General features: G+C 32.8%; 6 protein-coding genes across 8 annotated transcripts; 3 read left to right on the top strand and 3 right to left on the bottom strand.

The window, feature by feature from the left end:
- Positions 1–10,770: 10,770 nt before the first annotated feature.
- On the bottom strand, positions 10,771–29,226 carry LOC124362135 (ELL-associated factor 1). The gene is made up of 6 exons (XM_046816363.1): positions 28,755–29,226; positions 21,960–22,191; positions 16,960–17,187; positions 15,547–15,685; positions 11,761–11,893; positions 10,771–11,017 (listed from the first exon to the last, which is right to left on the bottom strand). Exons 1-6 carry the CDS (start codon positions 28,864–28,866, stop codon positions 10,932–10,934), a joined length of 930 nt encoding a protein of 309 aa, XP_046672319.1. The 5' UTR covers positions 28,867–29,226; the 3' UTR covers positions 10,771–10,931.
- Positions 29,227–36,893: 7,667 nt separating this feature from the next.
- On the bottom strand, positions 36,894–48,508 carry LOC124362136 (COMM domain-containing protein 3-like). The gene is made up of 3 exons (XM_046816364.1): positions 48,118–48,508; positions 44,063–44,334; positions 36,894–37,227 (listed from the first exon to the last, which is right to left on the bottom strand). The coding sequence occupies exons 1-3, from the start codon at positions 48,251–48,253 to the stop codon at positions 37,024–37,026; spliced, it is 612 nt and encodes a 203-aa protein (XP_046672320.1). The 5' UTR covers positions 48,254–48,508; the 3' UTR covers positions 36,894–37,023.
- Positions 48,509–56,449: 7,941 nt separating this feature from the next.
- Positions 56,450–78,300, top strand: LOC124362137 (cytochrome b5 reductase 4). Of its 2 annotated transcripts, XM_046816365.1 has the most exons (9): positions 56,450–56,915; positions 58,133–58,402; positions 62,834–63,004; positions 64,349–64,449; positions 66,001–66,130; positions 70,399–70,511; positions 72,311–72,650; positions 76,569–76,848; positions 78,190–78,300. In XM_046816365.1, the coding sequence occupies exons 1-9, from the start codon at positions 56,900–56,902 to the stop codon at positions 78,281–78,283; spliced, it is 1,515 nt and encodes a 504-aa protein (XP_046672321.1). In that variant the 5' UTR covers positions 56,450–56,899; the 3' UTR covers positions 78,284–78,300. The 2 variants fall into 2 exon arrangements, with proteins under 2 accessions (XP_046672321.1, XP_046672323.1); XM_046816367.1 differs by lacking the exon at positions 58,133–58,402 and having other exon boundaries at positions 56,457–56,915.
- Positions 78,301–90,126: 11,826 nt separating this feature from the next.
- Positions 90,127–99,450, top strand: LOC124363462 (ER membrane protein complex subunit 1-like). Its single transcript, XM_046818711.1, has 6 exons — positions 90,127–90,310; positions 91,398–91,595; positions 93,211–93,336; positions 93,795–93,901; positions 94,059–94,185; positions 99,073–99,450. Exons 1-6 carry the CDS (start codon positions 90,127–90,129, stop codon positions 99,231–99,233), a joined length of 903 nt encoding a protein of 300 aa, XP_046674667.1. The 3' UTR covers positions 99,234–99,450.
- A 7,570-nt stretch (positions 99,451–107,020) lies between these two features.
- LOC124362138 (probable peptidyl-tRNA hydrolase 2) lies at positions 107,021–121,584 on the bottom strand. Its single transcript, XM_046816368.1, has 4 exons — positions 121,057–121,584; positions 109,390–109,551; positions 107,938–108,029; positions 107,021–107,252 (listed from the first exon to the last, which is right to left on the bottom strand). Exons 1-4 carry the CDS (start codon positions 121,138–121,140, stop codon positions 107,045–107,047), a joined length of 546 nt encoding a protein of 181 aa, XP_046672324.1. The 5' UTR covers positions 121,141–121,584; the 3' UTR covers positions 107,021–107,044.
- A 6,796-nt stretch (positions 121,585–128,380) lies between these two features.
- On the top strand, positions 128,381–139,230 carry LOC124362140 (nucleoporin NUP42-like). 2 transcript variants are annotated; one of them, XM_046816372.1, is made up of 6 exons: positions 128,381–128,468; positions 130,507–130,652; positions 133,485–133,632; positions 134,760–134,931; positions 137,206–137,289; positions 138,794–139,230. In XM_046816372.1, the coding sequence occupies exons 2-6, from the start codon at positions 130,517–130,519 to the stop codon at positions 139,169–139,171; spliced, it is 918 nt and encodes a 305-aa protein (XP_046672328.1). In that variant the 5' UTR covers positions 128,381–128,468; positions 130,507–130,516; the 3' UTR covers positions 139,172–139,230. The 2 variants fall into 2 exon arrangements, with proteins under 2 accessions (XP_046672328.1, XP_046672327.1); XM_046816371.1 differs by lacking the exon at positions 128,381–128,468 and adding an exon at positions 128,586–128,765.
- The last annotated feature ends 815 nt before the right edge of the window (positions 139,231–140,045 follow it).

A 140,045-nucleotide genomic window follows, 5' to 3' on the forward strand; every position in this document is an offset into this window, starting at 1 on the left:
AAATCCAAAAAATCTATTTTGTATTAGAACACCATTTTACAAATAAAACTTTTCTGCTTTTGTCATAACAAATAAGGTCTTGAGATTTTTGCAATATTCTTAAATTAGACAGTACTAATTTCTCAGAGTACCGTATTTTAAATTTTACATTCTGAATAATTAAACTGTTTTTGTTTCAGATACTGCCAGTATTTTTTTTTTTTTTTTTTTTTTTTGTAAATAGATGGACATTAGTAGCATTAAGAATATTGTGATTATTAAATAATTTTTTATGTTTTGCTTTAGTACTGAAAGCTCTTAAAAATTTCTAAAACTCAAAAGGGCAGTACAGGTATTGCAAAAATTCTTCAATCTTTAAAATCTGTTCTCTGCATCTCTCTCTTTAAGTTGAGCCAGTTGTTATCCGCAATTCCTGTTTTTGAGGATGAGCATATGAGGCACCTAGAAGCAGATGGTCTAAGTGACTTAAACTCAATTCTGAGTAACTAAGTTCTAAATTTAAGCTCCACTTGAAAATTGTAGTTGAAAGGAATAACAATATAACAGATAAAAACATATTCTACATGTATTTATATACTTTTATACCAAATATCATTGATTAGTACAAATCAAATATCAAATATTTTTTAGACTACAGTAATGTTTTGCTAGACCATGAATGAACTTAAACCCTATGTTTCTTAATTAACCACTTACACCCGTTTGCTTCCAACGATTTGTTAGATATTATTGGTAATAAACTTAGGAGTAATAAAAAGTCACTACAAATTTTAATAATTTAATTTTTATAGAAAAGCTGCAAGCAACATAGTTTTGACAAATAGTTAAATAGAGCTCTTAAGTGCAAAAAAGTATTTTATTCAAATTCCCACACAAAGTCATGTCCCAAGTCCAATTTTGAATACTGTCCTCATCCTCGAGTGTGTTAAAACATTTATGATCTGGATGGCTTTTTCTTCCTTTCTTTATTTCCGTGTTGGAGGTTCTGATCAAAACTGTGATGTATGTGTAACACAAATTCTAAAAGTGATATATCTTCTTATTTCTTAGCTCAATTTTAATTGGTGAATCGTGGAGAGCCTTCAAACTAAACGAGATGGACGGACGTCCAACCTTAGTCTTCCTCATATCGTAAGATTGAAATTTTTCAGTCTTGTCCACAGAAAACTTGTACTTCACAGTCATTGGATCACTTTTTGTAAACCTGAGCCATTAGAATTGGCTTATGCCTGATACCGAGTCTTTTAAGATTGTCGTTCATTTCTTGCACAGAAAGAGAGTCCTCTTTACCCTTTCGTATAACTTAGAATTTCCGGTGAGCAGATGCTACAGCTGTTATTCAGTAATCAGGCACAAAGACTTAATGGATTGTTTCCTTACATTTCTCAATGAGGCCAGTCTTTATTACATTATATGAAGGAGTGTCCTGCGACTAAAAACTTATATCTACAGTCACAATGTGGGTGTTATTTACAATGTACATCCAAAATCTTGTTATAAACTTATTCTTGTTTTCCGCAGTTATCGCTGAAGGCAATGGTGTGATTAAATGACTAGGGTAATTGTAACAAATATTAATTTAAGTAAATAGGATCCAATTTCTTGTAAGCCACTTCCAGCTTCTGTGTCATCCCACATCACCATAGTGGCCTGTTTTCTCTGAGGTTGTGTATTGCCAAGTTATATGTCCAAAGCTGCCTTATGTAATAAACTGTGTTGCAAGTTAACACTGCAGTAGGCAAAGTCTTTTCAAGAACGAAGCAAATAGCAACCTTTTCTTTTTTGGGTTTTTCGTTAACTACATTCTTAGCTTCTCTTGCATTTTCAGCTGCAATAAAGTGATTTTATTTTCTACCTCACTCTTTTCAATAATTTCTTCATAATCACCAAATTTAATGTTCATTTCTAAACTGTTGCATTTGTTACATGTAGATGTTCTTGGTGCTTTGAATCTCATATTGTACTGTGTAACAAAGATATGCCTGTAAAAAGACTTTTACCGGATCCATCCCCTCATTTTTACACCAATCAATGTATAATTTATACATTTTTCATATACCTAAAGTGCTTTTCAGGTACTTGGTCTCAGGATTTTTGGCTTGTAATCCTTTAGGAAGGATTCAAAAAGTTTCTTTACATTTTGTACAACTTCATCAAGCATTTTTGTTATGTGCTTAACTCTTTTGTCACATGGAAATACCTGCTCCCGTATTCTATTTTCTTCCCAGTACATTTTCGTACCCTTTCTAAGTTACGTCAAATGTAACGTAACTAAGTTACGAAAAAAGAATAGCTTGGAATTGCTAGAGATTTTTTGGAAACTACTTCGAGGCATGGGGGTATAAGTGATTTGTATACCTCTTCTACCAAATAGATAGGTAGAGTAAAGTAGTGTTTATAAAACCCATCAGATAACAACATATGTCAATGTATCCACCTATACCCCTTTGCGACTAAATAAAGTGACTTTTCCTCTATCAGTTGTATACACTAACTCGATTTTTTTCATTTTTGGCACTTACATCCCTATGCTTCAGGCATCTTATATGTAGACTTGTGAGCTGCTATACTTCCCTACATGACTATACTATACTGAACTCTGGACTCAAATAGACCATAGTAAGCTATTTTAATTGTTTCATTCTTATTTATGGATTCCCCTTTTGAAAATACACATGGTTGATCTTTACAATATAGATCATTTACACATACATGCCAGGACAGCCAATAATCTATTGCAGCACTCAAATGCTTGAGGGATTGCAAAATGTTGACATTCAGCAGTTCAGATGTTTCAGTTTTGTAATGTCCTATAATTAGATGTTTACTTTTCTTAACATTAAACACTAAATTGTTTTGTTCACAGTATTGTTGGATTACCCTCCCTAGTACAAATGAGCCAACTTCACAACACAATAGTTTTAAAAAGCAGAAACATTACAGGACCTAATTCAGATCCTTGAATAACACCTGTTGTATCCCTCTCCAAATTTGATCATGGTGTACATTTTACTCCATCTATTGTTTTGTTCGATCTCAACAGATGATAATGATTATTGAGATACTTCTCTGCCTTGAATTATAATTATATATTCCAATAGGGCATATTTAGTATTAATTTTACCCTGGTCAATACATCAAATGCTTTGCTTAAAATCAAAGAAATATTTTAAATAATATTCCAATCTTCTATAAATTGTCTACATTCTTTCCAATAAGTGTGCAAGTGCTGTGATGTAGATTGGACTGTGGTAAACCCACAATTTCCTATCTGATAAAGATTTTATTCATTAATTTTGTTTTATTCCCAGGATTGTTATGACTCATTATAATAGAGTATTTGCCTTCTGTCAACAGTCTAGAATTTTTGCTTTGTGTCCTATGAATTCATTGTCCTTTGATTTTATTCATTATTTTGTTTTATTCCCAGGATTCTTATGACTCATTATAATAGAGCATTTGCCTTCTGTAAACAGTCTCAAATTTTTGCTTTGTGTCATATGGTGATATATATTTTTCGTTATGGTAGGATTTATTTCTTTACCTTCAGATCATATAAAGAGATATATGGCTTTATAAATGTATGAGGAAATAATTAAAATTCAAATAAAAACATTTATATGTATATGTTATTTTTATATATACAGAGTGTTTCAAAAGTATGTTAAAAATTTTAAGGAAATAATTAATCATGCTTAAAGCAAAGAAAAAATGTCCTATAAATTCATGTCCTGAAATGCTTCGTTTTCCGTCTATCTGTCTGTTTGTGTTTTTTTACGTAAAAAATCAAAACTTAAGTTTATTAAGCTATAGGCATGTAACTTTGCATTAATATTTGTATGTTTTAGACATAACACTTTGCAAAAGATTAATAAAATATCTTTAAAAGTTTCAAAACAGCGGCCATTTAAAAAGGTTGATGATAAATTTCATAAAAACCATAGTAGATGTGACAAAATTAGAAAAAACATAAAAATATCAATAATGTTTTTGACATGTCAGTTTTTATGATCGGTTTACAAATAACAAAGAAATTTATTTCTATTAACAATATCATTTTATAATATTGTTACAACTAATGTTAATACCCACTTTAGACAGAAGTTAAATACTTTAACAGCTGTCCCTAAATCAGCTGAGTTCTCCTTAAAAATGAATGCATTGTTAAGGAAATCAATAGTAATGCATTGTTTACATATTTCCATTGTGTTGGAAATAAAGTAGTTATTCACTTGTTTACAGTTATTTTTATATTTTTATTTGAGTTTTTGTAGATGGCGGGTAATAATAATGTTTATTCATATTCTGAACAAGCTGATATGCATTTAATTTATGTGCTAGCACGCTGCAATAGTTCTCAAGCCAGACAGATGTAGCAAGAGAACTGTCCTAACCAAATGTGCCCATGCACAAAAACATTTTCAACCGTACACCAACATCTCTCTGAAACTGGTTCTTTTGCGTCCAATCAACAACGTAATGCCGGTAGACAATGATCCACTGAAACTGCATATTTTGAGGACATGGTAGCCTACTAGATGAAATTTCTGAAAACTCTGAAAACAGTACCAGAGAAATTGCACAACAGGTAAATTCTGATAACGCTAGTGTTTAGAGAGATCTAAAAGAGCAACTGATACATCCCTACGTTCAGCAAGTCCAAACTCTATTGCCGCATACATTGCAACTTGTTTAGTTATTTGTGAATGGTTTTTGGACTTGGATAAATGTATTGATCCAAACTTTTATCCAGAGTTTTATTTCCTGATGAGGCTAAATTTTCAAAGATGGCATACCTATACCGACCAACTCATAGGTTACCTTAAGCAACAGTCCTAGACTGCATCTGTGAAAATATAGTTAAACAAAAAGGGCTGACCGAGTTTTTTTATGAAACAGTAAACATTTATATTTTATTTATCCTCATTAATATTATAAATGCGAAAGTACCTTTGTTTGTTTGTTTTTTAACGTGTAAACTAGTCGTGGTCCTTGGGATGAATACAGGCCTATTCTTATTTTGAAAATCCCTTCCGGCTACGCCCCACTGGTCTTTAAAGTAGCGAAAAATGCCATCTTGGTCTCTAAAGTTGTGTAATATTGTATTTTGTGTGTATTATTTTCTTATCGTGGCAACAAGGCAAACTCAAAATTGGCGTTGGAAATATAATTTACTTGAACCAGCAGTTGTGGTAATAAATATGCACTAAAATGCATGCAAAGAAGTGGGTAACTACTAGCAGTGCAGATACAAGAGACAATGTAGTCTAACTTTTACTATAAGAAAAACAGTAACACTACGTTTCGAGATCTGCAATCTGATCTCTTCTTCAGGTAAAGAACTAACCTAATACATAATTACAAACTAGGTTAAAATAAACAAATCTTACTAAAGCGTTGTGACACGCCTAAGTCAGGAATCACAACCTACATGTTGTTGTCAACTTCACTAACACTAAAGACATGCACTTAATACAAAACTACACAAAACACTAATCATTAAAACTAAAACTACGGAATACAGGTCACAATACGTCTTCACTCGTCTACTAACCACCTACGACTGACCAGAGGGACTAGCCAATGGCAATCCGCGACGGCTGGCTCTTTCATCAAAAATTCCAGGGATTTCGTAGAGAAGTCAAAATCCCTAAAGTTGACTGAAACTGACAAAACTGGTAAGTTTTGATGTCGAAAGTCTAATTTACAAATGTACCAGTTCCAGAAACTCTCGGAATTATTAAATCACGTCTCAAAGAAGACCAAACATTAAAGGATAGAACTAAACTTCCCGTGCCAGTAATTATGGAACTGTTAGAACTATGCACTCAATGCAAATTATTTTGAGTTAGAGGGTAAAATTTACCGTCAAGATGAGGGGATGGCAATGGGTTCTCTCCACTGTCTCCTATTTTCGCCAATATCTTTATGGAGGAAATTCGAGCGAAAAAGCTTTGGCTTCAGCTCAGTTCAAACCGAAGATTTGGTTGGAGGTATGTGGAAGATACCTTTGTTATTTTTTCTCATGGAGACATTGAATTAATATTGTTTTGAATCACATTAATAGTATTTCCTCTTCCATCCGCCTCACAATGGAAGTGGAAGTCCAAACAAGCTTCCCTTTTTTGGATGTGTGTGTATTAAGAGATAGGGATGTCCTTAAGACAAACTGTTTTTTGAAAGATAACACACACACAGGAAAATATTTAAATTATCAATCCAACCATCAAAAATCTGTCAAAGAAGGAGTAGCCTACTCGTTGTTTGATAGAGCAAAGAGCTTGTGCTCAGATAAAGATGGACTAAAAGAAGAATTTAAGAAAATTGAATCGGATCTCAGAAGCAATGGATACCCTCAATTAGTAATTAATAAGTGCAAACGAACCAGAAGAATCATTCCTGAGTCAGAAAAACAGAATTGTGATAAATTTGCGTTTATGTCAATCCTTTATGTGCCGGGATTATCGGAGAAAATTAGAAGAGTAGGTAGAAAGTACAACATTAGAACCGCGTTTAAAACACACAACACTCTTAGACAAAGTCTCGTAAAAACAAAACCAAAAATGGCACACAGGATTCCAAAAACTGTGTTTACAGTATAAAATGTAGCTGCAATAGGGAATACATAGGCGAGACAAAAAGACCACTAAACATAAGGATAAAAGAACACAAAGAAAACACGAGAAAGGGTTTCACAGAAAAGTCAAAAATTGCATACCATTGTTGGTCCGAAGACCATCATATGAATTGGGATGAAGCCCACATAATACATCGGGAACCACATTTCTTCAAAAGGAAATTAATTGAGGCACACATACATTAAATTGGCAGACCAACCAATCAGTCAACCATCAGTCGAGATTAGGCCGCTTTGGTTGCCAATTCTAAAAAAATGAACTAAAGAGAAAACCAAAAGTATCAAACGGATCGGATATTTATAATAAACCAATGCGGAGTCACAATATGGTTTTAAGAAGTTCATCTCGCATGAACCAATAATAACGAAAGGGCCCATTCCTGTTCCCCTTCCCTTGTATTTCCGCCATCTTGTTTTAGCCAGCCCGTCACGATTGCCATTGGCTAGTCCCTCTGGTCAGTCGTAGGTGGTTAGTAGACGAGTGAAGACGGTATTGTGACCTGTATTCCGTAGTTTAGTTTTAATGATTAGTGTTTTGTATAGTTTTGTATTAAGTGCATGTCTTTAGTGTTAGTGAAGTTGACAACAACATGTAGGTTGTGATTCCTGACTTAGGCGTGTCACAACGCTTTAGTAAGATTTGTTTATTTTAACCTAGTTTGTAATTATGTATTAGGTTAGTTCTTTACCTGAAGAAGAGATCAGATTGCAGATCTCGAAACGTAGTGTTACTGTTTTCTTGTTTCACTGAACGATGGCAAATGTCCGGAAAAATCCTGTTTTCCTTCACAATCCTTCCATCGTCAAAAATAACCTTTAAACAAAGAATTTTACTATAAATTTAGAGTGTTATGAAACCTATCTAAGTTGTTTTTTTGTCCCTCAGGAAAGGAAAAAAAAAAGTTGTTTTTTGACAAAAGTAGGCTTCTCAGAGATATAAATTGTCTTCATCGGGAGAGAAGCAAAATCAGCATTGGAAAAATAAATACTAAGACGGAGTAAATTTAAATGACTATAAATAAACACTTTTTAACGTATTTTCTTGATTGTAGGAAGAAGACAAATCTCAACATTGGCATCGGAAATATAATTAACTCGATCCAGAAGTGCTCATGCAGGTGCAAGACAAACAAAATTGCATGCAAAGCCATGGGTAACTGCTAGTAATCCATAAAATTATTCTCTGTAAAGCCACATAAGAAACTCCTTTACTGCTACATTTGTACTGAGTAAATTCCTTATTACATATATATGTTATTATCTACGGTTTTTTCACTTATTACCAATTTATCTGGTTTTTTTCGTTTATACTTGCACTTAAGATAGGCCTACTTAATGTGCTTGCTTTGATATTTTTGAACGGCATATTTATAGTAACTAAAGAATAAAATGGAGAGACCCCTAAAACACAATCCAATGAACCATTCCCTCTGTAACTGGAGGAAGCACACATTTTACATGTAAGTTTTCAAAATCCTATTGTTCCTATTGTGTTTTTCGAAAAACCTATTGTTGGGGCAGCAGGTCTGTTTAGCAGTAATGAAGGATATAATACTGATTAGGTATAAAAAAATAATTAACATAATTCCTTGAATAAACCAAAGAAATAGGTAACTAATACACATAACTTGGAAAGCAAGAAATATACATTACAATGCTTTTTACGTTCACAGATATTATTAGTTTCCAAGAACAAAATCTGAAGAATAAACAATAATGGCAAGCCGTGTGGCCATCAAAGTGACAAATGTATCCTTTTAGGGAATTAAGCTAATCGTAAATATTACATGTGATAGTTTGGATGTTTGTGCTTCTCATGCAAAAGGTACCAAGTATGATTGTTTTTTAAATTGTCATGAATACTGAACAGTACCTCCACAATGCGTACTTTCATTTCATAAACATCACAGGGTTCCATCAAGTGGTGACTCACAAGTGTAAACGCAGTATTTTTTTTTTTTTTTTTTTTTTTTTTTTTTTTTTTTAGGTAATCAGCGCTTGATAATTACAAGCATTAGTCTAAGAAACAGCAAGAGAGTTGTTTTAAATTAGTGATTAAAATTTATTTTTAGGGCATTTTGATAAATATAAACTGACATGAAATTTTAAGTAATTTCTCTAAATAACTGCTATATATAGACATTATCATATTTTGGTTCACTGATTGTTACATTATGACAAAAAATTCTCTATTTAAGTTTATTATTTCTAAGCATATTGCATTTGTTCTCTATGGGACTAGGCTGAAACAACCTTTGACCAGCCATTCTTGATCCATTTTCAAATTATTTTTGTTTATATTTATAAAACATATATTTTTTGCCCAACCTATAGTGTAGTGCAAGTGCATAGGAAAAATATAAATTAAATATATAAAATATATATTAAAATGGTTTCATCCTATAAGACTAAATGAATAAAAGTTGTAAAATTTATTTAGCTACAAAGAAATGTATAGTTTGTTTAATCATTAAATAGTACAACAAAGTTACAGTGTAAAAAAATTAAATGTAAAATTTCATAAAAATTACATTTTTTATATTACAAAAATTTTAAATTAAACTTTGCCTTTATAATAATTCCATGTATAACATCACTGTGTGCTCAATTAGATACATTTACTGGAAATAAATAGATTTTAGTCAAAAAATAGAATAAAATTTAAAAATTGTCATACATACAGATTCAACAATAGATTTTTCTATGTGTTTTTGTAATTCGTTCATTTTCAAAAGTACAGGAAAAACATAAATATTATTTTATTTATAAAGTCTAAATACGAGGTACAAGTTTTTTAATTTATCGAATATAAAGAAATTTTTAGTTTTTGTTAGCTATATACATACTTTATACAAATTACTGATTTTTATAAAATTTCAATTTTCAGCTGTTTGGATCTCATTATAATTTCTAATACTTTCTGTGGTAAAAATGTAAAAAATTTAATAAGTTTTTATAAAGTGAAAATAATATGTAGTTTTACACATAATTTAGAAATATATATATATATATATATGTAGGCCTATATATTTCTAACTATATTATATATATTTAGAATTAATATATATTTGTTCCGGCGGAGCAAGTACTTTTTGCGATTCAATATATATATATATATATATATATATATATATATATATATATATAAGAGCTTTCACTTGGTCTCTGGCTTTAGAATTCTTCCACACTGGCATAAAATAGCTTAAGTATATGATATCGCTGCACAGAAATTCAAGTTATTTCATTGGTGCTTAAGACAACCGTTTCACTCTCCCACTCCAGGGCCCCAAAACACTACTAATTAAACTTAAGTCAATCATTCTACAAAAATTGATCAGGAGACTGGAATATCTTCCTGTGACCATCACTTAACTCGGGTGTGCTTGGTATACCATTTATATAGGATATGCCTATGATGTAGTGTTACTGACTTTTGTATCACAGAACAATGGTAAATGTCTTGTAAACTCATGTTTCCTTCACAATCCTTCCATGGTCGAAAGCAAACTTCAAAAAAAGAACCTATGATGTCCTTGTTATTCTGCATTAAATTGTGTGCAAAACCACGGATAACTGATAACTTCGTACAAGTTTATGTCTTAAAGGCTGATTAGTTTGTGGACTATTTAGGTGTGTTGCTTGCTTTTGTTTCGCTCCTAATTTGTGGGCTCCAGATGAGTTCACAATCATCTTCATCTATTGTTACTGCTGGAGATTTTCGTGGTTGGAATATTAGTTTGTAGTATGGTCACCATGCACAATCGACCAGTAAATACAGCATCGGAATGGAAATATCCAGTAAATAGGAAAGGAATTATTTTCTAAATTAAATTAATAAGCACAACGTGTGATATTTGCGAAATGATTTAAGGCATGTTTGAATTATCAGTAGGGTACATTAAAAAAGTTTGAAATGATCGTAGTGAACAGTGTCAGTACATAACGTAAGTGTGATACAATCAATATTTTTGTAACCTCTGGAGAAATGAAAAACTATTAGTGTAAAACCCCTTATACTTAGGTGAACAATTGCAAATTAAACCATATGGAAGTGAAGGAGATTCCAGATATTATCCATACTTCGTGCCAATACAAACATGGTGAAAGGGTTCTATTTGAATAAAAAGTCTCCATTTATATCAATTTGTGCCATATATTCCAATGTAACATACAGGAGTACATCGTCCAGTATTTTATTTACACATTATGTGATTATAAAGTTACAGTAAATCGACTTAACACATATATATAATGAGGAGGTTAAGCCCCACCCCCCACCAGGCCTGTATGGTAGTTAACAGTCCGAGTCTGATGCGGAATCTGAGAGTTCCAGGTCTGCTTGGAGCACATCAGCTGGTGGCACACTTCCGTTAACATGTCCTGGAACACATTAGATATACTTTACTAAACTAGACCTTGCTACTTAGTCACTAGTACAACATAATATATACGAGTATAAAGCAGTTTGAAGTTGGATTAAAAAAATAATTCATTCCTCTCGATGCACAATTTTTACTAACCACTGCAGTAAAATATTTATGTTCGGCATATTATATATATATATAATATGCGGGGTAGCACATTCACCCGGCAAATGAGAGATCTGGGTTCGAGTCCCGGCGGAGCAAGTACTTTTTGTGATTCAATGTTTATTGAATAAATTAAATAAGGCTATTGCTATTTATACAAATTTGATTAATGTAAACAAAATTCGTTTGACAGGTATTTCGTCGTCTTCCGATTATATGTTAGTTAGTTTAGTAGTTTGGTTGGTGTATATATATATATATATACTTATTTGCAACAAAAACCTTTTTTTGATAAAAAAGTAAACTATGTACATTTTTTTGGCATTACGCGTGCATATCCTTATTGGTGTTTGATGAATTCTTTGGGCAAGAGGAATATCAGATAATGATGAATTTTTTCACTGCCACTATCAATTTTCACAATCCAACTCACATTCCACCGGTTTATAATCATCCAGACTACCTGACAACAATTCTGACAAAGAAATATCATCATAATTAAAATGAAAGCATTTCTGTAGACCCCCAGAGTCTAACCTGAGGTTCAATAATAAATTTGAAAATAGTTATCACTAAAGTGTTATACTGTATTACCATTAGTCAGCCTTAGTTTGGTGTCATTGTTGGCAGGGGAAGAGTCGCTCTCTGAGTCTGAAGAGTCTCCGTCACTGGATGAGTTGCTCGATGAACTTGCAGACAAATTACCTACTCTTGAGATAACTTGATCCTGAAAATGCATATTAATCGACTTAAATTGATTCAAAATTTTTGATAATCTTATAATAGTATTAGTAATTTTTATACAAAGCAAACAATTAACATTGACTTTAAAACTGAAAAAAGATATGTTATACAACATTTTAAATAGATAAAAATGTTGATCAAGAAGTGGCTGGCCTTCATCATCAAGTCCACACAAAAACAGATTACACTTTCTGAACTACTCTTCAATTTGACTGAAAACGTGTTACAACTCTTGTAAGTATTAAAATAAATACACAATTTTACTGAGTATTCAAAATTATGCTAATACTACATTTTATAACTACAATTATATACCCTGACAAATATTGAGTAGTAAGCCATTGTTATGACAAAACAATAGATAGGATATAAAAACTGTTTGAGTGATTATAGATAGCTACCCAGAAATTTGTCTCATATAACTTCAAATCTTTTTAAAATGTGGTAAATGTATTTGTATTAAAAATTTTAGTTTTAAAGCTTCTTAGATTGTTAGATTCTTAGATTTAGATCTTTCAAAATTCTTAGATTGAAGCTAAGAAGTGATTATAGACATTCATAAGAATAAATTAAATGAGTTAAAAATGCCATTAAAACACCTTTCTTAAAACTAATAAAACTACACTTAAATATCTGTCACACATATATTGAATGATTTTACCTGATAAGTATAGACACTTTGCTTAAAGGAAAGACATGGAAAAACATGAATGAAATTAAAATTTCAAAAGGACTTTATAATATACAAGCAAAACTATTACTACTCATATATATTCATTTATATTTCATCACTTTTTTCTAACACATAGCATTTCTAATAGGTTTTTTAAGGCAGTTAATTGTAAATGTATAATATTTACGATATTACCTTTATTGTAATAGTTAATTCCACTCTTTAATATTACATATTATATATATATATTAGTTTTGGTTTATAATAATGGCCACGTAAAGTAGCAATTGTTTCTGTAATCAGACCACTTTTTAAATTGGTATGAGGCCGACACTTTGGCCATTCCATCACTTTCTTGTGCAGACACCCAGTAAACATGTCATAAGTTCACTATCCCGTTTTAGCCGTGTTATGCCGTAGTTTATCTACTCTTTCTCTCGTTCACATTGGCGGCGTATCCTGTTTATTGTTTCAGTCAGTTTATGTTGCTATCTCTGTAAAACCAGTGCAGTGGGTGTCTTAGCACTGATGAACTTCCTGTGCCTTGTGGTCCTTTCATGGCAATGTGGATTAACTGTGCCACAATAGACAAAGTTTTTTATTCGTAATCTTAGAGATCAGAATGGTGTCACAATACATTAAGATTTTCAATTTGTTTCAAAGTTACCACATAAATCTGGTAATTAAATAGTTCTTATAAATGAGTTTAAATCTTCCAATTGGTAGGTTTTTAAAACCAACTAATTGTTAATGTAAATTTTCTTTTTTCGCTCCTCCAGTTTAAGGACTCATTCAGCGAGTAAAATGGCCTTCTGTAAGCCATCGGGTCAAGGCTGACTTCAGTCCTTTACCTTAGTGTTTTGAGTTCTTCACGAAGGAGGTAAAAAAGTTTCCTATCTGCGTAAGGTTTATTCTTAAAGAGTACAGTATGGTGTAATGGAAGGTGGAAGTTTGATGCATGGCGGATATTGTATGAGTGAATGTCATGGCCTCGTAGTTGTTGTTCTCTTTCAGCATGGACTATGACTTCTTTGATATACAAGCCTATATTTATTGTTATCACACACTGGCAAGGGAATGCACTCCTAAAGCTCTGTCTTGGACAAAGGTTTGATATTATCCTGACTGTGTTATTAGAAATCAAACTTCATTGTGTTCCATATCTATAACAAACCACACAGTGTATCTACAGATAACAGACTGTTGATGTTAGATGTGTTCTGTGCTTGGTAAACTCTATCCTGAAGGAAGCAGACCACTCCTGCTGGGAATCGAGAAGAATTCATTTGGCGAGTGAATTATAAGGCCAACATATTATTTAATCCACAAAAATTGTTATAAAACCTCCCATCTCATTGTTTAACTTTCTTGGGAGAGGAAAAAAGGATTTTGTCTACCCTATGGGAGATAGCCCTATTTACCATGTAGATTAGGTTTAACCTAGTTCAGTCAATCTGTTTTGACCATACATTTGCTCTGTCCAAACTGTATATTTTATTTGTCTACTACTTAATCGTTCAGTTGAACGGTTCTCTTGAACTGGACCTTTTTATTTGTTAAATCTTTACACAACAGTAAACAAACCATTTGTAATAACGGAAATTGGTCAAATGAGGCTGTGTTAAACATAAAGTATCTAAAGGATCAGCTTGGGGCCCTTTTTAAATTTTACTATACATGAATGACCAATCTAGTGCTATTAAGACCAAATTTCTTTTATATGCTGACATCACAACTTTCTTGAATAGCCATACAATCTTTCACATGGCACAAGTCCTATTAAATAGGACATTTAAGAAAGCTTCAGAGTGATACAGTTCAAATTTATTTTTGTTAAATTTAAGTCGAAATTTGGTTTAGCTTGAGAGAAACAATAGACATGAAAAATTATTTATATTCTTGTGTTAAACTTTTAGAAATAGTTACTGATAATACTTTTATTATGGACTTATATTTAATACAGTTCAATAATATTATCTACAGTAATTTTATTACTTAAGACGTACAACGAATTATGTGACTAAAAGTTACAGAAAATTGGTATATTATGCTTATTTTAATCAATAATAAGCTATGGGTATTATGGGGAATAGTACTTAAATTAACACCACTTTTATCAGAACAATTACTATGTAAAAGAATATGAAGGATACTATGCATTAGAATAACAGCAAATGCACAACCTCTTGAAGCTTGTACACCATATTTTATTAAACTTGAATTTCAAACTGTAATTAATTTTTATATTTTGATTCGGTATTAATTTACTAAAAATAGTATTCCATCTATAATTTAACCCTTTGAGTGCTGTGCCATTTTGTCCCATATTCTTTCAATTTACAAGCATTTGGAAAAAAATCTATTGCCCAGCAACTATTAAACAAATTTTCACATTTTTTTCTTTTGGCAATAAAGTGAAGAATTATAATACATAATTATTCTATTATTGTAAAAATAAAAATATAAAACGTGGAAAAATCTGTCTGTGAAAAATACTTTTTTGGTGTGTTGTGAGTACGAAATAACACTACAGCTAAAAAATCATACAAGCAACAAAAAGGGCACAAACAGCAGAAAACAGAGCATTTACTTTGCTACCAACCTCATGAATTGAAATTTATTGAAAAAAGTGTAGGACTAACTGGAACTTATTATGGGAGAGTTTTAGAAACACATCAAAATTTAAAATAACAATAAAAATAGTAAATCCTGGCAAAACTGTGAATCCTCAGGTAAAACCTAGTGGCAGCCAACGTAGGTTTTTTAAAGCGAGATCTAACTATTCCATTGGCATTTTAATAAATCGTACTTAACTTTTAAGGGAAAACTGTCAACCCCATTTACAAATACTCATTTTAAATTTATTTCAGAATATATTAAAAGTGAATGTTATGAGTCATTTGAAGAGAAAAATTAATTTTACTTACTTAAAGATTTTTTTTATATATATATATATAACTTACCTCTTCATGTTCATTTGACTGATAATAAGGAGATGGAGAGTGCCTTAAAGTATCAGGCAAATTGGGAGAAGAGAAAGCATTGTCAAGGGGATCCTCCAGCCCTATCATTGGAAGACTGCCTGGCGCTACTGGCGAAAGACTAGAGGAATAAAACATAAAACAAAAACAATTATGGCATACATTTTTTAATTTTAAATTATCTTATTTAATCTTTAAGTTGAAGTCAAGGATGTAGATATAAATCAAGCATAAATTAAGCAACAATGTGCATAAAAATACAATCAGTCAATACTTATTTGTTGTACATGCCATCAATATTTATAGAATCATAAAATGAGATAAAAGATATAATAAACAGTTGACAGGATCTCAGTATTGATGAAACTTTCACTCCATTGTGAGGATGTCAGTCATTCATTAATTATCTACTAGCGAGCGAGCTCCAGATAATGTATCTGTGGTTGTGTATTCTACGCTCTTCCTAAATTTTTTATTAAGCACTTGTTCCAAATTTTTAATGTATTTTTCTGCATTTTATCTAAATTTGACTTTTGGAATTTATTGTATATTTAACTAGTTTAGTATTAGTCCTACATCCTGTATTTTTTTTATATATATACATATATATAAAATCCTTTATACCATGAGAATGTTATCAAACAATTTGGCTTTATTTTACAATCATGGAAATATACTACATCCACAAAATGTGCCTTGTTGTGAAAAATTCCCATATCAATGTTGCTTGCTAAGTGTTAGATTTTGGCTGTCATAAGTTTGGATTAGCGTTCATTAATTATCAAAACAAATTTCTTTTCTTTTACTATGTAACAAAAGGAAAAGACAGCACATAAACAATTTTAATTATTTATTTGGCCACAGTAAAAATTATTACAGATTTAGTTTATAATGATTCTAAATCAGAATCGTCTGGATTCGCCATTCCTTAACATTTATTTCATACGTTTTATATGTCCAAGAAAGAAGGTAATAAAACTTCCAAAACAACATAGCAGTTTATCGCTCAACTATTTGCACCGTTTCCACAGATTATACAGCAAAACACATCTGCTCGGCGGGGCAGTAGCGAACATAAAAATACGCTTCAGGTGTTGATCGGCAATACAAAACTGCCGCATGTTAAACAACCGGCTAGCATCTATCGTTAAGCACAGAGGCAGTCATGTGGTATGCAGCACATCTGTAAACTACTGAAACATATTTTCCGCGGACTAACTCTTTACTACCATCACAAACAAGGCAAACAATCGTTTTGAATGGTCAATCCTAGCCCTTATATGCACTTACGGCGCTGCGAAAGTTAATATTATTAATTAGATTTATTTCAATAAAATAGGGCATGAAATTGTGATTTGTACAAAACAGATTGTAGGTCTCTACTGTAACACCTACCTGAGAGTAGACACAAGTTGTGGTGGAGACTTGTAGACAGAGGGGCTCTTGTTGTACGACGGGGAGGCAGGCAGAGGAGAGTGTTTGGGCAAAGGCATGCTCAAGTTCTTGGGTGGCTTGTGGCTCTGCCGCTGCGGGGGAGAAGTTTTCTTCTCTGTGGGAGTAGCAGGACGAGCTGAGCTGTAACTGCTTCCCACACCATGGCTGTTGGCTTTGGAAGGCTCCATTCTACAAACAAGTTAATGGAAAGATGAAATACTGTTCAGTACTAATTTCTAAAAACCAGGTAATGTGAATATGAAGTACTGTAGTTCAGTACAAAAGGTAAAACAAGATACCTCACTGTCAGAAACATGATACCTAATTCTCAGAAACAGATAAAATAAAGAATAGAAGAATGTTTGCTTTTATAAATTTAAACGAGTTTTTATAAATCTTTAATTGAGACTTGTGTGTTTAGCAATAAGCCATTCCTTAGAAGAAATATAATCTTAGCTTTCTTGTATTAAGTGCTAGAAATGAATAGGGACAGTGACACCATATTTTATAATGTGTTTATTAATTCAGTTCGCACAGACTGTTACTGGATAGTTATGTTGTTAGTTAATCTAAAAGACTATTCCAATTGAAAAACCACCAATTTAAATGCTGCAATGTGAATTATCTTTGTAGATGTATAACTTTACTGAGGTTAATATTCACTAGATATAACTTGCTTGTAATGAAATATTTGAGTTCACAGAATACAGTGTTTAAACCTGTTAAAACTCAATAAAAAAGGATCAATGTCCCTATGTGATTGCATTTAAATGCAGAGTAGAAATACACCATAGTTAACAATCAATTTTGACATGGCAAATAAAAAATACCATGAAAATTTAAATATAATTCATATGTAAAGTCAATCCCCTGGTATCTGAACTAAAATGGAGCCGGGCAGAATTAATAATACTTATGAGCCTAATTGGTTGGAAGCAGCAACTAGTAGTGCTCAGCCACCAACAATGAGTCACCAATAGCGCATGTAGCCTGACAGATACTTTAACAGATACTGACAGATAAATTAATCACACACTATTAGCCATGCCAAAAGCATTGGTTTATTCAATCGATTAGACTTTAATAAGCGGACTACACTCGTTATTCTATTGTTTTTGTTGAATGCTTTTATTGTTTTTATCCAAATGAATAATTTGATATTACATTTTATTTAATCTAAAGTAGCTCCCCAAGATGCTTCACTTCTGGCTGGTTTATACCTTCCAGTTGAACCCACACTGGGCATAGCAAAAACTGATGTGTCACTTAAATATGGGCAACCTTATGGATCGTCCAGGAACGGCACATTACTAACCAAATGTTGGTATTCTTAACTTTAACTCATCATTATTCCAAAAGTAATGACAGTAACAAAAATTCTTATACAGTATTTGTTATACGTCTCTTGAAGAACGACATGCCAAAAATTAAGAGTTCTTAAGTTATTAATTAAATGTGTAATTAATTTTTTTTTAAACCCTTACGAAATCGATTATTAGTTAAAATTTTGAGATTTTGAAAAGACTGTACGATACAATACATACCGGTCGCGAATACTGATTAGGAATCCTGGTAATTCAATTTTACACCATCCTACAAAAATAAGATATTTTAAAAGAGCTTTTGGTTATAACAACAAAAGTGGCCGCTTCCTGGACTGGAAGTACAGTCTGTATCTTTAGACGACAAAATTGTAGCCGAGCATTATCTTCCCCAGGGGTCTGTGATGTTGACATAACCAACTATAAATTTACCACATTTGTTTATATACATTGTTAGTTCCTATTTGATGTGATGAAAAATTTATTAGTTCAGCAATATTATTAATTTTAAAGCCCTGAACTAAGAAAATATTAAATAAGAAAAGGTAAATTTTTCAGAAAAAATCATAGCTTATCCATACTTAAATACAGTAATTAGGTTTTAAATATATGTATATCGTTGGTTCCTCTAAGTTCTCATGAATTAAATACTATATCAGCAATATTAACCATTTTACAGGCCTAATTCTCTGTGTAAGTCAACTTCGCAGTATAAAAAGTACCTATTACCGACATTAACCCTTTTAGCCCCGGCGTCCGATATATCGGACAGAGGTGGTCTAGCTAAAATGCCCAACGTCCGATATACCGGACGTCTCGAGAATTTAATGTAGCTGGCTAATAATATGTCCAAATGCCATCAGTTTCGGTATAGTAGTCGGTGAAGAAACGGCCTACATGCAAAAACAATAAACCTTCCAATTGGCATCGTATTTCGTCGTCGTTGAGCGTAGTTTATTTGTCGATGTCAGCTGTCAGACGACTTCAGTTGCATTGTTGTTGTATGCTGACTTATAAACTCAATTAGTTTTACGTGATTGAAAGCGGTTGTTTTTCGTGTGATTTATTGTATTATTAGTAAAAAAACATGAGTAAACGTCATAGAGAAAAGTTACCAGTGAGTGAAAACACTTTGATAAACACTATTATTGGTACTTTGGGATTATACTGACCACACCCAGACATGAATCGTTATTTAACATTTTGCTTCTACTGATTACTAGATTAGCGTAGAACAATATTTCGTCAATATAAAACAGGAATTGTCTTATCGCAAACCCCTCCCCATCCTCAGACAGAGGTCAAAGTCGAGCGGTCTAGTAGATAACGTGATTGCAGAGTCTCGCCGCCCGTCCATCTGGTCGCGTTGTTGTACTTCCGTGTTTTACCTCTACGCTTCTCCAAACACAAAAATTAAATAAAATCAAACATGATCAAACTAAAACTAAACTCTTTATTGAAAAAACACTCAAAACTTGTTTTTATTCTTGATCACACTCCGCCACCCAAACGAGTGCCACGCCTTCGCGCTGATGTCAACGAAAGAAAAACATCCCTCGAGATAGTACCTATCAGTAAAATATCAAATTCTTGAGGATCTGATCAGAAATATAAATTGAATTGTAATGGAAAGGCAATTATGTACCGTGCAAATCATGTGATGCCGCGTGGCCTATCGTAATCAGGATTCTCGAGAAAGATAAGATAACAGCGACAACAATACCGATCACAATGACTGGAAATGCTTGTAAGTTTGTAATTTTGGAATTAAAGACTTGTTTTTTCGTTCTATCATGTTTGTTTCTATAAATTTATATTTTTGTGTTCTACATACTGGTGTGGTCGGTACAATCCCAAAGTACCCTATTATTAGTGATGAATGTGCTATTTTTGAAGACAGTGAATTAAATTGTTTATATAAAATGTATATATTGTAAATATTTTTTCTTTTACTTTTTTGAAAAATTAAACAAGTTTTGTTCTTACAAACCATTACAATTGCTTTGTGTTATTTTACAATTGTTTTTATTTCAAAAGTGCAAAAACAAGTATACACATATCTGTATACTTCTACTGACGTGTATGTGGAAATATATGAAGAAGTGCTTATGCAGCAATACAATTAATTGGATATATCTCCTGCATTTATCAAGGAAAGTTCTTCAAATTTTGTGTGTTTAGTAAGAAATATGTGTACAACAAAAATGCTTCATTTTTCAGGGGCTACAATTTTTTTTCTACCCTTTATGTATGTCCAAACTATAAAAAATAAAAAAATTAAAAAAATTTTATGTATAAATATGCTAAGAAAAAACTAATCATTCTGTAAAAGTACCTTTTTTAACTATTACATCTAAGAGTACACTTATTTGTGAACAATTTAAAACAAAAACCTAAACATTATCTTCAAAAATAAGAAAACTAGATGTATTTTCCCTCAATTCTGCACTACGGTCCCTTATCGCCATGGGCTTTCTGGCAAGTCCATGGAAAAATGGCTGGGGTTAAAAGGGTTAAATAAAGATATTATATATTCGGGATACCTATTGTTTTTTTCTCCATTGGTTTCTGTTAGATTTTGCAAAACTATGATTAGTTTTCTAATGATCATTATAGAGCTCTAGCTTTATGTTAGAATGCCTATTTCACTAAATAAAAAGTAGCTTACTCATAATAAAAAATCATAATCGGCTTTGGCTTATTTGCAGTTCATTTTTTGTTACTACATGTTAGTTCTTATAAAACTACCATAATAACACTCAAAATATGCTTCTTATACTTGAATACTACCCAAACAGTACAAAATTATTTCCAAGGAAATATAGGCGTATAATTCCTTAGAAATAATTTTGTACTATTTAATGTGGTAGACATTTGAAGTGAGATGTTTAGCATAAGAGAGAGGTTGCTGGGACCCGGCTCCCTCAGGGATCGTCTTTAGAAAAACATACTATAAAGATTCAAAGGTTCTTGGTAGCCTAGGCATAAAGGCGTGCCATCCACTGCCTGATTTGACTGGAGAGGTTGGTTCAGAGCTCGCTTTCCCTTCTTCCGAGGGGACCTGACTGGGATTATTGCCCTAAACACTTCCTCATGGATATTGACAGGAGACAGCCCTTACCCTTTACCTTACGCATCCAGAATATCCTGTCGTTCTGAAAACAGCGCAAAGGTCCTCTTAGGACTAAGTGCAATTTTTAAGTTTCTTATTCTACGAGAATAACAAAACATTTTCTTATATGTAGGTCTAGGCCATACTTGGTTTTGTTACTTTGTCATGTTATTGTTACATTTATTTGACTAAAAATTGTAATGTATTTTTCTTGTTGTTAATAAATTATAATTCTTCTTATGTACGATAATTATATACTACTGAATTTGGACAATATATCGAATCGTTTGATAGTAACAATCAAATAACGAGTGTAGGCCGCTTAATGATAAAATCTTTCCACACTATCTAACCTAAAAATGTTTTTATGACTGAATTTATAAACATGGAATTTGTAAAGTTCAAAAATAATTGTGCAAATAATAATTTGTAAAAACTTAAGTCCAAGATTTTTATTTTTCAAATTTGTAAACAATATAAAACGTTCTTCTATGGCACAATAAAAGAAAAACAGGCTGTCCGTTTACCTTGTCTTCTTAAGTTGAATGTTGCTTGCCAGTTTTTCTAGGGTGATTTCCCCCGTAGTCCTGTCGATGATAAGGACACATTCTCGCTGATATGGGCGATGGGAACCTTTGAAGACTGTCTGCATAGTGCCTGACCCATCGAGATGAGGCACTGTGACAGTCACCTGCTGATTGGACCCGACGTCCACTGTAGCCACCTTGCTCTCGTCAACACTGGCAGGTTTAAAGTCATCTGAAAAGTACTAAAATTACAAACCGATCATACTTAGTACACAACAGGCTAAAAAGTGTGAAAGAGACTAAAACAAAACATTATTTATAGTAAAATTAAACTGAACCTCTATTTTTATGCACAATTCCCAGTGTTATTAAGGATTTGTCATCCCAAATAGCACTTTTGACTGCTTTATACCTTCCAAATGAACCTACACTTAAAACAGTAAAAATCAATCTGGACAACCCTATGCATCTCCAGGAGCATGTGTCACAAATGTCGAGCTATAGATCAATATGTCTAGTTTACCAATAATAATTTCTTTACTGCATTAACACAATTACAATTGTGTTGCAAACATCAATTGTTACATGTTTATAACCTAACCATCCACACACACTTTTATACATTCAGATATACATTTTTTTAACAGTCATACCACCATTTACACTTCTAACACCAGAATATGGGGGTAGGAGTTAATTACCGATTATCCTCAGCGGTTAATAGTCAGTCTAAAAATACCCTTTCTAGCATGTATTTAGAACAGCTACCCTAAAGTCTTATGCCATACTCCAGATAAGTATGAATCAAGCCAAAATAGACTGTTCTTAAGACCTCTATGGAGCAGAATTGTACTAGGTTACGCAAGACATAAATGTCTGAGTTGACTCAGTAAACGCTGTCAATGTGGTCTTTCCAAGTCAACCCTCCATTGAGGTGTATTCCAAGAAACTTTGTAGAATTTGTTTCCTCTATGAGTTCATCATCCACCATCACATTTAATTTGTTTTGTTCATTAGGCTGCAAAAGGCAAAATTTGATGAAGTTTGATTTAGAATTGCGTGCTTGCAAACCCATTGCATTGAAATGTTTATGCATTGATTTAAATCGACAAATTATTTGATTTTTAAATCGACAAATTATTTGATTTTTAAATCGACAAATTATTTGATTTTTAAATCGACAAATTATTTGATTTTTAAATCGACAAATTATTTATTTTTAAATCGACAAATTATTTTATTTTTAAATCGACAAATTATTTTATTTTTAAATCGACAAATTATTTGTTCTTACAAATAGCCATGTTGTCAGCTTACTGAGTCACTTTGCCATACTGATTAGATGATTTCAGTCCAGTCAAGAAATATGCTGAGCACATGTTCTCTCCTCTCTAACCCATCAACAAGGTTTGAGACTGCATCGACTGATGTTTTTTTTCTAAATCCATATTGTTCTGCATCTAAGATTTCAAAACGTGAAAGAAAATTTTCAAATCGTGCTAAAAAGATATTTTCAAAAAGTTTGCTGATGGCAGGCAAAATTGAAATAGCACAATAATTGTTGACTATGTAGGGATCGTAGTTTTTTTTTTAAATTTGCTATTTTTAATATATCTGGAAACATGCCGGTCTCAAAGGAAAAAGTGATCAATTTGGTCAATGGTGCCAAAAACTGTTGGACCATTGTTCAAGTAGCCACAATGATATGCCATGGATGTCACAAGAATTTATCTCAATGTCTTAAAAGAATTTATCTCAATGTCTTAAGCCTTTGAGGCTTTAATGACTAGTCTATACATTCATCTATAATTTTAGGAAAAATATTTTTTCATTTTTATTTTCTGTCCTGATGTAAATAGAGTAATAGAATCTAATTTTCTCTCAAGATATCAGAATGCCACAAGAGATTCAAGAGCTTTTTATTGAAATTTGGAACTTTTTAGATTTTTTTAAAGGGCATGACTTGTCCAAGTAAAATAAAAAAAGTTCATTAAACACATTGTACACCTCATTCGCATCCCGGAAGTGATTAAGGAAAATCCAAGGCTCACAATCAAGAAGTCTCCTGAGCTACACAATGTTTTGCTCACGGGTGACTGAATTTTGGGAGCCTGAGCTTCGGAATTGCAAGGAACACCAGTGACTACAGCTTCCTGAGCATGATGGTCAGAGATGGCAGCAACAAGTACAGAGACTCATATGTGGAATATTTTGTAACAATTTTGTCAATGGCTGTAGTCATCGTGCCAGATACACGAGTTGGGAAGTTCACATGTACTGCGGGAGATGAGTGTTGGAGTTGGTGGAACTCCCTAAGTGTTAAGGGCTATTGCTAGTCTAGAAATAAGGGCGTGCCATCCCCTGACTTTTTTGACTGGAGTGACTGCTACAGAGCTCGCTTCCCTTTCTTCCAAGGAGACTAAGATGAGTGTCCAAAATCCATCCTCATGGATTTCAACAGGAGGCTACACCAACCCCTAACCTTACCGATCTAGAATATCTTGTCCCTCCAGAAGCAGCGCAAAGGTCCTTTTAGGACTAGGTGCAATTTCTCAGCTTCCTGTCCTAACCAAAAACAAAAATAAATTGGCAATTGTCCATAATGAATGACAGGTTGTTTTATGCTAGTGTTATTCTCATCTGGCACTAATACCAAGCTATAAAATTAGTATTTTTCACTTTGCTATCTCTACCCTAATAAAAATGGCAGCAAATTAGATTTTAATTGAAGCCTTTATATGCCCCTCAGTCCTAAGTTTATATTCTATGGACAAACCAGATTGTTAATTTGTAATTTGTAAAAATTGAGAAATCTGTACACAATAATAACAAATATTTCTATCCCAAAGGACACTAATAAGGAGTTTATTTGCAGTGACCATAATACTAAGGGATTACGTAGAATTGACTGGTATTAGTTGCAAGTCTCATCATAATTTCAAAAATATTACAAACTTGAATATTAAAAATCTATTTTTAAACTTTTTTTGGGAGATATTCTTGGTTGATTACTGTTAAAATATTGAAGTTGTTCTAATAATATTGAAGGAGTAAAGAGACTAACAGCAACAAGAAAGAGTTTCAACCTTATTACAAACAACAAGATGCTATAATTTCAAAATATTTTTTAAGTAACTGGTAATAACATTAACTGCATTGTACGTATTGAATTGTTACGACTTTTATTGTTCGAAACAAGTTAACAATTTGAGTAGTAGATGATAGTTTATATTTTTTTGTGTTAAGTGACTTGTAAGATGTTATATCTTAAAAGTATGTAGCTAAAGCATAAATGGCAATTTTGTATATTTTTACTTCACAATAAGTGAACCATACTGCAATGTATTGGCCTAATTTTTTGCTTAATTTTATTGACAATATTTCTGGGTAAAATAAACTAACCACCCATATACAAATTTTAAGGTGACATACATATTTGTACAAATGTCATAACATGAACAGCTGTTATCTTTGTAGTCTAGGAGCCGAGAACCAATTTGTACAAGCAGATAGAGAAAATTACCCTATGAAAGAAATTGACCATCAGCTGCACTAGTGCTTGTGGAAGGTGGAAATATGAATGTATTGAAATGATTCAAATATCAAATAATAATTTTTTTACAGATCATACCTTTTAGCTTAACATACTTAATTAAAACCAACTATTTGGCACCTAACACATTGAATGCCTTTAGCCAGCATCACCAACGCTGCTGAGCAGCGCACGCTGACAAATATCGGCTTTAGATGAACTAAGCTACTTTGCCATAGGAGATCATATATATATATATATATATATATATATTATTTTAAAGCATTGAATGAGTTAATCTGTTGTTCTTCTATGTGTGTAAATTATTTTGCTATGTGTTAAAGATTATACATGATGTCAAGACATTACACTGTTTATAGAGTTTGTTATCTTTACTCTGTTACTCCAAATGAGTTAGCCTATCTTTTTTAGTAGTTGGTAAATCGCTAAAACTATTTTTCACTACATTTCAATTTATTATAAATATATTATTGAATAGGTACAGTCTTTTTAGAGATTAACATTGCAAATTGATGTCAAGACATTACACTGTTTATAGAGTTTGTTATCTTTACTCTGTTACTCCAAATGAATTAGCCTATCTTTTTTAGTAGTTGTTAAATCGCTAAAACTATTTTTCACTACATTTCAATTTATTATAAATATATTATTAAATAGGTACAGTCTTTTTAGAGATTAACATTGCAAATTGATGTCAAGACATTACACTGTTTATAGAGTTTGTTATCTTTACTCTGTTACTCCAAATGAATTAGCCTATCTTTTTTAGTAGTTGTTAAATCGCTAAAACTATTTTTCACTACATTTCAATTTATTATAAATATATTATTGAATAGGTACAGTCTTTTTAGAGATTAACATTGCAAATTGATGTCAAGACATTACACTGTTTATAGAGTTTGTTATCTTTACTCTGTTACTCCAAATGAATTAGCCTATCTTTTTTAGTAGTTGTTAAATCGCTAAAACTATTTTTCACTACATTTCAATTTATTATAAATATATTATTGAATAGGTACAGTCTTTTTAGAGATTAACATTGCAAATTAATTTATTTTACTCATTAATTGTACGTTATTTAATGACAATATAAATGCATTAATGCATAAACCATAATTTAATAGCAAGGAGACTTCATTTTACTATTCAATGAATCTTTATTCTTAACAGCACATTAACAAAATATTGAAAACGAGTGAATTCCTGAAGTGCATTCCAAATGAGACTATTTAAAGTGTGTCATACAATGTTAATGTAATTTGATTTTTACAAGTTCTTTAATTTATATTACAAATAATACTAAGTATTTGTTTCAATTGTGACATACAACCATTGATTGTTACAAATGAGTTCTTCAATGTTAACTTTTTGGAAACTGAGAATGCAATAAACAATGTAATGTGATGTGACAAAATAATGGTATTTTATTTTGTAGCATATGACACAACATTATGATTATTGCTTCCAGAATAAAAAGCGCTAAAAAAATTATATATTGGAATTTAAATTATAACATTTTAGTAACAAATTGAATCGTGGGTTGAACTTACCACTATAGTAACTTTTAGGGTTTAAAAATATTGCAGATTTCTAATTTATCTCCTATTTTTTGGGTTAATATAATTGTAAAAACTCCCATTATGTTTTTTTATATAGTTTGTTCATAATTAATTTATTATTATTAACATCATATCAGGTTCCCTACATTTCTTGAAATTGAAAGTGTAAATTTAATTTAACTTGACATTTGCCACTTGATAGCAAAATTCTGCTGCAAAATTAACACCTTAAAGTACTAATGTCTCACACTATTTGACAATATGTTCCTCAGGTTACACAAGACTCTGGCACTGTAAGGGTCAAGTTAATTGACCAAAGAGATTTTTACAGAAAAACAAACCAAAATCTGTTGAATACCATCTCAACATTTTCAGAAAATCATTTTATAACATTCATCTTGCACTTGTATTCTTTTATCCTTATTTTCATACAGCCAAAACTGAAAACTAAACTTTTTATATGATTTTCTATGCATACAAAAACTAGTGATCTAAAATGTACATATCATCTATTTATGAAGACAATGAGCAATAACATTATTTTATGTTATGCCAATGGATTATCAATCAGTAGCCTAGTGTAAAAATCCAGCCTATTGAAATCTGTCATACCTTTCAACAACCAAGCCACAATACCTGTAGTTGAATAGGTCTTTTTAATTAGTCTAAAAATCTGTAAAAGGCTGCAATATAGTAAGTGACCACTACCACAATCGAATCATGGTACCAAATTATCGATTAGAAATACCAAATTACCTCAACTGTTCTAGCCTAATTATAGTCATTTACAATTATTACCAGCTCTTTATAATGTATTGAATAACAATATTGTTATAAATTAATTCAAACAAAGTAATATCATATGGGCTGTATGGTATGTGAGTATTGGCCGTAAGTACAATGAAGACATGTAATGTAATTTTACTTGAGCCACAGGCTGTCACGACACGTTTATCCTTAAAAATAGTAAAATGTAACTAGCCTAATTTGTTACACTATTTTATTTGTTACACTTTTAAATACAAATAGCCTACATAGCTTTTTATTCATAATTACTTTTATTACTTTTTTAGATATAGGCCTAGAAGCAGCTAAACAATGTTGTAATTTGAAATACCTAAAATGTAATTCAGTTCTAAATTTTGGTTACAGTAGTTTAAATAGGCTTATCATGAATATTGATGATTCGATTGTGGTGGTGGCCGCTTACTATACTGAAGCTGTGTAAATAAATAATGTGGATACGCACTTTCTGAGCACAGATATATAGAGCTAATATACAAATTTTCAATTTGTGGATACGTTTATGTACATTTCTCATCTTTATAGTCTACTGAATATAGCCTATCCACCAATATAGCATTTCAAACATCAATTACATAGTCCTATATACAAAACTAGACTAAATTTCTAAATATGTTAGGTCTAGAGCAGTCAAAATAGCTTTGTTAGTTTTTTTTTTTTTACTTAAATAGCATTTCATTGGAGAATAAATACATATTGGATATATTCTGTAACTTAATAAACCATAGGGCCTAATTAACAATTACAATTCTCTGAGAACATTACAAGTTTTAATAAATTTTCCTTCTAATAATCCTAACTTAACTTAGTTTACAACAATATGAGCTTATCAATTTCTTATTTTCTAAAAAAAGCATAGTTTGATTTTTTTTATCTTACATCTTAACGTGTGAAATGCAGTTCCTTTACTATTTGAGAAAGTAGGGCCTAATTTCAGTTCTCTAACTTCTGGACCTAACCCTAATTTATCAGCCATACTGTTGCCATTCATGTAACAGGTTAGTACACCTGTGCAATGATTTCTGGCACATTTGGCCTAAAATTTTACACAGCCAGAATTTTACATAATTACATAGTTCAGTCCCCAGCCACTAGAAAAATACTTGTACTTTCACTAAAGGAAATAACCAAGTTGTCGGAAATACACAGTCGATATATCACTGAAACAAACCGCGGGTTTTAAGCAGTGAAACAGGTTGAGATTACTTTAACTTCACTTCAGTATAAACACTAAACTTTCCGTAGCCATTCTCTATAATGAAATAGAAATCTTCGACATCATTGTTTTCATTTTGCCACTAACTAGCTGTAGAGATAACTTCTTTCTTGGAGAATGTCACCTGGGATATGAGGAGAAGTAAAACGGTCACGTATTACCTTGGGTTTTGGTTAATACTACTAGCCAATAAAGAATATGACAGCATTATATATGTTATAATGTGTGGTCTTTTGGCAGAGAATGCGTGACACAATAGTAATTAAAGTAATTATATAAGGCAATAAAATAAGTTATGGATAAGTAATTATGTAGTTATTAATAGATTTTATTAGTATTGATGTATTACTTATTATAGTATCTATTTATTAAATAGATTTTATTAGTATATATTATTAATAGTTATTAGTATATTTCAAGACTTTTATAAAACACAGATGAGATTGAAAATTTAGCTCCATCCACTTTATCACTACTATTAGTTTTGTATGTACTTTTTAAAGTGACGCAAGGAGAAATAGAGATTGCTTTGGATTGAATATTAATTTTTACCGATGTAAAATGCGTTCTTTAATGAAATTAGGAACAGTCTGAGATAAGATATTTATCATTCCAACAATAAATGTGGATTTATAAAATATATTTGAATTAGGAACCTTTTTCCTTTTATACCAGTATTCATTACATTTAACGTAAAAAGTATTAAACTGACATATGTTTTGAAACCAGAGAATATATTTTCATTTTACGTTCAAAGTTGGGTTTGTATTACCGATTCCGTTTATGCACAGCAATAACTTTAATTCTGTTCGAAGTAGACAAATTAAGACAAGTTCATTCACAAAATTTGACAACAAAATTGATTATGTTTGCTTGTATCTTTTATGAGATTTAGTAATTAATTTAATTTATATCCTTTTTATTTATGTCCAAACTCTATGCAAACTTTAGGGTATGATTCTATGGAATAAGACAAGCTAATAACAAAATGCTTAATGGTATATATTCCTTTTATTAACCGTCTGTCTGTCATTCATCCCTTTTTCAGAAACCAATTAAGATGTAAAATCTTAATTTGGTTTAATTATTTTTCTTGCAGTCTCACATTTTCTAATACTATTTTGTTAAAATCTCTTTTTAAATAATACCAAAAAGAAAAATTAATATTGTATTACGTTTCATATGAGACAGTTGAATTTTTTAAAGCATAATACCGTAAAAGTTAATAAGATTATGAAACTTTGTGAAGAATAACAGAAGTTGCTAAATCTAATTACAAACATGTTGACACTCATATCATAAAAATTGATTTTATTAGTAACGTGGATATAAGATTTTAACAGTTGTAATGCACATTTAATGATGTCATAAACATGCATAAACATGTAAGCAATGAAAAGATGTGCCTTATAACAGTTAAAAGCTACATAATGTCTTGGCCTACTTTTAAGTTTTAGGTGCAAACATGTTTATAATTTTATTTAGCAACTTTTTTTATTTTAAATTTCATAATCTTATTAATTTTACTGCATTAAGCTTTAAAAACGTCTACCATCCGCCATCTTGTAACATGATATTATATTATTAATAAAATATCTCTCTTCATTTCAGACTAGAAAAAAAATAACTGTACCAAATCTGAGTTGCATATGTTTACTAGTTTCTGAAAAAAATATAAAAAGTAAAAACACAAACATTTAGATAAGTTTTTATATTTTAGCCTACATCGTTTGTTCAATGCAGGACTGAACTGTTCAGCAGCAGAAATTGCTCTTTTAATTCAGAATTAATTTGTACTGTTAGCATATAAAAACTTATGCCAATTCATTAATTTTGTGCAATTAAAGGATTTTTGTCGTTAATAAATATTTTTTTATTGTAATATACATGTAATGTGTCTACACGAACCCTAAACCCTACAATAGGTAAATATATTATGCTCACAATCCAACAATTTAATGTTACAATCAGCTCATTAGAGCAGCTAAAATAAAATCAATCAATTCTTGTTCATGTCGTCAGAGGGAATTGGCGGTCATCAGAAAAATAGTGGATATCATCCGGAAGAGCTGGGGAAAAGGAGTCATTATCGGTGGGGACTTAAATGCCAGATCCAGGTTGTGGTGGAGTGACAGGACGGATAGGAGAGTAGGAGAGGAGAGAAAGTAGAGGAAATGGTGGAAGCCTGTGAGTTAGAGATAGGAAACTGGTGGAGCCGTTGGACAACCTTCGAGAACACCCAAGGAGGATCTTCAAACATCGATGTTACACTAGGAACGAGGGACGTAGCGAGGAAAATTGTCAACTGAGAAGTTGTAGAGGATTCACTGAGCGACCATCGACTTATAAAGTTTGAAGTGAAGGAAAGGGAGGTAGGAAGAACTTACAGAAATGAGATGACTGAAGGATCGTGGAACCTAAGAGAGGTTGACTGGGTGAGAATTGACGGAGTTCTGGTCGAGAAGGTTGAGGAGCTGCAGTGGGAAGGAAAAGAAGCAGAAATATGTGCTCAGTATCTTCAAGAGGTGATGAAAATACCCAAGGGTGACCCAGGAGAGGACGGTACCCAAGTCGAGGAAGGGCCAAAAGAAGGTACATTGGTGGAAAGAAACAATAAGTGAGATGAGGCTAAGGATGAGAAGATATGGTAAAAGATGGAGAAGGACACGGACTCAGGAAGACAGAAGAGCTTATGCCACAGCAAGGACAGCTTATGTATGGGAAACCAGGAAGGAAAAGAGGAATGCGTGGCAGAAGCTTCTGGATGAAGACGGTGAAAGTGACCCTGGGGGCCTACAGGATCACTATGGAAAGATCAAAGAAGGAAACAACATTGGTCAGTATGAAGAAGGAGGATGGAAGTTTTACGACGACGATAGACGAGAGCTGAGAGTAATACTGCAAGGTCTGTTGCCAGATGACAATAAGAACGAGGATACTAACGAACAAAGAACTGTAAGAGCACAAATGGAACTAGTTAGCGGGGGGTTGAAGGAACCAGAATTTTCAAAAGAGGAGTTGGATGCGGCAATAAGCAAAATGAAGAACGGAAAGGCTCCTGGGCACGATGGATAGTGGTAGTGAAGAGGATGTACGGAAGGATAAAAGGGCATCTGCTCATCCTATACAATAGGATGTTGGCAGAAGGAAGATTCCCATCAGTGTGGTAAAAAGGAGTGGTGAAGATATTCTTTAAAAATGAGGACAAGGATCCCAGTGAGGTGAAATCGTACAGACCAGTGACGCTGCTTTCATTCTTGGGAAAGTTAGGCGAAAAGTTGATTGTAACAAGAATGAGAAGATGGATCAGTGAAGAAGACTTATTAATTAAGTGATAGGCAGTTCGGATTTAGGGAGGGAAGAGGAACAGTGGATGCGTTGATGAAAGTGAAGATGGATGTGGAGGAGACCGTAGAGAAATATGTGCTGGCCGTTTCCCTGGACATAGCGGGTGCATTCGACTCGGCATGGTGGCCAGAAATCTTAAAGGTACTAAGGATGTGGAATTTGTATTGCCTAATTAGAGATTACTTCCAAGGTAGAGAAGTGTTCTCAGGGTAGGAAATGGGGAGGCAGGGAAGAGGATGACTCGAGTGTGCCCACAGGGATCAGTTGTAGGACCACTCCTGTGGAATGTGATGATCGACAGCCTACTGAGATTGGATCTAGGGGAAGGAGTAACAATCACTGCATATGCTGACGACACACTGCTGATAGTCAGAGAACAGAGTACACAACAGTTGGCTGATAGGGGTAGCAGGGTCGTAGAAAAGGTAATATGTAGAATGGGGACAACAAAGGAAGCTGAAGTTCTCAAAAGCAAAGACAGTGACAGTGATGTTAAAAGGAAAGCTGGTAGGACCACCTAGGCTGTTATTGGAAGGAGAATATATATCTTGAAAAAAGGAAATGAAGTACTTAGGAGTGGTAGTAGGACAGAGGATGAGTTTTGAGAAACATGTGGAGGAGGTGTGCGAGAAAGTGAAAGGAGTCTACACCAAACTGGCAGGACAGGCAAGAGCCACTAGGGGTACGACAGGGAGGCACTTTATGATGCTATAAAAAGGTTGCGTGGAGCCAGCGATGTTGTACGGATGTGAGTTCTGGGGGGAAAATGCCCGAAAGATTGCACCGAAGAGGAAATTGCTGAGCAAGCAAAAAAGAGTTCTACTGAAGGTAGCAAAGGCATACAACACGGTCTCGCATGACGCAATCAGAGTGCTGGCAGGAGTGACACCGATTGACCTGCAAATAGAAGAGAAGGTGAAGAGGTGGGAGGATAAGGAAGAAGGAAGGGACGCCGCTGAGAGCAAACGCAGCGAGACGGGAAGAGACTCTGGAAGAATGGCAGAGGCGCTGGCAGGAAACCGAAAAAGGCAGGGAGACCTTCGAATACATGCCGGACATCAGAAGGAGACTGCAGCAGAAGTGGGAGATGGACCACTACCTGACACAGTTCGTCATTGGTCACGGGAATTTCAAGGCGAACCTCAAGAGATTTAACTTGGTGGAGGAGGAGAGGTGTGAGTGCGGAGAGCTGGAGACCGCAAACCATGTGCTCATGGAGTGTGAACTGTTTGAGAAGGAAAAAAAGAGACCTCAGGCAGGTGATGGCATCGAAGCATCTACAATGGAGAAGAGCCAAGTTTGACTTCGATGAAGAGACTATCAATGAGCTTAGAACTACAACAAGAAGGATTGGAATAAAAAGAGAGTGAAACATTGTTTAAAAGCTTGAAAGTAGAAGAATGAAGAAGAAGAAGAAAAGGAAGGGGATGGACAAAGACGTAAGGAAGAGAGAAATTTGGATCCCGATGATTCTCATCGCACAGGGGCGGTGAGATGAGGGGAGACATGCTGTTAGGCTAGACACAAGCAAGAGTGTCAAGAAGAGGATTAAGTGGCCGAAACCCAAAGAGAAGAAAGTAGAGGAGAAGGCAAGAGGCCTGGCAAATAAGTCACAGACTTGTGTCAAGGGTGGAGGTGGGAACGGGGGGCTTCGGCCTCAGCACGTCTCTCTCTGTCTCTCAATAGCAGGAGTTGAGGTAGGAAGTGCTATTGTGGTATTGGAAGACTCGATCGATGCTCTGCCAATTCACCACAGTAGTCGCTTACAATCAAAGCCTTCATATGCTGTAGCAAAATTTTTCAACATCCTTCCTGACACAATCAAAAGAGCTGACCCAATTATCTTAAAGAAAAAACTTCAAGCTTGGTTGCTCCAACGACCATTCTACACCATAAGTGAATTTCTGGACTGGCAGAATTTTACTATGTAGAGCAAGTTCTGGACTGAAATTACTATTACAAATGTATTGTATTAAGTGACACCATTTTCAATCTTGAAGATTGTAAAATAATGATTCTCTCTCTCCCTCCCTTCCTCCCTCTCCCTTACAAAGCAGCTCATCTATAGTCCTCAAGCATTTAGGCACGTTGGTGAGTGGCTATTATGAAATGGTTTTTTTGTACTTTCTGTTTCACGTACAGCATGAGCCCCCACATACAAATAGTTTAAACTGAAATCGAAAGGACCGATTTAAGTGGTAATAGATAGTCAGAGGTATTTTATTTAGGACTCTGAAAAAATCCTGCCTTAGAGCTACCACACAACCAGGTTTTTACAGGTTTTAAATTTATTAACAGCCCGAAAATCCCTCTTACAAAAGTGATCTCAATCTTGTTATAATGTACCATGAAATAAATTTAAAAAACAAAATTAAGAAGATATAAAAAAATAGTTATTAGAAGATATGATGATATTATGCATTAATAAATTAAATAGATATAACATTGCAAAATATCCAAATTTACCTCTTGGTTTTAATAAAGCAAAAATCTATTATCAATAGAAAGACTATGTTTTATCAACATTTAAGTCAAGAAGTTTTGGAAGAATATAAAAAGGTTTAGTTAATTGGAATATTACAGATCATGGTGATTATCCCATGCACATTTTATTGCAAAATGTAGCTGAAATTGCAAAATTTAAAAATGAAAATCTCGAATAAGATGAAGTTAATCATTAAAAAATGGAGTAGTAGTTAGAATTTTTAATACTGTGTATTATTTTATTAAAATTTATATATTTTCTTGTAAAAACTTTTATTGAATACAAGGATCTACAAGTTAGTTTCTTTAAAATACCAAAAGAAATCATATAGTGTTTAGAAATTTTCTTTAAAAATTTGAAATTACTTTGTAAATAAATTACAGACTACCAAAAATATTCTAGTTATGTTGAGAGAGCAGAATTTCAAATCCTTATACAAATAGTAAACAACATATAAATATATAATATATATATATATATATATATATATATTCTATAATTTGTTTAAAATTAATAGTTTTGTACTCCTGCCCAAAACCTGTAGTGTGCATGCTAAATTTTCTCTTGTATTGTACATGGCATCTAATTTATTTGCATGTTTGTTGTAACATTGCTTGCTTCCAATAATAAATATTCAGACTCTAAACCATTTAGTATATTTTAACTACTTAAACCATAGTAAAATTTGGGGAAACATGTCCATTGTTCTTGTAAAAGATTGTTTCCCATTCTTCTAATAGCCTGCACAAAGATTTTAACAGGTCTCTGACTTCTGGTGTGTTTTCAGATCCATGTACATGTGTTCTTGTCCAACCAATTAATAAGATCTGATCCCCAAACTTTCACAAGACTGTAAATCAATTAGTATCTTTCCTGCATTTTTTTTAATGTTTGGAATCTCTCTCATGATGAATTACACTCTCAAATCATGAATTTTCTGTCTTCTATTAATATTAATGTAACCAATATACAGGGGGATTCTGATAAAAGTGCATGTATTTTATGGTCAATTAAGGTATTGAATATTAAAATGTTTAGCCAATTTTTCAGTTTCAATAAAATTCCAAATTTGACTAGAGTCTGCATCTTTTCATACCCACTCAGAGAATTTTACAGGAAAACACAGTGCGACATAAACAAAATTTAATTTTACACTGATTTATAAGCAAAACTAATACATCACAATCAAGAACATAGTCAGGAAAAAACTTTGGAGGGGGAGGCTAGACAACTGTTATGAAATTCTATCCTTATCCAGTTATGACTGGAGATTGTAGCAATCGGAACCAGTATTGAACTATGAACACATATGAGTTGTTGTGTACGAAACAACATATATGTGTATATTGTATATTTAATGTTGTCTTGGGAAGAAGGCTGATTTGCAAAGGCTTATTTTCTCTGGAAGAGAGTTCCATATTTTGGCACAATGAATTTATATCAATATTTAAGCAAAAACTTTATTAGGTTGTCTCTCTAACTTAAAATTAAGGAAACATAACATTTTCCAAAGTACACACAGAGTTTGGACCTTATACAAGTTGAGGTTTTGTTTGTACATACAGCAGTACACTTTATGAATTGTGCAGTTTTCCAATTCTTAGTTGAAACTTCCTCAGTAACATCTTTATTCAACCGTTCTGAAAAACCTATACAATATGACAATGATTTTTAATTTGGACATCTGAAGCTATTTTTACACATAATCTCTAGGCTCAGTAAATATAAACACATAATTTCATAATGTTTAATTCTGTGCAGTTGTTTTCGGTTAATTAAATTTAAAGCAAAGCAGTACTGCTACAAAACACATGATCTGTTAAAACTCTGCTCATCCATTTTTATGTAAGCGGTACACTGCGTGTTTCAGCATTGAAATGTAACTGTCTACCGTTTTGTGTATTATATTTAACCACAATAGAAAGTCCCTTGAATAACACCACATGGATCACAATAAAACAATTAAACATACATTTATTCACTTATTACTTTATTCACTTTTATATACATTTTAAAAACAATTTAATAAAACAATAAAGAGAAATATACAAAATAAGGATTTACTTTTAAAATAATGTGTCCTTAATTAATTTGGAGGGTCATCCCTTAGTATTGGCAATAGAGTGGATCAACCGTGTGGCATCTCTAAGTTTTGTCACAAGCTCTTGCAATTGTTGCAGCGAACATATAAAACTGTATTTCTTCAAGATCGGTTGCTCTTCGGTAAATGTCGTCCTTTTCACACTTTCTGTGATGATCTGGATGAAAAACAAAGGGCGGGACTCATGTTCAAGACTACTAGACTGCAAAAAGACCAAAAAAGACTTAAGGAACAAATAATTTATTTTACGGCTATTATACTATTGAAACTATACTTTTGTTCTCAATTTATTACTACTAATACAGGCAAAAGTTAACACACAGCTCAAAATGTAATGCCGGAGTATAATAAATCTGTGTACAAGAACCTGCTACTTCTATATGGCTACACTAAGGTTGTTAAGGATTAATTTTAGTGCTTGAATATATCAAAGAATTAATCAATTACAATTTTCCATGGTAATCGCTTTAGAGTTGGTGTCCTGAAACTCTACACCAAATTTTCAATGTAACTTGCAATCAAATCAAATAACACAGCACTTCTTCCCCATATAGTGAGAAAGTAAACAAAAACTGTCTCAAATAGTATATTCATAACTTAATATGATTTGTTGATAGGAAAGTATATTGAAAGCTTATGATTGGCCACAGACAATTTTGAATAGTTGTATAATTGTTATGTAAATGTACATCTTTTAAAAGGTAATCCTGGAAATGACACTCATCCTGAAATGAGTACATGTGTCTGATGTTTTCAGATGGCTATACTAGGTTGTTAAGGATTAACCTTAGTATAATCTTTTAGACAATTTCAAGTTTCAAAAACTGAAATTGGCACTTTTCTTAATTTGGAAAATGACAAACATAAGCAACACACAGAAATATGAATATAAACATAAATACAACGTATAAACTTATTCACGAAACCAAACAAAACTAGTTCCAATTGGTTAGAAACTATGATGATGATCATATTCAGTAATATTGCCATATTGGTGCTATGTTATTATATACTTTTCAACACTTTGTGTGGCAACTATCTTGGAAGCCTACAAGATATACAAAAATTTATAAGAACAAAAGTTACTGTAAATTATCTGAAAATTCTAAAAACTCAAGTCAATTTTGTTCAATGCACAAACTTAACTTCACTTCCCTTGTGTAAATTTAAATACCTACCACCTACACACTTCACACATGCTGGTTTCATGTGACATTCTCAGACGGCAAACCCACCGTGCTACAGTGATTTCACATGAAAACAAACACATTGTTTCACATGATTTTATGTAGACATGTATTTCCTATGCAATCTACTGCAAAAGTTTTAGTATTGTAAACATTTTAGCATTGCTAAAGTATTAATATCAAACTTATTAGACATATTTTGCAATAGTTGTACTTCCTTTGTATTATAAATACAGTATATTGTTAAACAATGCTATATCATTCATAAATTTCAATTTTATGTCAAAATATCATACCTTTTAAAAATTGTACTTTTACATTTAAATGCTACTACTTCCCTTACTTATATTCCAATTATAAAAGGACAAGACTAATAAAAAAACACATAATAATTATAATGAATAATGAAAAAATTTCCTACCTAAAATACATAATTTGCTTAGTTTATTTCACACAAAAAACACACACACACACACACACATGTGCGCATATGTGAGGTGATATTTGATAAAAAACATAAAGTTAAAATCAAATCTATTAACTTTTGCAAAAAAATTTGTTTAAATGTGTGTTGAAATTGTACTATATGAAAGCCATATATATTATTTATACTGCTTGATAACACTTAGACTATTTTATTTACTTGGTTTGTGAATGTAAAATTGTATTGTTTACCATTGCAATATTTGTTACGTATTATTGTTATTACTGCATTATTTACTTACTGTTTGTAGCCACTTGGAATATTTATTTATATTTATTAAATTTCAAATTATATGACTTATTGCTTGTCAATTTGTACTGCTTGTCATTGCGTTATTTTTTCTACATTGCAAGCTATTAACTTCAAATTATATTGCTTGTTACCACTTAGATATAAATTTATTTGTTATTGCTCATTAATTTGTATTGCTTCTCATTTCATTACTTTTGTACATTGCAAGCAACAATTTTGCAAAAGAATTTGTTTAAATGTGTTTTGAAATTGTACTGTTTGAAAGCTATATATTATATTGTTTATACTACTTGTTGCCACTTAGATTATTTATACTTAGATTATTTATTTATTTGGTTAGAGAATGTCAGACTGTATGTTTACCACTACAATATTTATTACGTATTATTGTTATCACTGCATTATTTATTATTGCTTGTAAATTTGTAATTCTTTGTTTGAAGGTTATTTTTGACGATGGAAGGATTGTGAAGGAAACAGGATTTTTTCGGACATTTGCCATCGTTCAGTGAAACAAGAAAACAGTAACACTACGTTTCGAGATCTGCAATCTGATCTCTTCTTCAGGTAAAGAACTAACCTAATACATAATTACAAACTAGGTTAAAATAAACAAATCTTACTAAAGCGTTGTGGCACGCCTAAGTCAGGAATCACAACCTACATGTTATTAGTCAACTTCACTAACACTAAAGACATGCACTTAATACAAAACTATACAAAACACTAATCATTAAAACTAAACTACGGAATACAGGTCACAATACGTCTTCACTCGTCTACTAACCACCTACGACTGACCAGAGGGACTAGCCAATGGCAATCGTGACGGCTGGCTAAAACAAGATGGCGGAAATACAAGGGAAGGGGAACAGGAATGGGCCCTTTCGTTATTATTGGTTCATGCGAGATGAACTTCTTAAAACCATATTGTGACTCCGCATTGGTTTATTACAAATATCCGATCCATTTGATACTTTTGGTTTTCTCTTTGTTCATTTTTTAGAATTGGTAACCAAAGCGGCCTAATCTCGACTGATGGTTGACTGATTGGTTGGTCTGCCAATTTAATATATGTTGCCTCAATTAATTTCCTTTTGAAGAAATGTGGTTCCCGATGTATTATGTGGGCAAAGAGAAAACCAAAAGTATCAAACGGATCGGATATTTGTAATAAACCAATGCGGAGTCACAATATGGTTTTAAGAAGTTCATCTCGCATGAACGAAAGGGCCCATTCCTGTTCCCCTTCCCTTGTATTTCCACCATCTTGTTTCAGCCAGCCGTCACGATTGCCATTGGTTAGTCCCTCTGGTCAGTCGTAGGTGGTTAGTAGACGAGTGAAGACGTATTGTGACCTGTATTCCGTTGTTTAGTTTTAATGATTAGTGTTTTGTATAGTTTTGTATTAAGTGCATGTCTTTAGTGTTAGTGAAGTTGACTAATAACATGTAGGTTGTGATTCCTGACTTAGGCGTGCCACAACGCTTTAGTAAGATTTGTTTATTTTAACCTAGTTTGTAATTATGTATTAGGTTAGTTCTTTACCTGAAGAAGAGATCAGATTGCAGATCTCGAAACGTAGTGTTACTGTTTTCTTGTTTCACTGAACGATGGCAAATGTCCGAAATTTGTAATGCTTGCCATTTCATTGTTTTTTGTACATATTGTTATTGCTGCTTTATTCTAAGTTATATTATATTAATCTCCTGGCATATTATTTATTAGATTTAAACTGCTTGTTGTTGGTTTCTAAATTTGGTTTAAGTGAAGAAAATGTTATAAGAATATAAATTAAACAATGAACACTAAAAATAATTGTGTAATGTGATCAAACTGAACTCACAAACACGCCACTTGAAGTGTACTGGGATGTAAATTTTATGTATTTTTAGAAAATAAAGATTGAACTTGAACGCATGCTTGCGCACACGCACGCTCGCGCGCACACACACACACACACACAATATCTCAGGAAGAGGCCTATGTTTGACTGTAGGATTATATTGATAAACCTTGTAAAAGGAAACTGGATTTTCCTGAACACTTCCCATCGTTCAATGATACAAATAGTCAGTAACCCTATGTTTCTAGATCAGACTGCACATTGCAAAACATAGTATTAATGACTATTTGTATCACTGAATAATGGCATATGTTTGGAAAAATCCTGTTTCCTTCACAATCCTTCCATCGCCAAAAACAAACTTCAAGCAAAGGGGTTGAATTTAAAAATAAATTTGATAATGAAATGAAATATGCCTTTATTTAAGAGACAGAGTTAGGGCTATTTAGCTCTCTCTACCACTCAACCTCAAAATAATAATTGATAATAATTTTGTTTAGAAGAATAACTAAATTTACTTCTCTTTTCCACTTTTTATTAAATTTGCATCACTTTTTAAAATCTTTTTTTAGTACAATTTTCTTGAGCCTGAACTATAAATGGTGGGTTTCTAATTTTAATTAGACGCACCACTCGACTGTCAACAATATCAGGCAACATGCACTCCATATAAAACTGTGTTAACTTTGGAACTACACGCTCCCAAATTGATGTCTTTCAAATATTTTTTATAAAAATTCCCCCTGCTTTCTTGAAAACAAGAAAATCAAAAAAAGTCCTACTGCTTATACTTAATTGGCCCTGAATTTGATAATACTAGCTCGCCTTTCAGTCTCGATGCATCCCCTTCGGTTTCATCCAATCACAGTTTATTATTTACTCTGATAGTATTGAGGAGGAAGTTGTCTTTGATGGACAGTAGACATTTTATTTTAACCAGTCTGTCATCCACCAGACCATCGGGGATTGTACCCAGAAAAGAGTGTTACTTATCGACAAAGAAACACATATTGAAACCATCATCAAACTGTGTCTTGTCTATATACAAACAAGGCAGGAGTAAGCCAGATCACATATCACATCACACACTTCGCTGAGGTTGCAGTCAAAATTTCAAGTGTATAACTCATTTTATTCTTGATATGCCTTATGGACAGGCAGTCAGTAATACAGAAAATAAACTTTTCATCCCATTGGTAGAAAAAAAGAAATTGTGTCAGTGATAGGCTTCAATGACGCTCAGTCAAATTCCATGACTGGACATGCACCACCATTGAACTCGACGTTCCTTGCATAAAAATGAAGTTTATGTAAAATTACATGTCTATAAGTCAGTTTGTTTTTGAGATAGCGGTCGGTCAGACAGGCAGACAAAAATTAAAGACGACAGACCTCGAGGATAGGCCGTTAACTTCTCAATGAATAACTCTGTTTGAGAAGTGATCTAGTAAAACATGTTTTTGATCACTTTACAGGAATTATAAACCTTTATATTAAAAAAATTTAAGCAATTGTGTAAACCAGGCTCAAATAAAAATGGCTGAAAATTAAAATTTTTGAAGTATCTATGTGAGGTAAACCTTTGATTGTATTAGTAGCGTAACCTATACAATCAACTTAATGATTTATGACACGAGGAAATATTTTTTATAATCATAATTTTAGAAAACAACATATTTGTTAATAAAGTAATTTTTTAAGAAATTAGTTATTCTACAAAAAAAAACACAAGTTCATTTCTCATCTGAATGTATCTTTTGCATACATCCCGTAAAAATCTTATCCTTATCTTTAACGATTTTACTTTGAGCCAAATTATAAGATAATCTTACATTCTGCGTCATATGCACAGCCTCGTCTATAGATCAATTTAAGTTTCTTTTCTAATTTTCCTACCTCTACATTTATAGATACATAATTTATTAATTAGACTATTTATTCTAACCTGACTGATTCCAATTAGGGTAAACTTTTTCTTTCTCTTTTATGTTTATGTCTTCTTTCAAAATGTAATTAAATAAGTGTGCTCAGATTAGCACAAGCAACACTCAATGAGATTAGCCTTGTTGTAAAACTATTTGTTTGGTTATGATAGAGCCGATAATGGAGACATCAGGTGCAGAGTGAAGGAAGAGAAGAACTAATTGATGGTTTGGAGGATTAAGGCTGGCAGGAGGACTGACGTTGGTGGGGGAAAGAGCGAGTGCGCTCCTGCTCGTTTATCCACGAGCAGCGCAACAGGAAGCTGAAAATATGAAGGCACATGGTGTCTTTTTAAAAACCAAGATTTCAAATGAATAATTTTTTACTCTATAAAAATGCAGAATTTTAGATATCATTTTCTCAGAGGGAGTAATATATTTTTAATTAAAAATATAGAAAACTAATATTTTTTTCATTACATTCTAAACATAGTAGGAAAATTAATTTATGTTTTTCAAAATGAAAAATATGCCTCTCCTTTCGATCATATTTCACATGACTGTAAAAATTTGAAATCCTTATCAACAACCATTTTCCATTGGGTCTGATTATAAAATGATCCAAAATGACTAGTTCAAATTTCTATAATTTCTCATGAAGTGATCCAAAAAATTTGTTTGTTCTATTTCTGTCTTCAGGAAAGGCATCTTAATGGACTGTGACTGTAATATGTTTAAAAATTTACTCAACCCAATATCTATTGCACCACCTTAACACATTGACTGCGGTAGACTCAATCAGAAATGTGTTAAATTTGACTTTGTTATGTTAAAAATGTTCAACAAATTTTGACTATTTATGGACTTTTATATTTTAAATCTATAATTTTCTTAAAAAGTAATATACAAAATACTATTCAAACCTATAATACAGAACACAAAAACAAACTTCTTTGTGGGATTAGAGATCTGAATTCTATATACAGTTTTTAAAGGGAATTTCAACCACAACATTTGTTTTATAGTTAGTTTTGAGTTAATTTTTACTACATTATAAAACTGAAAAATGTAATACGTGCTATTCCATAATACAAGTTGCTTTTAATATTGACAAGAAATAAGGAAAGTTAGCAGTGGTTTTTTACTACAGATATCCCAAAATTTGTATTAAAAAAAGAAAAGAAGTCTGTGTATGAAAGTTTGCAAAAAAATTTGTACAAAATACAATGCCTACCACAGTAGACTAAAACAACATTCAGTATAGAGAAATACGCTTAAAATTATTTGGGAATCTTTTACACAAAATCAACTATAGAGAGAATAAAAACTAAAGTGTTACAACGTACCTTAACACAAAAATCCAATCTCCATTTAACATCTACAATCTGTGGTCGAAATGTACCGATTCTTTCCAATGAGAGCCGAAACTGAGACTTGTAAGTCTCATAAAGGTTGCCAATGCTCTCAAGACGGGATGAATTCAAATTATAGTTCTCTAGAGTTGATGTCAGCGTGTTTGCATCCAAATTGTGTCTTGATGATTCAACAAGTAGTATCAAGAGTGAAGCAAAACTTTCTTTCACAATGTCAGGTTTCGAGACACAAATTTCATTTAATTCTGAAAAACCAATCCACCACATTAATATTTATTATAACACAAATTTGTCAGAATGTAAGAAAACAAACAGGAAGTACATAGCAAGATAAAGTATAGGATCAAAATTATACACATATCGCTCACCACTCTGAGACTTGATGACTTACGAATAGCCGAAAACACATGAATTATAACAAAGGTAAGAATCATTGATTCAGTTACCATATAAATTGTTTTATATATTTTTTCAACAAATTACTACCTAGTACATCCCTACTCTCGTGCCTAACCTATTTTAAAGAAAACATCTGATACTATGACATAACAGTTTTAGGTATTAATTTCATTCCTACGAATTTGAATTAATATTTGTATAACCCTAAAATTAAAATTTTATAGTATACTTTCTCAATTTAAAAAGCAAAAATGTAAGCAAAATCTTTAAGTATTTTAAATATATTTTTAGATTACAATGGTATACCTCTAAGTAATGTAGTTATTATCAACCTAAAGCTTTAACGGATTGTCTGTTTGAGTACATACATTCCAAAGTTATGCTTTAATATATAGATGAAGGCATCAAATGTTTGTTGGGAAAATAGGATTGAAAATTCGGTACTTTGGGATTATACCGACCACACCAGTATGAAGAACACAAAAATATAAATTTATAGAAACAAACATGATAGAACGAAATAACAACTCTTTAATTACAAAATTACAAACTTACAACGATTATCAATTGTTAATGGGGTCAGATTCCGTTATATGCCCTCAACGCTTTAAACTTTTTTCAATGAACTTAGAACGTTATAAAACGATGTAGTTGAGAAACAGAACTAACATTCCATCAATCAACAAGCATTTCCAGGTATTGTGATCGGTATTGTTGTCGCTGTTATCTTATCTTTCTCGAGAATCCCGATTACGGCAGGCCGCGTGGCATCACATGATTATTTAAGTTTTTTGCACGGTACATAATTGCCTTCCATTACAATTCAATTTATATTTCTGATCAGCCCCTCTAGAATTTGATATTTTACTGATAGGTACTATCTCGAGTGATGTTTTTCTTTCGTTGACATCAGCACGGACTTCGGCATCACCGACTTCGGTGCTGCCGAAGCCCGCGCTGATGGCCGGAGGCACTCGCATTATCCCAAAGTACCGGAAAATTCTTTATACAGGAAAGGAAAGTTTGGCATGTTAAGCTTTTCTTCTATTTAATCTGTAGTCATTTTAAGTTCATAATATATTAATACTTGAGTATAAAAATAATATTTCTGATCTGATGCAAACACAAAGTCTAGTAACGCAATAAGAGTAGCAATATTTTTAATAAAAATAAACCTGTTAATTATCTTCCAAAACTACCCCAGACATTTATAGGGTTTGCATTATTCAAAAATGCACATAAAGCTATAAAAGAATTTGATTTGGAATTTTCTTCTTATTTATATAAATTTTATTCAGCGGAAATTTTTACCTTTGATATGATATTATATGGCGTACCTCCAGTCACTAATAGCAACAAACGAAAAACATTCCTCAAAGTAGGACCTATTACTAAAAGGTCGAATTCTAGAGGGTCTGATCATGAATGCCTCCGGCCATTACTGCTAGCTAGAAAACATAACTTGACAAAACAAATATTGTAAATTCATCTAACCGTGATTTCCTACTATCTTGCAAGGAAAGTAGTTCCACTTTTAATATTCTGAAATACATTATTTGTCATTTTCATCTCCTAAAACGTTTTATTGTTTGTTCTGGAGGATGAGTGCAATAGGTTAATAAGAAGAATATCATTATTCATGTGCAGAAAAGTAAATTTGAAATTGATTCAAATGACTGGGCCACTTTTTATATTGCAGCCGACAGGTATACTACACTATACTTCAGTCTAATATACAATATAGGGTATCAATTTACATTAACGTGACCATGGAAAGGTATGTTCCTTTTTTTTTCCTGAAAACTACAATTTTTCCTGAAAACAATATTGAAGAAAAAATTTCGTCGGCAATGAAAATCAAAGGAGCTACGATTTTTTTCTGAAAACTCCGTTTTTGACAGTTTCCTATAACTCCACGTCTGCTCAAACTCAGTATATCCAGATTTTAAAAACCGATTATCATACCAACAACGAGAAATTATCGTACTTTCATATAAAATAATCATACCAAACACATTTAATGAAAAAGTATGTTATGTTCGTATAATAAATTATGTTATAATTAACTTTTGGTTTGTTACTTGTATAAATTTGTCAAAAATCTTTCATGGTACGATAATAACTACCCATCATGTATCTTACCGGCGCATAAAATCAATGAAATTATTGTACCTTTACGATAATTATCGTGCCTCTGGCAACACTATCCATATTTGACAGTTTGGTATTACTTGGTCAAATAAAGAAGGGACCCCATTTTGAACTACCGTTGTTCCTCCACATCTATTCTTAACCTCCTAGTTCAGTAGTGGTAATGGCACACCTTTGTGTTGGATGTTCGGCATCTCACGTGGAAGCAATTCGTAAAGACGAGTCTGACTAATACGTTAATCCTGTCAACGATGCCTGCCCGCTGCGCACTGCTTGCTCTTTTAGAAAAAAAATTGGTACTTTGGGATTATACCGACCACACCAGTATGAAGAACACAAAAATAGAAATTTATAGAAACAAACATGATAGAACGAAAAAACAACTCTTCAATTACAAAATTACAAACTTACAAGCATTTCCAGGTATTGTGATCGGTATTGTTGTCGCTGTTATCTTATCTTTCTCGAGAATCCTGATTACGGCAGGCCGCGCGGCATCACGTGATTTGCACGGTACATCATTGCCTTTCCATTACAATTCAATTTATATTTCTGATTAGCCCCTCTAGAATTTGATATTTTACTGATAGGTACTATCTCGAGGGATGTTTTTCTTTCGTCGACATCAGCGCGGGGCAGCACCGAAGGTGCTGCCGAAGCCCGCGCTGATGGCCGGAGGCACTCGCATTTTGGGTGGCGGAATGTGATCAAGAATAAAAACAAGTTTTGAGTGTTTTTTTAATAAAAAGTTTTTTTTGGTAAATGTTTGTTTTTGTTGAATTTTTGTGTTTGGAGAAATGTAGAGGTAAAACACGGAAGTACAACAAAGCGATGCACCAGCTGAACGGGCGGCGAGACTCTGCAATCACGTTATCTACTAGACGCTCGACTTTGACCTCTGTCTGAGGATGGGGAGGTGTTTGCGATAAGACAATTCCTGTTTTATATTGACGAAATATTGTTCTACGCTAATCTAGTAATCAGTAGAAACGAAATGTGAAATAACGATTCATGTCTGGGTGTGGTCGGTATAATCCCAAAGTACCAAAAAATTAACTCGAACTCGCAAAAGTCGAATCCCAGATCACGTGATGCCCCTGCTCCTTAACGCAATAATGTCCGAAAAGCATCAATATAATACAATAATATATTTTCCCCCCAGTTCATATGCACCTGTGATAATAATACTTGGCTATAAATGCCTAACCCATGAAAAAAGTCCATTTTCCATGGTCACGCTAATGTAAATAAATACCCATAGAGAAAACCCTCAATGAAAGAGATTCTGGGATAGACATTAGAAGGGATTTCTACACGTTACCGTTTTATGCTTCTATGGAGATGACAGAAGTTCTTGAAGATACTACCAACTCAAAAATAAACCTCTCAAACAATCCAATTTGTGTGTTTTCCAATGCTAATGTCTCAACCTAAAAAATTACTTGAAATAGCAAGCAATAGATTCAAAAGCAACTTACTAGAATCTGATAGTTTTGTTTGATCTGCCAGTATCTTGGACGCTGTTTGAATAAGAACTTTGAAACATTCTTCTGAAACTAAAGTTTGATTTCCCAGTCTTTTCAAACCAATCACAACTTGTTGAGACAGCTTCATATCGAGCTATTAAACTTCTAATAGGCTTATAACTTCAATCTATACCTAGGTATACAAATAGTAGGCTTCACTGCAAGTAATGTATTATGACTTATTACCCTTTGAAACTGGTGGGTAAAATATATCAGATCGGTTCGATGTCTAACTATTAAGCTCAATATTTAAATAATTAAATAATGAAGATTGATAAAATATAACATATTTACATAAACCAAAAACATTTTAGGTTAGTAGATAGCTTATGTTTTTTTGTTGTTGTATTATTCACATAGTCACAGGTTGAGAATTTGGTTTTTCACCATTCTGCCTCGCTATCCTCTTTTGTGGTTGCTTTCCAGGTGAAATTGATTTGTTATAGTTATATTGATAATTTAATATCCATTACTACTTTATTAATTCATTCAAATTTGATTACTTCTCCTTAATTATGTAAATTAAAATACTTTTATGTTTTGGGTTAGTAATGATGAGGATTATGTATCTAGGTATGATCATACAAGACTAATGTTATTTATAATATTATTATTATTATTATATATAATATTAATAATATTATTTTTGTATTTTATTATTATTTATAATGATTCTATCTTTTTTCTCGTTTCGCTATTGGTCTGACGAGTTTAGAGGATCTCAATTTTTCATTTGTTACTATATGATATCTTAAAGCACAAAATTTTACAATATACTGTGATTTGAAGTAAATCTTCCCTTTAATAATGACTTTCAACTAATTCAGCATAATTTTTGTGAAAAAATAAAAACTGAAAATGTCTTATAAATAAGTGTTTTAGCCAACCTCAACCTACAAAACAATTTTAAGCTCGCAGATATTCGCATTTGTGCCTCTGCTATTTATTTATTTCGCATTTACCATTCAAATTTATATAACGAAATAATACATTTAATTGTTAATATTTATTTTTCAGAGTATCAGTCCATAAAGATGCTACTTTGTGTTTTGTATCTGACGGTGATTTCCATACTAATGCTGCCACAGATCACAATGACAGCTGGAGCCATTCCTAGTCAGTCCCTCTGGAAGTTTTATTTTGTTGTCCATTAAGTACTATATAGAATGCCGCTAGAAGCATTCGTGACCAGACCCTCTGGAATTTTGGTTTAGCACCCTAATAGTTACTATTTCGAGGTATTTTTTCGTTTACCACCATCAGTGCGAAGCAACTCTTAAAGTACTGCCGAAGCTCGTACCTATGGCTGGACCAGAAAATATTCCTGCTAAAGAAAAATGAAAACAGGAGAAAGGTGACGTATGTGCTACTGATTGCAAACACATTCTACATCGAAACGACCAAATCTGACTAAAGACAAATTGCTAACTCTTTTACGGAAGCCTCATAATATTACCTAAAGAATGTCGCAGTTCACGCTTACAGTTGAAAAACAAACAAAAATCCATAAAGATCAAAAAGTCTGGATAAGCCTAGCGACTAAAAGGTTCAAAATGAGAAACTTGAATCTAGTGTTGAGAAGTGAATTGGCATACTTCAGAAAGCTATGACATTTTTCCGTTTGGTAGTACTGATAGAGAAATTATAACCCTTGAAAGCATTGTTACTGGCGGAAACGACCCTTAGCAATGACATAAGCGATTCCAAATTTCAACTAACAAATTACTACATTTTTCGCTGTACCCGATCTCAGCTGATGAGCAGCAAGAAATCTGGTGAATTTATCTTTATAACTATAATTAAGCATTAAGCTCTTAGGTATACTTATAGATAATAAGTTAAACTTTAAGAATCACATCAACAATACTTCCTTAAAATGCCCAGAAAGATATAGGAATTATAAAATCCATTGTATGTGGTTCAAAGGGCGCAACACCAGAGTTTGCAGTGAATATTTATAAAAGTTTGGTAAGAAGTAAGTTAGACTATGGATCATTTTTGTTTGGTCATGTCTGTAACAAAGAATTGAAGAAACTAGATGCAATACAAAACCAAGCTTTAAGAATATCATTAGGGGCATTTAAGACCACTCCCAATCATTGCTCTACAAACTGAAGCTAACATACTACCAATTAAATATCAGAAGATCAATACTTACAGATAAGTTAGTTTATAAAATATTATCAGAACAATGTCATCCTGCATACAGAAGTCTCATGTTTCTCAACATGCTAACTGAATGTAGACCATATTGGAGAAGGAAGACTAAACCATTGTATTTACACTTCCTTACAAAAATCAATTCTTTTGACCCAAACTTATCACTTAAAGAAAACTGTAAAACCTTCTGGGACTTTAAACAACCTATATTAAACAATGGACAATGAAATAAAATTTGTCTTCACACTCGAATATCCAAAAAAGGTAAGCAACAACACTATTGTAAAACAACGTTTTCTCGAAGTAACCTCAGAGAAAATATACAAACAATCGCTAAAAATATATACAGATGGATCAAAAACCGAGAATGGGTGCTGGTGCAGCGTTCTACATTCCAGAATTGTATATCAGAGTAAATTCTCCCTGCAAGAAGGAATATCCAGCTACTCAGCTGAGCTTATAGCCATATTGCAAGCAACCTTCACACTCGCCACCATCAGACAAAAAGACATCATAATATTCTCCGATTTTATTTATTTATTTATTATTATTTCAACGGCATCCGCCAATATACAATAATTTCACATTTTCATGCAACTTAAATATAACATCAACAAAATAAATAACAAACTAATTAAATTACAGAAAGTAGTGATTATGCAGTGGAATAATAAATAAGTATTAAGATTTGTGAAATAATGTTACACAATAGTGAAAAATCACAAACATCATCTCCAACTGATATTAAGGGGAAAAAAACTCTACCACTCATTACTGTTGCAGTCTCTTTTTAAGGTGTGCGATGCTGTCATAAAACATATCACCACCGGAAGGAATGCTGTTTCCACGCCTATGAAGTCGAGCAATAGGACCGTGATAGCTGTAATTGTTTGAGTGGTGGCAGGTTGAAAACATATTCCTGGATCTGGTTCCAGCAGGCACCAAGAGGGATATCCTACTCAGAAGCTCTGGTGAATCGATCGCCCCGTTGATAAGCTTGTGCAGGAAAATAATATCAAACATTCTCCTTCTGCACTCCAGCGTAGGCAGAAGAAATTCCTGCTCAAGTGCGGGGACAGAGACCTCCCGATAGGCTGCACCTCTCCGGACTCCTTGAAAGTCTGCAAAATTTGTTTTGAATACTCTGTAGTTTGTGAATATGAGATGCGTAATGAGGGGACCAAACAAGAGTACAATGTTCCAGATTAGGCCGAACTAAAGCCTTATACAAGAGCAGTAGTGTCTCGTCACCGAACGTCCCTCTAGACATTCGAAAAATGAATCCTAGCATTTTGTTTGCCTTCAAGGATACCGCATCAATGTGTGCATCGGGTGACAAATTTGTAAGTCTCAAACTTACTCCAAGTCGTTTATCGAGGTCACTCGCTTGATGTCGCCGGATACAGTGTAATTGAAAGCAACAGGATTCTTCAGACGACAGAAAGGTGATTGTAAGACATTTGGTTGAGTTAATGACCATCTTATTATCATCGCACCACTCAGCAATTAGGTTCAGATCACGTTGAAGATTGAGACAGTCATCATGAGAGTAAATTTCTTTGAATATCTTGAGGTCATCTGCGAAGAGGAGATATATTCCGATGATAGGTGGCTGATGATGTCGTTGACAAACAAGTTGAAAAGAATAGGGCCAAGCTTGGACCCCTGTGGGACACCTGAGGTGGGAGGAAATTCCTTCAGACAAATGGTTTTCCAAGTTTGACCCTCAGCGAGCGTCCACTTAAATAGCTCTTGAACCATTCTAGAGAGAGTCCGCAGAAACCATATCCTTCGAGCTTGGAAATCAGAAGTGAGTGACTAATCTTGTCAAATGCCTTGGAAAGGTCTAAATAAATGCTGTCCACTTGATGTCTTCGATTAAACGCAGAAAGAATATAGTCTGTGTAGATGACAAGGTTGGTCTGGGTGGAACGAACCCTTGCAAAACCCATGTTGTTGGGGGACAATGATACTCTTTATGTCATTAGATATCAATTCCATCCAGCACTAAACCTTCCACAACCTTAGCCAAAGCAGGCTGGATGACGACTGGCCTGAACCTGGTGACATCAGTAGCATTTGGTGTTTTAGGAATCGGCACAACATAACTGGACTTGAGTGCTGTGGGAAAGATGCACAAGCAGCCATAACAGCACTGAGTAACGTATACAACTACTCCAAAGGGAAGGTATTCCGGTGAGTTATCATCCATAATGTAATAGACAGTTCTTTGTTTAAAGGTTATTTTTTGACAGTGGCAAGAACGTCACTTTTTCACTGGGTTCCAGCACACGTAGGTATTTATCATAACGAATATATAGATAACCTAGCAAAACAAGCCATAGCAGACGGCACAAAATTGTTCAATATTTACATCCCAACATCTGACTTCAAAGCCTATCAACAAAGGCAGTATGCAGTAGCATATAAACAGGTATGCCAACGTACACCAAAAGCGGCATGGTACAAAGAAATAGAAAGTGCGACAGGCCATAGCCCTTGGTTCATCATGACAAAACTTCAAAAGGTGGGAGATAGTCAATGTAATTAGAATGAGATTTGGACATGCTCGGGTCAATACAAAGTTGTTTGACATCAAACAATATTTGACACCACTTTGTTTAAGTTGTACCCTCGCTGAACGAGAATCCCTTGACCACGTTATTCTACGATGCCCAGCCTACGAGTTTGCGAGAGAACCTGCGCTTTAAGATATTAAATAATCTACTTAGATCACATAATATGAATTTGATTGATATATTAAAACTTCATAACATAGAAATATACAAGGAACTCAACCAATTTTTAAAACAAATAAAAAAAACACATATAGCTTCAAAGACAGTACAACCAACATATATGTCTTCCTGGATATATGTCTCCCTGGAAAAAATAAATATTCAATGAAAATCCATAGTAACACAAAAAATAACATATGTATGGCAGAAGTTTAACCCCCAGAGAACCACGAGGCGTCTGGGAATTCACCCGAGCCTGTTTAATTAAACGAAGAGAGAGAGAAAAAAAAACTATAATTATAAGGACATTGTATAGACCATGAATACGCTATTTTACATTATACATAAAAAATTACATTTTTACATAATTTATAGTTACTCATTGTTTTATGCATCAAGATTGCAATAATTCAAATTTGCGAAAGGAACGGTCAAAAAGCAGCAGTATAAATTTTGATAGCTAATTGATAAAACCACAGCAATATGACTACATACGTTTATAATATTTATTTTAGATTCCGGGCATTGATGACCACCGTGTCTTTTGCCATATAAAAAAAATAATAATAATAATTCTAATCAAACTTAGCTTGTTTTATAAAAACTTATCTGAAAGTTATCAGTGAAAATTAAAAGTCTCGTGTTCATGTTCAAGTGTTAATAATAAAGTTTTTCTGTGTTATTTCACACCATAGACCACTGATTTAAATTTTCTAAAATATAGATGATTACATTATACAAGAAATATGCATTATAAATATACATTCATATAAAAATAATATTATTTCTTATCTAGGATATTCCCCTGCTTATAGTAAATAAAACAGTTTAAAAAATGTATTTCCATAATTAATGTATGTGTTATATATATATATATATATATATATATATATATATATATATATATATATATATATATATATTATAAGGTTTGAATATACTGGAGCTTCCAAAATGTTTAAAATAATAATAACATATTGTGTAGTTAGGGACGGCATACCACCAGCGTTACACAAATGCTGGGTATGCCTATACTTTATGGCTTATGGCGACTGTAGAATGTTTTCTCCTACCTGCTATCACAAAAATTCGAGTATATTAAAGTTAGTCTGCTAGCGCTTTGCAGTTAACCTGCAAAATTGTTAAGTATATTCTGCCTGACATTCAGTCATGACAGATTTACTTGAAATCTATCTTTTTCTTGACTTCGAAGGAATATTTTAATTTAGTTTTGCATGTAACAAAATTTTCCTTGGTAAATTTGTAATACTAGTATATAGTACGGTATGGCTGTCTATGACTACTTCTTGGCGGAAAGAAAAAAAATTGATTTATACAATATAAGTATATAGCAACAAAATGTACCTTCATTAACGATCCTTACATGGGACGTAAACTAGGCTCTAGGATTTATTTTGGTCAATCTATTAATATTATTTCTTTGTTTTATGAACTCGTTACAAAGTGATAAAACAAAGAACGATATCTATTACAAATAAATCACGTAAAAAACTAAAAATAGTCGTTAAAAGTATAAATTCATCACAATGTTAAAAAGTTCATTTTATTTATAGCACATTAATACAAATCCTCCACATGTTAAGGTTCTAATAAACACACAAAACTTACCTGATATAATATTACTTGTGTGTTTTAAAACAAATTTTTATCTATTAGAAAAGTGTACATGCTTTTCTTAATAATAGTGAGAACAAATATCATTACAAATAAAAATAATAATAGATGACAGGATTGCCATGGAAAATGCATTTTTTATGCAATAAAAAATTAATCATTTAAATTCTGACTTCAGGCATAACACTTAAGAGCTTTACTATGAAGCCTTATATTCAAACATGTAATATATATTGATTGTCATTGTTCATTTGATTAAAATTAATGTAACAGCGACATAAAAATAATAATTTAATAAAATAATATTCGCACTATATTTATGTAGCAGTTTTGTGTGTGACTTTTATTTGTTGATATAAAAATAAGAAATGATATAATATTACTTCAACTAGAATATTATTACACACAATTTATAATTAATAAACTGTACAAAAATATATATATATATATATTAGCTTTAGAAATTTTTAAAATGTACGATCTTCTAAACAAGTCATCTGCGGAAAATGTTATTTAAAAAATAAAGATATATTTTGTTTTATGTAACACAGATTAAATTTATTCAACTACCAAGATATGTTCACAATTTAAGTTGTTTTTAGTTATGTTCCTACTTGAATATTCAAAGGTACTAATGTATGCCGATAAAGTTTACATAATTTAATTGAATATAATTTAACTACATTATTCATGAACTCGGAATTTAAAACTATGTGCTCTCTAGTAATTCTACAAAGTACATATTCAAATTATCAAAACAGCGTTACAAATAGAAAATTATTTTGAAGTATTTAAATGATTCTGATTCTTACTTTTAAACATAACTAACACTTTCAGACAATTACCTATTCCTTTGAATACTACGTAATGGCTAGGTGGTCAAAAAGAAAGGAATCGCCGGTCTAAATATTGAGCTTGTTTTACTGTTTTCACTAACATTTTTATATTATTGCATTGTTGCTTTATTTTTTTTCAAGTTTTACTACATAATTGTGCGTGGAAAATTCACAGTAAACCCATTATTTTATTAAAATTTTATAGACATTTTACAAATTAAAGTGTCTATCTGATTATGTTTACATGTAACTATACTCGCGTTTTTTTTTCTTACCGTTGTTCATTATAAATGAAGTTTATAAAAATGTAACTTTTTGTCTATTAAAAGCCATATTTGTACCGTTACTCTAATAAAATGTCACACGTTATTGCTATCTGGAACTAGCGCTTACTTTTCAGTACTTTTCGAAGGATTTAAAGATAAAATTTTCATTAATTAGATTACATTTTTAATTCTTTATGTAATTATTTGTACTTATAATTAAATATCCTTTATTTAAGAATTGGTTTTGAATCTACTTTTATTGAAAAGAAATTTATTAACAACAGTATATACTAAAAGATTAAGAATTACCCATAACTCATTTTTAAAGGCATGAGGCATTCGCAAATCAGGGTGACCATTGGAAAATGTGCAGTTTTTGTTTTTACAAATAGCCTGGACAGCAATTATTGGAATCAACAACAATACAAATAAATAACTAGTTGTATTTATTACCAATTTAAAACGTTAATGGATTAATACGCAACTGATGAATCTTATGATTCAATCCGTTGTGCTTTAATATTCTACCTCCAACCACATTGTAGTTTATATTCGTCTCAGGTTTATTCAAGGTTTATTATTGAGTATAAACTTTGAATAGCTATGAAGGCGCGTTAAAATTCTCCAATCATTAATGTCGTCTGCTTCAACCAATACTAGCTATAGTTTATTTGTTTTGTCTTTTCATGTTTAGTTTTGACAGGGAAGATGAAAGTCGCGAAGGAAGATATATGGAAATAAATATTTTCATGTGTTTAGATTAAGCTATTTAAAAATCGAACCCCAACATTTCCGTTTATGTGTATTAGTATATTTGAAGTGTGCAATGGCTGTACATAATTATATTTGCAGGGATAATTGTTATGATTAAAGAGTGTTAACCTCAAATTATGCCAAGGAACTTAGTGTTTCTAAAATATGAATATTCTCGGACATTCTTCTCCTTACACTCTTGTCTGTGATATAGTATGAGTATTGCAACAGATTTAAATGTAATAAACGATGAAATAGTATTATTTTAATGCACTGGCAATAAAAAGGAATATACAGTAGCCAACTTTGCTAATATTCAGTACATTTGTATCAAATCACAGAGGAAATGTCATCAGCAACAGGTACAGTCTACTTTATTTCTATTTTAGGTTAGCAATAAACATTGTGAAAGAATCAAATGCTTATAAAAAATTTTACTTTACGGAGGTATTGGGGAAAATGGTAGCCTATCTTTTTATTAAAATAATCCTTCAGAATATGGTATGATTGGTATTATGTACCAAATAATAGAGTTTGTATTAGTTATATGTTAACTTTATTGTAGTAACTCTTCTAGGATTATTATAGGCTAATAGCCTAAATAAATAAACTTATATGATAATAAGATCTAATGGTATATTATACTTGTTTTGTAAATCATCTTATATAATGGAGAGTAAAAATCGAAATTCCTCTATCTAAACTTTTAGGGCAGAACAGACCCAGTAGGTATGACTGTTTTCATATTGTTAAAAGCTCTAGATACTATTGTAAACGTAATCATTATTTTTTTCTTTACTCAGTAAAGAGATGTATTTGAGGTAATTCTGAGCAATTACTTGGTCAACCCCAAACTTTTTCATATTTTACTACGGTCATAAGGATGTTCTCAGAAAGCAAGAAACATATAATTCAAGCCCCGCAATGCCGTCCTGCAGGTTACCGAGCGATAAGAAGGTTCAAAGTCCACGCGATAACAGTGGCTTGCGGGAGACGCGTGGAAGGCCAGTTGTGACAGTACCGTTATGGCTAGTGGTTCCTCCGATAATCCTTTTTTATGTGACAGGTGTGAGAAAACGTTACTTAGTTTCACGGTTTCAAGTGAAGATCAAGAAAAGTTTGCACCAAACTTTGCCTTCTAGAATTTGATATTTTACTGATAGGTTCTATCTCGAGGGATGTTTTTCTTCCTTCGGTGCTGCCCTGCGCTGATGGCTGGAGGCACTTGGCTCAACTCGATAACAACTAATTAATTTGTAGCTAGAAATTTAAGAAAAACATTGTGCATTAGGATCAAAATTCTGCTCATTTCAGTATTATTTTTTATTTACGTTAACTTTCCAGGGCCTAAATTATGTTTTTTTTTAATTTCACATACATCTCTAGATAATCGTAGTAAAATATGAAAAAGTTTGGGGTTGACCAAGTAATTGCTCAGAATTACTGTATATGATAATTCGAGGGTCATTCAATACTTAAAGTTACAAATTAGAGAGGAGACCGTTTATTTTTACAAAACAATACTTTTTTCTACTTTTCAACGTAATTCTCTTGAAGATTTATGTACTTCTTCCAACAGGTTACAAGCATTTTTTATTCCGGCCGCAAAAAACTTTTTATCTTGATATTTGTAATATTCAAGACTTTGGCAACTCTGTGACACAAGAAAAATCATTCTTCTTAAATATTTCAAGAGAAGTTCCGTTCCAAAGAGTTTTAACTGTGCAACATTCCTATTGCGCCCAGCCTAGACATAATTCTGTGATATGCAAAGGCGGTTTGGTGGTAATGTCTGGAGAACTGCTGCACAAGACAGGTTCTGATAAGAACATGAAAGCAATCAGTTCAGGTAACAATACAGAAATCATTCTATTGATAATCTTGTAGCTAGAAGAATACGAGATCAAATACTCTCTCCAAGCACTAAAACTGGGTTAGTGTTTATTAAACAAAAAGTTTTTATTTTCAGACATAAGTTTTGACAGAAATAAGCTGTAAGAGGCCTGTTTTTACACTCAGCATAAGATTTATGCGACTAAGAAGCGTAGTAGAAATAATTAAAGGTTCCACTAGATTTCAGTAATTTTCTCTAGCACTAACTTTGCATAATCCACATAGACAAATATTCTGTAAAACAATATTCTTCAATTTAAGCATAAATACATTTTTAAACCTACAGTATACAGGCTAGATAATTATGTCCTGAAGATATAAAACTAAGAAACTATTGTTAGGTGATCAATATGGTTTCTTTAGTACTATACAAACTGCCAGTTTTTTAAAAATATCTGAAGTTATGTTTCTTAATTAATTCTAGGGTGTCAGTATTACCCTTCTCAGAATATTGTTTTGTTGAACTCTATCACATGTTTAGTTTTGTAACAAGTTTGGCTATGGTTTATTTTTATCTTAATTGCTTTCACGTCTTTTACCAGAGCCTGGTGGCTGATATCATCGTTATTGAAAAAGTGTCTTATTTTATTAATACATTCTTCAGATAATTGTCTTGGGCCTTTTCTTTATTTCTTAATAAGTTCCTTACTAACAGTCAAGCCAAAGTTTTCTTCAATTAATCTTTTGAGTACTGCTTTCTTCTTAGATGGACTTATAGGTAGTTTATCTTGTGCTTTTTTTATTGTTTTTCCCCGTGCGCATGGGCTTTTAAATGTTCCGAGGTAAGTTTTAGTATATGCTTTGATGTTTTCATAATTATTTTTCTTTAGCTACGGCTTTTCTTTCTGTAAAGTTGTTTTCTTTCCCTGTCCTTGCTTATTTTTTGTTTCAAAATTAATTAAATAAATAAAAAAATGCCTTTATTCGTGAGCGTATTTCAGCAAACAATTGTTTTTCCAATTATTTCAGGTAACTGTTTTTCCAAATAAAACTAACAAAACCCACAAACTAGTTGGTATTGATAAAAAATTCCTTCATCTTGCCTTTAAAGGACAAATAAGATACAATACTTGTAATATGTTTGGGGAGGCCATTGCAAATGCTGGGACCAAAATAAGAGAAGCCTCTTCTTCCAACTTCCACCCTCACTTTTGGAAAGTGAAGCTTTCCATCTTGGCAGGTGCTTCGTTGAGAGACCACCCCCCGATACAAGAGTTTCTTGCTGAGATATTTTGGTTCTCTAAATTTGAGAACCTTATGCAACACGTCAGCAGCCTACATAGTGCCTCTATGGGAAGTAAATTGAAAGCATCCTGAAAATGAGAGATATGATCAAAACCGTCCCAGGTTGGAAATGAACCTGATGGCATAGTTCTGCAGTTTTGGATTCTACCAACATCTCCTCTCGAAATTCTTTTCTCATAATCAGGTAAACAGTAATACAAGACTGACAGGACTAATGTTTGCACAAGCCGTAGTTTTGCAGTCTCCGGTAGTAACATTTTGAATCTGCACAAACCCTTCAACCTGCCTATTCAAGTAATTATTCCATTTCCAGGGTCCTTTTTCACGGTTTCTCTATCTATACATTTGGCCATTCTATTAATAAGAACCATGATCTGAAACAAAACAAAAGAAAATAAGTTAGGTTATGTGGCTCTAGTATAAAATCACCAAAGAATGAGCTTATACATTATGTCATGTCTGCTACAGCTTAAAGACTTGTCACGTCTGTTACACTTAATAAAGTATTAGTTACCATTAAAATTTTTAAAAGGTGTATAATAATAATAATAATAAATAATAAATAAATCTAATAAGTTAGATTATATTAAAACTTAATTATTATTTTAATAATGAATGTGACATAGCAACTCAATAAACAAAGTTTTGGGTAAAATATAATAATAATTACCTAAAAGAGTTGAAATTTTGCAAAATTTTTCTTGGATCTTCTCACTTGATGTATGTTGCAGTTAAGCTGGCCAATAATAGCGGCTCATTATTTCACAGCTGATTTCAATAATCAATAACTAGCTGTTTCAGTACAGACTGAAATCAATTATAAAAATAACATATGTAAAAAAATCATTGTTTTATTTATATTTATGAATGATATATGGATGTTTGAACATTAATTTAAGTAGTTGAAACTATAAAAAAATGTTTTCATGAGGTTTACTTAATAAATGAATGGTTGTAAAATAACATTTAATACCCAAAATTTCTGAGTTGATGATGAAATGTTGCATACAAATTCTGGTATTTATTGGTATTTGTGGGTTTCCTATGTAATGAATGCCCTATACTCATTTCTGACTTCCTCATTGTCATTATATTAAAAAACTAAAAATCCGCTGTTGTTTTGACCCTTATAGTAAACTTAATGTTAAAGGATACATAGAACAACTTATAATTTGTAGGAATTCATCTTTAGATGTTTTTGCCGTAAAGCTAAATGATGTCAATACACCGTAACCGTAACAATCTTCAGCGCTCTTTCTAATTTAATCTTCAAAGTAAGCTTTTAAATGTTTGTCCCTACAAGTTAAAATGAAGTTCCCATTCCAGCCCCGTGAGTTTACTCATAAATTACTATAACAAATAATTAAGTTGATTGGAGGCATATCTCTGCTAAACTCTTATTTCTGGAGATTTAATTTCTTTAACTATTTGAACTGTTTTTAGAATTGGCACTTTGGTGAAAGGTGATTTGATATCAAAACTAACATTTTTACCACATATTACATTTTTATGATTTCCATGACATCAGTATATCCCATTCTATCAACAATTTACAGACAAATTAGGTAAACTCATATTTTGATTAGCCAATACAGCTGATATTAGCTCGAATTAAAATGCTTTCATTTATGTAGACTATTATGGCAACCAATATAGGAGTAGTTATGGGTCAGAGGCAATCCAGTGGAGCTTTCTGCTATCTCGTTGTTAGATTTCATTTCTTTATTTACTTATGAGATAATAACTTACTTTTAGCAGAATTTTAAACCATTTTTTAATATACTATTATCGATTTTCTCTTTAGTCCATCTCAATAACTGTACTATTGCATTTCCTTTATCCACTGGGTAGAATTATTGTAGAATCATCCTGTTTTAAACCATGCAGAGTGTTTTAGCGCAATTGTAACATAGTACCAGATAGTTTTTGCTTCTACATGTATAAAATCTTTAATTGTAGTTTCTACCGTTCGCTGAAATAAATTAAAACTATTTCTTCTAGGTTATTTCTTATTTTATATTGGTCAATATTTTAAGTAATATATACAATTATTCGCAATTATTGTTAAGTTTCAGATTTTATGACACTAGTTTTTTTACTAGTATGTAATTCATTAGAAAAAATAGAAGAATGTTTCTATAAATAAAATCTATACATAATTATTTTCAGTAATTAACATGTTTTCTCCAAATATTAGGATGTACATTCAGTAAGAAAAAAGTTTAACCGATTTTGTCTATTCTTCGTACGTTATAATTATTTAATTAAAAATTGATTTTCTTAACGTTTACGTACAATTTTTACTGGCTTATTTTACATCATTATCTTAAGAAATTAATTCTTTACAAGTTTTGTTAAAGAATTTTACGTGTTTGTTACACATTTAACAAAAATTAATCTACTTCAAACCTAAATGAAACTTGTTTTTGGACACCGAATTTTGCGTATTTCTTCAGATATCTTAAAAATTACTGCAGCTAGAGGTCTGGTACCAATTTTATTCAATTTTTCAGTTCAATTTGCATAATATACATTAAATTTTACATCCTGGGTAACGCCCAAAATAATTTAATAGGGCTCCCTTTTAACGGTGGCACTGAAATCTGGGCGAAATCTTTCACCCTGTATAGCTCGCTAACTAAGCGTTTCTGGACCTATGTGTATATGAACTTTTTTCGTTATTTTCACTGTAAGAACAAGTCCTGACAGTTTCTCCGTTTCTTCATGGGACACCCTGTATATATATGTTAGGTTTTATATATATATATATATATATATATATATATATATATAAATAATTTATATAAAGCATTTTTAAGTAAAACACTCCAAACCGTGTAACAAAATAATTTTGTCACAGAAATGACCTGTACTAACCTTTACTAGATGTTGAACCAGTGACTTTTTTATTGGAGGAGTTTAGTTTCGCTCCCTAGGCTGGATGGAGACCAGAATGGAAGTGAACTTTCCACTTTGACAGATTTTGATTGTCGCTTCTGGTTTAGAAACATTTACTGTACAGTCAACACCATTTCACAGATGAATTTATGGTTTTACTTAGTCAGCAAGTTGGGTTTGATAACAGTTTTACTTTGTCAACTGATAAAGCTCGATACAGTGCTATATTGGTACCTGTTTGTAGGTAATCCTCGGAACAAAGTTGCCCTAAAACCAGGACACTCATTGATGGATTGGATACGACTTGGAAATTCAGGCAATGATTTAGCAGGGACAGGTGGTGCATACTTGAGTGTAACCAAAGCCCAGCTTGCAGAGCACAACAAACAAGATGACGCTTGGCTTTCCATAAGAGGTAAGTATAAATAAAAAAACACATTTTATACCCTTTAAAACACACCAATCGAAGTTTAATTTTCAGTATGACATTAAGATAAATAACCAAAATATAATGGAGGTAGAGGAAACTTGTTTCCTAGGTCTAATAATAGATCAAAATTTAAGCTGGAATCAACATGTACAAACCATAATAAAAAAAGCATCATCTGGCCTGTACGCCCTTAGGCAAATGGCAAACCTTTGTAACCAGGATACTTTAAAACAAATTTATTTTTCTTTAATACATTCCCATATAAGCTACGGGATCAGTGTATATGGAGCTACTTCAAATAAAAACCTTGAAAAAATTCTTATACTACAAAAAAAATCAATACGGTTAATTCTAAATTTACCATGGCAAGCAACCGTTAAACATTTATTTGCACAATTAAGAATTTTAACTGTTTACAGTCAATACATATACGATACAATAACTTACACAAAATTTAAAAATATACCTAACTATACCACTCATAGATATAATACTAGGAGTGGTATAATTTTTGAAAATCATAAATTAGAGCTGTTTAAAAAGAAAACTGAATACGCTGGTACACGATTTATTCAATACATTCCTATTGACATAAAAAATTGAAGGAATCAATCCGTTTAGAAATAAATTAAAAAATTATCTCATATCACGATCATTTTATTCTTTTGAAGAATTTTTTGAGGGCTTGGGCCATTAAACAAAAATAAAAATTGAGTTGATTTTAGTTGCTAAAATTAACAATATTTATGTTAAGTTAACATAAGATTTTAGATAGGTTAACCTGTATCTGTGATGATATTAGTCTATCTGTATTTGTGACACTATTCTGACTGTATTTATAATATTACAGCTTTGAATAAAGATCTATGACTATGACTATGACTATACTTATTTTTGTAAGTAGATATAAAACTAAGTTTAAGTAAAATTTCACATGTGATTATGTTTAGACACGTGTGCCACGTGGGTGTAGGAAAGTATTAGAAGTCAAAATAAAGACTTTAAAATGCTTTATTTCGTGAACAATTACAGAATTTGCATCACTAATTACATTTTTTTAAATGGTATAGGTTAATAAAATAGAGAAGAAAAACAGTTAAAACTGAGTAATAGTCAAGAAAGATCTCCCCCTGAAGAACTCGGCTAAAGAGTAAAAGTTCCAATATTTGAATTCTTTTTTACTAATTTCCTCTTTGTTTCTATTCATGACAATTTAAAACAAATATTGACCTAACAATATGCAGGATTTTTATTTTTGAGATCACTATATTGACTTATTCAACTTGAATAGTATATAACCTTTTAATACATTACTAGGTGTTGTTTCAGGAAAGGTATATAATGTAACGAGATATATGGATTTCCACCCTGGAGGTCCGGAAGAACTAATGAAAGGAGTTGGTACTGATGCAACCAAAATCTTCAATGAGGTTTGATTAATGTTTCATTTAAATTTTATAGGAGTAAAAATTATCTTAAAACTTACCATCATATTTGTTTTTAACTAGAGACGGGCTATTAGTTAAAAACAATTTAATTCCGAATTATAAACAAACATTGTGGTCTTGATTCTTTATACTAATTTTGGTACCAATTCATTTGTTATTTGTAATTAAAAATATAATATGCTAAATGGGTTTGTATTGTTACTGTTAAAGCAAATATGGCCACTAGGAAAGGTCAGCCTAAAGTTTCAAACCACTTTTACACTCTTAATCGTGATAAAACATTTTAACATATAAACATGTACACACACACACACACACACACACACACACATATATATATATATATATACATATATATTTCTTATATAGGACATATTCATACAACAACATAAATTATGAAATAAATAAAAGTTAGCAAACTTATTTTATAAAATGAAAAGGTTTGTCATGTTCAGATTTTCACCTTCACTGTAACGGGACCCATGTTCCGACTTTAGGACAGCTGGAGTAATAGTAATGCATGTCCACCACATCAATTTGTTACCATGATATTTCCAAGTGTTTGGAGAACAATTTTTATCTTTGGTTACAATTCGTACAAGATGTCTTTTCATTAAAAGTATACAAGTGACATGATTATCCGAAGTTGATGGGAACACTTATTTTTCCTGCAAACAAAATTTCAAATAAAACAGACTAAAGGAAAAGGTATTTTCGACATTTGCCGTCTTTCAGTGATACAAGAGATCAGTAACACTACATTTCGTTGTCTGCAATTTGAACTCTTCCTCAAGTGGATAACTAAACTAACACATAACTACAATCTAGGTTAAAATAAAAAAAATTATACCAGATGACAATAGTTCTGTACTGGCTGACTAGTTTCTGAAAACTCTATTCCTGTATTCTGTAGTTCAATTTAATTAATTAGTGTCTTGTTTTATTAAGTGCATGTTTTAGAGATAATGTGCATGGAGGTGATACACAAGTTGTTTGTTATGGTTCTTGACTTAATGCGACTCATAATGCTCTAGTATGATTTGTTTATTTTAAGCTGGGCTGTAGTTGTGTTTTAGTTCAGTTATCCACCTGAGGATGAGATCAGACTGTAAATCTCAAAATGTAGTGTTAAAAATTTCTTGTATCACTAAACCATGGCAAATATCCAGAAAAATCCTGTTTCCTTCACAATCCTTCCATTGCCAAAAACAAACTTTATATGAAGCGGACTGATGTTAAAAATTTTCTTCCATTTGGTAATGACATCGAAGAATTGGGCAGTAGCATCACGTACTCTTTGCAGCGAGGGTCGATAGATGTAATCAATTCATAATGGAAAGCAAGCTAATAGTGTATTAGCACTGTCTAATAATTATAGTGTACTTTGGATAACCCAGAACTTTAGATAACTACATTCAAGATTATCGTGTTGCTAGTGTATACACTTTGTGAGAACTTTAAAAAATCTCCCCAAGTAAAGGAAGTAGTACTACTTTCCAATAAATTTTATAAATTATTGGTTTTGGATTTCAGGTGCATGCTTGGGTAAACTATGAATCAATTCTTCAGAAATGTGTCGTGGGCCAACTAACAACAACCTGTGATGAAGACATTGAAATTGTACCAACGTTAAGCCCTCCAGAGACACCTACCAGGTCCAAATGTATGTGTTTATTTGAAATAAAGTTTTTGGAATTTTTCAATTGAAAGATTAATTTGTGAAAAAAAATATATAAAGTTGAATAACATTTGGTGTATTAATTTGTATTTATGTATTAAAGTCGATCAAACCATGAACAGTTATAAATATTTTATATGCATGCAAAGTATTGTATGATACACTGAGAGTAGCTGTGGATATTTTCCTTCTTGGTACAATTTTTCATCATAAGCTTTCGGCCTTCAACATTTTTTTAGATTTAGCAATAGGAGTTTTTTGTGGTCTGGATGCTGGCCATTTTTGTGCAAGCATGTGTCTTCCTGTATTTCGTTGTTAATCCTTTGTCTACCAATCCTGAGTGGTATGTGGGAACATGCTGTATATAGGTATCATCTGGTAGAACTGTTACGGCACTAAACAGTATTCCCTAAACTAATTTGTAATGTGTATCTTTACATCTTAACACATATATGATGTTCTCTGTTTAACGTTTATTATTGATGATGGATGATTAAAAAGGATAAAAAGATTGTGAAAATTTGCCATCGTTATTTATTACACAAAAATAGAATTCACACAACACGTTTTGAGGATTGGAATCCGTCCTCTTCTTTAGGTGTCAATAAAATTTAGTACATAAGGTTATTCAGGCATAAACATGGAGGTGCGAAGAGTGTTTTATGTAAAATTTTTTAATAATGATCATGAGATGCTCATTATTAAAAAATGCGTATGAGATATGCTCATGAGATGCGTATGTAAAATAATCAGTACTAAGGTTAAGTGTATATCTGTATTAATACTGTGTGCACTTGTGGGATGTTCTTGTGAAATGCAAAGAATCAGTAGTCTACTGAACAAAATAAATAAAAATTAGATGGTCTGAATTTATCAATATGTGCTTTATATTTTTGCATTCAAAAGTGGAACATCTATGATCTTCCATTATAATTGCACTCCCAAAAACCAGACCGTAAATCTGCCCATGAACATAAATCAATGTATGGTAATGAACTCACTACAGTTAAATATTCAACAACAGAACAAATTGTTTATACCACTGTTGCTCAATATTTCTTCTCTTACCTCAACTGGCAAAGCTAATCATTTTAGCCATAAGTACGAGGGTCATCCGAAAATAAGTTCTGTTTCATGGTAACTATTCAAGCGGCGAGCGAACAGCACAATACGCATGCGTGCCGATTCCCAGCATGTCTTGCGTATGAAATAACATCATTTGCAGTGAAATCATTGTAGAATGCTGTTTACTGTTCAAATTTGAGATGCTCAAAACAATTCATCATCCCACCGACTGCTATCAGTTGTCCGGTTTTTGACAGCAAGGAACGTTCCAGCAGTGGATATTCATAGACAGATAAGTGAAGTGTATGATCCTAATGCAATGAGTGACAGCAAGGTGCAGAAGTGGGTGAGAGCTTTCAAAGATGGTCGGGGAAATGTCCATGATAAACCGCGATCTGGCCAGCCATCAGTAATCATGGAAGATTGGGTCAATGTCGTTGATGAAAGATTCATGAAGATCGTTGATTTACTACGTCATCATTCATTTCATTACCATTGGAATTTCCGACCGTAAGTAAAATAACATTACACAAAATTGTCTCTGAACATTTGAAATGTTGCAAATTGTGCTTATGTTGGGTTCCCAGGCTGCTTACTGAGGAACACAAAATGAGTTTTTGGTCCAATATCATGAGGAAGGCGATACACTTTTAGAGAACATTGTCACAGGTGACGAGACATGGGTTTCTCACATAACTCAGAAACTAAACGCCAGTCAATGGAATGGCATCACACAACATCACAAGTTGGCCAACGTCACAAAGTCAACATGCAAGGTTATGGTGACCGTGTTTTGGGATAGAAATGGAATATTGTTAGTCGAGTTTATGGAATGAGGAAGAACAATAAATGCAGCCGCTTATTGTGATACTCTGACTAAACTTCAACGTGCAATACAGAATAAGCAACGTGGCCTATTGAATATTTATGCGGAGTTCTCTTGTTCCATAACAACGCCAGACCTCACTCTGCCATCTAAACCCAAAATCTCATTAGATCAATTGGTTGGGAACAGACTGCCTACTATAAAATAAAAAATATTTTATAGTAGTTTATTATAAAAAATATATTTATAGTACGTACAGTCCAGACTTGGTGCCAAGCGACTTTCACTTTTCATTACCTAAAGGAGTTTCTCGGCGGTAAGCACTTCCTCACTAATGACATGGTAAAAGAAGCATTTAAAGATTGGTTATCCTCACAGGTGACAGACTTCTATAACATTGTCATTCAAAAAAGTTCATAGAACATTATGACAAATGTTTAAACAAAAATGAAAACTATTTTGAATAATAAAGAAAGAAATCAGGAATCATATAAAACAAATTTCTTAAAAATATTTTGTTACTTATTTTTTATAAGAAATCGGACCTTACTTTCCGGATAACTCCAGTTTATTGCGTGAGTCCACCAGAAATCCTGCAATTGAAATTTCTTTACCTGCCTAATTACGTGACAATAATGTATTAAAAAATACATTTCATGTTTTGGAGAAAGAGTTTTATAAATTGTGACACAAAAGTTCCTTCAATTTGTGAAGTTTCTCATTTTTGTTTGTTCATTGTTTACTGACAACATTCAAAAAGATATACAAACAGTTTATTATTTTTTAAATAGTTACTATTTCCTCACAGGTTAAAACAAGTCGCTTGCGCCACAGTCTACACAATGTAAGCAAAACAACATAGCACCATTGGTCTGTAAAAGGTAATGAGAAGAGGGATTATTAAATTTAAAAGGAATTATTTGTGCAACAAAGAGGAAAAAATATTATAAAATGAGTAGTTTATAATATTTAATAGTTTTGGAATCATTACTAATTGATATCGTGGTAGTATGAAACCAAGTACAAGCATAATTGTAGATATTCAGTGTACCAAATGTTGAGCACTTTAGCTAAACAAACAGTTTCCAATATTATTGCAGAAACAAAACTAAAGATTTCGCAAATTTAATGTTGAGATTAATTCAATTGGCTGTCAAGAAGAACATGTATTGGAGAAAGATGTTTTTCAGATAACCTGTGTCATCCCAATTGTCATATAAAAAACTGCTGTGCATGTAACACAGTACTTCCTCATTAAGCACAGTAGTCTTATGAAGTGTCATGATTCTGATGTACTGTACATGACAGGAGGCTGTGGCACAAGAATACTTATGTAGGACTGATGTGAGGTGTGATAAAACAACATGCCCTGCAAAACCAGATCAAATTCTACCATCTATGCTTGTCTTTGTAAATTGGCTGCTGCCGTTGGAAATAAATAAAATAAATAAATGAACCATTCACAAGAAGCTGTGAATACCAATTATACACAAAATAATGCTATTCTTCAAATCCAGCAGCTTTTCAATTCTGAATGTTGACTTTAGCTCTAGTTCACCTTCCTCTTACTGCAGAGTCTGTACACAGACTTCAGTCCTGGAGTCATGTTCGTCTGAAGAGAAGAAATATGATTTCAGAAATTAGATTACTCTATTTTGTAATCTAGGCGTTTCTGATGTCCAAACAATGTAGAGAGTTTATTTTGAGCTTCTTCGTTGCATACTTTTTTTTTTATCTCCAGACAAATATGACTCTAGATTCCAGGAGTCAAGTCTGTGACAGTGTCAAATTTCCAGTGCCTCACTAAAAGGAAGGTGAACTGGAGCTAAACTCAACATTTACGTTGAGTCAACCCTTCCCACCATAGCTATGATACGTATTTTCAATTCTGTTCTAGATGATCTTAATTTCTTTGCCTTCAGCGGAGCCACCTTTTACTCCCATCTCATCAGCCAACAAATGTTCAACTAATTCCATACACCATTTCCGATTTCCACTGTACACTTACCACCCTCTAACACAATCATATAAAGCTATAATCACACACTCAACTCTGTTTTGTTATTGATTTAAGATTTTATTCCTGTTTTTCATAATGTTTTTATCATTATCTACAAGTTGTTATTAATTTGCATATCATTTCGCTAATGTTATGTATCTTCTGTGAGAAGTTTACCAGAGACATAAATATATTAAGAATCAATAAACTATGAAGAAGTTCTGCTTATCAACATTGAATACAATCCCTCTCATGCAATCATGTGATCAATACTCAGTCGTTTCAGACAAAACTGTCTCTTTGAAATGTGAATATATCTTTCATAAAGTAACTTTTTAAATATTGTTCAATATTTCTGTTTAGCTGGCAGTAGGCAGAACTGCACAACTTTACCTAACAAACCATACCAAATGGATTGGTTTCAACAAGTTGGTTCCATCAGCTTGGTTTTCTATACAAAAACTTGTGGACCTGATGTAAGTAAAAGTTACTCTGTTACAAATACAGTACTAATAAAGTATAAGAGAAATAAAAATAAATCATTACAAATAGGTTTTCAGTGTATGTATTGTTAAAATATACATACTTTATTATTTTCATAACCTATGCCATGACCATTTCATAAATCATCTTAGGAAGATATATGAAATCAATTTGAATAATACAAACAAAAAAAAGAGTAGTAGAAATCGTCCCTGGGTGAATTGTTTTAAAACAAATTTTAACATGAAAATGTAAGTTTGACACTTATTTAAACTATGTTTTTTATCAATATATTTACATTTATCCTGAAATACTTAATGCACAAAGTAGCAACAATGTCAAGCCATTTTGTGTCATAGCTAGAAAATGCAAGTTTAATAATAGAAAATATTCGTTGCAATTTTCTACAATAATTGACTTTTTGGGGATTTTGTGAATTTCAAGACAAGTAATATATTTTAAAATGCCCAAAAAAGTTTATGCCAAAATTGATTTGATAATTTTTTAATATATTTTTTACATTGTAAACATTTTATTGTCTCATATTTTTTTAAATAAAATTTACATTGCTTGCATTGCATATAAATTATAAAGTTTATTCTTTTATATTATTTCACATTTATAATTTATATAAGTACAAAATCTATGTTTTTTCACTATTTCAGTTTTTTTAACTAAATTGTTGCTGAAAAAGTAGTATTTCTAGAAATGTAGATTAAAAACAGATTAGTTATAATTTAAGCTAAACATTACAAAATCACTAAATGTGCCTGAAATAAGATAATGTATTATCAGTTTCATGGTTCTGTGAATAAACTGAACAACTTGTTTAATAAATATATTTTCATAGGAAGCATTGAAATAGTAGAGTTTTTGCTTAATCTTTTTAATTTGAAGTTTGTCTTCTGAAAATTGCATAAGATCATTAATGATATTCTATAAACAAAACAAAAATTAAAAACAAGAATCAATTACCTTTATATATTATAGCAATATGTATTTTTCTTCTTCTTTCAATACATAAGACTTTTATATCTGGTGTTCTCCAAAAACCTCTACTAAAGTTATAAAACAAAACACTTATTTAAATATTTTGTATGCTTTAACACATTGGAGTCTGGCTCGCTATTTGCTGTTTTTATAGCCTGGTCTGCGTAAATTAATTGGTTTTCAGATTTTTTTTTAGAAAACTGTTAAATATTATGTATATGATATTATATTTTCTTGAAAGTTCTATATTTCCTCTTTAAATTGATATGTAAAACTGTATTCCTATAAAATCTAATTAATTTTTTTTTAATTTCAAAACTTACCTTTTTTGAATAAAAATAAACTCCCGCATGTCTTGTGTTACTTGAAAACTAACTTTTGAATAAATAAAACAAGTAATTTCAGTTTTTTTAAAGGTATTTACTATATACATATTTACAAATAATTTTTAATTGCCAAAAGAATTTCAAATGCTAAAAAAAATTATTGTTGTAGACAGACTGACGACACGCCAGGCCATGTCAGTGGATAAACAAAAAGCCTCAAGCGGGTATGACGTAGTAGCGCCTAGCAGAATTTTTTTGAACTAACCATCAAAGCTGGCTTTCTAATGCATCAGACGGCACTCGAATGTCACTCGAGCAACTCCGTATATCAATCGGCAAAGCTGTGCTCGAGTCACGCTCGAGCGCCAGCCGGGGGTTTAAACAATGGCGCTCGGGTCTGGCTCGAGCATAGACTCGAATGTGTTAAAGTACTATCACACAAAAAACTAAATTCAAATTTTCATGTTTTTTATCAGGTTCACGTTCACCTGGAAAGCGAAGATCTGTTATGTATAAAAATCACCAACAGAGTGCAGCACCTGAGACTTGAATCTGCAGTCAGCTGGCCTTGTTCTGTGTTAGTCGACGGAAACGGAAAAGTACAGATTAAGCTCACAAAGAGGAAACCCGGTTTGTGGTCACGGTACGGTACTCTGGAGACAAGTCCCGAGAATGTGGCAGAGTACTGGGAGGTCACCATCGTGAACAGCTCAGTCATCACTCATGACACCAGGCAGATTGACTTCATGTACACTCAGAATGTGTATAACTACATCCCAGTCGGCCATCATGTGTTTGTCAAGGCAAACATTAACGGTGAGTAGTCTCGTGTTTAGCATACTCATTGAAGTTTAATAGAAAGAAAATGTGTAACTATATAACAGTTTATGAAACCTATATTGCATATGCAAGAGTTGAAAGAATCCTAAATCTTTTTCTTTAGCCACGACTGAAATAGGTAATGTGAATAAAGTTAATATATTCGTATTGCAGCTATGGTGGGAAGAGTTGATACAGACAGACTTGGACTCCAGATTTCAGGAGTCGAGCAAGTCTGTGACAATATCAGATTTTCGATCCTGCACTTAGTGAAAGCTAAAATAGAGCTATGGACCTAAATTCAACATTCGCATTAAAATATTCTTAAAATTTTGTAAATAATTCTAAACAAATGTTTCGATATCTGCAATCTGATTTCTTTCTCAAATGGATAAATAACCTACAACACATAACATCATGGTTAAAATAAACAAAACGGTGATTATTAAAACTGAACTAAAGAATACAGGTCACAATAAGAATGCACTGACTAACCATCCACAGAGAATTGACCAGAGGCCAATATAAAATGGCGATCGTCACAACAGAAAGATGATGGTGGTTAAAAAGAGGAAATGGGAGTCGGCTTTTTTATTATTGGTTCATTATAGATGAACTTCTCAAAACCATACTGTGAATCCACTTTGATTTATAAAAAAACTTTAATCTGTTTGATATTTTAGAGTTCCTTGTAGTGACCTTTTTCAAAATTGTCAATCAAAGTGGTATAATTTTGAGTGATTGGTTGGTTTGTTAATTTAATGCATGAAGTCTAGATTAATTTCCTTTTAAAGAAATGAAGTTCCTGATGTATTATGATGGCTTCATCCCAATTCATACAAAGCTCTTTGGACCAACAACGATGTGCAATCAATCATCTTTATTCATATTTGCACAGTAAATACAAGAATAGTGTCATATTTGATCTTATTTCTATATATTATTATTTTTCCTTAGTAGTACACTATTACTACAATACAGAATTTTAAACAATTTAAAAACAGAACAATGCAGTTACACACTCATTTATAATTAATTAAAATGTTTTATTACCACCAAACTAACATATTTTTTGCTGACATTTTAATTGTTGTGAGAAATAAACTCTTCTATAGAGTAAAAAGCAGCGTGTGCTAAGAATTTTTTCATCAAATTTAAAAAGGTATTAGGTTTTTTTTTTTATGATTTGGGGTAAATATTCAAAAAATTTATTTCCTTTAAAAATGGGTTTTTTTTTCAAAAAATAATTTATGAGGTTCAAACAATCTATGTGACCTAGTGTTACATCTATGGGAAGTATTAACTATTACAATTCTTTTATTGAGAAATACAAATTTGACTGACTCGTAAAATGTACAAACTGTAAACATATTAAGTTCTGAAAACACATGTTTAACAGACAACAACACAGACAGACAGATGCAACTCTTTATTTTTCTATTAGTCCCCTTTCTCGTGTTTTCTTTATTTTCTTTTATCCTAATGTTTAATGGTCTTTTATTTTTCACATATGTATTTCTTATTACAACTACATTTTATACTGTTAAGACAGTTTTTGGAATACTGTGTGCCATTTTTTGGTTTTATTTTTGCAAGACTTTGTCCAAGATTGTTGTGTATTTTGAACTCGGTTGTAATGTTGTATTGTTCTAATTTTCTACGTTAATTCTGGTACATAAAACATTATGAATACAAATTTATCTGTATTCTGATTTACTGACTCAGGAATGATTTATCTGTTTCGTTTACACTAATGTTTTTAGCGATTGAGGTTATCCATTGTAGCTGAGGTCCAATTCAACTTTCTTAAATTCCTCTTTTAATCCATCTTTATGTGAGCATAAGCTCTTTGTTCTGTCAAATAATGAGTAAGCCTTTCCTTCTTTGCAGATTTTTGTGGTTTGATTGATGTTTAAATATTTCCCTGTGTTTGTTTTCTTTAGAAAAACCATAGTCTTAAGAGCATTGCTATCTTTTAATACACACTATCCAAAAATGAAGCTTATTTTGGACTTCCACTTCCATTGTGAGGTGGATAGAAGGAGAAATGTTATTAATGTATTAATATGATCTAAAAACTCATTTAATTCTCTGACTCTTTAAGGAAAAACAACAAAGGTGTCATCCACATAACGCCACCAAATCTTCGGTTTTAATTGACCTAAAGCCAAGACATTTCGCTCAAATTTCGTTATAAATACATTGGCGAAAATAGGACATTGCAGAACCCATTACAACAATTCCCTCATATTGACAGTAAATTTGACCCTCCTTAAATGAAAAAAATTACTTTGAGTGTATAGTTCTAACAGTTTCATAAGAGACGCCTAGACTATTAAAAATAGTGTAATCTAGACGAACATGAATCCAGATTCCAAGAGTTTCTCTTTGACCGCATCAGATTCCAGACACTGGTCTAGATTCCAGACACTGCTCTAAGAGGGAGATGAAACCCAGCAGGGATCATTTCTGGCTGGTTTATACTTTCCAGTTGAACCTACCACTGGGCACAGCCAAAACCAATGTGTCACTTAAATCTGGGCAACCCTATGAATGTCGTCTAGAAGCGGCTCATCACTAACCACAAATGTCGAGATTCTGGTTTGCAAAGGCAATTCAATAGGTCTACTGCGGAAGATGACTGTTGGAGTTTGGTGGGGTTTGCTCCCTAACTATCAGAGGTTCTTGCTAGCCTCAACAAGGGCGTGCCACCCCCTGTCTGCTTTGACTGGAGAGGCTGGTTTCAGAGCTGGCCTTCCCTTCTACCAGGGGAAATGACTTTGAGATTAGTGCCCTAATTCTTCCTCATGGATCTCGATAGGAGGCAGCCACTACCTCCTAATCTTACCCATCCTGAATATCCTGTCACTCCGGAAGCAGCGCTAAGGTTCTTACAGGACTAAGTGCAAGCTTCTTGTCCTAAGAGAGAAAAAGAGGGAGGTGAGCTGGAGCTAAACTCAACATTCATATTGAATCAACCCTTCCCCACCATAACTACGTTATGTGTAACCTTCCACCAATAATCTATACGCAAAGGATTTATAAAATCAGTAATAAATAAGTGTAAACAAATTGCAATATAATAAATTGCACTTATAAATTCTATTTAAATTTTTTTATCACCAAGACTTGGTGAAGAAATGCTGAAATAAATTCTAACATAGTACAAAAACTGATCTTATAAATGTCTCAGCCACATTCATTGACCAACTTGATACGTCAGTCATTTCATTCCAAACTTAAAAACAAATTTTTTGTATTTGATGTGGTCTTAGTACAAAATTGTATTTTTAATTATTTTAGCAGACATTGTGTTTAAATTCGAACGTCTTTTTCTTTTCTTTGAATATATTCTCTTGCATAAGAAGATTTTGTCTGTTTACTGGGTCCTGGCAGAATGTTGACACTTGTAGATGTTTCCAAAAGATTCCTTGATCAGCAAAAATAGTGTGGAGAAATAGGTCATTTATAACAAGTTAAACTGGTGATCAAAATCAAAAGGAAGAGGACAAATAGCCTAGACATGTCCTAGACAAGAATCTTGTAATCCCAGTGGTGAGTACAGGGTGCAGGAGGTCATCTTAGCCAAGTGCATAGAGATCAAGTGTATCTATCATTTTAGTATTTATCATCTTGAAATTTTAATGAGATAAGAAAATCCTACAAGGATTTGTAACAAGGCAGGTGTTACAAAGATAGCTAAGTGAAATAAATATTACAAAAAACAAATTTATAATGTCTCACATCATTAGAAAATCATATACTTGCTATGGAAAAATTGCAGTGATTCAATTGATAAAGGTGAGTATCAGTAACTTTCTTCTTATTCTATCAAAATAATGTATCTGAAATCTATTATAGTGATTCATCAATCCCACAGTTGTGTCTATCTTGATGGTGCCGTGAATGTGACAGGAGAGGACGTGGTGAGGCCGTACACCCCAGTGACGAGTCTGGCCGGTATCAGTATCCCACCGGCCGGCTGTGTGAGGTTACTGGTCAAGGGCTACCCCTCAGGCACCTTGAGTTCTTGGCTGACTTCTCAACCCGTAGGCACTAGACTCCATCTCAGCCTGCCCCTGGGTTCCTTCAACGTACAACCCCTCGCTACCATCACTCACCTGATGTTGTTAGCTGCTGGCACTGGCTTTACGCCCATGATACCTCTCATCACCTGGGCACTCCGGTCCACAAGGTAACACATGAACACTCGTTCAGTCTAGTGAGTGGTCCAAAACATCATTTTGTTAAAAATGTTGTTTTGAACTCTATTGAGAAGTTTATTTTAGACCAATCTGTCAAAGTATCGTACTGTCTAAGTATTGTAATGATAAAAAAATTAATATAGCATTCTACGGAAATAATTTAAGAAATTTAAAAAGCTTCAAACGTAACAAAACTTAAAGATCTACCTTTTACAATATCGTTACAGACAAATGATCTGGATAAACAAGGGATATGACTATACATGTGCGAGTCACGTGTTACATGAGCCCGTTCTCATACATAATAATACACTTCATTGTAATAATTATAAAATGTACTTCTCTCAGTCTCAATCCTCAATTAAATTGGTAAAAAACTGATAATAAATATTCAGTCTTAAATTAGAGTAGATTTGATGAAATCCGACAGGGATGAAATGAAATGAAAAATGAAATGAAAATTCGTTTATTTAAACAGGCAAAGTTAGGGCCTCATGGCCCTTTCTTACACTTAACCTGTCTGATCAATAATTATTAACAAATATTAACCAAATTAATATTAACACTAATCTACCTTACTAAATACATTAAATTAAACATTAATCTAAACACTAAAAAATTATAAATATGATACTTCTAAATAAAAATAAAAAATATATAATTATACAATCATAACACAAAATAATATTACAACTTCCATCTCAACTAAAAGTGTGCTATGAGTCACCAGTGCACCATAATGCAGTTCCCTTGTTAAACTAGGTTCTAATTGTGAAAAAGCATATATAGGCTTTAACCACAGTTGGGGAAAGTCATCCTAAATAAAAAATTAGATTTATGATTTTTCCTGTTTTAAATTGTAATTGTAGCTTAAAAGTAAATGGAAAATTATGTTTTAAATTAAATACAATAATCGTTTGATACCTCAATTGTGTAAGCTGTATATCAGAATTCATAAAAATGTTTATATATCTTTATTTTGTCCTCAGCATTTTTGTGCTGAAACATTTAGATTTTTATATAACCTCTTAACTATTAAGCCATCCAGTCAATTTAGTGTCATCAGTGCCACTTTCGTGTTTATAAGTTTTTTTTTTTATGTACAGTTGGTTAATGATTTCTTTTACCATCTCAAAAGAAATTCACTACATCCTAGCAATGAATTCCTGCACTTCAGGGAATATTTTATTGTCAAATATCAACTTTTACAAAGTGAGTTTGAGTAAGTATTTTTTCATTGTCATATAGTGAATAGTTAGTGTATGGGTTGAATTATTACGTTACAAAGATGATGTTTACTGACATTATTTTTATTATGTTATGTGTTTTAGATCAAAAGTCCAGCTGATATTTTTTAACAAATCTGAAAAAGACATTATCTGGCAAGAACAGTTGAATAAACTGATGGCAGACAACGCCAGGTAAGGTTTTGGGCTAGAAGAATGTTTTACAGTTTGTCACACACCTAGGAAGAATTATTATTCGAGATCACAAAATTAATTTAGCTGAAAGTTTATATTTACTAAAGCTGTATAATTGAGTTTTGAGAAAAAGATCGACCCCTATGTTTATGATTTTTCCATCTGTGCATCTACTCATGGTAACTTTTTTACACATAAAATGTGCATTTTTACGAAGTTTTTGTAATACAAAAGAAGTCTAAAAATGGTTCTAACATTTTGTATTTAATTTTTTACCATTTCTTGACATGCATATTCATGAAACTTCTTGTTCAAAAGTTATAAAAGATTAGACAATAAGACAATAGACAAATATTTATTGTACAATACGTTTTCTGGTATCACAATGTAATAAAAACTGGTACATAGTCAATGATTAAAAACTACATAACTAAACTTATTTCTAAAACATTATTTTTCATACTTATAAAAAAATAACTTTTGACACATTGAATCTAAATAAAACATTAAAAAAGAAAACATTGATTAAATCTAAGCTAAAACCTATTGTAAGATCTTTTGAAGATATTATTTTTTTACTATTCGTTTATCATCATAAACACGATCTGTCAGAAGGAATTCATTTATACTATAATATGTTTTTTATAGACAAAGTACTTCTTTTTTATAATTTTTTAGCTTAAATGTAGATAAGGGAGTTTTTTATATGCCCCTGTGGAATATTATTATATAATTATCAAACCTAGATAAAGAGGGGAGTGACTAAGTCTTCAACGATTTCTTTAGTTTATGTGCCGGATATTGAAACTAAATTACCAATTTCTTGGTGTGGGTATCTTATGCATTAAATGGTTGTATTTTTCAGAATTGATCAGGATTCTTATGTACCTAATTTAAAGCCATTTCAAAAATGTATATACCATCGGCAAAGTAAGGGATGTTAAATTTTTTAAATGAACGGTCTTACCATGTTGTTCTTGAGTTTGCAATGACCTCAAGTTGATGTTCTATATAAATTGGACTTTTGACTAATAAAGAGTTTTTTGCACATCTGAAAGCAGGTTACACCCACCAAAGTTAAGTATCCATAAGACTCAACATCGAGTATACATGGGGCTATTAATAATACAGCGAAACCCAACGTTCCAAAGATGTTATTCGAGACTAGGTATACTCAAAAGCATATTCTGGTTGAATTAAGTTTCTTTATTTAACCTTTTTCTATTGATATTGGTTGGAAAAAATTTAAATTTAGTGATACTAAATGTATGGCCTAAAAATTTTTACTACGTGTGTATTATTACTAAACCCTCTTACAAAAATTATTTGGACCACTATGGTCCAAAACCCGGAAAAATATTGTGGACCAATATGTGGATGATTCCCTGAATGGGGTGTGGCGAATAAAGAAAAAATAAGAGGAATTACGACAAATAGTATTACCAAGATCCTTGATATTGTGGCTTTGGTGAAGGCAAAGAGGGAATTAGCTGGCTAGGACATTGTACATTCAGAGAAGAACAGGAGGGCCACGAAGGTTTAATAAGAGGTCTTACACAGGCGATGGTTGGTACTGACAGGGAATGTGGCGCCCTTTGGGTAGGCCAAAAGATAAGATGGTCGTGCCGATCAAGTGTGTCGAATAGATGTGAACCCGGATGCGCTTTTGTGGAGGGTCTGTTGGATCTGGCGGAAAGTACAGGGTGGCGTGGAAGAGGCTCATAGACGAGGCAATAGAATCGACTGAGATTTTGTTTACGCCCCGGGCCAGTAGTTAGTAGTAGTAGTTTGACACAAAAATTTATCATTTCTTAATTTAAAGCGTAATTGTATTAGTCCCTTGTCTCGGATTTAACAACAGGACCGTGAGTATAGGAAAATATTTGTGAAGTTTGTCCAATGACATCTTTGGTGTTAAAGTTCTAAGGTTCACTTAACAGGGGACACATTTTCCGTCTTAATTAAAGCAAGTTGTAGCTCAATCATGCAATATAAAAAGAGGCTACCAAAACCTTCTTTAGGAATAGGTAATTTGGCAGGTCAGTTGACATAGATAATGAATTAAACAATGGGCCTAATATTGACCACTTGGGGTACACCCCATGTTTTACATCTGCCCAAATTAGAAATAATATTTTCGCTGTAAATTTATTAGTAATAACTGTCCTCTGTTTACGAGTTAAAATATAATAAGGAATATTAATAAAGTTGTAAAAAAAAGGAGCTGTGCCTTTGACACCTCCATTCTTCTTAACTAGTTGGTCAGCAAAAACAATAGTGTGTGGGTGTGTTTACACAATCAAAAAGCCTTAGGATAAGTCGACCAGGAAAAACTCCCTGCAGTTGTAACTTGACTCATCCAAGGCTTCAATGCGTACTAAGTTTACGAAAGAGAAAAGAGGCTGCCTTGTGTACTAGAATTTTTTTCTCCTAAAGCCATACTGCTCTTTAACATAATTTGTTATTAGATTCATAAAAAGTCTGAAAAAGTCTTGCTATGGATAATTTTTTTTTTTTTTTTTTTTTTTTTTTTTATCATAAATTTATTGATATCGAAACTTTAGAAGAGGAAATTGGTCCTATAAATTGTTTATTTCACTGACGTGAACCCTTGTTTGTGTTATTGGGTAGAATTTCTGATAACTTTCTAATAGTTTCAGGAAAAAATTCCTTACACATAAGGGATACTTATTTATAAGTCCACTTAGTTACATCAGAGATTGTTATCCAACAGGACCATTTAAGTAATCTTATTATGGGTATCTCCTATCCCATTCCACTTGAAAGACTACTGTTGCTCAGATTTAAAATTATATTTTTGGACCTCAGTGTTTGTTAGTGGGGGTGAAAAAACTTGGCAACTCCAATGTCATTTTGTTCACATGTAAGGATAAATGTGAAGGGGGTAAATGTGACAGGAACTTTTGTGAAACTTTTAATATCTCTACTATATTTTGATATATTGATTGTTCTGACAAAGTTTAGCTACAGTATATCAGGAGTCATCTATCTCTTTATCATTAATCTTTAATTTAAATTGTTCATTTTTACTGATTTTATTAAGGACCTAGTTCATCTTTTAAACTACATTCCAACATTGCCTTAGTTTTGTTTTTTAGAAATTCTATTATATATATAGAAACTATTACACGATTTTCTTCGCTTTTTTTTTACGCCACAAACAACCTTATTGTAACACTTTGTTTATATTTTTTGGACATATACTGTGAGAAAATAAAGGATCTTGTACAGTACTTTGAGATTGAATTATGAAGCCCTTCTTTTAATTTTCAGAGGAATTTTATGATTCCCTGAGTAAATCCCATTTTCTTTGGTTTTTCTACCTTTGCTTGGAAGAGGATAGCAACGTTGACAGCGGATAGAAATTTCCATCAAAGTAGTACAGCTTGATTATAGATTAAAAAATCTTTTTATAACTCTCATTCAACCAGGACTTGTCAAGAAATATAAGTAGTTCAAGTATAACCAGGATAGTCTGTCCACAAATAAGGAACTTTTTTTTATTGGAAATAATCGTTTTTTTAAGATTTTTTTTAAGTATAAGAGTTTATTTTTATTGTTTGATATTTTTTGCCTCTTAGGCCAGGACATGAACAAGTATAAGCATTATGATTTCAGGACCAAACCTAGGTCAATAATTCTATATAGACGTTGTCTGTACATAGTTTACAACACTTGTTATAAAATATTGTCGAATACATGTTTTAGAGGTCTTTAGTAATTCTTGTAGGTTGCCTTCAACATGTAGGTGAGGAAAACCTGAACTAGATGATTAGGTTCTCAAAAGTACTTGGACTGTAGTTTTAAGAGTCATCCACCAACACAATTTCATATTTGGATAATCTGCTGTCAATAATTACTTCGTTTTTTTAGAGTTTTCCTTTTGTAAACAAATTTTAAAAGGGCCCTGAATTTAATTAAAAACAAACAATTTAGTGATGCAATACTCCCAGGGATTCTATATATAGAAAACCAACTAGTAGATTTTTAAACATTCTATTTCTACAAACGGATCCTTTCAAAAACATAGTTTCTTCATTAAAATATATTTTAAAATCATTTTCCTTACTTTTTATAAGAGAGATAAGATTCCATGGACGAGGAATGCAATGAACCACCCCTTGATGGCATTTCTAAAAAATAACCATATCCCGCTAATTCTAAGAAGTGTGGGTTATTTTGTTTTATATAACACATTTATATTTTCCTCATGCAACATTATGCCTCAATTCAAGCAAATAATTTTTGGATTGGCATTGAAACTTTTAATTATTATTTCCAAAAATTTCAAACTTTACTTTTAATACTTTTGAATGTTACAATGCACAGGTAAAAAATCCGTTCCACTTTGACCTGTGTTTAGTACTTTCGTGAATATTTTTGTCCTAAGTTAAAAAGGTTGTTTAGCGGGACATTGATTCAGTTTTTTGAAACATAAATAAATTTTATTTAATTTTACGGACAACTATTTACAGGATGTAGAAAAAACCAAGAAATTACTGGAGTCCATCCACTAATCCACTATGTGTGTACTAGATTACAACGGAGATAATACAGAACGCATGTTTACAATCTCTTCATCAATTAACTTATGCATTTACACAGTAAGCTGATTGAGAGGAATCTAGTGCTTCAACAAACCACTTGGACCCATTAATCCCTAAAGCCCATTGTGAGAGCAAAAGGAGCTGACTTTCAACACTGATACTGGACACTTGGGGTAATTGTAAAAGTTGTAAATCATCATGAGTTGAACTGCCATCTGCTGCTGTCCTCCTCCATTTGAACTCTCCCCTAAAGTTTTTAGCTGTTAGGTTAGTCGAGGAAATTCACTCATCTGTTCAAAGTCGCTGAGCGATTGATTTTTCGGTTTGGGAATTTGTAGTCGAGACACAAGTCTTGTTCTAATTTTCCAGATTTGTTCCTATGACTGCCACCCATGGAAAGAGGCCATTTAAAATTTACATATAGCTAATTTTGATTTACCATCTGTTGTTTTAAGTGGAGGCCGTGAGCGGTATAATTGAAACCTCCTGATGAAATACCATTCAAAATTAATTTAGGGAATTGGACATTCATCCAGCCTGTTTGTTTAACTCCGTAATGTAGCTATTGACAAGGTCCTCAAATCAATTGTTTTCTGCACTGACTTAAAATCTTTAGTCATATCTAATTGGAACTGTAAGTAATAAAGACAGGCCTGGTCCTTACTAAGATGATGGAGTTTTCTTAATTCCAAATTAGGATATAAATATTCATGAAAATTTCCCATTATAGATTGAGCTATCATTACTGTTCCTCCTAAGAGGTATGACTGGACTAGTGATCATCCCATAAAGAAAGCAGAGTCAGCCACTTGGAGTCAGAGTAGTGTTATGCTCGCAACATAACCCAAAGCAGTTCACTTTGCCATTACTTAGCCTTCCTCCAATTTTGATGACAAAAAGTGAACCTTGACTATGCTGAACAAAGGTTCACTTTCATTTTAAACTTAAATTTAAATGTTGTGCTCTTCATACCAGGTTTTACTTTTCCCCACTGTATAGATTTATCAGTACCAATACTTATTTTTCTTAATGTGGTTCTTAATGCAATTTGATTTTTATCATATGATTTCATTTTCTTTTTTTACAAATTTCTGAGAGTACTAATCTAAAATGACTAGTACTTATTTGCAGTAAGCTGTCCTGTGAGGTTGTCTTATCTTGCTCATCAAAAGAACACCGAGTGGTTTAATAAAGCGTACCTGCATTACTTTTCCTGTTTCACACCACTGACCACGTTCTCCATACCAGAAATAAAACTTTAAAAGCCATCTATCAAATTCTTGTTGACAGCTTTGTAATTTTTTGCAGCAGATACTTGTTCCTCAGTAAATCTTGCATGTCCTCATGTGCATGGCTGTCCAATTCCATGAATATTTATTTTCCTCTTTGGACTTGGTTTGTTTCAAAGATCTCCTTTGCCAGATATGTTAAAAATTAGTTCTTTCCCCCCACCCCCCCCCCCCCCCACCCCCCCCCCCCCCCACCCCCCCCCCCCCCCACCCCCCCCCCCCCCCACCCCCCCCCCCCCCCACCCCCCCCCCCCAACATACATGCTGTAACATATAACGACGGAAAATGTCCAAAATCTTATTATCCTTTCAAACCAAATACAAATTGGGTTAACTACAACTACAACTAAGGGTGTTGTAAAAAAAGGCCATCAATAATGTAGGATAATCATGTTTTAAGCCTAAGTAAAGTTGTAATAAACACTAAAGATCAAACTATGAAATCAGTTTTGAACAAAGAAAAGGAGTTAAATATATAAATAATACAAACAGAATGCACTTACAATCGTGGTTTATTAAGAAAATCCCAGAATGCCAGTAATAACCACTAGGAATATTATAAATAAAGAAGTTGGAAAAAAGTGGAAAACATTAAATCAAAACTTTACCATTACATTGAGGGAAATGTTCTAATACAGTAGAGTCCCGCCGATCCGAACCCCGCCAATCCCGAAAATCCGCCTAATCCGAACACGGCTAGGAGAAAATATACAATTGCTAAAAGGCAGGAAAATAAATTAAAACCAGTTATTATAGTAAAAACGTAAGTTTTATTTCTCAAAGCATTTACTTACTGACATATAGAAACTGAAATTACATTTGAAACGTTAGATGAATACATACATTGTACGGAATTTATACTGTTAATAAATGAAACATAGTACTGTACTGTACTGTATTTATAATGTACAAACCCCTACGCAAGGCTTAGCAGCAAATAATTTGTACTTTAACTTGGACACAATAAGGGATAAAAACGTAAAACAAAACACTGCAAAACCCAACACTTTCTTAAGACCTAAAGTCAGTGATCTTCTTTTGACGCAACACACTAAAAACAACTGGACGATGCAATGTTTCGCCAACGCCGAATGAACATTACGTCATTGGGAGTAGCAGCGGCATGTTGCTCGACGTAGCGTAGAGCGAGGTCAAAGGCACTTGCAGCTGCGCTGGTGTGGAACAATATCGGTAGTTTGGGCGTCCCTCCTCATCCTCACTGCTACATGAGTCATCAGCTGGGACTACTCCTTGCACCTGTGCCACGATGTCTTCGTCTGTGTACTCCTCGAAGCCTTTGTCATCTACAGCCGTCCACTCATCAACACACTCCTTCTCTACATTTTCGCATCCCGGTATTTTTTTTTACAAGAGGAAGAAGTTCGCATTCATTTACCGGTGGAACAACCTCTTCAACAAACTGCAGATCAGGCCCAAAGATTTTTCCAAGATTTCTGCAGAGCTCCTACGTTTGTGTTCTCCCAAGCCTCTGCCACCCAGGAAAATTACATCTTTGATCGTGATTTTCTTAAGCTTTTGGAGAATTGTGAGGTCTTCATTTTCCTCAAGCAGGCTTCGGAGCAGCTTTTTCCAATAATTTTGCTTCAACGCTTGTAGAACTCCTTGGTCCATTGGTTGTATGATCGAAGTAAACGTTCGGTGGTAGAAAAATGGCTTTTATATCACCAATAACCAGCTCTAAGTCATCCGGATGGGACGGAGCGTTATCTATGAGTAACAACGCTCTATCAGGCAGTCCATTTTCTTCATTGTAGGCTCTCACGTTTGGGCACAAATTGTTTCTCAAACCATTCTTGAAACAAAGCACGATCCATCCAAGCTTTCTTTTGGTTTTTATAGTAAACCGGCAGAGCGTTCATATTCATGTTTTTAAAACATCGAGGTTTTTTGGATTTACCGATAACCATCAAAGGTATCTTATTGGTGGCGGAAGCGTTGCTGCATGCTAATACGGTTAGTCGTTGCTTATCCATTTTAAATCCTGGAGCGGACTTTTCTTCTCTTGAAGCTAGGCTCTTTGTTGGCAACGCTTTGAAATTTAGCCCCGTTTCATCAGCGTTGTACACTTGCTGGGGTGAGTAGGAGGATGTAATTTCTTTGAACTCCTGAAGATACTCTGCGGCTGCGTTGCTGTCTGCAGACATCTTTTCGCCAGTTACAGTCAGTTGTCTGATACCGTGCCTTTTTTTCCACCGATCTAAAAAACCGCAACTAGCCGAAAATGACGGATCGCCTCCCATAAGGATGTTTAGTAGAAGCGCCTTTTCTTTAATAAGAGGGCCGGTAATGGGAAATGCCTTTTTGTCTCTCTTGAGAAAACCAACAAGTAAAGTGCTTCATCGAGTTTGTCATACGATGACACAGTAGTAGTTTGACGTTTTTTCTAGAGTGTTTTCACTTGTAACAGAGCAAAATTGTTCAAATTTTGCCCGCTTCTTTTTCCAGTCACTGATCCGTCGCTTTACCGACACCAAATTCAATTTGAAAGTTGAGTAGCACTTTCACCATTGTCTAGTCTTTTGAGAACTTCGAGTTTTTCTTTTAACGTACAACGAGTTGTGTTTACGTTTACTAGCCATAATGATATCGGAATATACGCACAGAGCAGAGCAAAGAAACAAACAAAACTGCAAACCTCAAACTACAGAATACACAGTAAGAGCACGTGCTGCGCGTATGGAAGGCTGCACTAAACTGTCGTCTCGCCACTCGTCACCGGGGTGGGTGGTGGAGGGGATAGGGGTGAGGTAGTGGCAGTCCAATAAGTTTTGCGCGCCACACTGTTTCAAGGTCACCGACCAACTCGCCCAGCCCACCACAGACAGGTGGCTTCTACTAGATTCATTACGCACAAACAATGGCACTCAGTTTCGACCACGCGATGTTACCGTACAAAGACAGGAAGCTGTAATATTATTATTACGTTTAATACGTACTTACTATTGTTTATTGCATTTGATTATTGTATGCATTTTAATTGTTTTAAAACCACATAAATTGCACTTGAAAGTTGATAAATGGTACTATTTAACAAAAATCCGCCTAGTCCGAATTTCCCGTCAATCCGAACAAGGTTCGGTCCCAATTAGTTCGGATAGGCGGGACTCTACTGTATGTAAAACGTATGTCACATCTTTTACTCATTATTATATAACAATGGTTGAAAATTTTATATACTTAAACTCCAATTTTGTTTGTAATACAGATCATATTTCACTGCTGGACTAAAAAAACTCCAATTAAATTGTCATTTGATAATAAATATTCAACAGAGTGGGACAAAGTACCGATGCCAATAACTAAACAAGTTTGATCATGCATATTAACGCCTCTGATACATGTCATTAATTTTTTCTTTAATTTATTATTTTTTCTGAACAAGTAAAAATTTAAAAAATTAAACCTTGTTACAAAAGCAGTGACTTAAAAGAGTGATCAAATTACAGACCTATCTATATCTTTGTTATCTGTCTTTTCCCAAATTTTTTGAGAGAGTAATGCATCCGCAACTGTCAACATTTCTGAAGAAAATAATTTGCTACATAAGGAGGAATACAGCTTCAGAAAAGGAAGATCTGTGACTAATTTTGGAGTTGAGTTTTGTGAATCAGTTATTGATTCTATTGATAAAAAAGAAAAATAATAGGAATTTGTATGGACCTTATTAGAGTATTGTGTATCTCATGAGTTATTAGTTAAAAAATTAATTAATTGTTACAGGGATTAAACTGTGAGAGGTCCCTTCTTATGGACATACGTAGAAGGTTCTCTGTATAGCTGCCATCTAACATTGTGTTTTTTGTTTTTTACCTTTGTTTTTATACTTTTAAATGTCATTCTACACTTATTAAGCATATTGTATATGTTTTAAATAAGTTTATACTTATTTTTCTTTTAAGAATTAATAAAAGTATTTTATTTATTTTTGTAGTATAATACATTTTTAAAATTTATAAATATTATTTGTCATGTATTTTTCACATTTTAGTTTATTAAATTACAATAGGAAATAAATATAGTGAACTTTGTTACCGAGCAAACATTGTTTATTAAAGATTATAAATTAGTTATCAAATATTTGAAAATACACAACAAACCCAAAGACAAATGCACAATAAATAATTATTATTTTTCTTCTGCTGCACAATTGTGGCTCCAGTGCATGGTTTTCACAGTATGTTCCTTACAAGTAGACCTTGAAGAAGCTGAACACTTTAACGGCATAAATCTGTTTTTATGCTATTTGTATACAAGTCATTTTTATGTTCTCTCTGTAACTTGACTTTTTACTTTGTGAACCATTTTGTTTTTGCCTGCACTGTATACACAGTTATATTGCTTTTGTGTTTCCTTATCCTTGTTCTTCAGTCATGCTAAGTCTAACTAAAACATTTTCAGCATATGTAAAGAAAAACACAAGTAGTCAATATAATTTTGTAAACTTGTTCATTATCAGTATGATACACAAGGGGATACCCAAAAGAAACCGGAATAGCATTGATGTGGGCGGAGCTTGTGTAGTACACATATCTGCCACTAGGCAACTGTAGCAAATGTATAGCGCAACTCATATCCAGTTCAGTCCCGCCTGTATTGTCAATCTGGCATGTTCCGCTCATCTGCAGTGATTGTTTTTACTAGTGTTGTTTTGTTTTTCATGATGGCAAGTTTAAGTGAACAACGTGCAAATTTTGTTATTTACTATGTAAAAATGCTGCTGAAATTGTTTTAATGTTGAAAACCGCGTACCAAGATGACACTATGGGTAAAACTCAAGTACAGTATACGAGTGGTTTGCTCAGTTTAAAAGTAGCGACATGTCGATTGATGACAAAGCTCATTCAAGTCAAATCAAACATCAAAACGAGTTTGTTTCCCCCAGGTCAGAGTGTCAATCTAACCTTTTATTTGGAAGTTTTAAGCATATTGAGCAACAGTGTTTGTCAAAAAAGACTTGATTTGTGGCAGACAGGAGACTGGTTCTTCCACTACGACAACACAATGCCATCTCTGTTAGACAGTTTTTAGCTAAAAATGGCATGGTTGGAGCTCCATCAGTGTTAAAGGTTTATGCAAGACTTGATTTGTGGCAGACAGGAGACTGGTTCTTCCACTAAGACAACACAATGCCATCTCTGTTAGACAGGTTTTAGCTAAAAAATGGCATGGTTTCGCTGCCTCACGCACCTTACTTGCTTGACCTGGCACCATGCAACCTTTCTTATTTCCATGTTTGAAAAGGGGCATGAAAGTACGCCGATTTGACAGCGTCTAAGGAGTCAAGAATAAACGAGGGAGGAGTTGCGAGCCATTTCTAAAGATGAGTATAAACAACATTTTGAACAGTAGAAACACCAGTGGGACAAATGTAGTAGTTGTAATGAAGAGTATTATGAAGGAGATAAGGTTCTTCATAAAAAAATTTGAAAATATATAGCTTTTAAAAAATAATTCCGGTTTCTTTTGGGTACCCCCTCTTATATACAGTGTGTCCACACGAATTCATGTCACACGTTTAAATAACTTTATTTTTTTTAATATATACAGCACAAGAATGAGATTAACATAGTATTAATGAGTATTTTGAACAGTTTTATATCAGTGTATCTGAGCTTGACATGAGCACCATGAATCGCCTCACAGATGTCCTAGCGAACTTGGATCACCCATACTTTGAATAGGACTTCTGGGGTCACTCATTCAATCGTAGTTCTGATTTGTTTCTTTAAGTGTTCAATATACAGAGTGGGCCAGATAAAACCGGTCCCGAGAGGCGTAGGCGCGCCGATGTACAGCATGACGGGACATTGACCTTTCCCCTTCCACTACTGTCTGCCGTCCGTTCCTGTCCTGTCTATCTGTCCACGTCAGTGTAGCTTGAGTGTTTGACCGAGCAGTGTGGATCATGCCCGTATTCAATAGAACAGCGTGTTTTCATAGTGGAGGAATATGTTCGTACAACTTCAATAATGTCGGTCCGTGAAAAGTTTCTTGAGAAGTATCCTGAAGGTCGAGTTCCTGCTAAATCAACCATTCAGGATTTAATTAAAAAGTGGCGTACAACAGGCAATGTGTCCAATATGAAGAGAGACAAACAACCAACTGTACGAACACCAGAAGCTGTGGCCAATGTACAGACCATTATTGGAAGGAGTCCTTCAAAGTCAACACGACGATTATCGCAACAAGTCGGAATTTCTCGAACATCTTGTCGGCGTATACTGCATGGATTAAAAATGCATGCCTACTTAATATTATGTATTTTTTTTATTTCGCCTAGTCACTTTTTCAGTTTCCTGTACGCATTGTATGAGTATTACGTAAACTCGCTCGGGACCGGTTTTATCTGGCCCACTCTGTACAAACGTTATGATGATGCACATTTCCAGAAAAGTGAAAGATAACCTTATCACTAAAAACAATGCAGATTATAACATTTTGACCCAGTCCATTCAACAGCAAAGTAATACCTCTTTAATTTGTCATCAGGCATACAATAGTTGAGTTATAACCATTAAATTAAATACTTTTTCTAAACTCTAAACTGTAGACTTAGGAACATTTAGTTTACGACCACGTTTCTGTACAGACTGTTTGGACTTATTTTAAAACTGTTTTAAATGTTCTCTATGGTTTTACCTCTAGTTTTTTAGATTACCAGTCCGTGTTTTGTCCAATGAGCTGCCTGTTTCCTTAAACATTTTGTCATCAATAAATGCTGAGTCTTTTTTTCATGAAACACTCGATGATACTCACGTTGCATTGAAATCACACAAATAAACTATGGTAGTCACCAAATACACAGGACTTTGCAAAATTACCATGATAACTGTTTTTGTAAAAACGTCAGCCATACATAACTAGGTGACAACAATGGGTAACTTAACCAATAAAAACAAAACTTTATAAGCAGCTATTTTAAATTACATCTTTTTCATAGACCTGCGATCAATAATAGATCAGCTAGAAACAATCTAAGTGTGACATGTCTTTGTGGACACTGTATATGTAAATATCTATTTAAATTTAACTATAAACACATTTTTTACGTTCCATTGATATTGAAAGGGTTATCACTTTATCATCTGATCTGTCGGAAAAGGCAAGAGATGTGATGGCTGAAGAGAAGAGGGTTTATTTATGTATACATTTTTTTTAAGTGGCAAAAGTTGTATTAAGTTTGAGACACTGCAACTTTTCCAGAATAATTAATGATTCTTAAAAATGTGATTATGTCTAGATGTGCTGAGTGTGTACCTGATTGACGTGGTGAGTGGGTCAGTTGTGTTCTCGGCGGTTCACAAGCGCAGCCTGGAGCCTATCCACTTAGTCCACTCCGAGAACTGGGTCATCTATAGTTATTTCAGTGACAAGAGCCGCCGCACAGAGATCACAACTCTGGACCTGTACGAGGGGAAGACACAGAGTAACACAACAGGTAGATCTGTTTTTGATAGTGTACCTATACATTGTTTCTCTCTGTTTTTTTCCATCTTTAACACAAACACTGAGTACCAAAACCTTACTGGTAGTCTTAAACCAACATTTATTTTTTAAATTTGAAAGCTCAAATGTATTTTATTACTCTCACTCAAAACATTATTATTAGTTAAAAAGTTTTCAGTTCTATATCACTCATGTGTGAATTTATGCCATGTTTGCAGCCACAATCAAACGTTATTGGCAGACATTAGTCAAATAAATAACTAATGACTGGCATGATATCTTGTCTTTTAGAAGTTCAATCTATAAAAGAATACCTATGCAATCTATCAGCAATCTGCATCCTATGGAAACACATACATACATAATAAAGTACCCTACAAGTGGAAATATATATATAGGTTAGTCTGGATCAGAATAAAAGTAAAATCGAATTATCAGTAGGTCTGCATCAAGGTGATATATTAATTTTGTACATGTTTGTGTGATTGTTTAATCTCCTCATATTATTCGTAAAACTAATGTGAAATTGTGTAGAGTAGGCAAATAAATTTAGAACAGTCTTATCGACTCCAGAAGTGGTTATAGTGGATTAAAATTAATATATATTATGTGTCAGTCACTATCAAGTCCATTTTAACCAAATTTATGTATAAAATGTCTTGTTTAAGAAATTTGTTCACAGGATGAAACAAACAAATACACTTAAAAACAATTAATATTATAAAAATTTAACAGAGAACATTTTATATTAAAACACAACACAAAAATAAATATTATAAACTGTCTCTTCAGCCACAGACCTGTACATAATTTAACAGAGTAAAAACTAAATTTTACAATTAACTGTAACATGATGTCAAAAAAGTGTTACCAAAGGATCTTCAGTGCTATGTCACAGTTCTTTTGCTACACGATGTACAACACTTGTCGAAATGAGAACTGTCCAAAAAAGTCTACACTAGGTGAAACTCAGTACAAAAATTTATATTATAAATATCTTGGCTAAATTCATTGACCAGCTTGGTACACCATTTCATTTCAATAAGGTCACCAATCTAACTTTTTAAAAGTCTCTTTAATTTGATTTTTTACGAACATAGAGAAAGTGACTGGACCTTTCTTGTATAAAATTTTTAAATTGAAGGAGGATTCTGCTGTCGGATTTTATCTGTGACCTCTGGTTTAGGCAGTACAGACCTTGAGAAAAAATACTGCACTGGCCAGCTATGGTGAATTGTTTAGTGTAAACAAAATAAAAATTACCTTTAACAATACTAAACTTTTTTACAAAAAATGTTTGTATCTTGAATAGTTTCCAAATATTGAGTACATGTAGAATAAATAGTAGAGTAAATCTCATGCAATCAACAATACAAGGATTCCCTCCCTTTAGGGGGCTATTTTTTATGGTTCAAGTAACTAATAAATATTGATTTTAATAATGTTTCAGCTTTCACAAAATTTACCTACTCTTGACTGATCCAAAAGGACTTTATTTTTTGTTATGATTCAACAGACCTTTCTAATTTTAGCTGTATTCATTGTGTTACTCTACTTATTGTTTACTGCATTTTAAAAATGTATTCTGAGCTATTGTTTGATTATAGCATTCTCATCAGTGTGGAATCCTATTCAACCAATGGTAGAGAGACAATCCTATATTCTACCAGCTTCAGTGGAGATGATGAAAGAAACAATAACAGAGAAGGGAATTACCAGCAAACATATACTAGGTAACAAAATTGTGTCAATTTCTTTAGTGTAAACCAGCCCAATAATACAATCTTTGGTTTGAGAAGTAGTTTTTCTTCCTAATCCATCATAATTCTTATCTTTACTTAAAGTTCTTTATGAGCAATGAAAGATTTATTTTTGTAATATGATTAATATGGTTAAGTTACTGTGGGTGTTACTGGATCCTCGGCATCCTCTCTCCGCTACTCCAGATATGTGTTATGAGTCTGTCATCTCCTACATGCCTGAACTATACTTCCTGTCTGTCATTAACTTTAGTATTGTGTGTAGTTGCCTTAGTTGCCTTAGACAATGGAGGAGTTCTTGAGTTACCTTGGGTGTTACTGGATCCTCGACGTCCCCTTGCCGCCACTCCAGATCTGCGTGAGGAGGCTGTCATCCCCTACGTACCTGAACTATACTTCCTGTCTGTCATTAACTTTAGCATTGTGTGTAGTTGCCTTGGACAATGGAGGAGTTCTTGAGTTACCTTGGGTGTTACTGGATCCTCGACGTCCCCTTGCCGCCACTCCAGATCTGCGTGAGGAGGCTGTCATTCCCTACATGCCTGAACTATACTTCCTGTCTGTCATTAACTTTAGCATTGTGTGTAGTTGCCTTGGACAATGGAGGAGTTCTTGAGTTACCTTGGGTGTTACTGGATCCTCGACGTCCCCTTGCCACCACTCCAGATCTGCGTGAGGAGGCTGTCATTCCCTACGTACCTGAGCTGCCCACTTTGCCTGAGGCCATCATCAACTACAATCAGACTCTGCTACGAGTGTCTGGAATTCACACCTCTCCCAGTGGCCTTGAGTCCACCTGTCTTGTCACAGTCTACGGGCTTGGTAAGTCAACACATAAAGGTTCTCTTCTGGCTGGTTTATACCTTCCAGTTTAATCTAAACTGGGTACTGAAAAACCATGCCACTAACATCTGGTAGGATTAATTTTCTCATGTTTTGCTAGCCTAAACATGAGCAAGTGCTGTCTCCTACTTGCTTTGATTGGAAGAGGAAGAACAGAGCGGGCCTCCCTTCTGCCACGGTGACGTGACAGAGATATAAAGTCCTATTTCTTTGAGCAATAGTTCAGATTACAATTTAAATGGTTTGAGAATTCATCAATGTGACAATTCTGCAAATTGTGGATTAACATGTGGATGTAAAAGTATAGGATGTGTTACAAGTTACAAATATCTAGGTGTAATTTTTTATCATCGCCTTAATTGGTCTGATCATATAGGCTATATTCTAGCAAAATTAAGAAAATTTATTTTCACTTTCAGAAGATTAAGTGATGTTTTAAATGAAAAGGAAATTAAAATAACGTATTGCGCTTATGTCCAATCTCTTCTTACATTTGGAAACATTGCTTGGGGTGGCGCACTAAAATCAGTTTTGGAGACCCTTTACATAACGCAAAAATGTATCTTAAAAGCAGGATTAAGGAAAAATAAGTGTTATCCTACTGACACTCTTTTTCATGAATCTTCCCTCCTTTCCTTGCGACAATTGTACATAAAGCATCTTTTAGTTCATATTTATAAATATTACAATATCATTTTCCCAGAAACATCACATTCATAGACAATAGACAATAGACAATATACTTTATTCATTATCATTGAGACAAGAATGGTGTCATTAACCCTTTTAACCCCGACGTCCGTACTATACGGACGTCGTAAAAATGGCGTCAACTCCCGACGTCCGTATAGTGCGGACGTGCACTTTTTATTACTTTACTGGCCACCTATTTCACCAAATGCTTTGAAATTTCACAGACTTGTGCACAAAGCTATTTTGCATCGAAATATATTAGTTTGTAATGGTTTGACTTCGTATTTTGTCAGTCTGTGACTGAGCAATTGCAGTTCGTCTCGACTGACTGCTCATGCTTGTTGCAGACAGCTGTATATCACGTGTTGTGAATATTCCGTTTTCTTCACAGTTTTAGGTTAAAGCAGTATAAAGTACGGCAGTTAAAGTTTTAGTTTATTATTTGTTTTATTTCAAAAATGAGTAAAAGACATCGTTCAAAGTCTCCCGTAAGTGAAAATACAATAATTAGTAACCTAGTTGCAAATGGTGTGGATGTGATTAGTGACGACGATTTGAGTGATGGATATCTTGAAAATTTACATTTTGTAGTGATGTAAATATTGTTTTAAAAACTTTTTTTAAAATTTAGATTATTAACAGTTTTAGTTATTTTGTCAGAAATAACTTTGGTTTTATGTTTATTTTAAGTACTGTGAATTTCAAAGGTCTTGTTACATTGCCTTGCCCAGAAATGGCAAAAAGAAAAATTTATACGGCTTTACAAAAATTGATGTTACTCAATTTGTAAATAAGGTAGGCCTATAATTTTTGTTTCCTTTTATCAAGGATTAAATATATCATAAATTAAATGGGTATTTTTGTGTCAAATATTTTTTTATCTATATGGTTTCCATGATCAAACTTGAAATTTTTTCATTTTTATTTATTTTTTATATATGTATATGCATTAAAAAAAATTACTTTCAAAATAATAATTTTATTTGTATATTTCTGTAAGCTACATGTATAAAGAAGTAAAACAAAAAAAGAATTACCTAAATATCTTAAAAAATAACTGAGTTTATGAATTTTTTTTACAAAACCCTTACATTTTGTCTGAAAATGGCTTGGGATTTCTGGCACATCACTTGATTTAATGGCCGGGGTTAAAAGGGTTAAGCAAAATACAATTTTTTTTTTTAAGTTGAGATAAATCACGGTGGTTCGAGAGATGTGGTTAGGCAGTTAGTCTTCCAGTTCAGGAATTCCTCTATTGTATAAAAAGGCCGGTCAAGAAGCCAGTCGATCAGTTTTCGTCAGAGTTGTTGCTGTTCCGTGGTGTTCTTGAACTCTTGTGGCAGGATGTTAAGAAATTTTGCACCAGCATATGTGGGTTGTTTTTCGTAGAGAGTCAGACGATGGGTGGGAAGTATGTAGTCATGTGCGGATCTTGTGTTGAGAGTGTGAACGTCATTTCCTCTTGTCAGACGTTGTTGACTTGCATATGCAACTACTTCTAAGATGTACAGGGCTACTGAGGTTAGTATTCTTAGCTGTTTAAAAGCACCTCTACACGATTCTAGAGGTCCTGTTCCCATTAGTATACGGATTGCTTTTTTCTGAAGCACTAGTACTCTTTGGGTGTTAAATTTAGAGGAGTTGCCCCAGACAGTTATTGCGTACCTCAGGTGACTCTCGAAAAGAGCATAGTATGCACATTTTACTATTTCTGGGCTAGCAACTTGTTTTAAGCGCCTTAGAACATATAAAACTGTGCTAAGTTTCCCACATAGTTGGTTGATATGGTCACTCCAAGAAAGAGATTCGTCAATTAATATTCCTAGGTACTTTACGTTGTCCATTCTTTCAGCGTCCGGCAATTCCAGCACTTCTTCTTTCTTCCTTCCCATTATTAGTTGCTGAGTCTTTGTTTGATTCAATACCAGGTCGTTTGCTTGACAGTATTCTATTGCCATATTTATGGCAATGTATGTGTCTATTTCCAAGGTCGAAGGTTGTTTATTTTGTAGCAGGAGTGTTGTGTCATCTGCATACATGAGCATGAAGCAATACCTTTTTAAGTAATCAGGAAAGTCACTCACAAAGATAATGTAAAGGATAGGGCCCAGGACTGATCCCTGCGGAACACCTCTGTCAACAGGCAAAGGTCTGGAGGTTGTTGTTTTTTTCTTTCCTTGGTCTGTACTTTTTATTTCTACTGACTGAGTTCTCCCTGATAAGTAGCTCCGAAACCAATCTGCAGTTTTTCCTGTGATCCCTCGGCTTTCTAGTTTTTTGAGGAGTTTGTCATGACTAAGGCAATCAAACGCTTTAGTGAAGTCTAGAAAGATAGCAGTTGTTGTGTCGCCCTTATCTAGTGCTCTTATTAGATACTCAACGATTCTAACCAGAGCAGTTGATGTTGATTTACCTTCTATAAAGCCGTGTTGATTATCAGGGAACAGATTATGTTTTTTAAAAAAAATCTAACAGTCTAGACAGTACAATTTTCTCTATGATTTTTGAAATTGAAGGAAGTAGAGAGATTGGGCGGTAGTTAGCGACCTGGGTTGGGTCTCCTTTTTTTTTATATATATATATATAATACCATATAATGTCGCAATTAATGTCGGTATACCTGTTACAAGGTTAGTTAAATCATTTTCAATAACAAATTCCTTTTATATTTCCCATGTATTGTTCAGAAACATTTGCAAAAACTCCAAATTATTCGAATCAACTTCAATTTCAATTTGTAAGAAAAACGTTAATTTATTCCTTCTGCAGATTGGCCTTGAGGGAGCCGAGGCCTTGTCTGAAATACGGGCGGGCTTGACCTTGGTCCTTTCTCTCACCCCTTCCCCCCCTCAAGACACCACCTGTCATTCATCTTCATTTCAAGTTGATAATTACTTCATTTTTTTTTTGTCGGATTATTTAATGTAAATTGTTATTGAAGCTCTTTCAATTTGCCATTAGCGTCTCTAGCCTACGTACAGGCTGCTTGCCCATGTAGGCTAATTTCCAATAAAATATATATTTAGAAATTACAATGTTTTTAATTTCTTTGTTAACTAATTCATTATTTGCAAACATATTTGTAATCTCTGTACCAATATGAAGAGTGTGGAAATAAACTTATATTTCATTTCATTTCACTATCCCTCCTCATAGGATCATGACATAAAGTGGCTCTACCCTCAACCTTACCCATCCTGACTATTCTGTCACTCAGAAGCAAGCACAAAAGGCAAAGGTCCTTTCTAGAACTAAGTGTAGTGAAGGATTTCCTCAGATTCTTGTCCTATGGGGAAAAAAATCTTCTCATCTATATTTTTTAATAACAAGATTTGATTCTGTTGATGTAACATTTATTCATGGAAAATTAAAACTATAAAATAATTTCTCTCTATAAAACACACACTATGAATATCCAAACATAGAATGACTGTGTAATTTTGTCTGATTCTTACTTTTTGATTTGAACATTTCATTAGTCACTCACATTTTAATTTCAACATATTTAGACTAAGTGGTATATGTTGGCGACTAGGACTCGCCTTTGGAGAAGACGAATCTGATTGAAGATCACACCAACCGATGAGGGCTATGGAATAAATATAGATTTATTTCAATATAATTTATTGAATGAAAATCATTTTTAAATGCTGTATTTAAAAAAAAGTTGGTTTGCTGATACATTTAAACATTTTAAAGTCTATTTTAGGCTTTGGGACTCAATCCCCTCACCCCCTTCCTTAGTTACTCCACTGTTAAATCACACATCTCGATAAAACCATAATAATTGTCAGGAAATTTTCAACTCCTGCAACTATTTGTGAATGCTAAGAAATTATATTCTGGATATTACTTAATTTGAATTCTTGTAAAATGATTTGAGGTAATTCAAACAAGTTTCTACTTGTACTTAGTAACATTTTAAATTTAAAAATCATTAAATATTATGATGACTATTACAGTTTTAGATATTCTGATTTAAACTGTTTACATTTATTGTTAATACATCTTTATGATGTTCTATATATTTAGTCAGTTAATTGATTTTTCGGCCAGAGTGACTTTTATGTTTGTAAAATTGAATGTGTTAAACTATTGAATGGACTTGACAATATTACAGTCATTGATTATTTTTATGGTCATTTAGATATTTAGATGATTTGTCTTTTTCAGATTTATTTTACACCCGTGTAGCTCCTTCAAAAACATTTGACATGTTGAAAGAAGACTTTGACTATATCTTGATAACTGCTGTGCTGGTGGGACTGACAGTCTCTGCCTTCATGACTAAGAGGTTAGCAGCAAGAAAAGCTCTGAAACAGGCGTGGAAGTGAACTCAAGAACTGCCAAAGAACTGAAATCGTTATTGTTGTTTATGTGTGTTTTTTTTTTTTTTTTTTTTTAGGAAATTTACAGATTAGTAAATTTGTCTTGTAATTTGCACTGTAAGATTTTATTTAGGTGTGTAAGTTAATTTGTGTCAAAGACCGAAGTAAACTATCTTTACATATTTTATGTGCAGATTAAATATTTATTATAAAACTGAACAAATTTGCATTTTTAATTAAATTAATTGATTTCCATGATTAACACATTCACAATGACATGACCGAAGCGGATATTATGTGTTCTAGCCATTTAACACGTTCTCTGCGGCAAGAGCGGCCAATGATGTATCCGATATGCGGCAAAATTCGAACTTGCGATTTTCGTTTAGTTGGTGTTATTTTGGTTTGATGCGCTATAAAATAATGATATTCGATTAAATTACGTTTTTGTGCATTCGTAATCATCAGGACTGTCCGGACAGTGGCCCGCATTTTTGGCATGGCATCATTTATGTTAACATATGACGGGCTATATAACATTTAACTATAACTTACCAAATGTGTTGTGTGATGTCCAAAAGTAGCAAGAATACTTCAATCAACTTTGATATGCATCAGGTTCCGTTGCTAGACAACGCTACTGTCCGGACAGTAGTCCCGCACATAGCGTAAAACACCCACAGAGCCCGCGGTGCAGATCGCCGCAGCGTGCTGTCCTCACAGTAAAACAAATAAAAGTATCGTTTGAATGAATTTACTAAGGAGACAATACATACTGTATACAAAATATAATATAATACAAAAAAGCAAAATATGTGTATACTGTGTACAATCAAAATATTGACACCACACATATAGATCGCAATACCTGTAAAAGATTTCCTTACTTTTAATTTAGTAGTAATAACCTATCTAATTTGTAAACAAGCCTAGCTGCTAATACGTCTGCTCACGAAAACAATAACACAAGGGAAAAGAAATTAGGAACACGTGTTTTATTGTTTTCCTACTGGTTCATAATAGCAATAAACATGTGAAATTTTAGCTGTTTCGCTGGCACTGTCGGGACAGTAGGCCCGCATTTCCAGGACGAACTGACGTATCAGAAAGTAAGTATATTTCATCTAGAACAAGCTTGAAAAGTTTCCGACAATTCCCACAAGATCGCAGCACGTGACAAGCGAAACGAATAAGCAATGCATTGTACGTATCGGCACTGCCAGACAGTGCCTCGCAGTTTTGGCGAGGGTCACGGGACTGTCCGGACAGTGGCCCACAGCGAACGTGTTAATGTTATCACGTCCACTGGGAACATGTATATATATCAGGAACAATTTTACTACTTACTAATGGATCTGAGATTTAAAAAATGTAAATACTAGTTTTTTTTGTGCCTGTATGGACAAACTATATTATATAATTTTTAAGATGGACAATATTTGCAGCAGTATGTACAATATTATTTCCAGTCGATTGTCCAGTGTTGTATTTATTGTTTTATTATTGTCTTCTCCAACTTCCTCTTCTGAATCACTATTTTCAGATATGATATTCACTTCAAGAGTATTAAGATAAGTCATTTCTGACTTGACAAAGAATAATGCATCTTCTATATCATTGACATTTGTTGTTATTATCACTTTATACCTTACAGTGACCCACCAGTGGACACAATAAACATTAAAACATGTATTTTTACTACCATTAATTATTTTAGCTTTTGATGATAGAGCCATAAAAACCCTTCCTGAGCAAAAAACTCAATTTCAGCCATATCCCATATTATACCCAAATTATCTCTATCATATTATAAAGTTCAATCAGTTTTGGTTATTGTGAATGTGTTAACAGTTAAATTCCCTATTTGTCTATTAATAACCAGATAAATTTAGTCTTTAGTAGATTGAGATGAGTAATCTTTATCCAAATTTTTTTCAATGAAGTACAATGATAAAGATATGCTAGGTACATGGACAATCAATTTAATTTAATTCTTTAAATTATGTTATTGACAATGAATGGTTTGAAAGAATAATAGGATAAATGTTAAAAGGATAAAACAAATTGTAACGTATAACAATATCAGATTTTTAAAATGCTTTTATCCTTTCGAGTTTATTGTGTTGGAATTTTAAATTCAGCTGCCATGTCAAGCTCATGATAATTTTAAAGTATATATTGTTGACATACCTGTATCCAAATAATAACCAATGTGATCAGATCAAGCTGGACAAGAAACTAAACACCAAAGGACATGAAGTTTAACCATTTTATAACCCCTTTTAGTGATACATCAGGCATATTGGCATTCCAATAACCCTTTTAGCGATGCTGTCATATCAATAACACTTAGTGATACAGTATCAGGCATACTGTCATGCCAAAATAGCTTGAAAAGTGCAGCAAAATATTTATTTGAAGAGAAATTTCAAGTTTGTTTCATTCAGAAGAGAACATTACCACACCAAGTATTTTGCACACATATAAAGTTATAGGACCAAAATAAATAAAAATAAATAATCTTTGAATTTATTGTAAAATTTATAAGTATTTTTTATTGATATTAAAGTATTTTACTTTATCCAAAAGGTCCATAATCTGACAGACTAAATGGTAGAATTGTTCACAGTGATCTTATAGTACTAGAAGAGTGTTATAAATTAACATTAGTAGTAGACTGAATAAGTTATTGATACTTTACATTTTTATAACAAAACTATAGAGATAACATATTGATTGCTCTTAGTCTCTTAATCTTTCTTTAAATTTGTACTTTTTAATAATATATCTTACTTATTTGCATGGGACGTTTATTTATATACCATGAATCACAAAATGAATTTGATATTTTTAATTATTGTTTTTTATTAATATTTTACAGTACATTTGAAGCTACTATCAAGCAGTTGCTCCATACAGCTGATTTCAATTTGTCACCATTTTGTGACATGTGTCACTCAGTATAGATCAGGAGATTGCTGGATCAGTTTGTGTGTTCTATACTATTCCTTTATTGACTTAGTGAACTGGCTGTATTTTTACGTTTATCCGAGAGCGAGCCATACTTCTATCCCCTACATTCCACCTGAATTCACGTATTCTTTAAACAATAAATAATATGCAGTGTTAATTATATAAAAGAAAACACAATCTTCCGATTTCCAGATAACCCGACTTTTCACAAACTCTGCCACCCTTCAGTCCACATTAGGCTGAGTTTGCGGGACTCTATAATACAGTATATGTATATTTCAATCAATAAAATGACATTATTTGGAATCATTGACTACTTTGTGAGTAATATAATCATAGAAAAATACTTTCTTTATTTTATTATTAATAATTGCTGCATAATCAGTTTGATCACAATGCTAGGTGTCGAAGCATGGGTTGTGCTGCTAGTACTGACGACCTCATGGTGTCAATAAACCCTCATCCTTCAGTAACGCAATGTATCTTAAACTCTTCAACTAGAAACATATTTATCTTGGACCCGTCATCTGTTAATACAAAACTGCTTTTGAATCAAGTAGATTAAGAGCCAGCTGTACTTTGTACTGGTCATTCTGATTGAAGATCCTTAAAACAATGTTAAACATACACTTAAAAAAAAAAAAACTAAAATGCCTTTGGTTGGGTATTTTAAGCTTATATCTGGATGGGTAATTATATCTTGAAAATGAGACATTTCCCATAAAGCTAAAAGCAACAAAAAGGGTGTAAAAGAGCATGATGTTTAAAATTGTTCTTACTAGAAAAACTCTAAGGACGTTTCCAGTACACGCAGCTCTTAAATATTTATTTTTGTATAAATCATGAACAAAATTTATATTTATGATTTACGAATATTTCTAATAAATATGTCTCCTGGACTGGCACAGGCCTAGTCTGTACAGGTAACAGCCTCTTTTGTATTATTTTCAGTAGTAATTACAAATCATCACACAGGTGAAAATAACCAACCTCGTCATTGGTAAATGTCTTTTTAGGTGAGACATTTTAAGTTTGCCATTTGGAGGGTTAACACGTTCACTACTGACATGTAAGAAAAAAAATCATCACCACAGCTTACCGTAAAAATATAGCTGACGACATGCCAAACACTCTCCATAGACTGACGTCAACTATAGTTGATGCTTGGGGTAACAACAGACCAGTGTTGATAATAATAAACCTAATGATTTCAAGAGACAATAAAACATATTGTGTTCACATAAAAAATAGTTAACGACTCAAATTTGTTTATCAGTTGTATAGGAATGATTAAAAATTATGTTGCCCACGTCCCTGAGTGAGATAATTTTTACTGCTATTTTGGTAATCCTTATTATCCTACTTAAATTTCCAATAAACAGTACTCAACAGTCCACAGGATGTGTTGTCTATTTAAATCATGGTTGAATTTTTTAATATATGTAATAATATTTTACATTAAAATAACCCATTTTATTGAATTGATAATAAAAAGTACCACAATACAAAATATGTTTTCTACGTCAACTACAGTTTACATCAGTCTATGAGAAAAGTAACACGTTAAAATACATTTCAAGGTACACTACAGACTGGCATCGCCTATGGCATGTATTAAATTATAATTTATAAATGAAAATCGTTTTCTTTATTAATTTACATATATTTAATTATTGTAGACCTTAATTGATGGAAAAAATGTTTTTATACTCGGTCTATTTGGAAGCTTATCTCACCATGCTTGGTCTCTGATGAAAGACGAGTCTAATAAGACTAGCCAGTGAGAAAGTTTTTTTTTTCAACTGTAGTTAACCCTCGGTAGTGAACTGGTAGTGAACGTGTTGTGTAAAAAAAAAGTATGTGGTGACGTAGTGACTGAACTGAACTGGCAACTCATCAACCAAATTAGTAGACCAACAACTCTTCTAGGACATAAAAAATTTATGGAGAATCAGTAACATAAACTTGATTTATTTTGCTTTTACAGAATTTAAGTTAATTGTAATCCAATAATGATTCAAGTCAGTAATACTCAGTAACACAATCATGATTTTATTTTCAACTTCTACGGTTTATATTTCAACTAGCTGTTACCCGTGGCTTCACACACAATCTTTAGAAAAGTCCTTATATTACTTAGTAAAAGCAATTTATGCGCAATTAGCTGCGGGTAACAGCTAGTTCGTCAATACATTCGTAGTATTTTATAACCAAAACTTGATTTTCAATTAAAATACCAAATTACAAAACAGATACCCAGTTACTCATGGCTTCGCACGTGATTTCCTGCCGAAAAATTGGGACATAGGAGGCATATTTCTTTTGAAACGTCCTTATTACCCTTCTGAGATAAATAGTCACTGAAAGATACTCCAAGCTCATGAACTATTTTAAGATTAAAATTTTAAAACAGTCTCAATATGCACTTGTGAAATAACTGGAATTTTTCTCTAATATTCTATGATTTTTGTATACAATCGAAACTATATTGTACGGACATTGTATGGACATAAATCTCAAAAGTCGAATTCATTTGCACAAATACAATGTAATAAATGATGGCGCTCAATGTAATTTTTAGAAACGAAAATAGGCATATATTAGGTACATAATTATTACAGTCTAATGATTATGAGCTCCAGATGTTTTAAACGAAATTGCGTATGGTTTTTGTATTTTAGGCTTTGCGCGTGTATAAACTTCTGGATCGAATTATTTATACTCATATATCCGATGCCATTATTGACCTTGCTTTGTTGTCTCGATGGAGAGAATATGTATGCACGGAGTTCTGAGAACCATACTTCTGTAAAAAAAAAAACCTAAGGTAGGTTTTTATAACATTCTTTATATTTGGTAGCCAACGTAAGATAGTAATTTTGATATCTGCATTGCTCTTCTGATCAAGCACGAGCATGGTTTATATTAGAAAAATATTGCAGTTAAAGGTGAATTTTTACGTAAGATTTGAAATTGTATTATCTGGATAGTAAAGTCTATGCTTAACAGTGATTGCAGAAACAGTTGAAACAAAATTTGCTGATTCTCTTAAGCTTACTTTATGCTTTCAAACTATAAATGTAAAAAAATTTTAAAATCGTAATTAAATTATTAGACATATTTGTTTGTCGCATTATATATGTGTTTACAAAGAACAGCTGATTAAATTTGAACAGGCTCTTTCACTTAATAACATAGGTTTGCTACAATGCATTTCTTACGGGTATTTCCATAACTTTTAGAGACCAGTGGGGCGGAATCCTGAATCGGGAACGGGATAAAAAGTTACCCTATGTCCTTCTCCCAGTCCTTAGCTACTTCCCTACCAATTTTCAGCCAAAATCGTTCTTGAGTTATAAATAGTTGAGTTACCTAACACGACTTTCTTTTATATATATTACTAGCTGTTACCCACGGCTTCGCAGGCAAATCTTAAGAACCGAAGTTCTTATATCACTTAGTAAAAGCAATTAATGCGCAATTGGTTGCGGATAACAGCTAGTTCATCAATAAATTCCTAGTATTTTATAACGAAAACTCTTGATTTTCACCCACGGCTTCGCACACGATTTCCGACAGAAAAATTGGGACATAGGAGGCATATTTCTTTTGAACGTCGTTATTACCCTTCTGAGATAAATGATAGTCACTGAAATATACTCATGATCTATTTAAGATTTAAATTTTTAAAACAGTCTCAATATGCACCTGTGAAATAACTGGAATTTTTCTCCAATATTCTATTTTTTTTGTATACAATTGAACTATATTAGACCATCGTGGACAGGAGTCAAAAAGTCGGGAATTCATTAGCGCACATACAATGTAATAAATTATGGCGCTCAATGTAATTTTGAAACGAAAATAGGCATATTTTAGGTACATATTATTACAGTCTAAATGATTATGAGCTTCAGATGTTTTAAAGCGAAATTGCGTATGGTTTTTATTTTAGGCTTTGCGCGTGTATCACTTCTGGATCGAATTAGTTATATCTCCGATGCCATGTTAGCTTGCTTTGTTGTCTCGATCGAGAGAATATGTACGCACGGAGTTTTGAGAACCATACTTCTGTCAAAAAAAAAAACAACTAAGGTTAGTTTTTTTATAACATTCTTAATGTTTGTAGCCAACGTAAGATAGTAATTTTGATATCTGCATTGTTCTTCTGATCAAGCACTGAGCATGGTTTATATTAGATAAATATTGCAGTTAAAGGTGAATTTTTATGTAAAATTTGAACTGTATTATCTGGATGGTAAAGTCTATGTTTAACAGTGATTGCAGAAACAGTTGAAACAAAATTTGCTGTTTCTCTTAAGCTTACTCTATGCTTTCAAACTATAAGTGTAAAGAAATTTAAAATAGTAATTAATTGATATAAAACATATATTTCTTTTGTCGCATTATATATGTTTACAAAGAACAGCTGATTAAATTTGAAAAGGCTCTTTCACTTAATAACATATGTTTGCTGCAATGCATTTCTTACGGATATTTCTGTAACTTTTAGAGACCAGTGGGGCGGAATCCTGAATCGGGAACGGGAGGATAAAAAGTATCCTATGTCCTTCTCCCAGTTCTTAGCTACCTCCCTACCAATTTTCAGCCAAATCGGATCAGCCGTTCTTGTCTTATAAATAGTGTAACTAACACGACTTTCTTTTATATATATAGATAGATTTCAATAAATAGATTAAAAACTAAAAAGGGTATATTTATTTATCTGTTGTTGTCTTAATCAGTTTTTTACAAATTATACATAGTTAACAATTAAGAATCACAAATGATTTCAGGGTTGACTACTAAAAAAACACAAATAAACAGGAAAACTATATTATAGTTCATTTTAATAACCTTAAAGAACCCGTAACTTTGTTAACAGTTTCTTCTGACCCAAACAAAGCGAGGACTGTAGTGGACCCTGCAGCTACTTCAGTGTGTCCTGCATCCTTGACTAGGTGTGAGGGGATCCCAAAATCTTTTGCTTTAGTGCACAACTTCACCAGTGCATCAGTGTTTTTTTTCCCACTCAGAACAATCTTTTTCTGTCTAAAACAAAATCAAATATTTATTCTATAAATTGAATACAGCCAATTCTATAATTATTATCAACATCTGTGTAACTACTTTTAAAACACCGACAAGTCACACTCTAACTGTACAGAGCACAAAGTTGCCAAAAATGTAACAGCATTGAGATTTTTAATGGCAAAAACCTTTTTTAATGAATTGTACTTTATTGCAGAATTTCACCAGTGCATCAGTGTTCTTCCCACTCAAAACAATAATTTTTTTTCTAAAACAAAATAAAATATTCCATAAATTGAATCCAATCAACAACCAATTTCATTATTATTATTATTGCACCTGTTCATCCACTTTTAAAAACCATACTACACAATGCCCTCACATACAAATTGTACTGATCAAAAATTTGCCAAAAAATCTCAACAGCATTTACAAGCAAAAACCGTATTTTTTATCCATTTTAAGATGTTAATGAACTTGAATATGCAAATAGACTATTATTGTAAAAGGTACCATTTCTTATATTTATATTTATTGTCACACAAGCAAAAAATAACTAATGAACCTTTAAAGCTTTATAGCACATAACGATCTCCCAAAACATTTTTGTGTTTTTATTCATGAGGGATTACGAAAAGGAACAAGAAACTGACTGAAAGTATAAAGCCAGATGACCACAGCACTCCTGAGTTCATAAGATTCTTACCCCTCATCAAGCCAAGCAACCAAATCATCTCTTGATTCTTGATGTGATCCAAGTTCAATCTCCCTGTACAAACCAAGACATCCATGAGCAACCTATAATTGAAAAAATAGTTAGACACTACAAAACACCTCATACGCATTAACATTTTGTATGTTTATCAATAAGATCAGGCAGAGGTGTATGTAAAAAGAATACAGAAATGTGGGACAATCCTTATATGGGATAATACAAATGTAGGAAGAACAAAGCAGAAAAGATAAATTTATACTTTCTTTTTTATCAATTACTTTTATATTCATCTCAAAGTGATACATCAGTCTTTGATTTTTTTAACCCAAGAACTAGCAATGGTGAACTTCTATAATGACAAGACGCTTTTGATGTCTTTCCCAGCTATATTTAAAAAAGTGTTAAAAAAAATGTAACTACATTTTGAAAACACGATTGTCATTGAAGTAAAATTCCAAGTTTAACCCTTTAAATAAAAGTTATAAAAACTTTGGTATGTAAGATTTATTATGTACAAAAAAATCACAAAATCTTCACAAGAACAAAATATTTATAAGAACCACAAATATAATTTATGGTGTTTTATCACTCTTGAGTGTAATGGTATATTCATAGCACAATAAGCTTATTTGGATACGAATAAACACAATATTAAAAAAACATTGATCAATAGACTTGCAAATAGCTTAAAAGCTACGCAACTGAAAACTTTTGCTAAATTATCGCTTAAACATATGAAATTTTTGCCAAGAAAATGAAATGTTTGGTTTTCTTGACTAACATGAACATTTCTTTTCAAATAAAAAATATATAACGTGATATTTGTAGAGATTATTTTTCACTTTACTGAAAAAATGTATATGTACTATATATTATTTTGCAGTTGAAATTAAGAATTTTATATTAGTACTTCCATTTTTTTTTTTTAAATCGTTCTATGACATAAATAAATAAATATATATATATATATATATATATATATATATATATATATATATTTATGTCATGGAACGATTTTTTAAATATGTTTAAAATAATATGTTAATATGTTTTAAAGAATAAACTTAATTTTATATATATATATATTATATATAATTAAGTATATTCTTTAAAACATTTCGAGAACTGGAAGACATGTTAAAAACCAAAGATACAACTAAATTTTCTCTAAAACTACTGCACTTAGTAATAATAAAATGGCATGCACAAAGAATGGTTTACTAAAATCTGAATCATGTTCCTCTTTATTTGTGTGATAGTTTAACATTATTTCAATTACCATAAAAAAATATTTTTTAAGCTACCAAAAATACTTATTATTTTAATTTGTATCGTTCTTTATTCTAATGGAGGCAAATTCAATTAACAGGCTACCTGTACTAGGTCAAATTTTTGAAACTGCTGACAAGATTTAGAGATTAGTTATTTCCTTCAAACACTAACCTGTGCTGCTGTTTTCCCAATACTCATTTTTAGATCTGAGTTTACAACAAATACCATTTTATAACCTTCGTCAACATCTTCCCATTCTTCTGCTACTTCTTCACTGAGATTTAATAAATAAGCTGCTGCTAATTCCACCGAATAGCCATTCTTCACCAAAGCCTAAAAATAAATTACCAATAATGTATTTAGGAATAAATCAGATAACATTAAGAAACCTTTTATTTAGTAAAAATTAGATCATAAATATTTTAATAAATAATTCCTAATGTCTTCCAATACAAGGAGTGGAATTCAAAAACTTATTTGTGTTGATTAAAATATTAAGTAACTCGTCAAATTCAACAAGTGATCACTAAATGACTAAAATATTATTTTGAACTTGTTTGATGAAACTACAGGTAGTTGAACCTCAGTGATTTTGTTTTATAATTTTTTGTCATTTTTTAGAGTCCCAAAGTTTATTTGGTTTAATTAGTTGTCAAAGAATTAATCCTCAAAGTCAAATATTAAAATAACAGTGAAAGGCTTTGCTCAAGATATTCAGAACCCAACTCCCCTTCTCACCACTCAAAAATACCTATAATTGAAGAAAATGTATGTGTAAAAGTTTAACCCTTAGTACAGGGAGCGGCAAAATGATCTGACGGTTTTCGCTGCCGCGCTGTCAAGCGAGTGAGCGGTGGGGGGTGGTGGGGATAGTGGCGTGGCAGAGCCTACGTGCGGACATTTTTAGTAGCCATGGAGCGGTGGACGGCTGAGTACCGTGCGTTCGTTGTGGAAGCATTTTTTTTAAAGTGGCGATAGTGTTGTTGCTGTTCAGTGGCAGTTCCGCAGGACGTTTTAATGTGGCTCCAAGAGGGAAAGTGCCAACTCGAAACACCATTTTTGCTGTGGGTGGGTAACTTTAGAGCTACCGGTTTAGCTTTAAAACGAAAATCAACAGGCCGTCCAAGCAGCCCGGACGCCAGAGATCGTCGAGAGAGTGAGAGGAGCTGTGGAAGCCAGTCCTCGGCGGCCTGCACGTAAACAAGCTGCAGCTCTGCAGATGTCTGACCGCTCGGTAAGAAGAATATTAAGGTACGACCTGCACTTTCATCCGTAGAAAATGGCTATCGTGCAACAGATGAAGCCCAGTGATTATGCAAAACGCATTGAATTTTCAGAGAAAATGATTGATTCGCTTACAGATGAAAAAATTCTCATTATGAGGGACGAAACTCATTTTCATTTGAATGGTTATGTTAATAAACAGAATTTCCAATATTGGTCAGAAAACAATCCAGAAGAACTGCATGAACGACCTCTTCACAGTCCCAAGGTCACTGTGTGGCGTGGCGTAACAAAAAATTGTGTTATAGGCCCATACTTTTTTGAAGAGAACGGTCTAACTGTAACCGTCAATTCACAACGATACCTGACTATGTTGAAAACTTCCTGATCCCCGAAATACGCATAAATCGCTTCAACCGCCACAGAATTTGGTTCCAGCAGGATGGGGCAACTGCCCACACAGCCAATGTGGTAATAAACTTTTTAAGAAGCAAGTTTCGTGGCCGAGTCATCTCGCGTTTCGGGGACATTGCGTGGCCACCTCGCTCCCCGGATCTCAGCATCTGTGACTTCTTCTTGTGGGGACTGCTGAAATCTAGAGTATACACAAACAAACCCCGCACATTGGATGAACTGAAGGAAACCATACGCCAAGAAATAGCCAACCTCTCTCCTGAAATGTTAGGGAAAGTGTTTGACAATTTCAGTGCAAGATTGGAAGAATGCATCGCCAAAGACGGACATCATTTGAAAGACGTTATATTCAAATCTTAAACGGATCAACTCGCCCTTTTTTTGGTTATTTTTATAAATTTTCATAAATACCAATCTGAAATCTGCAATAAAACACTTTGTACCACTTTAAACGTTTGAGTTGTTTACATTATAAAACCGTCAGATCATTTTTGTCGCTCCCTGTACTAGTAATTTCTTTAGTATATGTAATGTAAAGACAAAACTAGATGAATTTTCTATCTTCAATAGTTTTACTCATATTGAACATGAAAAAGTGTATTCCTTTAGTATCATGCCATTGGACAGGTTTAATTACATTTATATATTTTTAGCCAAAAGTTGAGGATTGAGGAGAGTAATTGTATAGCGGCTGAAAGACACAAACTTGACACAGTGGTACAACCAATTAAGTATTGAATGCAAACATACAAATAAACTGGTTTAAATTGGATTGCTATGTCGAACAAATGATTGCACTACAAGCAGTCTCAACTGTCAAGGCCTATGATTAAGTTACAGTCCGAGAAGGTGGCATTCAGTTCCCAAGAACTGATATACTAAAAGTCAACATTTTTGTCGACTATAAATGACTTATAAGAGTAAAGTTTTAGTTAAATTGTATTGTAACAGTAAAATGAAAATTTTGGTAATACATCATCTAAAATGTAGGTGAAAATTATTTGAAAAAAGCTTACTAGAAACAATTTATAAAAGTTGAATTAAACAAAATTTTAGTATAAAAATCAATATTTTTGTAATTAACTCGATAACAATCTGTATTTTCATGCATTTCAATAGTTAAAACTAATACTTATTTAACAAATCAATACTAGTAGTAAAACACACATTTTTGGGTCTAGACATGAAAAAAATGTACAGCCCTCACTGAAACTTATTTTTGAGTTTTGTGACAATGTTTCTAACGAAATGTGACAAAAAGAATTAATTCATCAGTCTTGTGAATTATATTTTTAATGAAGAAAGGAACTTTAAAAGAAAGTACATAATTTTATTAATAACAAATGATCATAAAACTATTTGTGTATAGCTAAGTAAGTAATAAAAACCTTAAAATTCTCTAATAATGTTGTCAAAGTTTGTGTAAGATAGATAGCTTTTCTGCATTTGTGTTGAAACTAGTCCGAAAATATTATTTTATTTTATTTTCTAGTTTGCAGCCCTTTTGGGCCTGCAGCAGGTGTTCCCAGAACTATTGGTAAACCCTACACTGAATGCAGCTACAGTAGGTACAGTCTCTATACTCCAGCTTTGCACCTATCAACCATTGTGCAGGCATTGTGTTGCTTAGTCAGCTGTTTTGTTTTCATGTCTGGTGTCCATAAGATTAGAGCTGGGACACACAGATGAGTAACTTATTCATACTGATTGTAACGAATATCTTTGCTATAGTTGAAGAAGTTGCAAATACAGTATAGTGTTCAATTGTAGTTCAATGTTGGGAAATCAAAAACACATGACATTAACCTTAGATAAAAGTATATTTTTAAACTTTTGAAGAAAGGTGTTGTTGTACTTACAGTATTGATCATGAAATATTACATTAGGACAAAATAATCATTTTTTAAAGTAATGAGTTCCCTGCAGAGCAAGAAAAATGGTGAGTTTTCACTTCATACTTGATTCACGCAAGAAAGAAGTAGTCATACACATCTATTTCAGATTAAATTTTTAAGAAAAAGACCAAATTATTTTAGCCAATAAAAAAATCAAAAATGAATAACTTGTACAAGTCTAAGTGATGGGTGGCTCGACAAATTTAAGACATTGTTTTGGAGCCACATTATTAGCACATTTGTTATGTTGTTAAGTTTTGTAATAACACAAAACAATGAGAAATCATTGTGACACGAATTACATAAATATGTATTATGTCAGTATGATATGGATCATTGTTAACCCATGACAATGGTAGACTTTGGTTTCTGGTAGTTTACTGTAAGTAATCGCTAGAGCATTTTTGGTGAAGTTGGCGGAACTACAAGTGTGTTCTGTTAGGGAGCACCAGTGTGTATGGTGTTGGTGTTTACTTTTAATTGTCATGAGTCCATTGATAATTAAGACCCGTGTTGCACTATTGAATAAAGCTCAAAAACATGCCAAACTAACATCTACCATTTAGCTTGGAGGTTGATAACAATAAAGGAGTAGTCAATGGAAGCAGCTGAAATTGGCATGACCAAGGCACAATGTCCTGAGTCATGGGTTACTGCACACAAGAAATAATTAAGTAAGCAAAGTCACGTGAAGTATGAGCCACCTGTGACTCATATGTGATAATACGTTTACTGCAATTTCTTACTTAAAACATGTACTTCTCACCACCTCAATCCCGAAGTAAAGTGATTGAAACTTTTTACAAATATACATTCCAAAAAATAGAATAGGTTTGGTGAAATATGGTAGGGTTCTCACATAAAAGTGTACTGTATTATGAGTCACTGGTGCCCTGCAGTGATCACTGGTTTATACCTTCCAGTTGAACCTACCACTAGGCACAGCAATTACCGATGTGTTACTTAAATCTGGGGAACCTTATGAATGTCCAAGAGCGGCACATCACTAACTGCAAATGTTGAGATTCTGGGGTGCAAGGGTAATTCGATAGGTCTAGTCTACTGCGGGAGATAACTGTTGGAGTTGGTGGGGTTCGTTTTCTAATTATCAGAGGTTCTTGCTAGCCTCAACAAGGGTGTGCCTCCCCCTGCCTGCTTTGACTGGAGATGCTAGTTCAGAGCTGGCCTCCCCTTCTTCTGCGGGGGGGGGGGGACATGACTTTGAGATTAATGCCCTAATTATTCCTCATGGATCTCGATAAGAGGCGGTCCCTATCCTCTAAACTTACCAATCCTGTCAGGTTCTTATAGGACTAAGTGCAAGTTATATGCCTCTTGTCCTAAGATAACAAAAAATTAGTCACTGGTGAACCATGCCACAATGTCCATGTTTCAAGATTCAAGATCTTTATTGGCCATTAAATAACATTTTCAGTTACAATAGGCTTCGTCATGAAAAAACACCACATAAAAACTAATTTACTTACTACTAATTTAGTTAAACCATTAACCAGATGTATTTTGTAACAGATCAAACATGTTGCACTTCATGTACTCGTCAACAGAATAAAAAGCTTTTGTCTTAAGGGGACTGTTACCCAAAAAATTAATAAAATAATAATTTTTTTTTATTTTTCTTTTGGAATGTACTGATTTCATTGTAGTAATTAGTTTTTTCCTATGATTACTATAAGTTGGTAAAAAAATATATTATTGAAACCCTTGCATGTCATTTTTTCGACACTAACTGAACATCAGTCATGTTCCACTAGCTAACACTTTCATATATTTTGATGAACAACTTTACTAGCTAAGTTGATAAAACAAAATGTGTGAACAAATACCATTGCTGTGCTCAGTGTAACACAAACACACAAGACAATTCAACCACTCATAGAATCTCTATAATATCCAGATCAACAACTCCATGAGCAATAAAAAACACATGTAGTCACTTGTCAACACAACCTTCATTAATGTCACCACTGTCACCTTTTTTTAGCAAATCAATTGCAGAAGAGCCCAGTAAAATAGAGCAGAGAAAAATAATATCAAAGGTTCAGTTTTACAAAAATAACAATACAACAAATACAAATAACATTACCAATTTTCATGACAACATACAGCACCTGCCCTCATCAACTGAAAAGTTTACATGATTTTTCTCAAGATAGTAGGCATACTAAGGCAAGGAGCTGTCAATCATCATCCAAGTTTTCTATTTTTCATCAAAATGTTCAACATTTGACATCCCACTTAAATATGTTAAATATAAATTTAGAGGAAATACAAACCAGATATCTTAGCACTAACTGAACATAAAATTGACAGCAGCAGAATTGGTTGGGTTACACATTCCTCAGTACAACATTTGCTCGTCTTTTGTGAGATCTCATCATTCATCTGGAGGTGGAGTGCTAATATTGGCTAAAGAGCATATACATTTCAGATGTATTAAATTTACCAGCAGTTGAAGCTCTCTTAGGAGAAAAAGAATTTTGAGTGCTGCCTGTCTGAAATAACTATAGATCAATTTTCTTTTGTATTGGCAGTTTTATATAGATCACCCCAACACTGTCTAGTAGACAAAATTTTTAAATAACTTAGATATATTGTGTAATATACTATGTCATAAATTCAAAAAATGTGATTTTGGCGGGAGATATAAACATAAACGTATTAAAAAAAGATATAATTTACACTAAATTTAGTAATATATTAAAAGTGTATAATATGACATATTTGGTGGACTTCCCAACTAGAGTTACAGCTGATTCTCAGACAGCCATAGATAACTTTATTACGAATATAGATTGTACAAAATTAAATATATCAGGTATCATAACTCAAATATCCGATCATGATGGTCAACTTCTAGAATTTTTAGAATTAAATTGTGTTGATTCAAGTAAAATGAATATAAAAAAAAACTATGCAGAAGATTTACTTTAAATAACACTGAAACATTTTTGCGAGATATAGCAAAGGAGACATGGATAGAAGTTTATCAATCACCGGTAGATATGAAATATCAACAATTTCATAGTATTTTTAGTTATATTTTCGAAATACATTTTCCTAAAATTAGTCAAACTGTAAAACATTTCTTAGGACAAAAATGGATTACAGATGATGTACAAATCAAAAAGAATGAATTAGTTTGAACTTGAGAAACAATTTAGAATTTCCAAAAACACAAATTTGAAGTTAGTCATAAAAGAAAGAAAAATGTACTGAAAGAGTGCATGAATAGAAATAAACAAAAATACTTCGATGATAAAATTTTATACTCTGACAACAAACCAAAAAACAACTTGGAAAATAATTAAATATGAGGTAAATAAACAATCCAATGTTAAATCATAATTAAAAGTATTATTGCAAATGGAAAATTAATAACTAATCCTGTTAGCGTAGGAAACACTTTTAATGATTTTTTTGTGACAGCCGTTGACTTGCTAGTATTACCTAACATACCTCAGCTCAACTCTATTTTATACCAATAGTGAGCACATGACCTGTGCTCGGCCATGTTTCAGATTTCAACCGGTGTCTGAGTATCAGTTAAAAAACAATTGTTTTGTCATTTAAAAACTAAGTTTTCTGTGGGGCAAACGATGATATACCAATTGATATTGTGAAAAAAATCTGTTAACTTTATTTTAAAACCTCTTGTCCATGTAATCAATTCTTCTTTAATTTCAGGAATATTTCCTGATATTTTAAAAGTTGCCAAAGTGATTCCTCTCTCTTTAAAAAAGGTAATGTGACTGATCCAGCATGCTATAGGCCCAGTGTCATTGCTCCCAATTTTTTCTAAAATATTCGAAAAAGTGGTTTATGATCAGCTTTTAAAACACCTAGAGTCTAATGAACTGGTTGGACAAACAACAACATGGCTTTCGTCGTGGAAAATCAACAATAACGGCCGGTATTAGAATTTATCCAGTCCATTATTGACTCAATTGATAAAAGAGAAAAAGTAATTGGGATATTTTTAGATCTTACCAGAGCATTTGATAGTGTCAGTCATGTAAAGTTAATAAGGAAATTAAACAGCTTCGGTATATATGGAAAGGAGCAAATGTGGTTTGATTCCTATTTAACAAATAGAAAACAATATGTAGAAATAGAGAGAAACCATTTTTTCACAATAAAAATCATTATGTGAGGGCACATAGATCACAGCTGCAGGACACTACGGCATGGTGTGCCCCAGGGGTCTATCCTGGGTCCTCTATTGTTTTTATGTTATATAGGAGGTTTGCCAGGGGTGATGGAGGGGGTTGGATGGTGGCGTCTGTCTGTATGCTGATGATTCAAATGTTTTGTTTTCTGGTCAGAAAGCTTGAGAATATTGAAATCTCGTCATATATTGGTCTAAGTAGGATTAAGGATTTTTTTGACAAAAATAATCTTTTATTAAATTCAGATAAATCTAATTATATTTCTTTTTCTACAAAGCAATCCAGATCAAATTTAAACTGTGACATTTTTCTAGACAATGACAGACTTAAACAAGTAGACCACACAAAGTTTTTAGGACTTATAATAGATATAAAATTTAGCTTGGGATAAACATGTAGATCATGTTACTAAGAAGATGTCTACTGGTCTATATGCACTGCGACAAATGACAAAAATTAGTAATTTACATACACTTAAATTAATATATTTCTCTTTGATCCATTCACATTTAGCTTACGGAATAAGCATTTATGGGAGCAACAACAATAAGTATTTAGATAGGCTTTTGGTCCTACAAAAAAAAAATCTTTGAGAATCATGAAAAATTTAAGATATACAGATTCTGTTTAAACATATTTTTCTGAACTTGAATTCTGACAGTATATGGTTTATACATATTTGAATCAATAATTTATGTAAAAACAATTTTTTGATCCGATACTACAAACCAATAAACATACATAAAATACCCGTTTTAATAGACATGTCGATCAACACAATCTTGAATTTTACAAAAAGAAAACATATTACAGAGGTGTTAGATATCTACATAATTTACCAACAAAATTTATAATGGAAACAAATCTGTTAAAATTTAAAAAAAAGAAGTCAAAGATTACTTAACTAATTTGTCTCTATATTCTTTTGAGGAATATTTCAATACAAAAACCAATTAATTCATTTAAAGAAGAATTGAAGATAAATTGTGAAGATGTTTACGATTGTATTTTTTTACTTATATTTTAAAATTAATATTAGTATTTAGTTTCATTGTAGTGACGCTATTCTTTGTACCTTGTACATATTACAGAATAAAGTAGTTTGACTATTGACTATATTGACTATATTTCATTGTTTTGCTGTATTTTAACTTTTTATGTTGGCTATACTGTCTAGCATCTTTATTTCAGGTTACTATTATTGTTACTACTGTCAAAAGAGGATGGGGGGGGGAAAGCGGCTTTTAAAAATTAAAATCTGTCTCGGGTAAAGTAAAACTTGAGGATGGTAAGGGATTAGGTGGGCAGGGTAGGCTAAGTGAGCCTAATATTAAAAAAACTGCAGAACCTATTATGGCCTGGCTATAAGGCGAAATGTGCAGAGTGTTGAAGAGATGAGAAAGGCAATATGGGCAGTTGTACTTTCACACGATGTCATCAAATGATAAACCTACTCATCAGCTATGCCCTAAAGACAATGAGACATGGTGTAAATATAAACCTGAGTTTACTGACCAATGAAATGTATGACCATGATAAACATTTTCACATCCCTGAGTGTGTTATGAGTTTTATAAAAATCCATATTCAAAAGACCTTTCAGAAACCAACTGTTGGAGCGATTTTTGAAAGGGAAAACTCAAAACCAAAATGAGTCATTGAATAGTGTTATTTGGTCCCTAATACCAAAAAGAACTTTTTGTAACTCTGCCTACCCTTAAATTTGGTGTTTTACTCTGCAGTTTGTAGCTTTAGTGACGGCTTTTCTAGTAAATTACAAGTTTTGGAAGCATTAAACCTATGTCCAGGGAAAAATTTTGTAAAAGCGATGAAGCGCCTAGAAATAGTGCGAATGAAGGAAGCGGACAAGAAAGTTCAAGAACTAGAAAAGAAAAATAAGGAACAAGAGAGCTTTTGAAAAGAAAACGCCTTGAAGACATGTTTACACAAAGTGAAGACCCAGATAATCCATCCTACAGCTCAGGAAACTACTAGGCTATTGCAGTTAAGACATTTTCTTCGATTCCCGTAAGTTGGTTTTTTTCTATTTAGATGCAAGTTTTCTCAGCCATTTATGAACTCAGACCTCTCAAATTTTTACCACTTGTACTTTGTACTATAATCTAGGTCCTGACCAAAGGGTTTTACAAAATAAAAAAGTATTATCTTAGAAATAAAATATATTTTGTGATTTTTTTAGTTTTAAAAAAGGTGAACTTTTTAAAATTATTTTTTTTAATACTAAAAGATGATAAAATTGTAATTTTGGTTGGTCACGAACTATAAAAAAGGTGTGCTTTTAAAGACAAAAAAAATCAAAGCTCTATCATGACTCATTATTTTAGAAACCTGCATTAAGTTTATATGGACTAAGATAGGCGGGTATACAGTCCCCTTAAGCCAAGTTAAAATCCTTAATTTAAACTTATTAATAGTAGTTCTCTTATTGCTAATTTGTTGAACAATCTAGTTTGTTGGGAATTGTAACTATTATAAGTCTGAATTAGTCTTACTTGAGGAGCTACAAGATTATATCAAAACCTAGTGTTGTAATCATGTACTAACTCATGAGAGATAAAGGTGTTGATATTTTCTCTAACAAACACTAAATTCTGATATATATATATATATAAATACAAGCAAGAGTCCTTATTTTAAAATTATAAAAAGACTGTCTGCAGGACTCTTGATTAAAAAGATCCGCCATTAACCTGATTGCCTTTTTTTGCCACAAGAAAACTTTTTTGGAGGCACCAGAGTTGCCCTATAGACGGGTACCATAACAAAGGTGTATATGAAACAGTCCAAAGTAAGTCATTAACAATGCTTCAAAATTAACACTGTACTTAAGTTTACGTTGGAGAAAGATTACTCTAGAAAGTTTTTTACAGAAACCTTCCACATGTGGCCTCCAGTTAAGTTTACTGTCAAATACAATCCCCAAGAGCTTAACAGGTTTAATGTAGTTATCGTCTAAAGTTAACTTATTATTGTATAAAAATTATGTTTTGAGTCTTATTTTCATTTATAATAATGTTGTTGGCTGAATACCAATCTTTAGCTTGTTGAAGAGCATTAATTAATTGTACATTAAGTTGCCACACATCCACATTAGAACAAAGAAGAGTTGTATCGTCTGCATAAAGTACAGACATGGATGAAACATTAACATGAAAATCATTTATAAAGACTAAAAACAATAAAGGACCAAGTACAGAGCCTTAGGGAACACCTGCTACTATCTTCTGATACTGTGACGAAACACTGTTTACAGTTACCATTTGCACTCTATGCACATACCATGCTGTAACTGGTAAAAAAAACTCGTGATGTAGAATCTGTTGAGCCCTAAACTATTATTTTTTTTACTGTTGATGAAATGTGTCTATGTCTGGATGAAATTTACAATCATCAATGAAAGTGGCTTATTTTTGCGTGTTTTGTCCAAAAATACATTTTTACACAGAACCGAAGCTGGTACTCCTGGTTGCAAATTGGAGTGCCGATGGCCGAGCGGTCTAAGTCGTTGGACTTTGGGTCTGAGTTAGAGATAACGCAGGTTCAAATCCTGTCTGTGACCATTGCACTTTTTATCAGTACCATTGACCTTGTACTGTATCGACTCTCCCCCTTATTCTGTTTGATAAGATCCTCGCACAGGCCAGTGGTCCATGAGGGCGGACAGAATAAGGCTTGAAAGGGGATCGGCCTCTCCTTAAAAAAAAAAAATTAGCTGGTCAGGTAATCTTTTCACCTTGCTCTAATACTAGTAGCATATACAAGTTGCAAATACTTGTCAATAGTAAATCTAAAAATCGCAGAGCTTTTAAAAATACCAATTTGCCCATTTTGTGTACACAAATAAAAAAAAGGGTAGATGAACAAAAAACTTTTCAGTGATTGGTTTAAATAAACTTTAGAGGCAGTACCTATCAGTTAAATATCAAAATTCAAGAGGATCTGAACACAAATGGTTGAAAGTTTCCTAGATCAATGTACTATTTAGAACTAACCTAATTTCATATACTTTATTAAAGTTTGTGGTTAATATGACATCAATTGTGAAAGGTAGTTTTAGGTATTGTGGATTAAGTAAATATGACCTAAACTTCCCTTACCTCTTCAGATTCCTCTCTTGAAAATCCCATGTCCATTAAAACTTGAAGGCTAGTGTCAGTAGTTTCCTGCAAACTATCTTCCATATCTTGCTAAAAATGTAAAGGTAGCGGTAAAATTTAATGTAAACACAGCAGTTTTATCAGTATAACCCTTCAACAAAAATGTTTAGTCTGATAGGTTAGGATCTAATCTCAAATCCAATGCTTCCATTAACAACTAGTACAAACCGCTAGAATGCGGGTTCAATGCATTACAATCATACTTGATGACTTGATTAATGCTGGGTGGCTATACAAGTAAACATCAGGATCACTGTTGCCAATTGAAATAATAATAATATTTCATATCAGTTAACTTGATATTACCTGCAAGTTACATCACTACTTGCAAATTTATTTAAATCGCTAAAAAACTACTAATATCGTAGTGCAAACCTACAGTACTATTTAAAATCAAAGTATTACACTACAATCATTACTATAAATTATTATGCTTGCTTTTGTAATGGTTGAACCGTTGGAAATAATAATAATAAAAATTAGTTGATAAACTATTTCAGTATGGCTACCACAAGTAATTTGGCTTTAGAAATAACTGTTTTGTACTGTTTGATATTATACTGTAATTATCTTTTATGTGTTTTTGTCTTTAAATTGGGGCTTCTTTAAATTTGAAAATAAAAATGTTTAATGTGCTAAGAATAGTCTTTTCAAATCCGTCTAAATGACTACTCCATGATGACTACATTTTCATCATTTCTTAGGTCTTATTGTAGGTTTATTTAATTTTATAATTTTGTGATTTATGCAGAAGACAGCAGTTGGCTATAAATGATCAAATGAGCAATGTCTTCTTAGGGGATTGATTAGTTAGCGATAAACCACCCAAAAACCAATTAACTCCATGAAAGTTAAAGCAGTTAAGAGATCACTGGTTGAAATCCCGAGAGGTCCTATCTTTTACAGGCATGAATGCAGTGTACTTTGAAGTCGATATAGCTGAACGCCCGAGCCTTAAAAGAGAGCAAACACTCACAGGTTGCGGGTAACTTTAACTTTGAATGTGGGTAATTTTCCTGTTGCGTTGTGACGAGCAATGTTTTGGTAACTTTGAATATGAAAAATGCACCCCTAAATTTTGTCTTCATTGTCTGCCGAGGTTATGACTGCATGCTGTCTGTCCTTGAACTGTGCCACGTTTTCTGTGTTAAGTGTTAATAATTATTTTAAATGTAAATTTATGTTTTGCTGTTTTTTTGGTGAGTGGTTTATTTATGTGATTTTCTCACTCTACTTTGGTGGTGGTTTCAATACTTAGTATATAAGCAACTTTCAATTTTAGTAATAGCTGGTTTGGGCCCGTCTCAACGGGTCCAACCATAATGGTTGGAGGAAAATCTGATCAGGAATTACAGATTGCTGTACACAGCATTATGGAGGTTAATGATAGTAATAAGGATGATCAGAATAATCCGAAAAAATAATAAACGTAAACATGACAGTGAGTCTGATGAATCTGGTAAAGATGATAATTTAGTCCCTAATAACAAAGATCAAAACAAATCAGACCAAAATGTCCAAAAAGACATTTGATCAGAGGTTATATAAAGCTTCTGCCACCGGACCTTTTGAGGTTATAGTTAGCTCTACTAACAGGACCAAGGTTAATCCATTCACGGTGGGTAAGTTGCTTCAGAAAAATGAGTCACTTATTGATTGTATTAATCGTAAGGGTAGAAATGTAGCTATATATTGTAAGAATTCTGAGTCCGCAAATAAGCTGATAACCAATAACTCACTTCCAAACTACCATATCTTTATCCCCTCTTACAGAGTTCGGATAACAGGCGTTGTCTATGCAGAACCCGATATTGACCAAAATGAATTTGTTAACCATGCCTGCAGTACAGTACCTATCCTGGAAGCCTATCGCATTACCAAAAATTCAAAAGAGGGTCCATACAGGACTCATTTTTGTTAAAATAATTTTTGAAGGCAATACATTACCAGAAAGAATTATACTAAATCATGTTATTGTACCTGTTGAAAAAATATACTTTGCCAGTCAGACAGTGCTACAGGTGCTACTCGTACAATCATGTAGCCAGTTCTCCATGTCAAAACGAGAACTTGTGCGGAACATGTGGTAAAAAGGCACACGGTGACCACTGTGACAAAGACCCTAAATGTGTAAACTGTGATGGTGACCATGTAAGTTTCTCGAAAGATTGTCCAATGTTTAAACGTCAATTAGCAATTAGAAATAGAATGTCAGAATATAATGAAGATTTTTTCACAGCTTCTCAATACTTCCCAAATCCAAAACAACCTTTCCACCAAAATCGGTACCATAAAACCTATGCCTCAAAAGTCTCACCAGATGTAACTAGTTTAACAGAATTCCCTCATATGTTGGCCAGACCACACCCTACTCCAGTAGGAAATTATTTTGACCCCTTAAGTTATGCTCAAGTAAATGAAGAGAATGTTAGGGCAGTCCTCTATATTCAGGAAGCCAAGAGATAATTATAGGCCTAATGGAAACAACACAACTAAGCAAAAAATTGTACACAACACACCAAATCGCCTGGACAAGGAACAAAAGTAACAAATCTGATAAAAAAATGAGAGGTTTAGGTCTCTCTATGACTTCAGAAAAACAAGTAGACAGTGTTAAACTAAAACAGTCACTTGAAGACTTTAAAGCAAAGGCTTATTTTGAAAAATTGATGTTGGATGCATCAATAGCCAATCCTGACCCTCTAGAGATGATCAACATAGTACTAAGGAATATAAAGAGTATACTTTTAGACTTAAGTATTGGCACTACCGTAGACACCTCGCCCCCTGATGGAAAGTACCGGCAGCTCCAATTAAAATACTGCAATGGAATGTTCAGTCAATCAAATCAAAATGGGCTGAATTATCCTTTTTTGTGTGTAAGTACAATATTAAGGTTATTGTCTTACAAGAAACATGGCTAAAACCAAATGAAACAATATTGTTTAAAAATTTCTCTGCTGTGAGAAATGATAGGTTTGATGGTTATGGTGGGTCTGCAATTTTAATCCACAAGTCGCTCACGTGGAGAGGTATTGACTGTGAAGCTGTTTTTGGGTTTTGGATGCTCAGGATCCAATTCAGGTGTCTGGAGTCACGATTCCGGGGCCTTTCAAGGCCTCTTCACATATATAGCATTTATTGTTCTCCAAAAAAAGGTAAGGACAGAGTTATGGAAGAACATTTTTTCCAATAAACAAGATTACTCTCTTACTGTGTGGCGACTTTAATGGTAAGCATCCCTATTGGTCCGCTGACTTATCGCCAAGACACAAGGGGGCAGTCATATATACAATGCGATACAGTGACTCTCCACTCATACTTTTAAATGATAAGTCCTTCACCACCACTGGATCTCCTGGCAGAAGACCTTCAACTTTAGATCTTACTTTTGCCACTGTGCAATTAAAAGATAAAATATCGTCTTGGAAGGTAATGAGTGATTCAATGGGTAGTGATCACTACCCTATTATTTTAGAAATTAATGGTAACAAATTGTGCTCACAAACTGTTTTGGGCTCAAAAAAGTCGGGGTATAATAAGTTTCACTCATAAAAACTTTAAAAAAGCCAATTGGGGTAAGTTTTCAGAAATAGCTGATAAGACTGCATCCAGTATACTCTCAAATAAGAAATCTGATGATATAAATATTAAGGATCTCAATAAGATATTAAAGGTAGCAATAGAAGACTCAGTCCCCAACTTCTGTCACCAAAATAAGGGAGATGGCAAGTTTTTTAACGCAAAATCTTGGTGGACACCGGACTGCTCTAAGGCAGTCGCTATAAGAAGAAGAAACTTCAAACTCTTCACAATGAAGATGACTCCCTAGCATACAGGCAATACAGAAACTACACACTATGAGGCCGTGGAGGTGATCCGTAAAGCAAAAAGACAAGCTTGGGTAAGTTTCTGTGAGAACATAGAAAATAAAAAATAATACACAAAATTTGGAGCACAATTAGAGGTATTAGAAGTGGAACCAAAGATACTTATAACAAGATTTTGCTCAATGATAAAAACTTAAGTTATAGCTTTTTAAAAACTTACCACTCCAGACTATGTTCCTATGAAATCTGAAATCAATCAACCGATCTTTACAAAGGCTACAAACCAACTTCCATTGGAAGAAAAATTTAGTCTAGAGGAATTAAGATATGGCGATAAAATCTAGAACTAAGCTAACAGCTCCTGGTTTGGACGGGGTAAGCTATTTAATCTTAAAAATGTTACCCTTTTCAGCTAAAACTCTACTGCTTAATGTTTTTAACAACATCTGGTCCGGAGCCGAGATTCCGATGCAATGGAAAAACCATCAAGGTAATAGGCATTCTAAAACCAAACAAAGAAAAAAGGTAAGGAAAGCTCATATAGACCCATCTCTCTAATGTCATGCATGATAAAAATCTTCAATTTAATGGTAAAAAACACAGATTGGAATGGTTTATCATTAAAAACAAACTAATACCAGACTACCAATTTGCCTACCAAAAAAAGAAGAGGTTGTAATGATTTCCTGTTAGCATTCATGGCTGATATTCATGTGAATTTAATGCAAATAGGATTGCAGCTGCTGTCTCGCTGGACCTGAGCAGTGCCTATGATACGGTTTCTCTGCCCGCTCTGGTGAGTAAGTTGTTTGTCCTGGGTATTCCCCACAGATTTATAACTCATGTACATAAATGGTTAAGCTATAGACAATTGACTTTTGTCGGAAGCCAGCATACCCTCACCAGGTCTACTGTCAAAGGACTACCCCAAGGTTGTGTGCTCAGCCCAATCTTGTTCTCACTTTATATATCTGATGTGGGAATTCAGTTACCAAAAGAGATCCAACCCTTTTTATATGCAGATGATCTCACATTAGTCTGTAGTGGTACACGGTTTGACGGTGTTGATGCTCGGATGCGAGAAGCCCTGTCTAGTCTTACCCAGTACTGTCAACTGCTTGTCCCTGGCAATCAATGTAAATAAGTGCAAAATAATAATCTTTAGCAGGAAGAGGCAGACAACAAACCCAAATTGGACTGTAAATAATGTAAGTATCCCAGTTGGAGATTGCCTCAAAATTTTGGGTATCATTTTTGACAAAAAACTGAATTTTAAACAACATGTAAGCTGTTTGGTGAGTAAAACTCTTAAGGACCTAGACATTCTTAAGTCACTGGCCTGCGGAAGGAATGGTGTACACCCTCAGCTACTTTTAAAGGTATACTGCAGTATAATCAGAGCTAAACTAGATTATGGTGGCTTTTTTGTTTGGGCATTTACCAAATAGTGTTTTGAATAAACTAGACATTATTCAAAATCAGGCTCTCAGGTGCATATTGGGTGCTATGAAGTCAACCCCAATTTTAGCTCTTCAAATGGAAGCAGCAGTACCCAACTTGCAGACCAGAAGGAAAATGTTAACTGAAAGACTAGTTTTCAAAGTACTGTCTGAACCTAACCATCCAGTTTATGTAAATTTAAAGTATTTAAGTATGGCAGCAAATCATCACGAATACTGGGCCAAGAAGACCACACCACTGTATATAAAATCAGTAAGTACTGTAGAAAGGATAGTAATCAAACCTGTGTCAAAGAAACTAGACTAATTGACAGTCTGGAGAAGCCAATTACTATGCTGGATTTAAACTTATGTTGCAGGGTAGATATTAATCGGATGGAAAATCCAAAATCCGAAATTCCTCCTGAAACACTCAAAAAATTATTTATAGAACAAATAAATGAGGAATTTTCAGACTACATAAAAATTTTACACAGATGGATCGAGAAAACGCAGAGGGTTCTGGAGCAGCTGTGTTATTACAAGGTAGGCCTAATCATCTTAGTTATAAATTCTGTTTACCCAAAATAGCTTCCAGCTACACAGCCGAACTTTACGCCATAAAGAAAGCAATCGAGATAGCGAATCTTCAACCAGGTAACAAAGTACTAATTTGTTCTGACTCAAAAGCAGCCATCCATGCAGTCAAAACAGCCTGTAAACTTGATTATATTGATAACATTACATCCCAAATCGTGGAGGGAGGTCCTTTCTTCAGAAAAGAAAATAAACACTTCAGTGGGTTCCTGGTCATGTGGGTATTTACACCAAATGAAATAGTAGATAAGCTGGCGAAAGAGGCAATTCAGACAGGAAAAGTAATCAAAGATCTGGTCCTTCGATGGGTGACTTTGTCAGCCATTTAAAATGTGAAATGACATCCTTATACAAAGCTGAAGTAGAACAAAGCAATATAAAGCAAGATGGTATAGGGATGTGCAGCGGGACCTTCCTATGGTCCATGGTTTAAGAATGCTAAGATAGGAAGAAGTAAACTAGTCACAATAATTAGGCTAAGACTGGGTCATGCACAGGTAAATGAAACTTTATTCAGAATAAACTGCTACTTTACTGAAAAATGTCTCAAGTGTACATTGAATGTGAAAGAAAGTCTTCAGCACCTAATCTTTGAATGCCCAACATATGATAGCTTCAGAGAACCATTAATACAACATTTAAAGGAAAAGAAAGTAAGGCCACCATTCTATCTCAAAGAGCTGTTGGTAAGTTTTGACTTAGGCGTATGTTAGAAATAGTAAGGTACCTAAATAGTATAAATAGGTCAATTTGATAAAGGCAATTGGGTGTTACTAACATTCAAGTATAGAACTCTTCCACACTATCTTGGAGTCATATTTGTTACCTACTCCAGGTTCTAACAATTTGTATTTATCTCCAGGGTCTGAATCCTTTTTGGAGTAGAAAGTCGCCTGGAGGACCTCAGGCGTGAAGAAAGTCTGATCAGTGGGCCCCAACCATTTCCATTGATCCTGTAACCTAAAAGCCTTTCCTATAGCTTGTCCCCCTCTGTGTGTAAATAACTGAACACTACAGGAACAATTGATTGATAACAAAGTCAGGTTATAGGCAAATACTAACATTTATGTGGAATTGTAATTAACTTCCCCTTCCCATGAAAAGAAACAGTGTGAAAGTGAAATAAAAAAAAAAAAAAATTAACACCCTCACCACAAAATCAGTTAAATGCAATACATACAGTGAAAAGTGAAATAAATAGTAAGGGTTATTCAAAACATTCAAAGTGCGATAAAAACAGTGGAAAGTGAAATAAATAATAAAGACTATTGTGGTTCCATGCCCATATGGTAGCAGAACCAGCTACATTTTGGTAGCTAAGAAAGAAAGAAAGAAAGAAAAAAGAAAAATGCACCGCCCACCAACCGGTCAAAGTTGTCAACCTGTAACATGTGGACTTGTGGAGGCCTGTTGAAAAATAAACAAAACATCAAAATTTTGAATTTTAAGAAATTTACAAACATCCAGATTCCAGATCGATTCAAAGGTACTGTCTACTGTACAATTAGAATGTTATGTGGTTGTAGACTATATTGTTGTGATGTTTAGTGTAAACAATGAACTAACTATTTTCTGATAGCATTTTGCTTTGGTTGTCATTGGTCATTATCTTGCAAGTTACAAAGATTTTCAATTAACATTTTCCCATAACGTATTTTTTTATTAGCAAGTAAAGTATATAGTAAAGAGATCATGTGACATTTTGTAAATTCTTATAAACAAACACCTGAAAACAAATCAAACATAACCTAGTTACTGAACTAATAGGGGAAGAATGAATTTCGTAAGTTTATTAATGAAAGATATTTATTATTTAAAACAAACCCTAGACATTCAGTCAGAATGTAATTCTTTCCAAATATTTGTGGAATGCCACAGAATGATATTTGAAAGACAAAAGTAGGCCTACCCTATATAATTAACTTGATTGTTAATGAGATTTATGCAATTTATTACAATCTGAACAGCCAGCTGCTGTCAAAGTATATCCCATAGGCAATATTTTCATTTTCATTACTCATTGGATCAATTCTATATAGGTTATTTATCTTAAAAGAATTAGGCTCACCGAGTAGTAGTTAACCCCATAATACTAGAAAAAGCTGTGTTGCTGTTTTGAAGCTGCAAAAGAAAGGGTAGAATACGATAAGCGGACCAGGTTTTTTATATCGATATTATCAAACCATATTTAATTATTATACCCATTAATATAATCAACCAATAGTAATTCATTTGAACAATAACTAAATCATCTGCAACAACTGTACATGCATTTTATATCCTAAACACAATTTGTTCTATAAGGAACTATAGTTAACTTTATAACTACATAACTATACAAAATAACACTACTATAAGATGAGTGTCTCTCGGTTTCAAGATTTATGTTGTTGTTACGTTTTCTTTATTATTTAAATGTAATTTTTCCTATCACCTGTCTTATTTTTATCATTTTCCCCTTTATTATTTATTACATTATGTAATTGTTTAAATTATTTCTATTAAATTTGAAACATGTAATTTTAATTTAGTATTTCAGATACGTTGATATTGATTGATACTTGTGTTATTCGATATATATAAATATCGTTGATTGTAATAAGCGATATAAAAACCGGGTCTGCTTATCCTACCCTACCCAAAACAAACTGAAAGGTAATTGCCAGCTTAACGACCAGAGTGGCAAAAGATGATTTTGCGTTATTAAGCTATTGCTATTGTCCTCCTGAACAAAACAATATAAGGTTTCAAGGGGTGCAAATGACAAATAACGAAGTTATAGAACATTAAAAGTGGTACTACTTTTCTTGCATGGAGTAGTATTATTGTTCTAAGGGTATTACGTGATCTTGTTATGATCGTGAATTAATCTCGAATATTGGTTGCTGCTGACCCGAGCTTTAGGCCATCTTTGGATACTTCAAATAACAATAATGCTGAAATCAGGGGAATTTGACCCAAATAAATGATGTTTTTGTTCATTCTAAGCCCTTCTAAGAATAAAAGTTTATATCAGCCTGACACAAGTGCCTCCAAAACTTCTTACTATCTTGCAAGAAACGTATGTTCCACTTTCATTGTTCTAAAATTCATTCCTCGCCTCTTCTTCATCCATTTTCTTTAAAGATGTACACTTTCTTCTGCTCAGTTTGGATAAAAATTAACCAAAAATCACTTTAAAAATATATTTTTCCCATTGGAGATGTCCAGCTTATTGTTTTGTTTTTTTTTATTTTTTTATTCTTTGAGGCCTTTTGATAGCAGAAACTAAATATTTACATTTGTGAAGTATCCTTTCATGATATTAGCCTTGTTATATATTTTGTTTTAAATATTGGTTGTTGTGAATTTTTAATAATGATTTTAAATTATGATTACAATAAGAAACCAATATAAGCTTATTGTATAAAGTTTAAATAATTATACAATAATAAAAACTATTGTATTGACTGTACATACTATTCACAATGGTCATATCAACAGTTTAGTTGTAATTATTTTATTTAGTTAACATTTGTTTGCAGGATTTCCAATATGGTGGTGTGTAAATATTTTATGGAAGGCTATTGCAAGTATGGATCAAGATGTAAATTTGAACATTTAGGTCCTTATGACAGAAGATATGATAATCAAGGCAATACTGACTATTCTACTGGAGATAGACAAACAGGTAATTTAAATGTAACATTGTTAAGGACAGAAAATGTAATACTCAAGGCAGAAATTTGTTTATTGTCCCTTCCTGTAGATAACCAAAGTGGGATTGGAGTGAGTTGAGGTAAAAGTTAGGCTAGGTGAGGGACTCCTCTTGTTATTCTTTGACGTTACTGTACTCATATGCTATAGAAAAAAAAAAAAGAGAACATTTGTAGAGAAAATCTATCTCAATTCTTGGCTGGTAAAATAGTGAGATAGGAGTGAGGAATACTGTGCAACTACAAACAAGTGAAGCCTATCTGAGCCTGCCAGTACTGTACTTTATCCATATCTCAATTCAGTGTGCTTTCAACCTGAATGTGATTGTTTCAGAATCACTTTTTCCTCATATAAAACTTGCTCTTAAGTGTGCAGTGATTTTAAGTTATTCATATTTATAGCAATCAAGACACAGTTGTAAATTAAATTAAATATCACATTGGAGATGGGTGGGTGAAGAGCAAGCTGGGAGAGAGACTTTTTTCTAAAATCAAAACATTTAAGCTGGGCTCTCAGTTTTTTGAGGCTGAGCATGGGGCAGTTTCTTTTCGTGTGGTCCACATGCGGACCTGTCATGCCTATCTGCACCTATTGGTTGTTTGAATTGATAAATGTAGTGTTTGAGCCTAATGAAAGAAGCAAAGTAGGCCATCTCCCGAGACTCCCTCTTATGACAAAGCCTTTTGATGAGCCAGCATTATGAAAGTATTACTCAGGGGGTTCAGATCACCCCACAAATTGCTTCTTGCCCAAATTTGCCATGTAAGTTCAATCTAAAATATTTATTAATTTTATTACTAAACTTATGGATGAAAGCTGTATCTTCTAAATCAATCTATTGTGCTGGGACATGTTAAGTAATAAAATGTGGGGTAAAACTATTTGTGCAAAATATTAATACAATCTTTTAATTTAGGTTGAAGATGTAAACTATTCTGCTGTTTAGGATTCAAGCAAATATTTAAATTTAGTAAATCATGAATATATAAGCAATAAATAGTCACATGTAAACTATTTTCTGTATGTTTAATTGTATTCATAATCAAAAAATATAAAATTCTTTTCATATATTTAGTTTTTTATTTGCTTTGACCCTCCAGCTTAGAAACAAGGTAGGAGAACGATACACAGTGTCATATAACTGGCTGGTTGCACAAAATTTCAAGTTTATACCGAATTTTATTTGGGTAGTTAGGCTACTTGTGTTACTATGTCATGTGATAGTACTGGTTTTTTATAGTTAGGCTGCATGTGATACTATGTCATATGATTGTTAAACTACTGAATTTGTTATTTGGATTTGTAAACAAAGTTATTTATTCCACAATTTTCTCACTGCCATCATGGTTACCCATAAGACCAATTTTAAAATGTTTGCTAACCCTCAGTAAAATCTTATGGAGTGACATACACCATTACTGAACTTGATATTGCCTTTATAGAAATGAAGCACCATGTACATTTTCAAATCTGTCTGTTAGTTTTCAAGGCATAGTGTACTGTATATTAAAAAATCATCTGGAATTTGTAAAGTTTTTCCATCTTATTTTGTCAATCTTAGAATTTAACCCTAGAACTGGCATGGAATCCAATTGAGCAATCCAATTGACTATAAGATGAACAGCAGGAGCTTACACCAGGAACCTCCAGAGAATGCAGTTGGTGGCAACCAACAGAATGGACAGGCCTGTGTGGCTAGTGTTAATTTAAGACAATTAATTAATTTTGGGTGTAATGGTTAAAGAATTTGAAGTATGCTGCAATTAGGCGGCTTGCGGTTACAGCGGGGAACAAGTTTGGCAACGTCACTCAGTTCCACTTGGCTGCTCCAACGTTACGGGTCAAATAGGCTCCTCCCTCAACAGCACTCTGATGGTTTCTTGTAGAATTGAGCTACCTGCACATTCAGGACATTAAGTCAGGATTTGTGGTCTAAGGCGCTACTCTCAGACCCGGAAGTTAGTCTTGGAGTCACGGTTCTTGCACCTGATGTTTGGGTCTGGAGTACACTTATGAGAGCTTACTGGTAATACCAGTGGGATGGACCACCTTAAATTAATGATGATTGGCTTGGCTGGAAGTTGTCAGGATCAATTATTTTCTTATTATAAGCGTACCAAAACCAGACCCATGCATTTATTATTGAATCATGACCATAATAATAGCTTTTAAGAGTTAAAAACCTATTTATACTACAATAACACCCAAATTGTAATATGCAAAAGTCCGTATCACAGCGTGAAAAATGTGTTGGTAAATTATGACTTTGTCAGTTCCAGGGTTAATTATCGTTCTTCTTGTTATAATTTGTTTTTTAGTGTTGTTTTTGTTATTATTTATTGGTAATATTGTCTTTGTACTGTATTTTATAAGTTGCTATTGTTATTTTAATAGCCTTTTACTATTGCGTGATTATCTCAATATTTTTTTCTCTAATCTCATTTTTGTAAATTTTGAATTAGTGAGGATTATCTTAGTAAAATGGTGTTTACCGTAAATAAATGAAATCTGTTGTGATGAGCCATGTAGTATTGTCCATCCATTGGATTGTTATATTTTGGTAAAATTAAGTAACAGACACGTGAATAAATAACATTCTTAATTTAATTTTTGTAAATATTTCAAACTCCCTCATTTAAACAAAGTATCTTTGTAGCTAAAGTTTTTAGCGCTTTCATTATGGAATTAAACTTATACAGATCGTGTAATGACATAATTTTAAATTACATAGTGTAATTTAATTATGTAATAATGGCAGTTATGTACATCAACATTCTTTGTCGTAATTATTGTTACAATGTTTCAGGAATATCAATTTTGAAAGGTGGCAATACTTCGTTTGGTAATAAAGAGTTTGAGAATAGCTTCATTACACAGAGTAACCAGCAAATCAGTTTTACTCAGTCGGTACAAGTGACAAGTCCTGGCTTAAAATACAACATACAAGAAATAATGTAAGTGCAAACAAACTTTTGTCTAAAAACAGTTGACAAAGATGAAATTGTTTCTCAAAAGAACTTATGTGCCAAATAATTTTTTTTAAATTAGTCTAAACTAGTGCTTGATATCAATTTGCCCGAGACAATTTAAAATGAAAATGTAGTGATATTGATAAACAGTTTTTGTCAATGTTTTCAAAGGTTAAATCAGTTTTAGGACAATTTTGTTGCTTCTTGACAATTAATGATGTTTTTATTCAGTTGGGGAGATTTTTATTTGAACATTTTTCAATAATTAAGGTAGTTGTTATAGTTTGATACACAATAATCCATATTTAATATTGAATCATAAATGTTACACATTCTTGTATTGTTTGTAAATAATAGTCAAACGTGTTACAATTCATTTATAAAATATTGTCTCCCACGGTTTAATATTTTAAATACAAAAGTACAATTTACAGTAGTGTTTGTTCAAAATCTTGGAATTTTAATTATGTTAATTTATAAACAAAATTAAATTTTGTAGTCCAACATAATTTTTTCTATATTATGTTGTTACAAATATTGAGTTTTATTGTTATTTCTGTTCAATTATGGTGAACATTTCAACGTACTTCAACATTGTGGAAGCTTACTACTTATGTCGTAAATTTCAAGGTCACCACTCACTAAGCATCATCAAAATATTCCTTGGAACTCTCCAGATTCACCTCAATATGGGCAGTATCTGTCTGATTCACTAATAACATACCCACTATCAAGAAGTTTTGTCAGTTGTTTGTTGTTGTGTTTTGTGTTGTTTTTGTTATATAATGTTGTGTGATGCACCGTATTACTCATGTCTCTTGTTTACTTGATTCAGCTGTCAATGAGCCGATCATATATTCATTTTCTCTTTCCCAATTGTCTATTCGCTAAAGTAAAATTGTTTCATTCTTAATATTTAACAGAACGCAATAAACCAGTTGATTGCATGCAACTCATCTGGTAAAACAGCTAACTACTAATGGCGTGATGGCCTTGTCAATATATTTTCGCATACATAGTGCTATCTGCAATTTAGTTGGTTAATCATGAATTGATTCTTTCAAATGTTTTTTTTTCTGGTTTGATGTAAGTTATAATTGACTCTTTCGCAGGCAAATTATTTTGAAAGATATTGCCCACCTGGAGAAGGGCAGTCAGTGGCAGTTGTCATCGTATTGCCCACTCAAGGACTTGACCAACATGCCCGGCCTGGAGGATCAGTCCCCTGAAGAACTACGGTGGGAATGTTACAGAGCGTTACAAAATGGCACACTTCCTTTGTATGTAAGTTCTATTAATACGATCAATATGATTAATATTCTACTATTTTTATTTTAATTAAATGTTTTGTAGCCATTGCGGGTGAAAGACGCGTGCTACACATCCGACCGTTTACAAAACGTATAAAAAATGCTGAAAGACATGCGCTACGCATTCTCTGTTTGCCATTTTGTAATTACTGTTCATTTCGTGCTTTTTCCACTAGAATGCTCTCAGTTTTTTTGGTACTGTACTTTTTTACAGTAGTAGTCTACAAATAATTAGATGGAATGGTATCAGCTGTTACTAATACGATCTTCACTTTCAGTTTTGTTTGTAATAAATGGTGGTCAGTCGTGTATGTTGTTTATAATAGGCGATAACCTGTGTTGTAAGAATTTGTTCTAATTTTAACTTTACTTTACTGTTTCTAATTCATTTGCCTTTCGATAATTTAATTCAAAGTGTCAATGAACAAACGTAAATAGAATATTTTGGTATGCTATTCATTAGTTTAAATTTATGTCATTATTTTAGTTCACTAAATAAATAAATGCATACAGTATAACATAAAAATATATAATTAATTAAAATAGTGCAGAGGAGTAGCCGACTCTACCGCTGTAAACAACTCCGGCTGCTGAGTGACACGTGCAAAAGATTTTCGTCACCTGCAATGGGTTGAGATTCATGAATTTTAAGATTTGCTAAACAATTTACCTAAGAATTTGTATCAATTGATGAACATTATTTTATGATTTAACCAAATTTACCAATATGAAGATATAAGTTTGGTAATAAATACATAGATAAAAAATAAAGTTGTATTACAAATTCCAATTGTGTCTTTTATTGTAAAATATAACAATTGATAGGCTTTGCTAAGATTATCAATTTTAATTCATGATACAGCTGTCTATGATAGTGGTAATTTTGATGTTAAGACCACAAGAACATTGTTAAAACTCAAAACACTTTTACATCTTATTTTTATCCTTAGAATTATCATAACACTGTCTCACTCAGAATATAGGATTGACACTTATTGAAACACTGCTCATGTTTTCACTATTGTTGTTTATTTACAAACAATAATCTTGAACTTTTTTTATTTTATTGTTTAAATGTCAAAAAAAATACATGCTTTATAAGGAAAACTCAAAATGTCATGATACATATTAACGGTATAAGTGGTTTTTTAGGAACTAATCATTCAATCTCTTTATTTGTTTTATGTACAACTTACATCAGAACATGTAAATAAATAATGATAATAGATCACAAAAAATTAAAACACATAAATATACTTATAAAACATTTGACCAACTATACTGATTGTCAAACTTTATCTGTTCATGCACAAATTCAGTTTCTTAATGTCTTAGTCTATTTTCTTCATCTGGTGTGACTAAATACTTGCAAATCATTTTAATTTACCAACAGTAATTCCTAAAAAATATTAACTATTTCATTAGATTTGTTTTATAAAAATCCTGTAAAACCAATCCTCATTACCATATTTTCATGAATGTTACGTCAGTACCATATTGTACTAATGTATATCTCAGAATTTACTTTAGGATGGTTATTTATATAAAATAATTGTAAAAACCAATCAAGTGATTAAGTTTCGTATGTTCAATACTTTGAGGAATGCCATACATAGTATTCATATATTAACTAAAGTGTACAGTTGGGTGTAACTAAATTGAATAAAACATATTATTGAGTTACAATGGGGCTGACTAAAAATGATAAAACTAATAATAAAAATGTAACAGATTTGTTGGAGTAGTATACTTCATTTGTAAACAAAGTACAAATCAGTATTACCTTTTGTGGTACTTGGGTGTAAATTATGAATAAGGTGATAGGATCCGTGATTCATAAATTGAATCCTGTCCAGGAATTGAATCAGTCAACCATGGTCAGTTACAATCTTTTATCAGTGGCATTGATGACTTGATTCAGTAACACATTACAACTCTATGATCCTACTTTTCTCTACTATAAAATATTAGAAAAAAGTCTCAGCCAAATAGGGCAGGAGCGGCAATCTGGCATAGAAAAATCTACTGAACAACTTTATCTTTAAATGGGTTGAGATGTAACTGAAATGGGAGATGGTAAAAGTCATTTAAAAAAGAGCCAAACATGAATCTTGATCTGTTAATGATTGTTCAACAGATACGAACATGCTGATTAAGAAGACCATACACTGCCTTACTAATAAATCGATCGCTAACATATGTTTACAAGATCGTTAAACAGTTAAAAAGTTAAACTTTTTTGTTTCAGCAAGCATTTGTACAACAGTTGTATATGCAAGTAGCAAAAATGTACAATGATTTGAAGAAGAAGGAAACTGGATATACAATAATTGTGAGTACAGTGCATTTAGTACAAATACATTATACATTTTATAGAATGTAGAGCCCAAACTTTTTAACTTTATACAATATATGAAATATTGTATAGAGTTAAAAAGTTCAAAATCGTGAATATCTCAATCTCTTTCACTAAAAATTCTCTTGTGTGTGTGTGAGTGTGTTTTAATTGTGGTTATTTAGGATTTTATTTTGTTTAATTTGAAATTATTACCTTTATTGGACAGAGGCGTATATAGGAAATGTTTCGGAGGGACCTAACACACTTGGTGGTTTAGAAGGTATAGAATACTCTCCAAAAACAACAGTTCGGGAATCTTTTCCCGGGAAATTATAGGAGGTCTTAGCTCATAAATGTTATCTAGCTTACTACAACAAACTACTATGTGCTATTTTCTTTAAATTTTCGAATAATAACTGTTTCAAATACATAAATATACTGCTGCCTTGGAAGTGTAATGAACAAATTATTAAATTTTCATATAGGTAAGAAATTCATACTTACCCTACAAGAACAAACCATGTTGTACAAATTCTATCAGTTAAATTATAAATAAAGTAAACGCAGTCACCCTTTCATGAAAATAAATTGTTTTAGTTGCGAAAAAGCAAGGTCTGTATCCTTAGTAAAATTTGAAACTATTTTTAAAAATGGTTAAAAAGCAATGTATTTTATTGTTCAGGTTCAAAGTTCAAAAACTCTTTATTCAGAAAGTTGACAAAAGCAGTATATACAATATTCCCAAGCACAAGCATGCGCATGCAGTATAGTGCACAATCATTTTAATATGCAGCAACGATTTATTACTCAGCATGTAAACTAAGTTAATTTTTAGTTTACAATTTCATTACTGGCATGACAAAAAGACAATATGATAATATATAAAAACTTAATGTATTTTGTTTACATAAGTACAATTACATGTTCAATTCTCAATTCAATTAAATTTATTCTCAATACATCAAGTTACATACAATTCTTACAAAAATCTACAAAGGTCTAAAAAAATTACCTACAGTGAATATAAACTATGTAATTAATTTTTATTTTGATGTGGTTGATTTTCACTTATGAGCAGCCTCTAATTAATTATTAAATAACCAAATGTTTTTCAGTTATTAATATCAACAATTAATTCTTTTCATATCTATAAATGAATATATAGTAAATTAATAACAAGAAACTATGTAACAAAAATAATAAACTTTAAAAATCAGCAACAATAAACGCAAAGTGCAACAAATGTGATCATAGCTTAAACCCTGATAGAGAACAAGTTTTAGAGAATTGTAGCAAATAGACCTATTTAGATTTATACATAAATTTTCTTATATTAAAATACTAAAAAGTTTCCAAAAAATATGTTTATATATTTTGTATAATCCTTTGGTAATTTCAAAATGAAATAATTTTACTTCATAAAATTTGTAAAAAAAATAGGTTTTTATCTAGTACTAGTTATGTAACAGCTGAAATTTAAAGTGTTAAATTGTTGCAGGAGAGGTGGTTACGTGAAGGTCAAGCCAGTTATGCTCCCACACAGAACAATTTACCTCCTTCGTTGGGACAAACCGGTTTTACCGATGCGCCACAGATGTTTCCTCCTGTCAATACACAAGCAGTGGTGAACAGTTCGTTCTCATTCGCTCTTCCTCAGCAAGAACCCGCCGGTGTCCAGACGTATCAACCAGGCACCTCAGTGTTTGGAGGGAACCAAGGACAGCAGCTGTGGTCTAACAGTACACCCGTAGACAGCTCTGCTTACACGCCACTAGAGGAAGTGTCCGAAAGAGAGCTAGAAGCATTTAAGGCAGAGAAGTTTGTCTTTGGTGCTATTCCAATAAGACCACCACCGAAGGACCTATGTAGAATATAATCTAAGTAAATGTAATGTAATTTTCGTTTGTATAATTATAGAGAGTGTTTATTCTTAAATGTTTCACATCTTCTTACCCACATCTTTCTCCTAGTGGGGTTTATCCCCTTCCTGACTAGGTCATTAATTGAATACTACTAGAGCAGAAAGTACTTGTATTTCTGATTGTTAATAAGCTATAGGTATACAATAATATTTTTAACATTTATTCAATCTTTATAAAATCTTGGTTGCTGCTCATGGACACTTTATTTAAAGAACAAAATACAATCCTCACTAGCCCAATGTAGTAAAATGGACACATTAATATGTAGAGTATTTACACACTAGTGTGGTACTCTCACTTTACAATCTGGGTGATTAATCGTACTAGCTGGTATATCAATTGTTTAACTCGTAACATCCCTGTGTAGTAATATGGACACAATAAAATGTTGAGTATTTACACACTAGTGTGGTGCTCTCACCTTACAATCTGGGTGATTAATGGTACTAGCTGGTATATCAATTGTTTAACTCGTAACATCCCTGTGTAGTAATATGGACACAATAAAATTCTGAGTATTTACACACTAGTGTGGTGCTCTCACTTTACAATCTGGGTGATTAATCGTACTAGCTGGTATATCAATTGTTTAACTCGTAACATCCCTGTGTAGTAATATGGATACAATAAAATTCTGAGTATTTACACACTAGTGTGGTGCTCTCACTTTAAAATCTGGGTGATTAATGGTACTAGCTGGTATATCAATTGTTTAACTTGTAACATCCCTGTGTAGTAATATGGATACAATAAAATTCTGAGTATTTACACACTAGTGTGATGCTCTCACTTTACAATCTGGGTGATTAATCGTACTAGCTGGTATAT

Source organism: Homalodisca vitripennis, chromosome 5, assembly GCF_021130785.1.
Source record: "Homalodisca vitripennis isolate AUS2020 chromosome 5, UT_GWSS_2.1, whole genome shotgun sequence".
NCBI lineage: Eukaryota > Metazoa > Arthropoda > Insecta > Hemiptera > Cicadellidae > Homalodisca > Homalodisca vitripennis.

Bases quoted from the DNA above. Each gene is read 5' to 3' on its own strand.
- LOC124362135 (XM_046816363.1), bottom strand. From the start codon at position 28,866: ATGAATGGCAACAGTATGGCTGATAAATTAGGGTTAGGTCCAGAAGTT. The intron at 22,192-28,754 runs GTAAGATAAAAA...AGTACTTTTCAG, and splicing joins TGCATTTCACACGTTAAGAT to ATGACTTTAAACCTGCCAGT. The intron at 17,188-21,959 runs GTAAACGGACAG...ACTTGTTTGTAG, and splicing joins ATTCAACTTAAGAAGACAAG to AATGGAGCCTTCCAAAGCCA.
- LOC124362136 (XM_046816364.1), bottom strand. From the start codon at position 48,253: ATGAAGCTGTCTCAACAAGTTGTGATTGGTTTGAAAAGACTGGGAAAT. The intron at 44,335-48,117 runs GTAAGTTGCTTT...TTGGTTTTTCAG, and splicing joins AACAAAACTATCAGATTCTA to AATTAAATGAAATTTGTGTC. The intron at 37,228-44,062 runs GTACGTTGTAAC...GTCTTTTTGCAG, and splicing joins GATTGGATTTTTGTGTTAAG to TCTAGTAGTCTTGAACATGA.
- LOC124362137 (XM_046816365.1), top strand. The intron at 58,403-62,833 runs GTAACAATACAG...ACCTGTTTGTAG, and splicing joins CATGAAAGCAATCAGTTCAG to GTAATCCTCGGAACAAAGTT. The intron at 72,651-76,568 runs GTGAGTAGTCTC...TGAATGTGACAG, and splicing joins TGTCAAGGCAAACATTAACG to GAGAGGACGTGGTGAGGCCG.
- LOC124363462 (XM_046818711.1), top strand. From the start codon at position 90,127: ATGTCGGTCCGTGAAAAGTTTCTTGAGAAGTATCCTGAAGGTCGAGTT. The intron at 90,311-91,397 runs GTCCTTCAAAGT...GATTATGTCTAG, and splicing joins ACAGACCATTATTGGAAGGA to ATGTGCTGAGTGTGTACCTG. The intron at 93,902-94,058 runs ATGCCTGAACTA...GTCATTCCCTAC, and splicing joins AGGAGGCTGTCATTCCCTAC to GTACCTGAGCTGCCCACTTT.
- LOC124362138 (XM_046816368.1), bottom strand. From the start codon at position 121,140: ATGGAAGATAGTTTGCAGGAAACTACTGACACTAGCCTTCAAGTTTTA. The intron at 109,552-121,056 runs GTAAGGGAAGTT...ATTTATTTTTAG, and splicing joins CAAGAGAGGAATCTGAAGAG to GCTTTGGTGAAGAATGGCTA. The intron at 108,030-109,389 runs GTTAGTGTTTGA...TTTCAATTATAG, and splicing joins TTGGGAAAACAGCAGCACAG to GTTGCTCATGGATGTCTTGG.
- LOC124362140 (XM_046816372.1), top strand. From the start codon at position 130,517: ATGGTGGTGTGTAAATATTTTATGGAAGGCTATTGCAAGTATGGATCA. The intron at 134,932-137,205 runs GTAAGTTCTATT...TTTTTGTTTCAG, and splicing joins ATGGCACACTTCCTTTGTAT to CAAGCATTTGTACAACAGTT. The intron at 137,290-138,793 runs GTGAGTACAGTG...AAATTGTTGCAG, and splicing joins AAACTGGATATACAATAATT to GAGAGGTGGTTACGTGAAGG.